This window comes from Scomber japonicus, chromosome 6 (genome assembly GCF_027409825.1).
Source record: "Scomber japonicus isolate fScoJap1 chromosome 6, fScoJap1.pri, whole genome shotgun sequence".
Lineage (NCBI taxonomy): Eukaryota > Metazoa > Chordata > Actinopteri > Scombriformes > Scombridae > Scomber > Scomber japonicus.
In genome coordinates, this window is record NC_070583.1 from 26,166,776 (window position 1) to 26,298,944 (window position 132,169).

General features: G+C 39.3%; 8 protein-coding genes across 10 annotated transcripts; 5 read left to right on the top strand and 3 right to left on the bottom strand.

Annotated features, from left to right (window-relative positions):
- The first annotated feature begins 4,728 nt into the window (after positions 1-4,728).
- Positions 4,729-8,146, top strand: LOC128360388 (caspase a-like). Its single transcript, XM_053320811.1, has 8 exons — positions 4,729-4,819; positions 5,760-6,044; positions 6,128-6,213; positions 6,479-6,655; positions 6,765-7,011; positions 7,214-7,375; positions 7,506-7,615; positions 7,792-8,146. The coding sequence occupies exons 1-8, from the start codon at positions 4,813-4,815 to the stop codon at positions 7,897-7,899; spliced, it is 1,182 nt and encodes a 393-aa protein (XP_053176786.1). The 5' UTR covers positions 4,729-4,812; the 3' UTR covers positions 7,900-8,146.
- A 3,086-nt stretch (positions 8,147-11,232) lies between these two features.
- On the top strand, positions 11,233-16,134 carry LOC128360332 (caspase-1-A-like). Its single transcript, XM_053320740.1, has 8 exons — positions 11,233-11,294; positions 14,126-14,410; positions 14,494-14,579; positions 14,745-14,921; positions 15,021-15,267; positions 15,470-15,610; positions 15,741-15,850; positions 16,027-16,134. The coding sequence occupies exons 1-8, from the start codon at positions 11,288-11,290 to the stop codon at positions 16,132-16,134; spliced, it is 1,161 nt and encodes a 386-aa protein (XP_053176715.1). The 5' UTR covers positions 11,233-11,287.
- Positions 16,135-20,188: 4,054 nt separating this feature from the next.
- LOC128359924 (caspase a-like) lies at positions 20,189-23,050 on the top strand. Its single transcript, XM_053320237.1, has 8 exons — positions 20,189-20,195; positions 20,708-20,992; positions 21,079-21,167; positions 21,333-21,509; positions 21,609-21,855; positions 22,058-22,198; positions 22,329-22,438; positions 22,615-23,050. The coding sequence occupies exons 1-8, from the start codon at positions 20,189-20,191 to the stop codon at positions 22,720-22,722; spliced, it is 1,164 nt and encodes a 387-aa protein (XP_053176212.1). The 3' UTR covers positions 22,723-23,050.
- A 3,057-nt stretch (positions 23,051-26,107) lies between these two features.
- LOC128360330 (caspase a-like) lies at positions 26,108-28,660 on the top strand. The gene is made up of 8 exons (XM_053320736.1): positions 26,108-26,147; positions 26,662-26,946; positions 27,033-27,121; positions 27,274-27,450; positions 27,563-27,809; positions 27,895-28,056; positions 28,178-28,287; positions 28,446-28,660. Exons 1-8 carry the CDS (start codon positions 26,141-26,143, stop codon positions 28,563-28,565), a joined length of 1,197 nt encoding a protein of 398 aa, XP_053176711.1. The 5' UTR covers positions 26,108-26,140; the 3' UTR covers positions 28,566-28,660.
- Positions 28,661-38,322: 9,662 nt separating this feature from the next.
- Positions 38,323-91,052, bottom strand: stx1a (syntaxin 1A (brain)). Of its 3 annotated transcripts, none has more exons than XM_053320743.1 (10): positions 90,595-91,049; positions 74,901-74,978; positions 66,555-66,654; positions 52,566-52,640; positions 50,819-50,892; positions 50,531-50,639; positions 45,074-45,147; positions 44,846-44,980; positions 42,686-42,796; positions 38,323-39,008 (listed from the first exon to the last, which is right to left on the bottom strand). In XM_053320743.1, the coding sequence occupies exons 1-10, from the start codon at positions 90,622-90,624 to the stop codon at positions 38,982-38,984; spliced, it is 813 nt and encodes a 270-aa protein (XP_053176718.1). In that variant the 5' UTR covers positions 90,625-91,049; the 3' UTR covers positions 38,323-38,981. The 3 variants fall into 3 exon arrangements, with proteins under 3 accessions (XP_053176718.1, XP_053176717.1, XP_053176716.1); XM_053320742.1 differs by having other exon boundaries at positions 38,324-41,261; positions 90,595-91,046; XM_053320741.1 differs by lacking the exon at positions 38,323-39,008 and having other exon boundaries at positions 41,269-42,796; positions 90,595-91,052.
- Positions 91,053-91,632: 580 nt separating this feature from the next.
- On the bottom strand, positions 91,633-96,502 carry bud23 (BUD23 rRNA methyltransferase and ribosome maturation factor). Its single transcript, XM_053320748.1, has 12 exons — positions 96,346-96,502; positions 95,486-95,523; positions 95,227-95,322; positions 94,647-94,729; positions 94,055-94,151; positions 93,856-93,952; positions 93,705-93,755; positions 93,501-93,586; positions 93,167-93,212; positions 93,019-93,080; positions 92,166-92,255; positions 91,633-92,069 (listed from the first exon to the last, which is right to left on the bottom strand). The coding sequence occupies exons 1-12, from the start codon at positions 96,391-96,393 to the stop codon at positions 92,015-92,017; spliced, it is 849 nt and encodes a 282-aa protein (XP_053176723.1). The 5' UTR covers positions 96,394-96,502; the 3' UTR covers positions 91,633-92,014.
- A 989-nt stretch (positions 96,503-97,491) lies between these two features.
- Positions 97,492-98,958, top strand: dnajc30b (DnaJ (Hsp40) homolog, subfamily C, member 30b). Its single transcript, XM_053320238.1, has one exon. The coding sequence runs from the start codon at positions 97,492-97,494 to the stop codon at positions 98,734-98,736; it is 1,245 nt and encodes a 414-aa protein (XP_053176213.1). The 3' UTR covers positions 98,737-98,958.
- Positions 98,959-102,700: 3,742 nt separating this feature from the next.
- Positions 102,701-120,997, bottom strand: LOC128360325 (SH2B adapter protein 2). Its single transcript, XM_053320732.1, has 9 exons — positions 120,820-120,997; positions 111,871-112,810; positions 107,426-107,527; positions 107,082-107,173; positions 106,568-106,668; positions 106,306-106,467; positions 105,977-106,179; positions 105,191-105,365; positions 102,701-103,023 (listed from the first exon to the last, which is right to left on the bottom strand). The coding sequence occupies exons 2-9, from the start codon at positions 112,777-112,779 to the stop codon at positions 102,701-102,703; spliced, it is 2,067 nt and encodes a 688-aa protein (XP_053176707.1). The 5' UTR covers positions 112,780-112,810; positions 120,820-120,997.
- Between the last annotated feature and the right edge of the window lie 11,172 nt (positions 120,998-132,169).

Below are 132,169 nucleotides of genomic sequence, written 5' to 3' on the forward strand. Positions count from 1 at the left end.
AAGTTATTGTTAATCCTCTGGGTGACCTGTCATTTCGCTTTTTTAATTCCCTGAGACAGATTGTTTCTTGCAGATCTCAGAGCTGCCCCATCACCTGCTCTGAAGGCTGTTATAACAGAGAGTGGTCCTCCCCAGTCATCCATGGTTTTAGATTAATGCTCACAGTGATTGTTCTGGTCACTGGTACATCATCTGTGCATTTGTAGATGTAATCCATCCTCTGTGTACTCTTGTAGGTCAGAGTACTGGCTATTTTCAGGGGGCTGCCTCCCTGAAAATATTCCAGTCTCTAGTTTAAAGGCAGTCCTGTAAAGCTGAGGTGCTACCCTCTGGCCACACTTTGATCTGTTTCTTGACTGGTTTACCCAGTTTCACTCGAGGTATGCAGGTGTTAGCATAATGGAGATGTGGCCTGAGGAGCCAAGGTGAAAGGGGAGGCCAAGCCTTATATGCCACATTATAGCTGGTGTAGGCCTTGTCCAGTGTGCTATTTCCTCTGGTTGCAAAGTTTATGTGTTGGTAAAACTTTGGTGTGACTGTTTTTAGACTAGCATGAATCTATCAAGATGGAGGTTTAGGTTCTCCCTAATGATAGCACTAATAGATACAGATTGTCCTTTGTTCCATCTGCTGTCGGTGTCTTAAACAAACTATAATCCTGGATGTCCTTGTGACTTTCTTTCCTTCTTCCCATGATTCATGGTGAAAGTGTAGATGAGGATGTGGATCTTGTGCTGTGTTGTGTATGTTGCTTTGTTACTATGTGTTTTGAACTAGTACTAGTACCCCATGGACATTGCCCCATTACACTGTTTTTTTTTTCATGGTTTTAAAAAAAAGTATTTATTAGTATTTATAAAAGTTATTATTATTTGCCTCCAAAAAGTAGGGGAGTAAAGTGAAGTGACCTTAAAATGACACAAAACTACAGTACTTAACTAAATACTGTAGTTACCCTTAACCACTGAGTCCTTAAGACAAGAAAAGTAAAGACGGCTCTGTGACACTGACACGTTCAAGTAAGACAACGTGTAAGTGACTCCACCCCGGAGCCAGTTGATTGAAGCAGACGTTTCGAAGTTAAAGCTTTACGCACGCGTATGTACAGTACAGGCGGGAAGACGTTTAGGTGTACAAGATTGGCATTTTATGAGCAATGGCAGGTAAGAAGATCTGTGATTATACATTTTTCAAGTAGGCATAACTCAAGACAAGGTCGTCTGTAATTTAATAAAAGCGATCTGTAGCGTGATCGACGAAGCAATAAAGTGATCTACGGGTAGCCTACTGAGTCTGCAAAAGAGGATCCGATTGAATTAAGTTTTCTAGTATTTACTTTGTGTGACACTAATATTAATTGTGCTGAGAATTACGAGCAAAGTACGCGGAAAGTAATGTTTAACTTTGAGTTGGTACCTGGGCGTATCGATATTACGCACAGCAGACTGTTGCTCCTCACATCTGCAGGCTCGCTTGTTATTCACATCTGTTTCATGTTAAACTAACTTCTGAGAAAGAAAACAAAACACCGAGACAAACAAAAGACTTACTTCCCGTGATTGAGAAACTAATAGGCCTACATTAAAAATATAAATTCATACCATGATAGACACATTTATTTTTTCCTCCATAGGAAACACGTTGGTTACATAACCACTCCCTATACGGAAGACACACACAATAAGCAAAACACAGATACACTTCCCTGTGTAGGTTACATTCATTGCAGTAGTGAAAAGTAACAATATATATCCTACTTCTGCAGTCTGAGGAGCTTTACTTTTGTAGTAGGCCATTTCCATGTTATACTTATAGTTCAACTACAGTTCAGAGGTAAATACTGTGCATTTTACACAATATTACACAGCTACTATTATTAGTTAATTTACAGATTAAGACTTTAATTCAAAACAATTATCCATTTTTGTTATGGTCAAAAAACCCAATATTATATGAAGCAACTGGACCCATTGTGTTATTAAATTGTTACTTACATATTTATGCATCACTAATATAGTCCTATAATATATGTTATGATATATCACTCTAAAACCTGTAACTTTACGAAACTAACTGTACTTTAATTAAGGATCTGAGCTCCTCTTCCACCACTGACCCATTATTTACCATTACAGTGTAACATAACCATGTGAAAAACATATGCTTATATTTTTCACATCAGATATTAATTTCCTTTTCTGAGTTTAATAGACCTGAAGACACCTTTTGTAAATATTTATAAGTGCCATACTCATCTTTAGGATCTTATACCACCTTAAGAAGACATATTTTGAGGGTTTTTTTCTCCATAATTATTTTTCTAGCGGAGCTTGGCAAGGTACGGAGTAAGTTTGTGGAGGGGGTGACCAAAGACAATATTAAGCAGCTCCTGGATGACCTTCTAGATGATGGCATCTTGAATGACGGAGAGAAAGACTCAATACTTGAGGAGAACATTACCAAGGCAGACAAAGCACGCGCCCTCATTGACACAGTGAAGAAGAAAGGAGATGAAGCCAGCAGGAAGATGATCGCTCACCTTCAAACCAGAGATCCTACACTTCACAAAAACCTGGGTCTTCCATCTGTTTAACAAGGTGAGCTGACATATACCAGAGGAGATCTTTGACCTATTTTTATTCAAGTCTTGTGTGCCTTGATACTGTCATGTTCAGAGCTGTGTTACATACAGTACAGAGAGAAGGATATTGTTATGAACAGTAATCACAGTGACAATAACTTAGTTTAATAACTTTATTCTATTTTTGTTCAATTTGACTTTGATATTTCCATATTGCCAACAAATCACATGAAAAGATCTTAAACCAACAACGCTATAGTCTGTCTCTCAATACATTCTGACTTCTCTAACTTGTGTATGGTGTTCAGCCCCGAGCAGATTAGTTTGTACTGAAGACAAAGATGTTTAAAAATGAGTATCAAACATATAGTTTCATATTCCAAAAAAGATCAGTAATTACTTAAAAGGTTGGGCATTGTTATTTTATGCAAAGTAAGTAAATGGTGCATTTGTTAGGGGACTACTTTCAGGTAGGGATTACTACACGGTTGGTGCATTAGTGAGGTACAGCAGCAGGATAGTATATATGAGACTGACTTATAATAAACTACAGTGCCCATGCATGTTAATTCTAATTTTAAAAAACATGCCAGCTGTGTAGCATCATGACTAGTCCATATTCATGACTTACTCTTGTTTTTTGTGTTTATGTAGTTGAGGTCTATGGCACAGATGAATAAGCTGTGCTTTTAATACTTGGTATTAGGATCAGTTCATTCTTGTTTTTCATCTTTTCATGGGATTTTATTGAAAATAATGAAAACATTGAGATCAAAGGTGTGACGTGTAGTGCACAGAGAGATACATACATAAACAGTCATCCGTTGCAGTGATGTTGTGTCTTGCTGTTTCCACAGTGTCTGAGGACGAGCCGAACTGGTCATTCATCCCTGCTGCTGATGCATTGTGGACAAATATATAGTGAGCAATACTTTGAAGTGCCTTTCATTTTCAGCGAGAGTTGGACTGGATTCAGAGGCATACAATCATACTTCTCGTCTTCTTTAGCTTTAAAGTGGGGAGAGCAGAGCAAATATGTCTGTTAGATTTGGTAACAATGTACTGTACATTACTCAACATAAAATGGCCTTTTTAAAAACTATGTTGTTTTTATTGACCTATGAGCCACGTGGCTATCACTGATTATAGAATATGTGGTACACAGTATCTTTATTGTCTTTATTATGTCACTAATAGAGACATCCCAACTCTCTCAGAAGTTCCGGGAGAGTTCCCCAACGCCCTTAAATGGGACACAATCTCCCGGAATCTGGAATGAGTGAGCACTGATACCGATCGCCCCCCTCCCCCGAACCAACACCGAGTGTAACAACCCCACCCCATGGAACAATCCTCCCTGAAATGACTTTTTGGGATGTTTGCTAATAAAACTTGTTTTATAGCTTTAAGACTCTGTACTGGGACAACCTGTAAAACTGACAGGAAAAACAATCTAAGGGTTTCGTTTGACTTTGTCCTTTCCAGGGGGGAAGTCCAAGTGATGAAATATAGTAATGTTTTGTGCATATGAAATACAATCATACAGTGTTTTCAAAAGAAAAAATGTTTGTAATTTTTGCTCAGTTAACCTATAAGGATTAAGTAAAGTGACTTAATTACAACCACTTGCAATGAGTCCTACTCATTTATTCTGATGTATTCTAAAGCCAGTGGTTATATTTGTGCTGTGGTCAGTCATGTATGATTTGTATAATTTACTTGAATTACAGTCTTTTCACAATAAGATGGTTCTGTCAAACTGTCATACAGTTTCAATAAAACCTAATACTTGGACTTATTGGCATATGAGTGGTTTGTGTTGTATAAAAGTTGCCATTCCCAGGTTACCTTTTACAACCTAGGGGATTTAATCTAAAACCTCTGCTTTAATGATTAATCATGGGGTTCATGTCAGGGTCTCATTTCAAAACATGTTAAAATCAGCCAACACCAAAATGACCTGTGTACGCTGCACCATTTGGAACAATTATTTCAGCCATACTTAATTTTCTTTGATAAAATGTTATCAGTGCTCTGCAGAAGTATGTTACCTGACGTAAAGCAGGAAGGAACAGGTTACCGTACACGCCCAGTGCGCATAGCATAAAGCAGGAAACACAAGTTGCCAGACATATCCAGTGCGTTGTGTACGCATCAGGCTACTGGCAGCTGGCAGGAGTTTTCAGTTTGCAGACTTCATTTAAAGTATCCAGTGATCCGAGATTTGAGCAATGGCAGGTAAGAGTTTGGGTCTAATGCACTTAGCAAGTAACTTTGCTGGGAAGTTGGCAACAATATGAAGGTGATCCGCCAAAACATAATATCATTAACTGTGTTTTCAGTATAGAGGCGGCGAGGAGGATACGAGTTAGAAATGTAATTTAATAAACGAATCAGTCTTGATAAGTCTGTATTTTGTTGTATATGTCACATAGACCATTAACTTTCACTTTGCTTATCTCTTATGCCCGCCCCATGTTTGGGCGCATTAAAACAGCAGATGAAATATTATCATGCAGCCTTTTTGTTTCTTAAAATGTAGATCGACAGCTCACTGTACAAGATAAATCTGTTTACCTGTAAAAGAGATCTGTGGAAATGACCCCTGTGATATGTTTAATGTTACATCCAAAGCCAGCTCACGGTTGCTCAAGTGTTTGTTGAAACAATAAACGCGAGTTTAAATAGCTGATATGGCTGCTCAGGTCAGCTCAGAAATGTTTTTAACGAAATATCTGATTTCTTTTAACAGGAAAGGGTACGTTAGCTTCAGTTACATGTAACTCATTTTTATGATTTATGAAGGGAAATTGTTGGTAAGCTTCTTTTCTACTCTGTGTGAGGAGGAAGGGCAAAAACAGAAGCCAAATCTTGATCTCTCTATCACAGTGCTTTTGAAAACACGTATCACTGGAGGCCCCTGGCCTACAAAACTTTATGAGCCTTCCCCAACACCACACCCTGCTACATGGTGGGGGCCCTGGGGCTGTAGTCCAGGTTAGCCCGTTCATTAATGCACCCCTGCGTATAGGCTACATAAAGGATATGGAACCATTGGTAACACTTTATATTAAGGTGTCAAAAAAGCAATTAATCACTCACATATCGCTTTTGTAAATATGTATGTTATGTATGTTGTATGTAATATTTTTTCTTTGTTTCATGTTCTCTTTTCTAGACAAGGAACTTGCCAAAGTGAGGACTAAGTTCGCAGAGGGAGTGAACAAAGCAGTTATTAAGCAGCTCCTGGATGACATTTTAGAGGATGGCATCGTGAATGATGGAGAGGTAGACTCAATACTTGAGGAGAACGTTACCAAGACAGACAAGGCACGTGCCCTCATTGACACAGTGAAGAGGAAAGGAGATGAAGCCAGCAGCAAGCTCATTGCTCGTCTTTCTAAGAGAGATCCTACACTTTACAATAACCTGGGTCTGACGTCTGGTAAATGTTCTCAGCCAGGTGAGCTAACATATTTCACAGGTGTAGTTCACAAGTAGAAGAACTTCACTTTGAACACTGATGTTGTGTTTTGTCGTTCACAGCTCCCGAGCCCCTGAAAGATGAGTGGTCAACCACACTCAAACCAACAACAGATGCTTTCTGGAGAGAGAAACAGAATGATAGAAGTGTAAGTCATTCATAAAAGCATTATCAAATATATCACATGGTTTTAATTGATAGATTTACCTTCAGCTATTTATAGGAAATATTAGGGAAGTTTAGTTTAGGTGCACAAACACACAGATATTTTTTTCAAGAAATATACTGTTTTTCTTTGAGCTTAGTATTTTTAAATTAAAGTCCATTATGTACAAGACATTTTTCCTGTAAATGATCAAAATACATTTTTGTTGAACTTTGTAAAACTGTTTGTTTAAATTTCCTTTTTCCAGACTTACAATGTGACCAAAGAGAACATCAGGAGTCGTGTGGCTCTGCTAATCACTAACATAAAGTTTACTGACGTGGCAATGAACAGAAAGGGAGCAGACAAAGACGAGGAGAACATGGAGAAACTGCTCAAAGCGCTGGGATACGAGGTGGTGAAGTACACAAACCTCACTGGAAAGGTACTTTTCATTTAAGATATTTTCTCATGTATATAAAAATGTTATGTTTGTGTTGTCTGTTTGATTGAGCGATACAGTAACTGACCTCTGAATTGTTTTTTTTTCACAGGAGATCGAAGAAGCTGTAATTAAGTTCTCTAAACATCCAAAGCTGAAAGAGACAGACAGCGTGTTTGTGGTTATCATGTCTCACGGGGAACTGGGAGCTGTCCTCGGTGTCAACTATAAAAAGGGCGATCCGGAAAGAGAAAAGGACAAGTTCCCCATTGATGACATTTACAAACACTTGGCCACAACCCATTGTCAAGAACTGCTGGATAAACCCAAGATCATCATCATCCAGGCCTGCAGAGGAGGTGACTTTCATCTGTTCTCATAGATACAACAAACATCAGCAAAGTTCTTCTAGGACCTGTTGTATATTTAATAGCTTTATTTTTTGTATAATAATATAGCCTTATATAAGTCTGCTAATGTCATCATGGTTATGCCATAATAGCTTACTTAGGTGACAAAAGCCTTGTGATCTTCACTTAAATGATGTCACATGTATTGCAGAAAGGGACGGATCTGTGCTTGTTAGTGATGCAGCTGTGGTCAGTGATGATGCACGACATCCAGACCCATCACTGCCTGCTGATGAAGAAAACATTGAGGATGATTCTTTGCGCCGTGCACCCAAAGAAAAAGACTTCATACGTTTTCTTTCTTGCACTCCTGGTGAGTCTATCTGAAATATGATCAGATCTTATTTTAAAGCTCAAGAACTTAAACTTGAATAATTTGCATTGATTACAGCTAATAGTAGTTACCTTATGTAATAAAAACGGTTTGTATGTTTTTCTTGCAGATACTGTCTCGTATAGACATACAGACAAGGGGTCTTTTCTAATCCAGTATATTGTTGAGGCACTCAACACCTTTGCACATAAGGATCACATTGAGGAACTTTTCAGAAGAGTAAGTTTTGCACATTTCTCTCTTGTCTTGGTGTAAAATTTTCATGTACAGTAGATTATAATCTACATGGTGGAAAGTAATACCAGCTGTGAGGCAATAAGCCCAAAAAGCAAGTAGTAGTGATGTACTTGTTTGATTTCCCCTGTTTAATGTCATACACTGTTTCAACCTCACAGGTCACGCAACGCTTTGACGAGGGCTTCCCCTGTCAGTCCAAAAGACAGATCCCAACCAAGGACAGATGCACTCTCCCGAAGAACTTCTATCTCTTTCCCGGCCTCTGAGACAGAATCCAGAGTTGTAGCAACACAGATTTTTTTTTCTCCCTGTTTCATTCATTCAAATGTACTCCTTCATTCTAGCTATGCTTTCTGAGGTGCCACTCTGTGATAAGATCAAATATGCACTCTATATATTTTTTATTAACAGACAGTGTAAGACATGGAATTAATGGAGCACAAAGGTTGAAGAGTTTTATCCATTTTTAATGCTTGACTCAACAGCTTACTCAGGTTGACTTTCTTTTGAAGAAAAGAAAACAGGATATTGGATGATTGGCTTCACCTGACTTCATCCACTCACACAAAATTATGAAATGACTTTGATGTTCTATACCGCCACATCATGTAAATTGTGCATTGTTTATTATCTATTTTAAACTTTTTAAAAGCTGTGAAACCAGATAACACTGCCATTACATCTAACACAATGTGCACTCAAAATAAATAAAAAACTGTATGTCATATATTGTTATTAACTTCTCATCATTTAAATGAGTGGTGGATTAGGCAATTATTGAACATGGACTGTATTAGAAATCCATTACAGCATGTAGAGTATTAAGATATAACAGCTGTTGTTATTCCTCTTTTCAGATCATGTATTTATATGTATTTATTTTTTTGTATAATTTTGTGAATTACATCCAGTGTGTAGGGCTGGAGAAACAGTAACCAAGTCTCTGGTTGCTATTCTGCATACTGGACAGGAAAGTCAAAGGGTTGTGATCTGTATAAACGGTAACTGGCAATGATGGTCAAACATACCTTTCAAAAAACTTCAAAGTTGAAATCAGGGTCAGTGTCTCCTTCTCAACAGTGAAATAATTTAACTTTCATGAGAAGAAGTAGACAGGATGTCCTGTTCTCTCTTCCCCTTCTTGTAGAATATCTCCCAGTTTCATTTGTATCCACCTGTATTTTAAAAGGTTTCTCAAAATCAAGAACTGTGAGAACATGAGCAGAACAGATATTTTTTACACAAGTGAAAGCAGCTTGATTTTTGGGAGACCAGACAAGGATATTTTTACTCCCCCACTACTTCCTGTTTATGTGCCAGTTTCAGACAGACACTGCCCCAGAGAGAGAAACAGAAGAGTTGTTCAACTACTGCTCACATGGGTTTATCTTTTCTTTTTGTTAAAATCTTGACTCTTTAGCCAGCATGCACAACATCAGGAAACTGAAACTGAGGAAACTAAATGGAATTCAGCCACCATTAAATGAAGCTTGGCGTTAGTTCATGCAGGACATAGAAGTCATACACCCCATCTGTAATCAGCTGACAGCCATGGCTTGAATCAGCATACCTTATATGTTACACACCAATCACAGCCTTTCTCACAACAAGGCGGTCCCTTTAAATATGACTCCCACCTTCACTGATCTTGCTACACCAACACTGTTGTGCACACTGCTGCTAGCAAAGCCTCCCCCCACCACCCCAGCCTCCACCTTTATGGTTCAGGGTCCAATCATGGTTCAAGGGTCTATCTGAAATGTAAGTTTTGCTTTTGGCCCACTCTGCTTAGGGGGTTATGCATCGTACTCCCTGTTTTAGCTGAGCATGCTGCTGGCTAATCCAGGGAGCATCTTAGAGTGGAACCTTCAACGCCAAGTAAAACTGTATTTCCATTTGTCGCAATAACTGGTTTGATCTATGACGAGAGTGTTCCTGACTGAACTATATTATTTACACTTGTGCTTCTTTTATTGCAACATGTCAGATTGTGTTTTGTGAAAAAGACCTATTCTAAATCCCTCTGTACAGATCTCACCAGGTTGTGAAGTTTGTGGATGGTGCCACAAGAAGGCCCTGGATGATTTTACCATACATATAAAACATTAAATGCAACATGTCATAGCGACTTGTCATTTTGGGGTTGAACCATACGGCAGCCACCAACTTGCTGTTATTAGAACCTATGGTGAAATGTTGTATTTATAATTCTTGTATTTTTATACCAATACACCAATACTGTTTTTATTGAAAGTAAGTATAAGACAATAGCGCCTGTCGAGAATGAACCAAAAAACAAGATTTGGGTAAATGTTAGATTATTATAGCTCCATGCGAACAAATGATGCTTTAAAACATGAAGATAATCTCATGTTTGTGCATTTATACAATGATATACAATGACTTTTTTCCCAGTTTTGCTTGATATTTAATATGTAAAACTGCCTCTGGTGTTATGAATGGCTAATATACTACACCAAGCAGTACTTTTATTCAGCAATCCAAAATAGATTCAGTATTATGGTGTATATTAGCAGGACATTACAATCCAAAACACAACAAAGAAACACACTTAATGTAATATCTTAATATATATTTATCAATATCATAAACTGTACTATGTATCTATGGATTTTACAGGCTGGTCCTTGAGCAACGAGGGGAAAGACTCAGCAATGGATGAAGTACTCTTGAACTCAACTTTGGTAAAAGTAAAGGTGCACAAAATATTAAAAGTAACCAAGTTATGGAGAATGACCATTTTTATATTGCCATTTCATCATTAATATTATATTTCTGTTTTACTATTCATTGCATTAATGTGTAAGCATTATTTAAATGACTATTTTAACTACTTTTTTATTCCAGTTGCATAGTTAAATCTGTAACAAGACATTTTTACCATCCAGTATAATACATTTGGTGTGTTCATTACTTTTTTATGTGGGATTAAATAAAGCCTATTATTTTTTGAGAGTTTTGTATTTAGACTAAAAAATTTAACTGCAGAGCAGTTGTTAAAGAAATGCAGTAGCAGAAGTATTTCAAGTGTCACAAGTCCTGCATTCAACATTTCTACTGAAGAAAAAAGTACAGAAGCATCATCAGAAAAATATTCTTAATGTAAATGTTATTAGCTAGAATGATGGAGGAGCAACTAATTATAAATACTTTTATCTACAGATATGGAATATATTTTATGAGGTGATCATTTGTTTTGTATTTAAAATCTTAATCTGCAAAGTAACAACAGCAGTCAGATAAATAGGAGAGTAAAAAGTACAATATAGCATTTGTTGTTTTTTCATGGTTTTGTGAAGCATATTGTATTGCACCTTTAGTAAAAGTAAAGTGACGTCAAAATGACACAAAAGCACAGTACTTAACTAAATACTGTAGTTACCCTTAACCACTGAGTCCTTATGGAAACGAAAGTAAACGGCTCTGTGCCACTGACACGTTCAAGTATAAAGACGAAGATGACTCCACCTACCTCCAGTTTGCGCATGAAGTTTTTTTAAGTTTTTTTTTTTTGTAGTTCGCGCATGAAGTGAACATTTCCAAGTTAAAGCTTTACGCACGCGTATGTACAGTAGCCTACAGGCGGGAAGACGTTTAGGTGTAAAAGATTGGCGTTTTGGAGTTTTATGAACAATGGCAGGTAAGAAGATCTGTGGTTTAAGTACATTTTTCAAGCAATTGTAGACTTATAGTCGTCGGGTACTGAGTCTGAAAAAGAGCATCCGAATTAAGTTTTCTAGTATTTACTTTGTGTGACACTAATATTAGGCTAATTGTGCTGAGAATTACGAGCAAAGTACGCGGTAAGTAATGTTTAACTTTGAGTTGGTATGGGCGTATCCACATTACGCACATCAGACTGTTGCTTCTCACATCTGCAGGCTCGCTTGTTATTCACATCTGTTTCATGTTAAACTAACCGAGAGCTTCTGAGAAAGAAAACAAAACAAAAACCAAAAGTAATCATTTCTCATAAAAGATTAATTTACGAGCTTTGCTTTAGAAGCCAATAGAAGCTGGTGAAAAGTTGATGTTTTTGTAAATATTTGTAATGTTATTTTATCGTATGTCTTATTCATCATCAGCACCTTCTTTAAGAGACTAACATTTAAAACGTGTGATTTTTTTTCTTTGCTTCGTATCATTTTTTGTACCTATTTACTGCTATTTTTTAAATGCACTATCAGGAGCTGGTGAGAAAGCTGTGAAACCAGAAAACACTGCCATTACATCTAACACAATGTGAACTCAAAATAAATAAAAAACTGTATGTCATATATTGTTATTAACTTCTCATCATTTAAATGAGTGGTGGATTAGGCAATTATTAAACATGGACTGTATTAGAAATCCATTCCAGCATATAGCGTATTAAGATATAATAGATGTTGTTATTCCTCTTTTCAGATCATGTATTTGTATAATTTTGTGAATCCAGTGTGTAGGGCTGGAGAAACAGTAACCAAGTCTCTGGTTGCTATTCTGCATACTGGACAGGAAAGTCAAAGGGTTGTGATCTGTATAAACGGTAACTGGCAATGATGGTCAAACATACATTTCAAAAAACCTCAAAGTTCAAATCAGGGTCAGTGTCTCCTTCTCAACAGTGAAATAATTTAACTTTCATGAGAAGAAGTAAACAGGATGTCCTGTTCTCTCTTCCCCTTCTTGTAGAATATCTCCCATCAGTTTCATTTGTATCCACCTGTATTTTAAAAGGTTTCTCAAAATCAAGATCTGTGAGAACATGAGCAGAACAGATATTTTTTACACAAGTGAAAGCAGCTTGATTTTTGGGAGACCAGACAAGGATATTTTTACTCAAGAGATTAGTCAAAGCCCCCACTACTTCCTGTTTATGTACGAGTTTCAGACAGACACTGCCTCAGAGAGAGAAACAGAAGAGTTGTTCAACTACTGCTCACATGGGGTTTCTTTTTTTTTTGTTAAAATCTTGACTCTTTAGCCAGCATGCACAACATCAGGAGCCTAAAACTGATAAAATTGAATGGAGTTCAGCCACCATTAAATGAAGCATGGCATTAGTTCATGCAGGACATAGAAGTCTTACACCATCTGTAATCAGCTGACAGCCATGGATCATACAGTTTCAATAAAACCTAATACTTATACTTATTGGCATATGAGTGGTTTGTGTTGTATAAAAGTTGCCATTCCCAGGTTACCTTTTACAACCTAGGGGATTTAATCTAAAACCTCTGCTTTAATGATTAATCATGGGGTTCATGTCAGGGTCTCATTTCAAAACATGTTAAAATCAGCCAATACTAAAATGACCTGTGTACGCTGCACCATTTGGAACAATTATTTCAGCCATACTTAATTTTCTTTGATAAAATGTCATCAGTGCTCTGCAGAAGTATGTTATCTGACTTAAAGCAGGAAGAACATGTTACACAATTGCCAGACATATCCAGTGCGTTGTGCACGCATCAGGCTACTGGCAGCTAGAGAGTTTTCAGTTTGCAGACTTCATTTAAAGTATCCAGTGATCCGAGATTTGAGCAATGGCAGGTAAGAGTTTGGGTCTAATGCACTTAGCAAGTAACTTTGCTGGGAAGTTGGCAACAATATGAAGGTGATCCGCCAAAACATAATATCATTAACTGTGTTTTCAGTATAGAGGCGGCGAGGAGGATACGGCTTAGAAATGTTATTTAATAAACGAATCAGTCTTGATAAGTCTGTATTTTGTTGTATATGCCACATAGACCATTAACTTTCACTTTGCTTATCTCTTATGCCCGCCCCATGTTTGGGCGCATTAAAACAGCAGATGAAATATTATCATGCAGCCTTTTTGTTTCTTAAAATGTAGATCAACAGCTCACTGTACAAGATAAATCTGTTTACCTGTAAAAGAGATCTGTGGAAATGACCCCTGTGATATGTTTAATGTTACATCCAAAGCCAGCTCACGGTTGCTCAAGTGTTTGTTGAGACAATAAACGCGAGTTTAAATAGCTGATATGGCTGCTCAGGTCAGGTTTTTATGATTTATGAAGGGAATTTGTTGGTAAGCTTCTTTTCTACTCTGTGTGAGGAGGAAGGGCAAAAATAGAAGCCAAATCTTGATCTCTCTATCACAGTGCTTTTGACAACACGTATAGGCAGGGGCATATTAACATCACTGGAGGCCCCTGGGCTACAAAACTTTATGAGCCTTCCCCAACACCACACCCTGCTACATGGTGGATGCCGTGGGGCTGTAGTCCAGGTTAGCCCGTTCAGTAATGCACCCCTGCGTATAGGCTACATAAAGGATATGGAACCATAACACTTTATATTAAGGTATCAAAAAAGCAATTCATCACTCACATATCTACATATATTCACATATCACTTAGCTATGTGCAATACAGTTGTCACAAAGTTAGCTGGTGAAAATTGACGCTTTTGTAAATATGTATGTTGTAATTTTTTTTCTTTGTTTCCTGTTCTCTTTTCTAGACAAGGAACTTGCCAAAGTGAGGACTAAGTTCGCAGAGGGAGTGAACAAAGCAGTTATTAAGCAGCTCCTGGATGACATTTTAGAGGATGGCATCGTGAATGATGGAGAGAAAGACTCCATACTTGAGGAGAACGTTACTAAGACAGACAAGGCACGTGCCCTCATTGACACAGTGAGGAAGAAAGGAGATGAAGCCAGCAGGACGCTCATTGCTCGTCTTTCTAAGAGAGATCCTACACTTTACCAAAACCTGGGTCTGACGTCTGGTCAATGTTCTCAGCCAGGTGAGCTAACATATTTCACAGGTGTAGTTCACAAGTAGAAGAACTTCACTTTGAACACTGATGTTGTGTTTTGTCGTTCACAGCTCCCGAGCCCCTGAAAGATGAGTGGTCAACCACACTCAAACCAACAACAGATGCTTTCTGGAGAGAGAAACAGAATGATAGAAGAGTAAGTCATTCATAAAAGCATTATCAAATATATATACTGGTTTTCTTTGAGCTTAGTATTTTTAAATTAAAGTCCATTATGTACAAGACATTTTTCCTGTAAATGATCAAAGTATATTTGTTGTTGAACTTTGTAAAACTGTTCATTTAAATTTCCATTTTTCAGACTTACAATGTGACCAAAGAGACCATCAAGAGTCGTGTGGCTCTGCTAATCACTAACATAAAGTTCACTGAGGTGGCAATGAACAGAAAGGGAGCAGAGAAAGACGAGGAGAACATGGACAAACTGCTCAAAGCGCTGGGATACGAGGTGGTGAAGTACACAAACCTCACTGGAAAGGTACTTTTGATAAATAAAAAAACAAACACATTTTCTCATGTTAGTGTAAATAAAAATGCGATACAGTAATTAGACTCTGACTTGTTTGTGTTCTCACAGGAGATCGAAGAAGCTGTAATTAAGTTCTCTAAACATCCAAAGCTGAAAGAGACAGACAGCGTGTTTGTGGTTATCATGTCTCACGGGGAACAGGGAGCTGTCCTCGGCCGCAACTATAAAAAGGGCGATACAGAAAGAGAAAAGGACAAGTTCCCCATTGATGACATTTTTAAACACTTGGCCACAACCCATTGTCAAGATCTGCTGGATAAACCCAAGATCATCATCATCCAGGCCTGCAGAGGAGGTGACTTTCATCTGTTCTCATAGATACAACACACATCAGCAAAGTTCTTCTAGGACCTGTTGTATATTTAATAGCTTTATTTTTTGTATAATAATATAGCCTTATATAAGTCTGCTAATGTCATCATGGTTATGTCATAATAGCTTACTTAGGTGACAATGCCCTTATGATCTTTACTTAAATGATGTCACATGTATTGCAGAAAGGGACGGATCTGTGCTTGTTAGTGAGGCAGCTGTGGTCAGTGATGATGCACGACATCCAGACCTATCACTGCAGGCTGATTCTTTGCGCAGTGCACCCAGAGAAAAAGACTTCATATGTTTTCTTTCTTGCACTCCTGGTGAGTCTGTCTGAAATATGATCAGATCTTATTTTAAAGCTCAAGAACTTAAACTTCAATAATTTGCATTGATAACAGCTAATAGTAGTTACCTTATGTAATAAAAACAGTTTGTATGTTTTTCTTGCAGATACTGTCTCGTATAGACATACAGACAAGGGGTCTTTTCTAATCCAGTATATTGTTGATGCACTGAACACCTTTGCACATAAGGATCACATTGACGAACTTTTCACAAGAGTAAGTTATGCACATGTCTCTCTTGTCTTGGTGTAAAATGTTCATGTATAGTAGATTATAATCTACATGGTGGAAAGTAATACCAGCTGTGAGGCAATAAGCCCAAAAAGCAAGTAGTAGTGATGTACTTGTTTTATTTGCCTTGTTTAATGTCATACACTGTTTCAACCTCACAGGTCGCGCTACGCTTTGACGAGGACTTCCGCTATCTGAACATAAGCCAGATCCCAACCAAGGAGAGATGCACTCCCACAAAGCACTTCTATCTCTTTCCCGGCCTCTGAAACAGAATCCAGAGTTGTAGCAACACAGATTTTTTTTTCTTCCTGTTTCATTCATTCAAATGTACTCCTTCATTCTAGCTATGCTTTCTGTGGTGCCACTCTGTGATAAGATCAAATATGCATTCTATATATTTTTTATTAACAGACAGTGTAAGACATGGAATTAATGGAGCACAAAGGTTGAAGAGTTTTATCCATGTTTAATGCTTGACTCAACAGCTTACTCAGGTTGACTTTCTTTTGAAGAAAAGAAAACAGGATATTGGATGATTGCCTTCACCTGACTTCACCCACTCACACAAAATTATGACATGACTTTGATGTTCTATACCGCCACATCATGTAAATTGTGCATTGTTTATTATCTATTTTAAACTTTTTAAAAGCTGTGAAACCAGATAACACTGCCATTACATCTAACACAATGTGCACTCAAAATAAATAAAAAACTGTATGTCATATATTGTTATTAACTTCTCATCATTTAAATGAGTGGTGGATTAGGCAATTATTGAACATGGACTGTATTAGAAATCCATTCCAGCATATAGCGTATTAAGATATAATAGATGTTGTTATTCCTCTTTTCAGATCATGTATTTGTATAATTTTGTGAATCCAGTGTGTAGGGCTGGAGAAACAGTAACCAAGTCTCTGGTTGCTATTCTGCATACTGGACAGGAAAGTCAAAGGGTTGTGATCTGTATAAACGGTAACTGGCAATGATGGTCAAACATACATTTCAAAAAACCTCAAGTTGAAATCAGGGTCAGTGTCTCCTTCTCAACAGTGAAATAATTTAACTTTCATGAGAAGAAGTAGACAGGATGTCCAGTTCTCTCTTCCCCTTCGTGTAGAATATCTCCCATCAGTTTCATTTGTATCGACCTGTATTTTAAAATGCTTCTCAAAATCAAGAACATGAGCAGAACAGATATTTTTTACACAACTGAAAGCAGCTTGATTTTTGGGAGACCAGACAAGGCAAGGCAGTTTTATTTATATAGCGCATTTCATACACAATGGCAACTCAATGTGCTTTACATAAAACAGAAAAACATGCAATTTGAGAAACATTGAAACATACAATTAACCCCCCACACCCCATAATAAAAACAAAGTACAGAAAAATAGAAAGACATAAATAAAATGCTAGAATAGTGCATTAAATATAAGATTGCAGCATAAAATAATGATTTGTTTTAAAATGGACATAGAGTGCAAATGAAAGATTAAAATGTAAAGTGCTTTAAAAGAGCTCAATCATAAGCACAGGAGAAGAGAAGTGTTTTTAACCTGGATTTAAAAATGTTCACAGTTGGGGCTGATTTCAGTTCTGCTGGTAGTTTGTTCCAGTTGTGTGCAGCATAACAGCTAAAAGCTGCGTCACCATGTTTAGTTTGAACTCTGGGCTCAACTATCTGACCTGAGTCAGTAGATCTCAGAACTCTACTGGGTTTATATTCTACTAACATGTCATTCATGTATTCTGGACCTAAACCATTCAGTGATTTGTAGACTAGTAGCAGTACTTTAAAATCTATTCTATAGCTGACTGGGAGCCAGTGTAAAGACTTTAGAACTGGAGTAATGTTCTCTGATCTCTTTGTTCTGGTTAAAACTGGAGCTGCAGCGTTCTGAATGAGCTGCAGCTGTTTAATGCTTTTTTGTGGGAGTCCAGTAGTCGAGTCTACTTGAGATGAAAGCATGACTCAACTTCTCCTGGTCAGACAAGGGTATTTTTACTCAAGAGATTAGTCAAAGCCCTCACTATTTCCTGTTTACAGTATGTGCGAGTTTCAGCCAAACACTGCCTCAGAGAGAGAAACAGAAGAGTTGTTCAACTACTGCTCACATGGGTTTTCTTTTCTTTTTGTTAAAATCTTGACTCTTTAGCCAGCATGCACAACATCAGGAAACTGAAACTGAGGAAACTAAATGGAATTCAGCCACCATTAAATGAAGGCGTTAGTTCATGCAGGACATACACGCACGCTGCTGCTGCTAGCAAAGCCTCCCCCCACCACCCCAGCCTCCACCTTTATGGTTCAGGGTCCAATCATGGCTCAAGGGTCAATCTGAAATGCATGTTTTGCTTTTGACCCACTCTGCATAGGGGGTTATGCATCGTACTCCCTGTTTTAGCTGAGCATGCTGCTGGCTAATCCAGGGAGCATCTTAGAGTGGAGCCTTCAACGCCAAGTAAAACTGTATCTCCATTTGTCGCAATAACTGGTTTGATCTATGACGAGTGTTCCTGACTGAACTTTATTATTTACACTTGTGCTTCTTTTATTGCAACATGTCAGACTGTGTTTTGTGAAAAAGACCTATTCTAAATCCCTCTGTACAGATCTCACCAGGTTGTGAAGTTTGTGGATGGTGCCACAAGAAGGCCCTGGATGATTTTACCATACATATAAAACATTAAATGCAACATGTCATAGCGACTTGTCATTTTGGGATTGAACCATACGGCAGCCACCTGGGTCCAGTTTTAAACTTGCTGTTATTAGAACCTATGGTGAAATGTTGTATTTATAATCCTTGTATTTTTATACCAATACACAGATACTGTTTTTATTGAAAGTAAGTATAAGACAATTGTGCCTGTCGAGAATGAACCAAAAAACAAGATTTGGGTAAATTTTAGATTATTATAGCTCCATGAGAACAAATGATGCTTTAAAACATGAAGATAATCTCATGTTTGTGCATTTATACAATGATATACAATGACTTTTTTCCTAGTTTTGCTTGATATTTAATATGTAAAGCTGCCTCTAGTGTTATGAATGGCTAATATACTACACCAAGCAGTACTTTTATTCAGCAATCCAAAATAGATTCAGTATTATGGTGTATATTAGCAGGACATTACAATCCGAAACACAACAAAGAAACACACTTAATGTAATATCTTAATATATATTTATTAATATCATAAACTGTACTATGTATCTATGGATTTTACAGGCTGGTCCTTGAGCAACGAGGGGAAAGACTCAGCAGTGGATGAAGTACTCTTGAACTCAACTTAGGTAAAAGTAAAGGTGCACAAAATATCAAAAGTAACCAAGTTCTGGAGAATGACCATTTTTATATTGCCATTTCATCATTAATATTATATTTCTATTTTACTATTCATTGCATTAATGTGTAAGCATTATTTAAATGACTATTTTAACTACTTTTTATTCCAGTTGCATAGTTAAATCTGTAACAAGACATTTTTACCATCCAGTATAATACATTTGGTGTATTCATCACTTTTTTTATGTGGGATTAAATAAAGCCTATTATTTTTTGAGAGTTTTGTATTTAGACTAAAAATTTAAAATGCAGAGCAGTTGTTAAAGAAATGCAGTAGCAGAAGTATTTCAATTGTCACAAGTCCTGCATTCAACATTTCTATTGAAGAAAAAAGTACAGAAGCATCATCAGAAAAATATTCTTAATGTGAATGTTATTAGCCGGAATGATGGAGGAGCAACTAATTATAAATACTTTTATCTACAGATATGGATTATATTTTATGAGGTGATCATTTGTTTTGTATTTAAAATCTTAATCTGCAAAGTAACAACAGCAGTCAGATAAATAGGAGAGTAAAAAGTACAACATAGCATTTGTTGTTTTTTCATGGTTTTGTGAAGCACATTGTATTGCACCTTTTTGTATGAAATGTGCGTTTTCAATGAAGTTTATTGTTATTTGCCTCAAAAAGTAGTGTAGTAAAGTAAAGTGACGTCAAAATGACACAAAAGCACAGTACTTAACTAAATACTGTAGTTACCCTTAACCACTGAGTCCTTATGAAAACGAAAGTAAACGGCTCTGTGCCACTGACACGTTCAAGTATAAAGACGAAGATGACTCCACCTACCTCCAGTTTGCGCATGAAGTTTTTTTTTTTTTTTTTTTTTTTTTTTTTGTAGTTTGTGCATGAAGTGAACATTTCCAAGTTAAAGCTTTACGCACGCGTATGTACAGTAGCCTACAGGCGGGAAGACGTTTAGGTGTAAAAGATTGGCGTTTTGGAGTTTTATGAGTAATGGCAGGTAAGAAGATCTGTGGTTTAAGTACATTTTTCAAGCAATCGTGGACTTATAGCTAGTCGTCGGGTACTGAGTCTGAAAAAGAGCATCCGAATGAGTTTTCTAGTATTTACTTTGTGTGACACTAATATTAATTGTGCTGAGAATTACGAGCAAAGTACGCGGAAAGTAATGTTTAACTTTGAGTTGGTATGGGCGTATCCACATTACGCACAACAGACTGTTGCTCCTCACATCTGCAGGCTCGCTTGTTATTCACATCTGTTTCATGTTAAACTAACCGAGAGCTTCTGAGAAAGAAAACAAAACAAAAACCAAAAGTAATCATTTCTCATAAAAGAATAATTTACGAGCTTTGCTTTAGAAGCCAATAGAAGCTGGTGAAAAGTTGATGTTTTTGTAAATATTTGTAATGTTATTTTATCGTATGTCTTATTCATCATTAGCACCTTCTTTAAGAGACTAACATTTAAAACGTGTGATTTTTTTTCTTTGCTTCGTATTCTCTTTTCTAGCCAAAGAACTTGCCGACGTCAGAGTTAAGTTTGTGCAAGGGGTGGACGAAGACATTATTAAGCAGCTCCTGGATGACCTTTTAGATGCTCATATCGTGAGTGATGGAGAGGTGGACTCAATACTTGCGAAGAACGTTACCAGGGCAGACAAGGCACGTGCCCTCATTGACACAGTGAAGAGGAAAGGAGATGAAGCCAGCAGCAAGCTCATTGCTCATCTTTATAACAGAGATCCTACACTTTACCAAAACCTGGGTCTGTCATCTGGTCAACCTGCTCAGCCAGGTGAGCTAACATATTTCACAGGTGTAGTTGGAGTGTAGTAGAAGAACTTCACTTTGAACACTGATGTTGTGTTTTGTCGTTCACAGCTGCTGAGCCCCAGATGGATGAGGAGTGGTCAACCACACTCAAACCAACAACAGATGCTTTCTGGAGAGGGAAAAAGAATGATAGAAGTGTAAGTCATTCATAAAAGCATTATCAAATATATATACTGGTTTTCTTTGAGCTTAGTATTTTTAAATTAAAGTCCATTATGTACAAGACATTTTTCCTGTAAATGATCAAAATACATTTTTTGTTGAACTTTGTAAAACTGTTCATTTAAATTTCCATTTTCCAGACTTACAATGTGACCAAAGAGACCATCAGTAGTCGTGTGGCTCTGCTAATCACTAACATAGAGTTCACTGACGAGGCAATGAACAGAAAGGGAGCAGAGAAAGACGAGGAGAACATGGAGAAACTGCTCAAAGCGCTGGGATACGAGGTGGTGAAGTACACAAACCTCACTGGAAAGGTACTTTTGATAAATAAAAAAACAAACACATTTTCTCATGTTAGTGTAAATAAAAATGTGATACAGTAATTAGACTCTGACTTGTTTGTGTTCTCACAGGAGATCGAAGAAGCTGTAATTAAGTTCTCTAAACATCCAAAGCTGAAAGAGACAGACAGCGTGTTTGTGGTTATCATGTCTCACGGGGAACTGGGAGCTGTCCTCGGTGTCAACTATAAAAAGGGCGATACAGAAAGAGAAAAGGACAAGTTCCCCATTGATGACATTTTTAAACACTTGGCCACAACCCATTGTCAAGATCTGCTGGATAAACCCAAGATCATCATCATCCAGGCCTGCAGAGGAGGTGACTTTCATCTGTTCTCATAGATACAACACACATCAGCAAAGTTCTTCTAGGACCTGTTGTATATTTAATAGCTTTATTTTTTGTATAATAATATAGCCTTATATAAGTCTGCTAATGTCATCATGGTTATGTCATAATAGCTTACTTAGGTGACAATGCCCTTATGATCTTTACTTAAATGATGTCACATGTATTGCAGAAAGGGACGGATCTGTGCTTGTTAGTGAGGCAGCTGTGGTCAGTGATGATGCACGACATCCAGACCTATCACTGCAGGCTGATTCTTTGCGCAGTGCACCCAGAGAAAAAGACTTCATATGTTTTCTTTCTTGCACTCCTGGTGAGTCTGTCTGAAATATGATCAGATCTTATTTTAAAGCTCAAGAACTTAAACTTCAATAATTTGCATTGATTACAGCTAATAGTAGTTACCTTATGTAATAAAAACGGTTTGTATGTTTTTCCTGCAGGTACTCACTCGTATAGACATACAGACAAGGGGTCTTTTCTAATCCAGTATATTGTTGATGCACTGAACACCTTTGCACATAAGGATCACATTGACGAACTTTTCAGAAGAGTAAGTTATGCACATGTCTCTCTTGTCTTGGTGTAAAATTTTCATGTATAGTAGAATATAATCTACATGGTGGAAAGTAATACCAGCTGTGAGGCAATAAGCCCAAAAAGCAAGTAGTAGTGATGTACTTGTTTTATTTCCCCTGTTTAATGTCATACACTGTTTCAACCTCACAGGTCGCGCAACGCTTTGACGAGGACTTCCCCTGTCAGACCAAAAGACAGATCCCAACCAGGGACAGATGCACTCCCACAAAGAACTTCTATCTCTTTCCCGGCCTCTGAAACAGAATCCAGAGTTGTAGCAACACAGATTTTTTTTTCTCCCTGTTTCATTCATTCAAATGTACTCCTTCATTCTAGCTACGCTTTCTGAGGTGCCACTCTGTGATAAGATCAAATATGCATTCTATATATTTTTTATTAACAGACAGTGTAAGACATGGAATTAATGGAGCACAAAGGTTGAAGAGTTTTATCCATTTTTAATGCTTGACTCAACAGCTTACTCAGGTTGACTTTCTTTTGAAGAAAAGAAAACAGGATATTGGATGATTGCCTTCACCTGACTTCACCCACTCACACAAAATTATGAAATGACTTTGATGTTCTATACCGCCACATCAATTGTAGTAAATTGTGCATTGTTTATTATCTATTTTAAACTTTTTAAAAGCTGTGAAACCAAATAACACTGCCATTACATCTAACACAATGTGCACTCAAAATAAATAAAAAACTGTATGTCATATATTGTTATTAACTTCTCATCATTTAAATGAGTGGTGGATTAGGCAATTATTAAACATGGACTGTATTAGAAATCCATTCCAGCATATAGCGTATTAAGATATAATAGATGTTGTTATTCCTCTTTTCAGATCATGTATTTGTATAATTTTGTGAATCCAGTGTGTAGGGCTGGAGAAACAGTAACCAAGTCTCTGGTTGCTATTCTGCATACTGGACAGGAAAGTCAAAGGGTTGTGATCTGTATAAACGGTAACTGGCAATGATGGTCAAACATACAAAAAACTTCAAAGTTGAAATCAGGGTCAGTGTCTCCTTCTCAACAGTGAAATAATTTAACTTTCATGAGAAGAAGTAGACAGGATGTCCGGTTCTCTCTTCCCCTTCTTGTAGAATATCTCCCATCAGTTTCATTTGTATCCACCTGTATTTTAAAATGTTTCTCAAAATCAAGAACTGTGAGAACATGAGCAGAACAGATATTTTTTACACAAGTGAAAGCAGCTAGATTTTTGGGAGACCAGACAAGGGTATTTTTACTCCCCCACTACTTCCTGTTTATGTGCCAGTTTCAGACAGATACTGCCCCAGAGAGAGAAACAGAAGAGTTGTTCAACTACTGCTCACATGGGTTTATCTTTTCTTTTTGTTAAAATCTTGACTCTTTAGCCAGCATGCAAAACATCAGGAAACTGAAACTGAGGAAACTAAATGGAATTCTGCCACCATTAAATGAAGCTTGGCGTTAGTTCATGCAGGACATAGAAGTCATACACCCCATCTGTAATCAGCTGACAGCCATGGCTTGAATCAGCATACCTTATATGTTACACACCAATCACAGCCTTTCTCACAACAAGGCGGTCCCTTTAAATATGACTCCCACCTTCACTGATCTTGCTACACCAACACTGTTGTGCACACTGCTGCTAGCAAAGCCTCCCCCCACCACCCCAGCCTCCACCTTTATGGTTCAGGGTCCAATCATGGTTCAAGGGTCTATCTGAAATGTAAGTTTTGCTTTTGGCCCACTCTGCTTAGGGGGTTATGCATCGTACTCCCTGTTTTAGCTGAGCATGCTGCTGGCTAATCCAGGCAGCATTTTAGAGTGGAACCTTCAACGCCAAGCAAAACTGTATTTTCATTTGTCGCAATAACTGGTTTGATCTATGACGAGAGTGTTCCTGAACTTTATTATTTACACTTGTGCTTCTTTTATTGCAACATGTCAGATAGTGTTTTGTGAAAAAGACCTATTCTAAATCCCTCTGTACAGATCTCACCAGGTTGTGAAGTTTGTGGATGGTGCCACAAGAAGGCCCTGGATGATTTTACCATACATATAAAACATTAAATGCAACATGTCATAGCGACTTATTATTTTGGGGTTGAACCATACGGCAGCCACCAACTTGCTGTTATTAGAACCTATGGTGAAATGTTGTATTTATAATCCTTGTATTTTTATACCAATACACCAATACTGTTTTTATTGAAAGTAAGTATAAGACAATTGTGCTTGTCGAGAATGAACCAAAAAACAAGATTTGGGTAAATTTTAGATTATTATAGCTCCATGAGAACAAATGATGCTTTAAAACATGAAGATAATCTTATGTTTGTGCATTTATACAATGATATACAATGACTTTTTTCCCAGTTTTGCTTGATATTTAATATGTAAAACTGCCTCTGGTGTTATGAATGGCTAATATACTACACCAAGCAGTACTTTTATTCAGCAATCCAAAATAGATTCAGTATTATGGTGTATATTAGCAGGACATTACAATCCGAAACACAACAAAGAAACACTCTTAATGTAATATCTTAATATATATTTATCAATATCTTAAACTGTACTATGTATCTATGGATTTTACAGGCTGGTCCTTGAGCAACGAGGGGAAAGACTCAGCAGTGGATGAAGTACTCTTGAACTCAATTTAGGTAAAAGTAAAGGTGCACAAAATATCAAAAGTAACCAAGTTCTGGAGAATGACCATTTTTATATTGCCATTTCATCATTAATATTATATTTCTATTTTACTATTCATTGCATTAATGTGTAAGCATTATTTAAATGAATATTTTAACTACTTTTTATTCCAGTTGCATAGTTAAATCTGTAACAAGACATTTTTACCATCCAGTATAATACATTTGGTGTATTCATCACTTTTGTTTATGTGGGATTAAATAAAGCCTATTATTTTTTGAGAGTTTTGTATTTAGACTAAAAAATTAAACTGCAGAGCAGTTGTTAAAGAAACGCAGTAGCAGAAGTATTTCCATTGTCACAAGTCCTGCATTCAACATTTCTACTGAAGAAAAAAGTACAGAAGCATCATCAGAAAAATATTCTTAATGTGAATGTTATTAGCCGGAATGATGGAGGAGCAACTAATTATAAATACTTTTATCTACAGATATGGATTATATTTTATGAGGTGATCATTTGTTTTGTATTTAAAATCTTAATCTGCAAAGTAACAACAGCAGTCAGATAAATAGGAGAGTAAAAAGTACAACATAGCATTTGTTGTTTTTTCATGGTTTTGTGAAGCACATTGTATTGCACCTTTTTGTATGAAATGTGCGTTTTCAATTAAGTGTATTGTTATTTGCCTCAAAAAGTAGTGTAGTAAAGTAAAGTGACGTCAAAATGACACAAAAGCACAGTACTTAACTAAATACTGTAGTTACCCTTAACCACTGAGTCCTTATGAAAACGAAAGTAAACGGCTCTGTGCCACTGACACGTTCAAGTATAAAGACGAAGATGACTCCACCTACCTCCAGTTTTTTTTTTTTTTTTTTTTTTTTTTTTTTTGTAGTTTGTGGATGAAGTGAACATTTCCAAGTTAAAGCTTTACGCACGCGTATGTAGAGTAGCCTACAGGCGGGAAGACGTTTTGGTGTAAAAGATTGGCGTTTTGGAGTTTTATGAGTAATGGCAGGTAAGAAGATATGTGGTTTAAGTACATTTTTCAAGCAATCGTGGACTTATAGCTAGTCGTCGGGTACTGAGTCTGAAAAAGAGGATCCGAATGAGTTTTCTAGTATTTACTTTGTGTGACACTAATATTAATTGTGCTGAGAATTACGAGCAAAGTACGCGGAAAGTAATGTTTAACTTTGAGTTGGTACCTGGGCGTATCCACATTACGCACAACAGACTGTTGCTCCTCACATCTGCAGGCTCGCTTGTTATTCACATCTGTTTCATGTTAAACTAAACGAGAGCTTCTGAGAAAGAAAACAAAACAAAAACCAAAAGTAATCATTTCTCATAAAAGATTAATTTACGAGCTTTGCTTTAGAAGCCAATAGAAGCTGGTGAAAAGTTGATGTTTTTGTAAATATTTGTAATGTTATTTTATCGTATGTCTTATTCATCATTAGCACCTTCTTTAAGAGACTAACATTTAAAACGTGTGATTTTTTTTCTTTGCTTCGTATTCCCTCTTCTAGCCAAAGAACTTGCCAAAGTCAGGATTAAGTTTGTGCAAGGGGTGAACAACGCAGTTATTAAGCAGCTCCTGGATGACATTTTAGAGGCTGGCATCGTGAATGATGGAGAGAAAGACTCAATACTTGAGGAGAACGTCATCAAGACAGACAAGGCACGTGCCCTCATTGACACAGTGAGGAAGAAAGGAGATGAAGCCAGCAGGACACTCATTGCTTGTCTTTATAACAGAGATCTTACACTTTACAATAACCTGGGTCTGTCATCTGGTCAACCTGCTCAGCCAGGTGAGCTAACATATTTCACAGGTGTAGTTGGAGTGTAGTAGAAAAACTTCACTTTGAACACTGATGTTGTGTTTTGTCGTTCACAGCTCCCGAGCCCCCGATCGATGAGGAGTGGTCAACCACACTCAAACCAACAACAGATGCTTTCTGGAGAGAGAAACAGAATGATAGAAGTGTAAGTCATTCATAAAAGCATTATCAAATATATATACTGGTTTTCTTTGAGCTTAGTATTTTTAAATTAAAGTCCATTATGTACAAGACATTTTTCCTGTAAATGGTCAAAATACATTTTTGTTGAACTTTGTAAAACCTTCCTTTTTCCAGACTTACACTGTGACCAAAGAGACCATCAGGAGCCGTGTGGCTCTGCTAATCACTAACATAGAGTTTACTGACAAGGAAAAAATCAGAAAGGGAGCAGACAAAGACGAGGAGAACATGGAGAAACTGCTCAAAGCGCTGGGATACGAGGTGGTGAAACGCACAAACCTCACTGGAAAGGTACTTTTCATTTAAGATATTTTCTCATGTAAATAAAAAATGTTATGTTTGTGTTGTCTGTTTGATTGAGCGATACAGTAACTGACCTCTGAATTGTTTTTTTTTTTCACAGGAGATCGAAGAAGCTGTAATTCAGTTCTCTAAACATCCAAAGCTGAAAGAGACAGACAGCGTGTTTGTGGTTATCATGTCTCACGGGGAACTGGGAGCTGTCCGTGGTGTCAACTATAAAAAGGGCGATGCAGAAAGAGAAAAGGACAAGTTCCCCATTGATGACATTTACAAACACTTGGACACGTTGCATTGTCAAAACTTGCTGAACAAACCAAAGATCATCATCATCCAGGCCTGCAGTGGAGGTAACTCTCGTCTGTTTTAATAGACACAACAAACATTAACAAAGTTCTTGTGATCTTTACTTAAATGATGTCACATGTATTGCAGAAAGGGACGGATCTGTGCTTGTTAGTGATGTAGCTGTGGTCAGTGATGATGCACGACATCCAGGCCTATCACTGCCTGCTGATGAAGAAAACATTGAGGATGATTCTTTGCGCCGTGCACCCAGAGAAAAAGACTTCATACGTTTTCGCTCCTCCACTCCTGGTGAGTCTATCTGAAATATGATCAGATCTTATTTTAAAACTCAAGAACTTAAACTTCAATAATTTGCATTGATTACAGCTAATAGTAGTTACCTAATAAAAACGGTATGTTTTTCTTGCAGGTACTGTCTCACATAGAAATGATGACGAGGGATCTTTTTTTATCCAGTATATTGTTGATGCACTGAACACCTTTGCACATAAGGATCACATTGAGGAACTTTTCAGAAGAGTAAGTTATGCACATGTCTCTCTTGTCTTGGTGTAAAATTTTCATGTATAGTAGAATATAATCTACATGGTGGAAAGAAAAAGCCCAAAAAGCAAGTAGTAGTGATATACTTGTATTATTTGGTTTGCTCAATGTCATACACTGTTTCAACCTCACAGGTCATGGAACGCTTTGAGAGCTTTTCAGTTCCCACCAAGAGAATAGACGACGATACACAGATGCCAGTCAAGGACAGAGACACTCTCTCAAAGAAGTTCTACCTCTTTCCCGGCCTCTGAGACAGGATCCAGTGTTGTAGCAACTCTGTTTGTTGTTATAAAGTTAGTATATAATGTAATGTAATCTCTCCAGAATAAAAATGTTCAACCATGCAGTTCATTTTCTGCTTTAAATTATTTTATTTTTCATATGAAGTCTGTGACTGAAAATGCCATCAGGAGTTATGCTGCCCTACACTGTTTATTAATGAAAAGTTAAACAGAGTTGGAGCTGAGGAAGATGAGCAGAACAAAGAGAAAAGCAGAAACTCTGACAGTGAAGTGGTAAAACACACAAACCTCACTGGACAGGAACTTGTGAAAGTAAGAAGTTCTCTTATTAAATCAGTTCAGTAAGTTCAAGCTGATAGTTTAATGCTAATTTTTAATATTTAAGTTTACGATTTTTTTTGACAGTTTTTTTAGATGTAATTTCTCAACGGAAACCGAGCAGTGTTTGGTGTTGGCTATGATGATGAAGAACCTGATGAGTTTAACATCAACATGTATGTATGTACAAACCCTAGCCTAGATCATCATCATCCAGGCCTGCAGAGGAGGTGATTCTCATCTATTCTCACACATATACTTTTTTCAATTTGGACAGAGTAGAAAAAATAAAATATTCAGCATAAATATGAATGATAAACTCTTGCTTGTATTAAAATTATGCAACATACCTGCAGATACTGGCTCATATAGAGAAAGCAAACATGGGTCTTTTCTTACTGAGTACATTATTGACAGTGTTGGGGTAGTTACTTAAAAAAAGTAATTTGTTACTAGTTACTAGTTACTTCTGTAAATTGTAATGAGATTACTTTACTAGTTACTGGATTTGAAAAGTAACTTCACTACTTATTACTTTACTTTCCCATTTCCGTGTAGATACATGGAAAAACATCACTTAGTCTGTCCACATAGTGTTTATTGTATAGAAAATGGAATGTAAAACCATATGAAAGAACACTATCCCTGTCTTCACAAAGAAATATGCCTCACTGTAAAAGCCACAAACAACAGCTTAAAGGTAGGGTTGGTAATGTTGGAAAGCTAGCAAGAGAGCTAGCAAGATTTGAAAATAGCACCTCCTCCTGCCTCCTCTAAGCTCAACCCCGCTGCTCCCCCTCCCGTCAGTGAGTCCGTCCAAGCCACGCCCCCACAAACTGGAACGCGCACACTGCTGCAGGGAGGAGAGGAGAGCTACGAGCTAGCCATTTCCAAGTATTTTGGACAACAACCAAACAGTCTCATGTCTCATTTACCTGTAAGTAAACTATTATTATGTTTTTTATTTGTTTTATAGCACATCAGTCTGTGCAGATTCAGATCCGGGACCTGGGTCTGAATCTGCTGAATCTCCCCAAGGATACGGCTGGATTCAGACCTATGGTTCAGACCCATCAGCTAAATTACATTGTATAATTGTTACGTGTTTTTCACTGACAAACGTGTATTTTATGTTTTTATTAGTCACGTAGCATATCTGCTATGTTTTTTATTGACAATTATGCAAGGTGATGCAGAAGTGTTAGGAAAGTAAATTTGGGCCAATATCTCAATTTTACTATAAAACTTAGACACTTATGCTACTAGGCTAACGCTATGTTTGTTGTTTCATTGTTAGAGTTTACACGATGAGAGCACTGGCTCAGACCCGAGCTACAGTCCTGAATCAAGCACGTCTTCAGCTCCAAGGGGACGCGGTCGTGCTAGAGCCAGAGGAGGCCGTGCTAGAGGGGGTGCAAGGGGCAGAGGCCGAGGAACTTGAGGTCAAGGACGTGGAGCAAGCCGGACTGCGACCGGAGAGCTTTTACAAGATGAGGATATTCAACGAGTGGAGAATATGCAAGCTCAAAGAATTGCAGATGAGCAGGTAGCCTTTCTAAAATAGCCTCTTTTTTCCTGATCTCAACATTATCAAGAACTGTAAACAATGACCTGCCATTCACTGTAAACACAACATTTCTGAGTTTATTGTCATTCATAAACTGTTAAAGAATATAATACTATAATATAAACACATGAAACTTTTAACTCTGGTCCGGCAACATACCAAAAATATAATAAATGAAATTACAATATTAGTAATAATAAAAGGACAAGATGGTGAGAGTCTAATCTTCTTGATGAACTATTTTTTACAGGCTAGAATTGAACGACTGAGATTGGAAGAATCTCATCAGTTGCTTCAGATCTGCCTGACAAGGGACCCAAGCCTCATGTTTGATGTCCTGCAGATGCTCCTCCACCAGGCCCTCCAGCTCCACGTCTACCTACATGGTGTGTGTGCAGGAAGTGCCGTGAGATGCCCACAGATCTAGAAAAAAAGTGCTGTGGGCAACAACCTGCTTCCTAACCCTAACCCTCACCTGGAAGTATACATTTTACATTTGGTCTTTTGTTATTTATATTTTGTCAGTTTTTAATAAAAAATTTGAAAATGATGAATGCCTTTCATTTGACTATTTCTGCAACAGAAGCAATATATTTTCTCACCACCACATTAAAAATAAGTGATTACAGAATAATTACAACAAAATTTGTATAACCCTTTTTATTGTTACATAAATAATCTGTACATTTTCAACATGAGTGTATCTACACATTGGAAAAGGTGTTTCCAGGTAAGGCAGACAGGTCAGGCTGTGTGTAGGGAGTATTTGTCAGCGGTGGTGATCTACTCCTTTGGCAGTGATTTACCTTTAGGAAGAATATCACAATTACACATCTGACAATAATGAATACATTTTTGAGATAATCAAAGAATAAGAATACTTAGAGCTTTATTTCCCATTTATTTTGCACATAATTATGTTAGAACTTCTTCATCAAACTACAATATTGTAAGAAAACTCACCTAGGCCTCTGCTGAGTTGGGTCTGCAAAAGCTCCTGTGTGCTTTTGAGCTTACTAGAGGTGTCAATGAGGGGGGTAGCTGCAGTAATGGCTGGGCTGGGGGAGGGACAGATGTCTGCTCAAACCAGTTGAAGAATTAACATCATCTCATCGCGTCATCTCTGTGAAGATTACAAAATTAGAAAATACTGTCAACATACATTTACCCTTCATTCATAGAGGACAAAACACAGAACTTTTTATATGTAGAAATAGAAGTCTTGGGTTTGGCAGTTGGACCAAAGGAGCATAAAGATTGATATAAACTGTTGAGAAGATCCTCAGTTTGTTTCTATCCTCTCTGCATAGCATCTACCAGAGTATAGTCCATAGACAAGCTTGTAGCATGATCAATTATTCCACCAACACCACACACAGTTAGAGGTACAACTTATGCTAGCTGTGTTTTATTTTAGTGTTGATGGTTGTTGTTGTTGATGTTAACAACTCAGTGTGAAGTGCTGGACCTCCTAAGGTGAAGGACAGGTTTTATCCTCAGGCCATCATATTTCTCAAAATATCTAATCACTAATGTGTACTAATATGTAATCTGTATAATGATATAGCAGATATCACTGATAACACATATTGTATGTGCAATAATGCTGTTTTCTGAAGTACCTCAAATGGCACTTTGAGGCACATAAAACAGAAAAAGCTAGATATGAAAGACAGATATTTATATCCCAAAGACATATTCATAGCAGCAGCAAGTTGAACTCACCGGTCGGACAGAGACTCAGAAACAATAGTTGAACTGGAGGGAGAGTAGGTCTCATCAATCCGTGTTTAGACGGCGTCGAGGTTGATCGGTCCTTCTCATGGCTATGAAAACATAAATGAGCTACATCACCACAGTTGTAAAGTGTAAAAGCCAATATACGTAGTAGGTCTTTTTATCACAATAATAATGCAGACACTGAAGACTAGGGTACAGTAATATCTTTAAAATTAATATACTAGTATAATCTATTCAATACTGGCGTCACCGACCCGTTTTAAACACACAGCAAAGCTAATATTAGCATTACGCTAATACAAGCTACAAAAGTAGCTACGTTAGCATAACTTACATATATATAACAAATCCTCCCCGAAGCAAAACAAATAATTACCTGTCCAACAGAAAGAGAGCAACCTCGGCATCACTGTTCAGGTCCTTCAGATCCCTCAGTTGTCTCCACCGCTCAAATGCTACTCCGATGTTGATTCTTGTTTGACCTCTTGCTTTATCAAGTGACTTTTTAGTAGCTGTCCTTTCCTCCTCAGGCTTTCTCTTTCTTCCCTTTGTCTCTGGACGAGCCGTTACAAGAAGGCGTGCAAGTGGTATTTTCTCAGCCATTGCTCTTAAATAAATATTACATCCGTATTCGGTAGTTCTGCAGAGAGGTGTGCTGGTTTTTCTGGCGACTGCGAAAGATGAAGACTGTGCACGCGCGCAGTAGGCAGGGAGAGAGGGGGCGGGGCGTAGACTGTATGCGGAAGCAAAACTAGACATGAAGGCACCTGATTGGTTTTTTCTGTTCGCACCGAACGGCTCGGATTGGTCGGGGTTTTATCAGTTTTGTGGCCGCTACAGAGCTCTGATTTTCTCCGTTCCTTTTTCTGAAGCCATAATGTATTGATACCTTTCATAATAGAAGGACCATTTCTCCCAGTATAACAAAAAGTGTTTCTGAACAAGATTACCAACCCTACCTTTAAAAGGAGGCTATGGTGGGGTCAATGAACACACACGTTTCAAAACACAGATGTCAATGAAAGTGGTCAAAGAAAAATATAAACATAAAGGTCACTTTATCCCATCTATCAAAATTAAAACAGAAATGCACTTAAGCCCATAAAAAGGAAACAGAAAATACAATTAATTAAATAAACAGAATTTAAATTCACATCATCCTAAAAACATTATTTTCCCCTTAGCTCTCTTCTCTGCCTCCTGGAGATGTGGCTGCCAGAGGCGGTAACATACCAAGTCACAAACTCTTAAACCTATTAATGAATTGTTGTGAGTTGCAATTATCACAATGCAGAAAACAGAGAGTGTGACAAAAGTGCAACAGTGAAAACAGAACAACAAAGTGCAACAAAGAGTTTCTCATAAACTTTATCCCATTCAATTAATTTCTCTCTCTATTCTTCGAAATAACGATTGTATCGCAGAAGTAAAAGTCTTTCAAATCTTTTATCTGTCAGCCTATTCCTTCGTGGGGTCAGAACAATACTGCCCAGGCTGAAAAGCCTTTCGACCGGTGCACTTGATGGTATTGGAGTATTGTACTGCTTTGACATTTCCTTAATCCTGGGGAACCTGGAGAGCACCTCCCAGTCAGATCCGGGCAATTTTAAGTACTCCATGACTTCAGTCTCTGCTGTGTAGGAAGTCTCCTCTTCAAATTCAAAAAAGTCGTTGTGACTGGAGGTGGCAGGGCTCTGAATTGCTGGTCTCATCAGTGGCTCTTCAGGAATCCGGGCACGACACTCAGAAATTAGCATGGTTTTAACAGCATCTCTTCTCTTCTCATCTTTGAGCCAGCGGACCTTGAATTTGGGCATTGTGGCAGCAGCCATCAGAGCATCCTTGCTGTCCAAGACAGATGCAAATCTGTCTTTGATCGCCTGTGATATGAAATAGTAGGCTACATTAGACAAACATACAGTTCAATCAACAGCTTTTAGTAATTTGGGCTACATCAGCTATATTAAACTATGGGCCTATAGCCTACATGGCAAGCTATTATTTAACCACTTAACACACGCCCCTGTTTTTTATGTTGTTAGCCTAAACGACATGCCCAAGTTGTGAGCATCACAGATCCCACATAGTTTGAGACTCAGAGATGTGTCTGGTATCAGTGGAAAGGAAACACTCTCAGGATTCTTGTAAAAGTGTCTGTGTGATTCTGTGACTTACTGACACAGAGTGGCAGAGGTTACAATGATGGGGTTGTTTACTCGCCCATAGGTTTGCCTTTACAATGACATGTGTACAGACATTCAGGGACCTCTCAGCAGGATATAGACACAATGAGGCTACAGCCACAGGTCTTGGCTTCATGCAGTCCAAATTTGGAGTCAAAAGACCAAAAGATGAATTTTTCTGAATTATTTTTCAACAGGTATGTCCATGCGTTTTCCTCAGGTCCTTTTTGGAGACTCCAAATGGACACTTGGTTACCAAAGCTGTATAACCGCAATCAAACACCTATAACTTCACATCCCCTTTGCCTACAATCAAAATCTTGGTCTCTAATGAAAGCTGACGCCATATTATTATTATTATTATTATTATTATTATTAAATATTATATTATTATATATAACCATATTTTTTTGTTTGGCCATATCTATCTGTTTATTTTGCTATAAGTCATATGTTATCAACTTCATTTCACCGAATATTTCCATAGGCTAGAACAGCAGTCAATCAAAGCCATGTCGTCATTGTTGTCGGTCACATGTCCTCATTGGCTTTGGAGACATGTACTGCCTAATCCTAAACACCGATTGGCTTGTGTGCAGGAGCAGGAGAGGCTCACGATTGTAAACATCTAGTCACGTGTACTCTGAGATGGACGTGCAGGGCAGGAAATGACGTAAACGGACCGGACCGTATATGGTTTGTTATTTGTGTTTTTACGTTACATGTTGGACTAAATACATGGACATATTGAGGAAAATATTTCGGTTTTATGGAAACGGATTTCATATTTCACAAGAATGGATATTTGGCGAGCTGTACAGAAAGTCCTGAGTCATAAGATGATCGTTGTGGATAAAGGGAAGACGTTGAAGGTATGTAGCATTATAGCTTTTCTTACTTAGCTGAGGGGCTAGCCGAGCTATTCGCTAATACTATTACAGCTGTGAGCAACCATATAAGTCGTGAGTGGTCTTGAATGAATCAGGACAATCTAAGCTTTCTAACGATGTATGGCATGAATATATATGTTTAAAACATTCAGAAGAACTTGTGGCTACCTCCTAACATCCGTCCCGTCCCGTAGACGGAACAGCGTGCGTTAAGTGGTTAAGGCATATTCATTTTATTATTCAATATGTGTTTACCTGTACAATAGCACCAGGCATGCCAGCTGTCATCTGGGAAAGGCCATCTTTCAATGCAACCAACTTCGACATGAGAATCTCCAAGGTTGGCAGGAGGGTGCCGTAGTAGCAATCATTTTCTCCTTGTAGTATATCTAATGCTGCAGCAAGAGGTCTTGACACTGCACAATATTCCTTCAGGAACTGATACTCTCGCTCAGTTATGCCCTTTACACTCAGTCTAGAGAAAATGGTGTTTAAATCTCTGATTGGGATTTCTGTGATGAGAGACAAGGCGTCATAAGTTGAGTTCCAGCGTGTAGCAGTGGGTATGATGAGTTTTCTTTTTAGGACATCCTCAACCTGGTCTGAAGCCACAGTAGAGCGACTAGTTTTTGTCCAGAGAGCTGTACACTTGGCGAGAGCACTTCTGTAAACTGCTTTACATTCATTGTCACTGGTCAGCCATTTCTCCAGGTCATTTTTTGAGATCAAGTTTAGTGTATGTGATGCACAGCGCAGATGAGGTGGCAGTGAATATGTCTCGTCTGATTCGGTGGAGAGTGCTTCGGCAACATCAGTAAAAGTGACCTCCTCCTCATCATCATCAGATGGCTCGTCAGAGTCAGATCCAGCGTCAGGATGGGTTTCAAACATTCTAAAGGCTTTCACAAAATTGCTGCCATTATCGGTGACACATGCTGTTACTTTATGTGATAGTCCAAAGGCTGAATGCACCTGTTCTATTTCGCTAGCTATGACATCGTAAGTGTGTCTTCCTCTCACCCTTTTGCAGGCAATAGCAGCCTTCTCGCGTTTAAAGCTAATGCTGTCTATCCAGTGCACCGTCATTCCTAAGTAACTTTTATTGTTGGCGGACCAAATGTCCGCGGTGGTAGACACATGATCCAGAGACTCGAAAGTTCTTTTGAGCTTTGACTCCATGTCGGAGTAACACTTGTCCAGATAATGGGAAAAGGTTTTCCTGTCTGACGTTGGCTTGCGAGTTGCGGGTATTTTATCTAATATTTTTCTAAACCTGGGCGATTCAATGGTCGACAGGGGAAGCATGTCTTCTACAATGAACCCTGCAACTAGCCTGTTCATTTCTTTTTGTGTTACCTGCTGCGCTCCAAGACTTGAGAAAAGCTTAGCTTGTTTAGGCGGGGTCGGCTGCTCAGTGCCTCCTTCAAATGACCGACGAGCAGGATCTTTGGCCACAAGTTTTGTATTGCCATGCTGCGCTGACAAATGCTTAGACAGGTTGCTCATTGATGTGGCAGCAGTTGAAAAACACTTGTCGCCAGGGCATAGAGTGCATTTCACACGGATATTTTTGTCTTTTCGAGACATAAACTGGAAATAATGTGCATATCGCCACTGGCCAAAACCCCCTATCTCCTTCTCCGGCGTCTCCATCTCCATCTCCACTTCCCGCTTTCACACCGGCAGCGACGTCACTCAAAGCAAGCACACACACACGCAACGCGCATGCACACACCCCACCTAACAGATCAGAACTTTACACACAGGCAAACAAGGCAGGGTAACGCAGAAAAGCACGTTACTATAGTCTAGTAAAGTAGTGTAGTTATCGATATTTTTAGTGTAATGCGTTACTTTACTTAGTTACCCAAAAAAGTAATATCGTTACTGTAATCCGTTACTTTGTAACTCGTTACCCCCAACACTGATTATTGAAGATATTCAGTACATGTTTCCATGAGGATAAGATAGACGAACTTTTCAGAAAAGTAAGTTTTGCAAAAGGACATTGTCTTGTAATGCTAATTGTTACAATCAAATATCTAATATTAGTAATGCAACAGTTGTGATACTCCTAAACTTTGCTTACCTGAGGAAAACTTCACTCTCAAATCTTGCAGCATGATCATTTGAACATATGTACCCCAGCCGTCACTGATGACATCACCGAGAGCAAAACACCAGGAAGTGTTTGGCCACCACCACCTTTAAAGTTTGAAGAAGCTTTAGGAGTATGTTAACAATACTTGATTTCCCTGTTTTAAGTAGTAAATGTGATGTAATTATAACAAAACATAATACTAAACACAAATAAACTCTTAATAGTATGTGCTATCAATGCCACAGATAAAGATTTTAGACTGGCTACTGGCTAAATAAACAAATTACATGCATAGTTAGAAATATATATAAGTTTGGCTCCCGACATTCAAAATTTAATTGGGATGCAATGATATAACTTGAGCACCCCCCCCCCCCCCCCCCGCATATTGGTAACTCTGACCACCTGGTTGTTTAGCTCACATCAGCATACAAACCAAGGGTGAAACAGAAAGAGCCAGCGGTCAGAGAAGTTATAGAATGATGCCACAAGAAGTTACTTTACCACTGCAAGACTGTTTAGAAACCACACAGTGCAGGATGTTGAACAGCACACAGTCACATTCAAAATTCAAACTCCCCCCAACCAACCAACCAACCAACCAACCAACCAATCCGCATTAACATAGAAACCGTTCTGATAGCTAGTCACCTATCGAAGAGAATCTCAAACAGACCAACAACAGCACTTCAATGCACCTTTTCTTAACTTGAACTGCTGCTCGGAAATATTTGTTAGTTTTTTATTTTAGGTATGATCATTTTTTGTACCTATTTACTGCTATTTTTTAAATGCACTATCTGGAGCTGGTGAGAAACAGTATTTATTTTAAAGGTTTGTTTTTGGGCTTTTTTGCCTTTATTTTATATTATTGCTGTAAAACACTACAGGGCACAGCATATTTAGTCTAGAATGAACAACATTGAATCCACTTACTAAAACACCCTGTCTCGATGAAGCAAGGCACAAACTCTGATTTTGCTTTTTCAGACAAACTTTACTTGAAAAAGAAAAATACTCAAATGAAACAAACAAAACCATGTCATCACAATACAACACAAAGGCAACAAGTTGAGTAGGCAACATGGTAACATAGTTGCAGTCTGTGCATGTCTGATGTGTCGCCAGAAAACTGATATGAGAGTCTTTTACGGGGCTACTTTGAGTTCATGCTGACGTTGTCATTGACTCCTCAAGTTCACTCATTAGAAATAAACAGAATAGGAACTCAACAGAAGGATATACTCTGTTTAAAGCTTGGAATTTATAAAAAGACATAAAACAACAATGTTTTTTCACTTACAGATCAGAATTATCAATCCAACCAGACTAGACTGAATTTGAACAGCTTATTTGAACATACTGGCAGTGTTAGAGAGCTTTATATCAGTTTACACTTTATACAAAACAAAGACACAGGTGGCTATTAACAAGCACTCATGTTCTCATCGCATGACCCACATGTTCAAACATGTAGCTACAAATGAACATATTCTTTTTCACACATATGCATGCACTCACTCACACTCAACACTGGAGCAACAGTGAGAAATGCTGAACAACTGGTAAGGCCAGATCAAATAAAGTACAGTAGCGTCGCTTCTGTAAACTACAAGATAGATCACTTCAGGAAGATTTGGCAGTGTGATGATTCTGCGAGCAAAATATCTAACCTCACAGTTGTCTCCTTTTCATTTTGCAAAAGATTAAAAAAAACACTACTTTACAGTGAACTAAACCATGCAGGGGTTTTGGAGGGAGGTAGAGGAGATTAGAGAAAAAGTAAAAAGACTTGAAAAGCTTCAGTAAACAGACGTCTATAAAAACGTGGCTTTGAAAACACTGCATTTAAGTGGCCTCTCACTCTGCCCCTACAACACAAAATGGACATTACAACTGAATAAGTGTCATATTTGGAAGTTGGAATGTATTAGTATAGTGTTACATATCATTTAATAGGTTTTTCATTCAAGAATTCACTTTTGGAAACATATCGTTGACAACATTCAACACTCAGATAAACATTTTGCAGCACCACACATTTACAAAATAGCAACTCATGCGAAAAACACCTCTGGCCCTGTACACTGTATGTAAAATGTATCGTGTGTTAACGACGCTTGTGCTAAATGTGTAATAGATTGCATTCATGAAAAAACATGGAAATGTGGTCTGTTTTTGCTCTGTAGTGTGTGTGTCTCAGCGTGGACTGTGGCTGAGGTTTAAGCCAATGTTCCCCCGACAACAGAAGCAATGATGATTCCCAGAACCACACAGCATATAATAATCATAATTTTCTTCTGAATAGTGTTAATAAAAACAGAAAGAAAAAAAATCCAAGGCAGCAAATGAGGAGCAGAAGGAAACATGTTAGAAATATTACTTGTACTTTGCCTAACACATGTAACAATGTAACAATAAGGAGAACAAAATGCAGTTTGGAGAGAGGATATTTTATTTTAATACAATGCTGTTGGAGTGTGACTGTGGTTTAGAAGCATTTTCACTTCCTCTGCCTTTACAACCATACAACTTTGGTTCCTGCATTTTGCTCAGACCACATTAAACAACATATAGTATATTCCCACATGCCACATGAATCATGCTGACATATAAAGCCACTATGCGCAGACTATGAGAATCCTCATTTTGCCGCCATCTGTTGGTAGTATGAAAGCATTGCGCATGAAGCCGAGCTAAAAAACATTTACTGACCATACTGGGATAATTTAATTTTTCAGTAAAAATCCACACAGTGACTTTAAGCCAAATTTAACTTGTAAAACTGAACTTTTTAGCATGCATACATCCACATGACTTCATAAACAGTCAGTGTCCAACATTTAATGTCTGTGGAATCAACAGTTTCTGACAACTCTTAAAGGAATAGTTTGACGTTTTGGGAAATACACTTACTCACCTTCATCTGAGAGTTAGATGAGAAGATCAGTGACACATGCATGGTAAAAATGTATGTAAGAAAGAGGAAAGTAAAGCCATTTTTTGTGTCCTGGAGTCCTGTATCAAGAACGTATGATTGTTATAAGAACTGGATATGTATTATAATATGATAGATCCATCAGGGTTATTTGCTGGTTATTTCTTAGCCAATACACTTCCTGGAGTATTGTCGTTGATGTGAGGTTACCAGGCAACCATCAGTTAGAAGTGCCTGTTCAGTCTCAGCATGTAACCCCTCAAAAAACAATCATAACGTGATGTTTAAACACTTTTTAAAGTTTAAAAAAAAGAAAATCAATCTTCTCATCTGACTTTTGCCAATCCGCTAATTTCCCATATTGTTGAACTATTCCTTTGCTACTATTACAAACAGGTTATATTTGAAAAACAGTGAGCATGAACTCAAAATACATTATCAGGATTAATCTGAACGGTTGACTGTTCATGAACTTACTCAATGTTGAGGTATATGAGAAAAATGAAAATGGTCTTTGACTCTGATTCCACATACATAAATGTTTATTATCAATTAACTAAACATTTATCTGCCACTCTGTGTTTGTAGAAAAATGTGCAAACAGACTGCAGAACATGCACATGACAACAGTCTGTGAATCATGCCACACAAAGCACAAACATCCTTAAGGTGTTTGACTATTTAGTTTAGAAAAAAGCAAATGTGAATTGTTTTTTAATGTAAAATATTTGAGTGCACAGTATTGAGCTGGTTTACTCATAGATGTTCTTCAGACCAGTAATGTGAGATGGTATCCCAGCTCACAAGCAAAAACTGATTACTGTACATTATAAGACCCAGTATACAGTACATTTTTAACAGCTGAACAATAAAGAGTGTGTCTCTGTGTCCTAACTGAAGCCAACCACCAGGCAAATAATGAGGACGGTCAGACAGACTGCAACACAACCTCCTATCAGGATCATCTTCTGGAAGGGGAACAAGGAGAGCGAAGTTTCAGATAATGATTTGATGGATGTAGACGAGAATAAGAAGAGACAGAAGGAAATAAAGACAGAAAGAATGAAAGAAACTTCTCAGTCCTTGATTATAAGTGGGGGGGACTAATCAGATGACCCTCCTGGTGAATTGGGGTCATATGTTGTATGAAACTCCTCTTCCTGTGAGTGCTATTATGGATATTAACCAAGAGATGGCAGAGTTGTTCCACAGTGGTGCAGGTTTTTGACTGAGGGATATAAATGTTTCTTTTGGGTTTTTTTTTAATCACTGAGCGTTACATTTCTGATCTCTTTCAAGTAATCAGATGAATAACCCTCTTTTGTTTTATTTTGTTTTTTTTTTGTTTTGGTCTGACCAACTCTCACAGCCCAGCCAGATAAGCTCACGCACCTCTTCGTCAGCATTACCTACTATGTGTTCTTTGAGTTCATTTTAAACTGGATGTTATTTAACACTATTTATCACTTAAAACAGGATATTGTTACAATGTTTTTTTTCATAGAAGACATTGTGATGTTTAAAATTGTTGTGTTTGTACCATTTGTACCATTACCACTTAGAAACATGTATTTTGATTTATCTGCCTGCTTTCTAAATGACACAAGCTCTCAAGAGTAGGTGATACAGCTGACTCAGGCTGGTGGGAGGTGTGCTGCCTGTAAGGTAGGCCTATTGTAGCTGGCATTTAATTGGTTAAATACACTTTCAGAGTAGCTTTACACCAATTTGCAATCCTATGTGTGTGTTTATTTTCCTTCTAAATACAAATATGGATCAAATTATTTAAGGGTTTTTTTTAGAGGTAACTGAGGAAGTGTGCTCATGTTGGGAACCGCTGCTGTAGAATACTGTACATGTCAAGTAAACTCACAACATACATGCTCCACATACTGAATACATGACAGTTGAGCATGCAGACACATTGAAGACAGTCACTGCACCACAATATATTCATGCAATGCTTCTGTATGTCAGCCATGACATCTTCAGAGTTATGTGCGAGCAACATGCATTGTTTTGCTGTGTATGTGACTCACCCGTCGAGCTTTACTCTGGTATTTAACCGCCTTCTTAGTGTCTGATACTGCCCTCTCCACATAGTCTACTGAGTGCTCCACATTGTACTCTATGCGATCTATCATTTCCCCCTAGGAGAGGTTAGTTACAGAGGAGGTGTGGAAGACATGCAGACAGGAGGAGGAAAGATGGAGCCAGATGTGAAGGCAGGAGAAAGAGGAGGAGGAGGAGGAGTGGATACAGATGGAGCGGAGTTGAGGGACACAGGGAGGAATAAAGGGTGAAAGAGAACCATAGAAGGGGACGCAGAAAGGGGAAAAAGAGGAATAACAAAACAAGAGTTAGTTTCTAGACTATGCGTGTTGCTTCTCACCCGTTTGCCGGCCTTTTTGAACTTTTTGCATTTTGGGATGTTCTCCTTTGCCTCCTCCACGTACTCCTGCGCCCCCACCACACTCTGCTCAATGTTGTTCACCAGCACACCCTGCACAAAAACAAGAGAAAAGGTCACTGTAGTCAGGTTGAGAGGGAAAATTGGCCTGAAAACATCAGCCTAAACACATGTTCATCTTTAACCACATCAAGAACGAGACTTCATAGATGTGCTTTTAAATCATTGTCTTTAGTTCTCATATATCTTTACATATTTTGACAATATTTACTTGTTTTATAATGTGTATCTTATAGAATTTGAAACACTGGTGGATTGTGAAGGTTGTGAAAAAGGGAATCCATCCATTCTCTTCTTCTCTTTATTTCTTACTTACTACACGGCACATACATTTATTAAAGTAGCAGGAGTCAGTAACCATGTTTAAATCAGCATTCATCAACAAAGAGCTTACATATCTAGCACTGACCCAGAATTGATAAAAGCATAATGAATCAACAATTTTGCATATGAATGACTATTAAAGTGTATAGAGGTCTTCATGCATGAACTCCAACAATGATTTCTCCAAGTATAAAAAAGAGGAAATGAGGAATCACAGGTAAATTACCTTACTGTATTAGGAGGGGAGTGCTGTTCTTGGTTCTTTAGAGCTTAGAGTCATTGTTGTGATGACAGTTGTGTCAAGGAAGAGAAAAAAAGAGGAAAAAACAGCAAGCTGAGAAAGGCAAAATTAACAACCGGACTGAATCAAATGATGTGGTTAATAAAGGAAGGATTAGTTAATTGAATTATTTACATTAAGAGCATTAATATGTGTGACATGAATAAAAAAGTATGCACTCACTCATAGAAACATAAGCAATTATTTGACATGTATACAATTACTACTCCTACACTAAAATTATGAGGGGAAGCCCACTGCATTGTGTCATCATTGTAATTCATATCACTTACACAACTTCACGTTGACTTACATGAGAAAGTGTGTCTGAACTTTTGACTTGTACCGTACAGGCAACAATTTACTTTAATATTTGTCATTCAGCTGATTTTCTTATTCATGTATTCTTTCACTCAGATTCCCTTTTGCATAATTCAGGTCGAGAATTTCTGATGAGGGAAACCGTTAATCTCTGTGGGGGTTCAGCCCACATACTCGTGGAGTCATACATACAGGCAGCAGGCCTACCGTTATACCTAAAGCTCTGCACTCTACTGAGCAGAACACAGGCTCTCTTACTCTTAAGGATAATCTTTGTGTGTGGCTTGGAGAAGCATTGGTATGTATCCAGGAAACATTATCAGTGCAAGTAAGTTCACTGCTAACAAGACGAGGTAAGCCCTCCTGTTAAATCACACGGAGCAAATGAGTATACAACTATAAACTAGAAGGTCTTTGAAAAACAACAAACCTCCACTAATTATGAAAAAACTGGAAGCCTCTTTTTAAAATGCAGGTTTGATGCTCTGACAAAACAAACTGAATGCAACACTTTGAAGTTGTCAAGTATAACACTAAAGATGTCAGATTTTCCTTCCAGCTACTGAACACACCACGAAAGTCATGTCTATAAAATGCTTTAATGGCAGAAATCCCAATTACAGAAAATCATAAAAGTCCAATCAACCGAGCCTTGAGCCAAAAATGATCTGTCCCCTAAATTTTGTCTAAATTTGCTGAGATATTTTGCAAACAGACAACCAGATGGAGATGAAAACACAACCTCCTTCCAACTCTGTTGGCAGAGATAGGCCTATGTTTGTACGAATACACTCGACAACTTGTATGCAAATTAAAAGTCTGCTACTTGCTGTTTGTCTGAGGTGGAGTTATTTTAATGAGGGGGAGAAGCAGCTGCTGCAGAAGGCTAGCGTGCTTAGCTGGTTAATTATTTTAACATAGTGAACACAATGTGCTGCTGAACTTCTGTATTAGCTAGGCCACCCTTTCAAATCACTGCCAAGAAGAAACTCTTGACTCCAGAAACTGGAATTTTGACTAAATTGTCAATTTTTGCTCTGCACTAAATGATGACAGATGGATTACCAATTTATGAATAGCATTAGCAGGTTTGTTTCCACACGTGTTTGATTGAGCCCAAAACCACACAGCTGTAGAAAGAGGATTAATGATTTCACCTGACTCTCCACTAACATGGCCATGTCCATGAACATGTCGTGAAGCTCTCTGATACTGTTCTCCAACTTGATAATCTCAGTGTGCCGAGTCTCTATCTCATTCATCGCTTGCTGGGTGATGTTGTCCATAATGATCTAAGATCATATTTGAGAAGGAAAGAGTTAGAGAGCAGAGAAGTAGTTAGATTGCTTTGTGTACATTCTTACTGCATTTGTTCCACCACTTACCCCCGAGGTAAAGATAGCTGGGTTGTCACTCTCCAACATGCTCTCCAGCTCGTCATTTGTTGTGTTCCTCCCAGCTAAAAGGATAAACACACACAGTTGTAAAAACATGTGTTGGTATTTGACATTTACTGAATGTGTGAATGTGTGTAATTTTAAGTTGCCTAGGAGCAATGCAATTGGATTTAAAGGGTTACTTAAACTACCATGAGTGAGAACAACATTAGGAAACATTAATAAAATTCCCTGGATGATAATATTCACCCCTTTCCTTCTTTTTATTTTAACTTCTCTTAGGTGATATCATATTCATGATGCTAATGTTGTGAAGCTACCATGAACAGCTGGTTAGCTTAGCTTAGCACAAAGACTGAAAAAGGGGAAACACATAGCCAGCCAAGCTAAGTAGCTGGTTACAGTGGCTTCTTAATTACCAAACCGACATTAGAGTGGTACTGATATTTTCTTCAAACTCACCAAGAAAGCAAATTAAAAAAAAATTAAACTTATTTCCCCAAAATGAACTATTCCTAAAACACACCAGACACTTCAATTTTGCCCATAATATATCCGACTAGATCTACACTCAGCTTAGTCAAATATTGCACTACTTTTGTCTCTCCAACTTCTTCTTCTTCTGCATTGGAGCTGTGTTTCCTGGGAGATTTTGGATGCAATACCTCCATTCATGACCTAATCAGAGAGAGTGTGCGTGTGTGTGTGTGTGTGTGTATTGTGTTCATATGTCTGATGAAGACTTGTGGTTGGTGTGGGGGTCTTGGTCGCAGAGCAGGCAGGTTGATGGTGAGTGATGATGGAGTCGGAGGCAATGATTGCTTTCATGAAAAGAATACTGATGAATCTGCTCTCTAACATTTTCTGCGTAAAAGGATGCACATGTGCCCATGTGTGTGTTTAATTTCTCTTTACATATAATGGTCATATTTTATCTAATCTAAACTTCCTACTAATATCAAACAAATGATTTTCATTTAGCTGTGGTTAAGTGGCCAATATAGTGCTTGAGAGCCTACTCATGTTCAGCAATGACATTTTGCAGTTTGACAAATGAGAGAATGAAGACAGGACACAAAGAGGAATGAGAGGCCACATTCAACACATCATAGTGATCAATTCCATAATCTCCCACCCTCTCTGATAATAAATAACATCTCTATCATTAAGGCTAAAATTACAACATTAAGAGGGTCAGAGTTAGAGTTGAAGATTGGAGAAAGGCGACAATGAGTCATGGATAATTGTGAAGAAAAAAGAAGGAAGGCCCTGTGGTGCTACCCTACCCTATTTATCCCCCTTCCCACACAAGTGCGCACACACAGACACACACACAAGCACATTCCCGCTTCTCATCTGCTTTTTTAAAGCCCTGACAGGCTCTGAGGGAGCCTCTTATTTGTTACCATGGAGACCCAAACCCTAAGAAACATAATATGAAGCCAAGAAGTCTCAATTCACCCGACGCATTTATGAGTTATTAAATCATTCATACTATGTTGCTACCACTAACAATATTATTTAATTTCCATTGTTATGTAACATAAATGAAGTGACACCCCTAAAGAACCGAGTGAAAAGGCAAACCACACAAATGCTTTTGCCTGCAGAGCAAAATAAGCTTCTGTTTGGTACAATGTGAACTGCACAGGAATGAGAAAAGCATGTGTAATTTTTATAGCTTATTTGTTCACATGTAGGTCAATATGTTTGTTGTACTGGAAGAAGGAGTGTCTGCGGGGAAATAAAATAGCAATCAAATGTCAAAGAGGCGCTGTGATACCTGTGACCAACATACCCTCCATCCTGCTACGGCTCCCTGCCTGCTTACTGCTTAAGGGAAGAAATAAATGTGTAATCATTTTTAAATATTTAACTGAAATGTAACATAGAGTACAAGCTGCCACATCCCAAAGTGTTTTTTTAATCTTCAGTTGCAATGCAAAAATAGTCAATATTGTTTGGGACTATGATTCACTGTCACAATAGACTGGCTATTAGATCAGTATTTAAATTATATTAAAGATAGTTTAAAATAGTACAGACATACATTTGCTAGCTTGCCAGCTTTAATCTAACTCGCAGTGATTAACTTTGACTTGAATCAACCACATTTAAATGAAGTACAGTTGACTGTAATACTGACTGTAGTGGTCACGTCAGAAATGAACTAACAAGGCAGAAAGTCCACATCCATGTTAATGATATTAGCAGCATGTTAAAATGCACACAATGACGATGCTTACATCCTGATGTTTAGCAGATATAGTGTTTATCGTGTCCGCCATCTTAGTTTAGTATGCTTACATTTGCTAATTAGCTCAGGCTCATGGGAATGTTTTCAGCTATGCAGGTATTTGGTCATAAACCAAAGCACGTGACGAACTGACATTTTGACCTGATCATAACACTAGAGTGGATTGGGGAAAGCAAAGGATTACTAAAGTTATTACAAGCCATCTTCTTGTCACGGTGGATAACTGTGCTAAATTTCATGACAATCCATCCAAATCACAAAGATCAACTTCAGCGTTTAGAGGAGTCAGGAGATCACCAAAGTCAGTAGGATTCATCATACAGGGAACATGAATGGCTGCACAGATTTGGTAGCAAACCATCCAATAGCTGAAAGATTTTGGTCAGGACCAGCTGACTGGCACTGCCATCCATAGAGCCAGTTGGCATGGTTAGCAGCAACACAAATAAATACACAAGGCTGACAAATTCTTATATATTCTGACCTCTCATGTGTCTACATATATTGAATATTGGAAGAAGAATACTACTGATAACAGTAGTTTTTATGGAAATAGTATTTCAAAAACATAGATTTTTATTCATGTAATAAAGTAGGGATCAACTTGATCCTAACTTTAAAATGATATAGCATAATTCTCTTCTTGCTTTGATATCTAAAACATATGACAGTAGTATTTGCAGTATCCAGAATACTGGTTTTGAGTTCATGATGCTTTGCTCCTGGGTCAGGCACCAGAAGAACTTATGGCTGTTGATGCAAACAGCGGTAAAGATGCTGCTTTCTTAAAAAATGCCTTCTTTCATCTCTGTATCAAGCAGGTTTGTGTAGAGGTGAACAGAACAGGGGAGAAGCAGGAAAGAAAACATCAATACTCAGTCTGACAGACCAGACTTGGTTTTCCCTCTGTGTGTGACACACTTGTATTGATTCACACACAAACAAGTCATATCAGTTGGCACTACAGAAACACAGCTCTCTTACCATATAACCCTCAAGGAACTAAGTAAAAATAAATAAATAACCAAATGTAATCTTAACTTGTGAACTTGTTTCCCTTAATAATTGTGTTCCATTCTCATAATTTCCCCTCTCCTTTATGTTTTCACTCCATCTCTGTACTCTCCGTGTGTGTCTAATCCCTTCCTTGACGACAGGTGATATCAGCAAAGGCCTCCTGTGACTCGACCAGCTGACAAATCAAATTCAAATGGATCTGGAGGAGCTTGAGGGAAAAATGACTCAGGTGTGTGTGCTTTTTACTCCGTGACGATGGTTTGTGCTGGTCCCTTGGTTAACACCAGAAAGAACCTGCATGTCAACCAAGTTGCCGCTGTTCTTTTGACAGGATCACATTTAGTGGAGTTATACTGGGCGGTGCTCACACGTCCAGACCTGGTTGCAAGTGTCCATCCTAAACTGACAGATGGCCAGAGAAAATTACATCTATGCCAAATGCCCTGCCACATAACTGCCCCTGCTCTCCTTTGCTATTACCACTAAGTGACTCATTCTTTTTTACATGTGCGTGTATGTGTGTGCCTTTGTGTATAAGGTGACTGTGTGACGATGACTGTTAGGGGCAGCTGGTGCAGAGCAGCCTGCCAACATGCCGTGGCAGAGGCCGTGTCAGTGCCTGGTCCAGGAGCATGGGGCCTGCAGCTAGTATCTGTCAAATCATATTACGCAAACGGTGTGACATGTGTGAGAGCCGCTCAGATCTAAGCTACAGCAACCTGGCATGTGCGTAAATAAGGGTGTAGGTGTTGGTGATGTATGTGTTTTGGAAAGTGGTTTCACTAGGGATAAGTGTGAGAGTGGTTGTTTCCTACACACCGGTTCAATTCAAAATAAAATATGGATGAGTTAAAGTGAAATTTCTTTGTGAGCAAAAGATACAATGGATAGTGTTTTCTGGTGCATACACAGTAAACATGTTGGAGCCTCTTTTTCCATTAGATGCAGGAGAAGATACACTTAATATATAAAATAAACTGCAGGACTATTCATTTACGTGTACCACAAAAAGAGTTAATAGACCAAAGAGGAGTATTACTGTAAACTAGAGGCAATGAAGCTATGAGTTATGAAAATGGTCACGGTACCCGCAGGATTTTTTAATGAAGAACTTTCAGAAGGCTCTAAAAAAGAAGTGAGAAGAGACTGCTTCTGCAATCATGACACCTCTCACCACATGAATTTCACTGATTAAAACTGAACAAACTGTTTTTGTTGACAGTTTGGTGAAAAATGGAAATGCCGGAGTAATTTTAAAGCCCATAATTCTGACAAGAACTGGTCTATAAATCATACATGTAGATGAAAAGCAGTTGTGTGAGATCAGACTTTCAGAAGAGAATGTAGACAAACTAACCTTCCTGCTAAAATAGGTGATAATGATATAGGTAAAAAGATTTTGAACATGAACAAAGTAGTGGAGAATGCAGGTGCATATTGTTTTTAATTTACTTAAATGGCTCTAACACTTAAATAACTGAAAGGGAGTGAATATGCAGGGGAATGTATGAATGCTATTGACTGCTTTGACAATAATCTTGAAAGGGAATGATAGATAATTGTGTTTTTTTACATGTAGCAAAGACCTAAAGTTTTAAAGTGCATCTGATTGACAGTGACAGTTATACATTAGGCAAACATTTTCATATTTTGTGTATAGTAAGTTTAGCACATCCAGCCCCTGGAGGTGGGATCAGACTACATGATATTAGACTGATTTGACAAACCTCTGGCATCAAGAATGAAAATGAGCATCGAGGCTGACAGTCGACCATTTTATCCCCTGCAGTGTAACACAGTGGAAGACGACCAGTGTGGCATCTGGGACACCGCACAATGCATTAAAACAAACATTAGCATGTGAGAATTGTTCTCAACTATTATTGTATTTGTTTGACTTTGTTCCCTCATTCCTGACAATGTTAAATTTCCCAGCTCAGTGACCAAGAACTGATTGTCTGAAGTGACTTTTAATGGGAAAGTGATCCCATTCCTCTTATATAACTTGACAACTTAAACTGAAACAACACATTTTTCAAAAAACAGAATGATTAAGAATGACTCCATGATTCAGAAGAGATGCAGATGTGTTGGCTCCATGCAGTGCTAATATGTGTGGTGTCAGTATAAAGGGTGGTGGAGGATTTAGCCTCCCACTCACTGATACTCACTGATCTCCAGCTGTCTTTGAATGCGTCCCTTGCAGCGCTCCCTGTAGTCCGACTGGGTGGTGTTGTACTCTGACATCACCTCGACAAACTTACGGGACAGTGTGGAATGCTGGAGAGACACAGGAAAAAAAACAAAACATTTAAATTAAACCTGCTTGCTGCCAGCATCAGACGCTAACTTATAACTAACTTAAATGGTAAATGAAGAGGAGGTGAGCAGGTGCAAACACATATACACAGTGAAACAGATAACTACTTCACTCTGCTGCTTTCTTGTCTAAATTGTACCTGTGTCTTACGTATCCTCAAGTCAGCAGACGACCTGTTCTGTCCCTCTTCCTGCTCAATGGTTTGCTGGATACCTGAACAAAAATATACATTCAGTCAGTCGCAAAGTTATAAAGAGTTTGATGAATCTCATTTGGAAGAAGTGAGAGAGGTAATGATGGAAATATAAAAATTGACTGGCATTTGGAGCATTGTCCTAACTCAACTCTTAACCCCTCAATGTTATAAGTGATTGTTTCTCTCTAGAACTTTCAATAGTTGTTAAAGATAAATCAGTTTACAGTAGATGTACCTAAATCCATCAAGATCAACATACACATTGTGCGTCTTCCATTTTTAAAGAAATGAATCGCCTCCTTTCAATCAATAAAATGGGGTGGAGAAAGTTAAAGTAAATGATATTGCTCCTTCTTGAGCATCAATACCAGGGTTTCAGTTCACACACACACACACACACACACACACACACACACACACACACACACACATCCACAGTATCCTGTGGCAACAACTGATGTGAACTGGAGTGACACAGTTAGAAATGTGTGATACAGAGCTTGTTTTGCCTGACAGCACTTGCTTCAAGTGTGTGTGTGTGTGTGTGTGTGTGTGTGTGTGTGTGTGTGTGTGTGTGTGTGTGTGTGTGTGTGTGTGTGTCAGTGCGTATGTGCACATGACACTGTATGTATATGTGAATGTGTGTCTCTATGCTGCAGGCACAAGGATGAGGTATAGGGGCTATTTTGTACTTGTTTTTTTCACTGAAGCTGTGTTCTACTTTCCTGAAAGATACTGTATATGGATGTTTTAGGTCTGACCCCTATTGTTTGACACCTGAGCCCTGTAGAGCACAGGAGAGAGCATATAGGAGCTTTGTTGCCAAATGATTTCAGGAATGGCACATAAATATGAGAAAATATCCATATATGCCAGAAGAGGGACGAAAGAGGGGCAAAAATGTGTTATCAAGCATCCAAAAAAAGCAAAAATAGTGGGCACACGCACGCACACACACACACACACACACACACGCACACACACACACACACACACACACACACACACACACACACACACACACACACACACACACACACAAATGTGCAGGGATAAAAAAACAAAAAAAACAACCAAGGACACTAATAATACACATTGGGGTGTAATCCAGGAGCAGCCACAAAACCGTTATGCCTGCACACTACGTTACTGTAACATTAATCAGTTTGTGTGAATAAAACTGTGCATATGAATCACAGCCACCACCTCTGTGGTGAGCAACACTTATCACATTTCCCACTGCAGCACAGAATCCCCTATTATGAACTGAGCTGTCTGTTACCTGCCAAATGTTATACAGTTCACTGTCTCTTTATGTCTCACTTGTTTATGTCTGTCTCCTTCTGAGAAAGCACCATGGCCACTGTGTTACATAAAATATAAACAGCTGGTTATGGATATGGTTGTAGTATATCAGCTTCGGCAAGAAAAACACAAAACAATTAATTGTTTATCAGGGTGTATAATTATTATGTAGAATTACCAAACACTAAGATGAGATCTGCAACTATTTTGATAATCATTTAATTTCCTTTTCTGGTTTTCACTGTTGCAGCTGTACCAATGCATATTTTTTGGCTGAAATAAAGGGCTTGTTTTTTGACAAGGCTTGGCCAATATTAGATTTTGTACTAAATATTGACTTAGGCAATGAAAATATTAGGTTATACAGAAAAGGAATTATACTCACTCTTTAATTTAGAGCGTACTTTGTTGGCCAGCTTCTTGATGTCTGCCATAAGATCCTCCAGCTCAACCTTAGTTTCTGAGGAGAAGAAAAGACAAGAGAAGAGATTAGTGGACTTGTAACAACACAAATAAGAAGACAGACACATATCTGTAGTATATGCTATCTCACTCACTCACACAAACCTGTGTACCAGCCAGTTTCACAAAGACATAATCAATACTGACACACAAGGAAGGACTTTAAATGTCACTCCCAAAAGGGACAAACTATTCATCAGCTTCAGTCTACAGCAGTACAGCTCAACCTTGTCTTGAGCTTTCTCTTTAGCTCATAAAGAGAATCAGCTTTCTTCACACATACTCCAAACACTGTGCAGTATAGAGACATAAAGTTGAAATGCATGTGGGTAGATGGGTACATGTGGGTGTGGACAACTAATATGAGCTATTTTGGTGACCAGAAAGCAAGTGAAATCTCGATGGATTGCAATACAGTGTGAAAAAGGTTAAAGTGAGACCAGATTATCAGAAGGCAGAGTTAGGGCAGATTTCAATAATGATCAATCAAATCAACAAACTCTCTGGTGTGGCACACTGACAGTTTCCTAAATGGAAACTGTTCTTGTCCAGAGGGTACACATGCAAAAGAGACAACCAAAGTCACAGCTGCACAGTTTGCCTAAATTCACTATAAATATAGAGCTGCCCAAATGAAAGATAAAAACATTAATGAAGGTCAGGACACATCCTGAAGACGCCTCAGGAAGAAGGGACAGTTTACCAGTCTGGTGTGCAAGAAACACTGTTCAGTTTTTCTCTGCTACTAATTAAATAACTTTCCTTGAGCAGCAAAATGTGTGAAAAACACTTACAAAATAACATTTCTTTTTTCAAGTTTAGATGTTAATGCCACAGCAGAGATTTCCTGCATCTTCTAACATCCTCCAAACAGAGGACATACACTTCTTTTCATCAGTGCAATCTTTAAAAAACAGCAGCACTGATGGACGGGTAGAGTGATTGTCACAATGCTGCTCACGACAAAATGAAGAACCAACAAATCTGTGTTTTTCTTTTAATCTTCCGTTCAGTTTGTTGCTGATCACAGTTATCAGCAGTTTCATAATCATGTTTTATACACATTTCACATATAAGACTGCACAAAAAGCCACATGGCTGCAAACCCTTTAGATTTAGAAGTCTTGTTAAAAAAATAAAATAAAATAAAATTCTGTTGACCTTTGACCTTTGGATATAAAATGTCATCAGTTCATCATTTATCTTATTAAATATTTGTGTGAAACTTTGTCATAGTTGTGTTAGTGTGTGAATTCTTGAGTTAGACCTTTGACCACCAAATTCTAATTAGTTCAAAAGAATGTTTGTGCCAAATATAGTTAAATTCCGTCAAGGTATTCCTGATACATTACATATAGCTGCACAGCTTTTAACAAATATAGCAGACACCATCACATCAGCCCTGTTTCTTCAATGTTTACCAGCAAGTTTCACTGATCACATTTAAAGCACTTCATGGTTCAGCTCTCAGCTATATTGCTGAACTGCTACTCCACTATGAACCAGAGCGTGGCCTCAGATCCTCAGTCCCCGCTCAAGACTCAAAGTGACCAGGCTTTTTATAGTCAGGCCTCTCAGATGTGTAACTCCCTGCCTGAGATTCGAAGGCACTAGCACACTGTTTCATAACATGGCTTACCTGTTTTATCATTACTGTTGACTTTTTTTCTTCTCAACTTAATTATTGGGGTTTATTTCATTTTATTTTTGTATTATTTTAATTGTTTGATTTTACTTGCCTTGTGCTGGAATGTTTTAATCCTGGTTCAACAATATAAAACACTTTGTAACCTTGTTTTAAGAAGTGTTGTGTAAATAAAGTTTATATGTATTGCCATTATTAGCACAATGCAAAGAAGAGACAGTCATTTTTCATCTTAATGCCATAAGAGAACAAAATCTCCATATATTAACAATCCCCAGGAAGTCAGCAGACATAAGATGGTCCTTAAACGTTACTCAAGTCAAACTATTCAATCAAACAAAGACTGCCTGCAGTATCTCTTCATAATGAGTTTGTTTCTGCACTCCATTTCACAGAGATGAAGAAGAGATGCATAACTGAAACTCATTGCAAACATCTGCACCTTATTACACACTGAACCTCAATCGATAATTTAATTACACAGTGTAAGTAAGGCTTCAATCACTAATGTTGATTTATTAAAAACATAATATTTGCACATATTTTGTGATAAGAAAGAAGCTTAAAAATGTGTGATGTCAACAGCCACACAGCAAATCTACAGTATACAAATCACACTTTGATGATTGAAAACAGTAAAGACACCCTACATGTCTGGCATACTAAGCTGAAATGTCATAAACACAAACAAGAAAAAAAAAGTGATGATATTCATAATGTAGTGAATAATATATGAATCCTAATCAGCAGCTTATACCAGACACTAGCTGTGATAAATCCTCTGACCGGCTTGTGTGACAACATAAAACTATAACAGCTCAGTGGAGATGGTGAACCTATTACACACAGATCAGCAAAACACAACAACCTTTAATCTGCTTAACAGATGTATTTCCATATCAGTGAAAATCAGTCTGTGGTACCAATAGCTCAGTGGGACAAAGCTGTGGACATGCAGAGTGCTGATAACTTTGGACTCTTTTTATTATATCCATCTGCAAAAGACTGACAAGCTCAAGCTTAGCATATGAATGGACAGAGCACTGACAGGTGTCTCTTTTATTTTAAATACTCTATATTTTCTGGCATTTTTGCCTTTATTTGATAGACACAATAGGTGGAGACACGAAATGAGGGGAGAGGGAGGAAGGATAATAGACAATAAACATCCCTGAAAGGATACAAATTAGGGGTGTTGCGATTACATGGACAACAGCTTCAGGTCTCCTTCCAGACAAAAATGTGCTTTATTAATCATTTCTTCAGTTGGATGTTTGTACTGTCACTGTCATGAAGCAGTTGTGTTAGGATGTTATTTAGACAGTTGTAAAAATGGAAGATTTATAATTATGATTCATTTTTTAAGATATAATTCTTCAGTAAGGGACTAATGGGTTTGGAAGTGAGATGGACTAATGTACACAGGATTTGTTGAAAATAAGAAAAATATAGAACATAGTCATACTTATTCTTTAAGAAATGTTTAGGAACCAACATCTGTCCCCAGAGAAAAGGAAGGTCACTGATGAGAGCAAGCATGGTTAGAAAGAGAAATAAAATATAATTAAATGATATGAGGTAAAATGAAGCTCTTGTGAAATACAGAGAAGCCAATCTGACTGTAAGAACCAAACGATAATTAGTTTGGAAACACTGGGATATCAAATTTTACACAAACTAAACACGAAAATTTGATTTTTCCGCAGGCATACATAACATTACCATATCATTGGTATACATTTGAATATAATTGTGTCTCTTGTCAATATTTTTGCTGCTAGTGGAGGGATGTACGGAGCATACACTGAGTTTGTCGGGGTCAGAGACTGAATATGAAGCGGTGGGCTGAAGCCTTTGGGGCAAAATATATAAGCAGTGCTCTCTGATGTGTGTGTGTTTGTTTGTATAGTGAGAGCTGCTCCACAAATGTACACAGTTATAGCTCACAGATTACCCACTTAACACTGTAATCTGATTAGTTTCAGTCTGAATTATCGTTACTAAATAAACTTTTTAGTTACTCTGCATGACGGATTTGTTTGTGGATATTTTTTCCTGACAATGTTCTGTTTGTTCATCTTTGTGTGTGATTTGTGCACATGTTTGCACAACTTCAGAAACTGAGACGGGTGTAAGGTTTGATTTCTGCGTTACCATAGCAACCTATGGTAACCTGTTCCATGAGGTCAGCTGTACCTGCATGGGGAAGAAAACAACATAAAAACTGAGTTTGGTTGTGGTCCATGCGTTGAGTGTGTGTGTGTGTGTGTGTGTGTGTGTGAGAGAGAGAGAGAGGGAGCGTGCTGTATGTGTGTTAAGGAGTTAGATTAGATTTCTTCCTCGTGGTTACCAAACAGAGGAGGCCAACCTGCTCGATCAAGTGTCTATTCAGTCTCATTATTGGCTGTCTGAAAAGAGGAAGAGTGCAGACACTGATGAATAAGTAGAGGGAGAAGTGAGAGGGAAGCAAATTAGAGGGCAAAACTGAGGAGTCAATTGAGCTGTGGCTTCACACTCCATCCCTCGCCCAGACGCTCTCAGATGGAATCTTCAGGTCACGCTTTTTGCCATCATTAAGACTGCGTTGCTATGGCGATGTGTGCAGTCGGTCCTCTCGCCTGCTTCAGATTGTTTCGAAGTGGGAGAGGGAAAGAGAGAGCTGGAGAGCATGAGAGAGATGCTACGTATATATATACACAGTATCTAAGTATTTTAAAGTGCACTGCCACTAAAAAAAAAACAAAAAAAAACTCCCATTGACTCCCATTCAAAGAGCATTAACTTCTCTTTAGAAATACAAAGTCAATCCTTTTTTTCAGTCAGTCAAATATTAAATTCAGGCCCTCTAATACGTGTGTACACGTGGTCATTTTGGAAATTATTTGAAGACTTATAGTAGCTTTGATGTCTGTCGTCTTGCCGTTGATTGATAGTTTGCTCAACCGCTGCTCTCCCCAGCTCCTGAACTCACACTGAGTCAAACTATTGTTGCAATATTTAATACTAAATTAGCTAATGTTAGCCAACGTGCACCACTCAGTGTTCACAGTAAGCTAGCGATTGCTTTGGTCAGAGATAGTGGAAAGTGAAAGGTAACACTATGAAATCCTTATTTGGAAGGTCCTGGCTCCAAACAGAAAAGATGGCGCAGATTGTAAGACTCGGCTTCAAACTGACTCCAATGCAAAACAATTGGTCATGTCACACCCTGTTATGTCGATCTTTGTATACAGTCTATGGGTGGACAACATTAACCAAACAGATGTTGCAGCAAGAAATTCTGGCTTTTGCTGGCAGCATCATTCAAATTATGTAATTTTGTCAGCCTTTGAGAATACACCAGACCTGATTTCAGCCATCATGTCTTCTCATCAGAAAGGTACCTACATCAATCAACAGAAATATGAGGATTAAAGCATATTTCCAGGATTAATAAAAGCTACACATCCTGGATATCCTAGTCAATTCTTTCCTACATCAAGGCTCCTACTCCAGCTCTGATAATACATCAGAAGGTTTTATCCACTCATTTAAGAACAAAGTTTCGTCTTGATTGTCATAATCAGCAGTCTGTCTTCAACACTACAGCTCCTATTATTTTATCGACACAATTTGTGTGTGTGTGTGTGTGTGTCAGTCTGATGTCAAGGTGCCACAACACTGACAAGACATCAGAGTGACTCTGTTTCCTCTACTCTAACACAGGGCCAATTGCTGCCTTTCCAATCTCTAACTTGCAGCTATCTATCTTTCTCTCTATCTCACAGTCTCCCTCTGTCTCCCTCTGCTCTCTCTGTAAATATATTACCAGTCCTTTGTGTGTTTGCTCCGCTTATTGATCGTCTAGAGTCCAGGTGTCTGATGTTTTGGAGAGACTGAATCTGAGCTCATCCCTCAAACATTACTGATATTTGCCTTAGTGCAGGAATACAGTACAGACTTGTGTAATGGAAAACTGACAACATAGATTAAGACTAACCACTAACATGATAACACTCTCACTCATCCTAACCTTTCCATTGTGACAGCTGTACAGATCAACAGTGAATAACACTCATCACTATTTAAAATCCCAGTTATGAACTTGTAGACTTTAGACCTTTTCTTGATTCCATAATGATAATTCTGCCAATGAGTTACATGGTCACATATACAATTAAAAGAAAGAGATGGAGTAAGTGGACAGTGGCACTCATTGTCCAGTAATGGACAAATACAATTAAAAAAAAGCAGGAAATGATAAGACAGTAAATTAAAAAGTACACAGTTCAAAATATGCAATAGCAACTTTAAAAAAATCCATTATTGTTTTAACAAATTTACAAGATTGGATTGGTTTGCAAGTTTTTGATGTTCCATTGTTGAATAATCTCAAATTTAACAGTGGTAGGTATAATCTTATACTATTCTTTAATTCATCTGTTTCTCTCATCAAATCTAAGACAGAGTAATGTGGTATGTAATGAAACTCTTGAAGAGCATGAACTTGAGAAATGATCATGTAAATCTGGATTTTAGACAGATTAGTTTTTTACACAGAAAAAAAAAACAATTTTACACATTAAAGTTTTGCTACAGGTCTTGAGCAGTACTACTGCATATGTGAAAAAGGTTGTATGTAGTATTGTGTGGCTCCAGTGAAAGCTGCACAAAATCTGATAAATAACCTCCAGTGACATCCCTTCAGGCAATTTATCAGATTTAATTAGTTATAGGCTGAAGATTGCAAGTTTGAAAATAAAAAAAGTCTTGGGATGTGGAGATAGATAGAGGTTCCCGAACCTCTGTAGCCCATTCCTCATCTCTGCTGTCAGCGGTCAGAGTTGCATTTTGGATAAGGGCGTGTATATATATGGCATTTTTCTCTGGTAGAAAAACCCTGACAGGACACAGGGGAGCACTTCATCCCAGCACTTTTTTGATGAAGCACTGTGCATGGGTTTTGTTTCTATGACAACAATATCTTGACAACACATTACCACTCTAAGGACCGTTGTGTGATAGACTAGTATCACCCTCTTGCTTTTTATTATCTATTTGTAATTTTGAGGCTATGACTATTTGACATTGTTTTTCCACCGTGACCACCAACCAGAGGACACCCCATCTGATATATGATGGATTGCCTGAAAAGGAGCGACAGTGAAGACACAACTTTAGAGATATTCAACTAGAAGCTCTACAGTCAGAGCACTCTGAAAAAAGATGTTGGATGCAGGGCTTTTTCTCTGGGCAGCCTCATACACTCTATCCTCATTGGGAATAATAGAAAAAAAGATGCTGTAGCTCAGAAAAAAATGCTACATGGAAACTCACCCTAATGTTGGCGTCAGGTGTTGACAAAGAAGAATTTGTGGAATAAAAACGACTCCAGTTCTGCTGCTGATTCTAAAAATGTTTTATTTTCTATCATAAGTCCTACAGTACAATGTTTAAGGACAGCATGCTAAATTGGTAGAGTGCTCTCTAAAACAACCTATAGTTATTACACTGAAGGTTATAATAAACTTAAAGAATGAATCTGGGGTTAAACTGAAACTTGATCTATTCTGGACCCAATGTGTTGACACTTTTTGACTAATATTTATCGTTGCCATACAGTTTCTGTTGCACATGATACATGATATCTATTTTTGGTGGGCACCACTCAAGAACAGATGTGAGTGTTTTACCAGAATCAGACTCTGTTAACAACCCCCTCTGCTGCTCTTTTACAACCTCCTCCTGTCCTGCAACATCTTCTGAGACAGTGAAACAGGGTTGCTGTGAGTTAACATGACAGTATCACTGTCACTTTGAAACGTCCTCCTGGCTGCTAACACTTGACATTTCAATCTAGATCAGAGCACTAACACCACATGCCTCTCCCTGACCGCTGGTTCAGGAGCAAAGAGGACAGAGGGCAGTTAAACTGATTTATCTCAGTGTGAATGAGTTATCTTACTAGCTCTGACCTCCATTGTGTGTGTGTATGTGTGTGTGTGTGTGTGTGTGTGTGTGTGTGTGTGTGTGTGTGTGTGTGTGTGTGTGTGTGTGTGTGTGTGTGTGTGTGTGTGTGTGTGTGTGTGTGTGTGTGTGTGTGTGTGTGTGTGTGTGTGTGTCCCTTTAAGGCGGATATTATTATTCCACAGTGTGAAGCCATGTCTTCAGTGGCTATAACACTACATCAGCTTGGACATAATAAGGGAGATGTAAGAGACAGTAAAGTAGAAAGGGAGACAAAGATACAACGAATAAAGATGGCTGAGGGAGAACAAAAGAGAACAGAGAAAAGCTGGGGGAACTTACACAACACTTTGAAATTTTGGTCGAGGGTGGAGGAGCTTCAGCAAACAGCACTCCGAGGGTGTGAGTGCACGCCGCCAAAAACCGACTCTAGAAATAGTAACACTCACAGGCTGCAATTAAAACAAGCATCTCTAGAGCTGTGAGTTGAGGACTTTTACGAGTCAGGGGAAAGACGCTCTTTAGAAACGAGTGGCTGAGATGTCAGAGGGAGCAAACACTTAGTGGTTGGAAAAACAGACTGAGAAATGTTATTAAATAAACTCAAAGTATCATTGTTAAGGAGCAGATTTTCTGCATCTTATTACACTAGAAGTACATTTTGCAGAAGCGTGATGGCAGCTCAAACTGTGGATTCAGTGCTTTTACTTTTTTGTATATAGAAATCATTTTGAGGTGGTGTGAGCAACTGCACCTCCCATTTCATCTTTTGTCCTCCTATTATATCTAAAAGCATTCCTCCCATTTTTTCCACACAGATATCTGTCTGCTCCTCTGGCTTGGAGTGAAAATGCAACTATGAAAATGGAGTAATGGACAGACAAAAAGATGTTTCATTTTGACTTACTGTTGACATTTATTTATTTCTGGCAGGTAGCAGTGGAACTAGGACACTATTTGGTCCAAAGACGCCAGGTCGCTAAGAGAAAACAAGAAGTCCTGGTTTTCTGTTAGTTTTACATCACTTTACTTACGTACATAAAGCTCTTACACCAAGCTACTTGTCTCACATGCTTTTAAAGCACAAAGCAAGAAGGCACATTAAGTGCACTGGGTTTAATCTTTGTGATCACTGCTCAGGTTTCCTCCTACAGTCCAAAGACGTGCAGGTTGGGCTAATTGAAGACTCTAAAATTGGTCTGATTGTGGGTGTGAATGATTGTCTGTCTGCATGTGTCAGATTTAATGCATGGATGGATTATGTTGATTAATGGTTATTATAGCAGTGTTTTTCCTATATTCATTCTACAGCAGCGTACCGCCACTGTAAAATTATGAGCGCCACTGATAAAAAAACTCACATAATCATTAATATCAATGGGCTATTAATGATTTTCACTCACACACTGTGCACACGATAACACCCAAAGTTATCATGGAATTGTTTTGAGTCGTCTTGCGTCTCCTCATTCTTCAACATGACAGGACATCTACATGAAAGGTACTGTTGTAAGAGTAGCATACTACTCTTGAGGAATAGATCAGTGTGTAATATGCATGCATAATGAGTGAGTGGTTGAGTGATTGGCACAGAAGTGAAAATGAATGCCAGCAGAGCAGAAGAAAAGGTGAGCAGTAAGTTGTCAATCTGGCTGTAAATGTACAGTGCAGGCTACAGTGTGTTGCAGCTTTTCAGGATCAAGAAATGTCTTGTCTATTGTTTTCCCAACTGATGGAAAAGTCAGGGTTAGGCCCGAAGATAGGAATAGTTGGATAGCCTAACCTGACTAGGCTCACTAAAAATGGACTAATGTCAGTCTCAGACTCACTTAAACAGAGAATGGAGAAATGTCTGGCTGTTAAGTCTCTTCCTGATTTTTCAGAGTTTCGCCCCCCCCCCCCCCCCAAGCTCTTTCTAATGCATACCACTACATAGTTCGCAAAGTTTACCTTTAGAACGAAACAATGTACTTTCTGGATATGATTATATTATAATGTTAAATTTCTTCTATTGCTCCAAAGAAGAACAATGTACATTGATGTAGCTTTCAAATAAAACTGGTCTGATGTTTAGATAATCTGATGCAATACTACAAAACTGGCTCAACACATCTATACTTCTCTAGAGAGAGAGGGAGGATGACAGTTTGGAAGAGATGAGCCGTACCCTGTTATCAGACCACAGAAACACAGAGTTGGTGAGTAAATTCACTATCTAATAACGTAAACTGCTCTTATCTCTGGATGCTGCTATCTGATACAATGCATGAGTCACTGTAGAGGGAGAGGAGCTGCAAATGTTGACAGCAGTCCACCATGGGAAAACATCTAAAACCACTCTCTCAGTATCACAAAGACTTTTTCAGCACCACACTACTCTAATGTTGATTAAACAATAACTCAAAGGTTTTAATACCTCAACCTCATGTGTTTCATTTCACACCAGTCGTCCCGATGACCCCACATTCTCCAAGGGAGGGCCAAGGGTAAAGACCACTGATCCTCCTTCAGGGGAAGCAATCATCCCTGACTTTTGGCCTTTCATTATGAAATCTATCACCAGCTTTCATCATCATTAAAAATAATGAGAAGCAGTGCTACACACAGCCAATAAACCATACCAGAAAACTAAAACAAATAATAATAATTATTTAATGGAAAATGTGAATTCAATCATGTTTCTAAATATAAAAATGCATTTGTATCTTCCCTTCCTGCATTAGAGGAATGTGCCCATGAGAAAACGCAGGTTCAATACCAATTATGATCTGCTGGCTATTACCTAATCTATCATCATTATTGAACATAGTACTGCCCACCACTGCTGAGTGCAGCCCACACAAAACAGGCAACACACAAATTCATAATAAGCAAAACAAGCACACATACCCTATATTGCTATTCCCTGGTACGAATTTGCTATGCTTCATTTGGGGGGATGGGTAAATCGTGATATGGGATAATGTGTATGGCGGGGGTGATGGTTATATTACACAAACGCTGTGTATGTGTCGAAATGAGTGTGTGTATTAATTCGGGCTTTGCAAGTGGGCTGGAATTAACCCCCTGGAGATCACCTGGAAACTTCTCAGTCAGCAAGCACAAAAGCTTCCTCAGCGAAGGGGGAAGAGGAGCAAGGAGGGCCGGGGTCGTGAAGCTGGCCAGGTGGGTGGTGTTTGGGGAGATGTGATGCAATATGAAACTGATAAACCGTGACAGAAACAGAAGGTTTACTGCCCAACAATGTTACGCTAAGCTCTGAAAAAAGGCATTTTCTGTGTGTGATTCCCAACAACTCCTTTATTATCCTGTTTTTGAGCAGACTGCAGGGAAAACAAATGACACTGCAATCATCTTCGCTCTCACGATCACACAGTCGTGACATGCATGCTACATGTTTTTATGTAGGAGAGAGAAAAAGCGAAGAAGGGAGGACATCATATGAGAACAGGAGAAGAAGAGGACTCGCATTCTCATCAGGAAGGAGATGAAGTTTGATTTGGTGGGAGAAATAAGCTCTGAAGTTACAGTAGAAGTGGAGCAGGTTTCTTTACACCACAGGGGAGAAAATAAGAGCCAGAAGATACTTTATAATGCAAAAAATAGACTGAAAAAACAGAATATGATTCAGAAGAAAGAAAAAAATTAAATACAAAACTGGCCTTTAAGCAGTATTTTCAAAACAATAATGAATCAGTGTTAAATGCCAAAATACATTAGATTTCCCGTTAAAATGTCATTGTACGATTAGTTGTGATGACACAAAATGTCAGTTACAGACTATTACTACAGTCGTCAGAGAGGGAGAGAGATGGCACATACATACGTACAACACAAGTACGCAAACAACACTGTAAAGGTCTTAGGGTCTCAACAGACACCCACACACACACACACACACACACACACACACACACACACACAGTATCTTAAACAAGTCATATGCAACTAATTTTCCATGACTAATATGAGGAAATGTTAGTCTGCAGGGATTATATTCACAGGCAAGGTTTTGTTTTCATGTAGTAGGTGTGACCCTGATATCAAAGCAGGGACATTCAATAGAGGCTAATTTACTGTACAAATCACACAACCTTGACACAAAAACAGGATTTGTTTCTATAGCCAGTATTGACTTTTTCTCTTCTTTTTTTCACTATTTTTTACTACTTCTGTAATTCATTTTATTTTCCTTGTGCTATTACATCTTGTTCTGATGTATTTATTTGCATTTTGTAAATTATTATGATTATGATTTGAACCATGTATATAGTAGTCCTTGTCACCGCTTAATATATTGATTATAAATGTACAGTACCAGTCAAACATTCACATTCACATTAATTGGAAAATGTGTCCAAATGTTTGACTGGTACTGTAGGAGAAAGAGTTACACATACAAACATACACATGCACACTCACACTGAATAAAATGTCCTTAAAGAGATGGAGAAGCATCTGCACTGAGGGTAATAAGATGATTCTCAGTCACCACAATGCAACAGGCTGACAGTGAAAAACATACTGACCTCTGTGTAAGGAACAACCCTGACATTTACATCAGCTGCTGGCTGATGTGCATTTATCAGGCAGACACACACACACATACAGCATCGATTTCAGTCACAAAGGAGACGACTTGTAGAAGGATTTGTATCTTAAATGCAGCACCTTGCCGGGATGTGTCATCCGCTAGTTAAAGGGCTAGTCTTATGCCTGCTGCTGCAAGCAGATCGATGCTTTTTCAGGTAGGTGGGAGGTAGGGGATCAGGGGGAGGAAGAGGATTCGGGGCTGTTACTAGGATGAGTAACATCCCCCTTGTGAGAGCAGGGGTCTAGATCAATGCCCTGACATAAATGAGAGAGGAGGAGGTGTTAGAGAGCACAAATGGGGGAGTAGGAAGATTGGAGTGAAGATGGATTACAGCATCCAGCACAAATTCAACAAAAGCAAAAAGAAGAGTGGTTAAAAAGAGCGAAGATAAGAGAGATACAGAGAAATATGGCAGACGGTGTTAACAGCAGGTGAAGAGGCAATGATGGGACTAAGGAGTAGTGGAGGGGGAGAAGAAAAGTGGAGAAAATGGACAAACATGAGATTTCACTGTGAGAGTGTAACGCTCAAAAGAACAGAGAGGACTGATTGGTGGAGGGGGCAACTCTCAACATCCGAACGGGTTCTCACCTTTATCACAGCCTCCATCAACAGGCAGGCTTTTTGCTTTTTGACAAATTGTTCTTTAATTGCTCAATTTCTTTTCATTTTGTTATTTTCCTTCTTCCACTATTGTCAGGCTTTTTGCTGCTGTTGTACATTAGAGGCACATAATATAGTGACTTTTTGGCATCGTCCTCTTTCTTCCTCTTTGGCTCATTAATGAGTCATTGCAGTGCTAAATAATAATCTTATCATTAAAAAGATAGAGAACTGTCTGTGGGAAGGGGTAGGTATTGGTTTAGACAATGTAACCTCCTGTGGTTGAATCAATAAATAAATGCACAATGAATCACACTTGTGGGAAATAAAGATGGGTGAATAAAACAACATATGTGTCTTGGTCCATCAGCCAGAGCACTGTCTGGTATGGACACATACACACAGTCCTGGTGGATCACTAACATGAAAATAAGCAAATGTGAAAGATCTTGTATCCAGTCTTTCCAAGAAGTAATGTCTGATGCCTGTAGCCAAGGCGAACACCATGTTGCGATATTTCACTCGAAACCGCAAATGTCAAACTCTGAAGTAAAAGAGAAAAGTCAAGGGATCACCAAGGTCAGTAGCATTCATCCTCTGAAACTGTGAATGTCTGCACATACTTTCAGGGCAATCCATCTAAATTGTCATCCATAGAGTCATGTTATTAGTATGACTCAAAATGCCCACAAACCAACAAAAAACTAGAAGAGGCTCTTTAGATGCACAAAAATACAAGAACAGTCAAGAAAGTAAATGTTTCTGTAATAGGAACTTCACTTCACTAATGTGAACATTAAAGCTAGGCTGTTTCTCTGGTAATAAAAATAAAATGATTTCCATGGCGATAACTTTGTAGATGAAAAATCCATCCTAATAGTATTGTAAACCATTTGCAGTGTTTTGGCATCTGATCAGCTTTCAAGTATCACTCAAACTGACCTTCCTGGATCTAATTTCATCATCCCAGTGGTACCTGAAGCATCACAGCCCAGACAGTGCCATTATGTTCCTCAAGCATGGCTGCTTTCAATTTGAACATATTGTTCTAAAATCTCAACTTTTCGTTGAGTGGAGCTGACAGAATGAAACATGGAGAAATAGAAAAACACAAAAAACCTTACTCTCATCAGGGTTGGGTGAGGCGAGGATGGCGCTGTGCTTCCTCTTCACCTCCTCCACTTTCTCTGCCAAAGACTCGATAAAACCCCGGATCTCCTCCACCTGTTAAGAGAGCGAAGATAAGAGTGCAAAAGGTGCTTTAGATGTGTTCTGCACACTGAGGCGAGAAGCACCAGTGATTAGATTGGGTGAAGTTGATAGAAACTAAAGATGTCATTATCACATTACAGGCTGAATAAAAGCAGGGTGAAGCAGGTTCATGTAAAGGAACACACAGATTTTCAAGTTTATTTGGCATCAATTATCACTTTTGTGTGACTTCGCAGACACCCAGAAGAAACTCTCATTTATGTGTGTGATGTGTCAACTACATTTGCATTTCTATCTGCAGCAAAAATAGTTACCAACTCAGACATAATCATTAGTAAACAGTTGCTATTTATAATTAATACAAATATAACAGTTCACACTTTATTTAAATTAATGCTAATGTTTTTGTAGTCAGGGAAGATGTGCTTGGATGATAACGTGCAGTGGAAATGACTCTCTTTGTTACAGTTGAAGCTCAACCAAGCTGCTCAGAAAATAGTCTCTCATCTGTGTTGTACAACCTGTTATGTAACTGATGATTGGAGGTTATAAAGTATGAATGGGGCTTAGATAAAATCAATACTGTGGGTAAAGATGTCATTGCTGAACCCATACACGACATTGTGTTTGTTGAATATGTCATTCTACAACACTAGACATTAATATGCTGCTATAAGAACATCCGCTCGTCTGCAAAGGCTTTTCAAAGCGTTGTGGAGCCTGGCAGAAGAGATTTGCTCCCATTTAGCCGCAAGAGCATTAGAGAGGTTTGGTACTGCTGATGGGAGATAATACATGGCTCACAGGTGTGGGTTCAGTTCATCCCATAGGTGCAGGTTTGGGATTGAGGTTAAAGAACTGTGCAGTCCAATAAGGGTTTTTCCCACATCACATTATGACCTGGATTTGTGCACAAGGACGTTATACAGTAGAAACTATATAACATTCTTGCAGGCACACGATAGACCTTTTTCACGGAAGATATTTTGAAATGTAGCAGTAGGAAAAGCATGTGTAAATAATAAAATAAAATCAAAATCTTAAAGAAATCTAAATGATTTTGAATATTCAAGCATATTCAACAGAGACAACAGACCTACTAATAAACAAGGTGAAAATAAAATATCCAGTAAAGCAAGCTAAGGGTTTTATTTACCCAAATATCATTGTCCAAGACAAACCATTACTTTAACTCAAATGTGAACACATTCAACAGGACAAAATACTGCAGCTCTTTTAAGCCTCTAACAGACTGAGGCCAAAATCAGAAAAAGCAACAAGCATGAGCAATGAACATACTGAGACACAAAAGGGAAACATTAGACAAAATAACTAACATTGACTTTAACTGTCAATAATTTCTCAGTTTAATCCATAATATTATTTGTGCTATAATTTCATGTAATTTACACTAACTAACACAGTTTTGATTTTCCCCAATGAATCCTGGCGGATTGGTTCTGATCAATAACCACATCTATGATATAGGGCTCTGCCTTTCACTGGAGGAATTCCACCGCAGGACAAATCTAACAAACAGAACAAATCCTAAAACAGCAGAATGATCTCAACTCATTATTATTGATGAATAAAGGATGGTTTATGGAATAATGTGTCACAGTTTAACTTTGTTAAAGCAAAACATTGGCTGAAATTAAACCTATAGTGCATAATATGCGTATTTTCCTTTGAACTCTGCACTTCACAGCATCATCTGCCACCAGGATACTGGTTTGAAATTCTAACCAATCGCCTCCCTCCTCCTCCCAGCTGCTGGCTATGGTAACAGCTGGACGAGCAGCGGGTCACATCTGTCAGTGACTTCCTCAATCTGCACTTTCATCTCAGTCTGTCATCTATATCTGATCACTTTCCTCCACCTCTACACCCGCTCAACTACAGGCCAGTCTATTCTCCCTTCGTTCTTCTCTCTGGTTTCTCTGATGTGACCACAGTCACATCCTCTGGTATATCTGTCACACCTCATAGGTCTGCAATCACTCCACTTCTCTATCCATACATTCCTGAGCTTCCCTCATCCCAGCTTGGGTCATTATTCTCCCATTATCTCTTTAATTAGCTACTGATTGGATCTGTTTTTCAGTAACATCATAATTGGCTTTGGAAGACCACTAGGGAGAGACCAATCACCACAGAAGGCACACTGTGGTGAATACAGAGTTAAATGCACAGAGAGAGATCACAGAAGTTAAAAAGTAAGACAGTGAGACAGTTTGAAAGCATGGGAGGAAGCGAGCAGAAGATGAAACCACTTTGAGCTGTCTCAGATCAGAGACCATGTGTTAGTGAGTCACTGTGCACCTCTCAGCTCTCATAAGGCATAACGCAGATTTGATTGGTGTGGTAGAAAATGCAGACACAAATAAGCAGACAAAAACAGACACACTTTGCAGATTTTTACAACTACTCTTTATGAAATTCACTTTTGAATACACCATGACATCTGTCAATTTACAGGATCTTGTACAAAAGCCCTGTTAATCACCAAAATCTCACAACTGGTAATATAGTCCAGGATGAGCAGCAGCAAGAAAAAAAAAGTTTTTTTTTTTTGTAGTTTTCGTTAGGTTTTGTCTAATTTTAGTGTTTTGGTTTAAAAGTCTCATTTTTAACTGGTAACGGGTAAGATAAGAGGGCTTGAGGCCACAGTGAGACTATCTTGCATCTGCTCACTTCATACTTGCATCATCAGGTGAAGGATGTTGGGGGCATGAGAAAGGAGCTCTCCTACAAGATGTAAGAAGAGTACTGACATATAATGGTGCTTATATGCATGTCATACTTTGACAAACACACACACACATACGGCTGATAATCCTTTAATCTTTTTTATGGAGTCGTAGAAGCAGAGTTTCTTTCTTTATCTTTGTCTCACTGCTTGAGGGTTTTTATCTGCTGGTCTTCAGAGCTTTACTTTACTTTATAATTGTTTTGAAAATTGCTATGAAAATGACCCTTGAACAGTTAAGACTTTGAGTAATAGATATAAAATCTGAATATTGAGTGTTTCAATATTGGCCAACATTGCCTGTTTTACTACAATGCTGATGTAAATAAATTATTCACAGCATTAACTAAGACTTAGTTGTTTGCTGGTGCTTGACATTTGTATTTTCACACATTACAAACAATTTCAAAGTGATAGCAGGTCCTTGATTATTGTGTCCCGCTACACAGAAAAAACACTATTGAACAACAGACACTTAAATATGATCTATGTGACAGATTGGTTCATGACTGCTTATAATTAAAGCCTCAACTAAGCATCACCTCATCATCTTGCAGAAACGTACACATGCTCACACTCTTGTATCAAAGTTGTGAAGTCAACATACAACATACAGACTGAAGGCCAGAAAGTGCAGCAGTAAACAGGCTATGTCAGATGGCGTACCTGCTGTTGATGAACATGGTAGAAAGGCTTCACTATAGCTAACATCTATGGTCTATGTCAGTCAGTAAAGCTACAAGTCTACGGACACTATGGAAAACCTGCTAAACTATGAAAACTTGTCAAATGTGATGATGGATTACAGAATGCAGTACATACATCTTCAAATGATAAAAAGTAGAATAAAGAAGGAAAAGATACTGAAGGAAAAGATACTGAAGGAAAAGATACTGAAGGAAAAGATACTGAAGGAAAAGATACTGACATTCACACTTAACATCCACAAGGTATTCAGATCTTTATGTCTACAACTAAATTAATAAATGACTAATAAGGCATGTAATTGCATTTGCAAGAGAAATCAAAGTGAATGAAAATGAAGTGAATTAAATCACAAAAATATGCCTCAAGGGGTTTCACAATCTATAGAGCCGTACTACATTTCTATCCTTAGTTAACTATTGACAAAATGAGCTACCTCAAAGACATCAAAATGTAACAACTATTCCAATTTTTGATTATTCATATACCAGAATATATTTAAGGGTTTTGTCAATGGCACCAGGCTTTGGTTTGGTTTGGTGTTAGGGCTGCAACTAATGATGACGTGGTTACGATCACAACCTCTTGACTTCTTACTGAACTTCTTTCAGAAATGTACAATGTAGCACAAACTCAAGAGGTTGTGATATGTAACACAACAAGCCAGCAAAGGAACATGTCACCCAGTATGCTGTGGCTCATTGACATGTTTATCAGGCTTTGGATGCACACACAATATTTTTAAGGATCAGTTAATTGTTGGTTTGGCTCTGCAAATAAAAAAAAATATATATATAAAAAATCACCAGTGTCATCCTTTAACAGGTCAAATAATTTCAGTCTTATCCTTGTCAATCATGGGCCTCTTAAACATCCAGACACAAACAAACAAGCAGATAGCTATCCTTGCAACATACAGCAGTGCAGTAAATAATACTTTAATACAGTATGACACAGACACCACTACGTGCCACAAACACATTATGAAATCAATACCCACACTGAGGGTCATGTTTATGGTGTGACTGAAGGACAGGCAGTCTGCTAACCCTCCACTGAAAGCTTAATTAACGCACCCAGTCAGGGTGAGAATCCGATTACTCTTTCTCCCCCTCTGCTCTCTTAATCTGCTCCCTGCACTATCTACATCTCCGTCTGTCACATCTTATTACCCGGTCCTCTTCTCTGGTCTTGCTATCTAACTTCTTCTACATCACTCTCATTTTCAAATCTGGTTGTCTCATCATTGCTCCGGCTTCTTGCTCAGTCTGAAACGCTTCTCCGTCGATCTTTCTGTCTCCACATTTCACTCAACCTTGTCTTTCCTCACTTGAGACAGATGTAACAGACTGAATCTCCAGACAGATAAAGAGAGTTCATTTCAATATCTAGGAAGGATAGAGACAGTCTGTCAGAGGCGAGAACTAGAGACAGAAGAGAAATGAGAGGAGACAAATGTGAGAGGAATGACTGCAGGCTGCAGTGTTTCTCACAGCTAAAGCATCTCACAATTAAACTGTTTTCAGGGTAGGTTACACCATCTGATGCTCTCTGTCCACACCGAATCTGTTAAATATGCACTCCTGTTATGTCATTTAAACAAACCCTGTCGATTTCAGCTGTGCACTAAAAATCCGACTTAAAATGTAATTAAAGGTAAAAGTTGGGTGGGTACTTACTATCCTGCGTTTGTACTTTTTAAACAGAAAACACATGTTTTATATTTGTGACGTTTAGATGTTCTTTTACTGGAAATTATATAAATTATAGCCAACAGCAACTTAACCAGAAACTTTCAGCTCCCTGGTGATCTTCCTCCAGCCAGCTGCTACCTCATTCAGGTTTTTTAGTAAAATTATGAAGTATCATAGATAACGCCTCATTTTAACTAAATGAATAAGCTGATGTGAATGACAAGAAGTAAAACCGTGTCCGACAAATGTTAGGTGATTTTAGTGCTGGGTGAAGTAAAAACAAATTTCTTACTTAAAGGTAAAAATATGCGTTTGTAGATCAGGGCCCCATCCTTTGTACATATACTGTAGATAACCGAGTTATCCTAAGTACAATGTTGATTATGTAATTAAAAACAAATATCTCCGGCCTTAAAATCTATCTGGAACTGTTGTCATAGCAACAATTCCTTAAGCCCAAACCTACAAAATGCAGGCCTATTGACAGTTAGTTGGATCATCACCACATACATGAGCTCATTCTGAGGCACAAATGGCTCGCTTTCTGATATTTATTATAAAAGAATGTTTATATATTAATGATTTTAGATAATAACAAGTAGGTCATTGATTGGTTGGTGCAATATAAGAATTACATTTTTATAATGAAGCAATAAATGACTCTGGTGGCCTACTAATTAAGATGTATGCCATATCACTGCAATGTCCACAGTTCGATTCTGGCAGCTTTGTTGCATGTCAGTGGTTCATTTGCAATGTTTTTTCTACCTTGCAAACGGGCTGACACTGCTTGTCATGCATGCCTTAAACAGCCGTCTTTTCCATAGCCTTTGTTGCTACGGTTGTTGCTGAGGTTTTTCCATGTGTGGTTTGTGTTGCTGTATATGTCGAACATGTTCAGGTGCATTTGAGAAGTTCACATTTCAAGCAAACAATAAGAAAAAAGTAGTGAGATCTTACTACTATAGTTTGTTTCATGGTCTGCTAATGGGCTGTGTCAGTACAAATAAGCAGTTTTTAAACTGTAAATTATGCAAATATTATTTAAATAATATTCTGGTACAGTCCCTGATTAAAAATATAGACATTTAATGATGCTGTCCCCTTTATGCCACATAAGAACAGGGACCTGGTCCTGTCTCTAAGCTCACACAGACAGGGAGAGTCTGGGATACACATTTGAATTTACATAAACTCATACTGAATCGAGGAATCTAAAAGCTAATGCAGGAGTGAGCTGAGGAGGTGGAGATATTCCACTGCTGAGAAGCAGGTGGTGGTTGTTGCAGCAGGAAAGGAGTGCTAAGCAGAATGAATGAGCATCAGAGCTATTTACGTGCTGCCCAATTGCTTGTGTCAGTGTTCATTGACATATATGATTGAAGTGTATGGAAGATGTGAATTTAAAATGACATCTGTGTCTGCTTTGTGTGCAGCAAACTGTGTGTCAACTACCACATGGCTCCATTTCTCAGTAATTATTAATCACCTATTTACAGTATATCTATCATATTTAGGTTGTTTATTATTTTGTTGGATGGATGCACCTGCAGTTCAGATGCAGATGTTTTGGCCTCTTTAGTTGTTTCATGTTGCTTTGAAAACTCACATATCAAAGTGTTTATTGTCAGACCTCTTTCATAGCTCACAAATGCTGCAAACTGGCATTCAACCTCACACCGTCCACCTTTTGTAACAGCATTAGCAATGGTGATTTAAACACTTCAAAGTTAAATCCCCCCATATGCATAAAATGATATATGAAGTATCTTAAAAACTGTACAAATATGGCAGAGACAGGGGGATAAATCAGATGATAGACAATGATAAATATGGATTACGCACAGGATGTAAAGTCTCCCTCAGCTGTCTTGTTATTTGAGCTGAATTATCCTGCTTTTTACTTCTAAACCACTCACTGTAGGGGACATAGAAGGCCCATTAAGAAGGCATTACAGTGGCCGCTTTACTCACAGAGAAAGACGGCAGAGAGTTAAGTCAGTCTGGCTCCATATGACTGATGATTCACAGCAGATTTCCATCTCTCTGGGGAGATGAGGAGATGTCAACTGCTGCTACACTAAAATAGGGCCCCCCCTCTGAGAACCATGACGATGTTCAGTTTGTGTTCCCAGCACATTGGCGCAGCATGTACAGGAAAATACTAATTTACTACCAAATGCATGCATAGATTCAGTTTTACATAGGCTCAGAAGAGAGAAGACTGTAAAGAAATCATTAATGTTATTCAGAGCTGAACACAGAGAACATTGTTGTGTTGTTGAATCAATAAAGGCCTTTGGAAATGAATTAAAATATGTAACGATCTATGTCACACCAGCTACATCATCAATAGCTATAAATCAAATCAATGCTCCCCAGAGAGAGAAAAAAGGCATGAGATTTATAACAAAGTTGTGAAAAATTAACAAAATTAGATTCAATCACCAGAGAGGAATGATACACAAGCAGATTAGAGAGTAATTGTGGTGTAACAGAATGTAGTTAATCTGTCATCCGTACACACACCCCCTCTTACCCCTCCCTGCACACACAGTTCAGCACGCATGTGAACCGCAGATTCATTTCAAAATTTCTCATTGGAGTCAAAGTACACAGACTTCGGTTTCTACACATCATGGATAGACTTTGTTTTGCTCTGTTTTGAAGAGCAACAACCAAACCAGCATGTAATGGGTCCAAAGTGACATTTGCAGGTATGTTTGCATGCTGTTTAGCTATGTAGCCTGCTAACTGACATTAGCGGTGGCTCGTCCAACAAGCTAAGCAGCAGGACAAGATATGTGTTCATTTTTGTAGTTTATCATCAAGTTCTGATGATGTGGATACAGCGTATCTTTTTATTCATAACAATTAATTATTGAATATTTCATGTATTTTAAGATTTTATCTAAACTTTGGACATCTTGGATGTTTCTTTTTTAATTTAACCATGGGAAAGAGTTCATGCTTTAAGTGTTGTAAAGAATAAATATAAAGCAAAGTTATAGCTATTTGTCTCCTTTTTTTCAACTGGCAATTAATTAGTGCAATATCAACCCATTGATGAAGAGAGCCAGAAGAAGGTAAGATCAGTACGAGAAACACACCTGCTCAAAGAATTCGTCCATAAATCCTTTCTCCATCCCAACGGCGACTTCATCCTCCTCTTCTGTCGTCTCCTTCCCCTGAACACACACACACACACACACACACACACACACACACACACACACACACACACACACACACACACACAGCATTAAGATATATTAGAAACACCTAAAAGGTCTATTTATGAACATGTTCTCCAAAAACGTCAATGACATGTGACAAGTAAAACTTAAATAATAAAATATAAAAGTATATATCTTTTTTTCTTTTGCATAACTCAAGGTTAAATGGAACAGCATTAATACCCTCCACACCTCTTCACGCACCCACTGATTAGAAACAAGGAGCACTTAACGACACTTGTAATTACAAGCACAGGTTGAGTGATTAGTAAGTTATTATTGAAATAGGATCTAGGGGCAGAGAAAGAAAATCTTGACTTTTACACACTTCTGCCTGTACACACATACACCAACATGTGCAGATACACAAGAACATTTCAGTTTAAAGAAATCATTTGACAATTTAGTAAATATGTTTATTCTCTTTCTTGCCGAAACCTAGCTCAGAAAATCAATACCACTCCTGTGTTTGTCCATTAAATATCAAGCTGGAGCTAGCGGCTGCTTAGCTATTAGCTTAGCTTAGCACAAAGACTGGAAACAGGGGTAAACAGGCTATCATGGGACTCTCAGCCTAATAACACCAAAAAAAACAAGTTGTCGATTTACAGGGAGCAAAAATGTGCATATTTTCCTGCTTTCAATCTTAAATTAACTCACCGGTCATTTAACACCAGACAACAGCTACAAAAAAGTTTGTGTTTACTTCTAGTGCACATTATTATATTTACATCAATAATCAGTAAAGTCTGTCTGCTGCTCCATCCTGAAAAGTTGCTCGATCTCAAACTTTCCAGTGTCTGGGCCATGATTCACTGGAAAAACACATTCATTTCTAATTACATATTTGCCATTACGTGAGATTAGCAGGAATTTCATCTGACTTCATCTCATTCGTCAGTCCTCTAACAAACTAATTTAATTCTCCATTAGTAGCTTATGAGATCCATTTGCTTATCAATGCTGTGTAAAAGGAGTGTAGTTTTAATCTTCTTCTGGTTGAAATGAGGCTGTATTCAAAATGTCCAACAGGGAGAGAAACTTGGAGACATGTTTTTACTACACACGCACAAATCAGTGTAAGTCAGTTGGTTATTGAGCAGTGAAACCATGTAGACGTTGTTAATATGGAACCTCACAAAATGCAGATGAAAGCCACTTTCCTAGCTGTGTGCATCAAAATTATACTTACTTATACTATAATTATACTCCTCCTCACCATCAAGCAGTTAAAAAAACAACTCCAAAACTTCTTTTAAAAATCTTGATTGGCCCAAAATGATTGTGGGGTCATATTGGATTAGGGTTAGGGTTTCCCGAGCGCCTTGATTCAAAAGCAAAATGCTGACCTAAAAAGCTTACAAACAATAAACGTAAATTAGAATTAATATGTGATGAATATTAATAAAGAAGAGGGCTGAATAAACATTATATTTGTCCCACATAAACTGACATCTTATGTTATTCAGTTTTTTTCAAATGTGAGGCATCAATTTATGTAACCACTATGAAGGAGAAAGTTTTTTGTTTATATTGGAACAAATAAAAACAATTAATATAACATCAATCAACAACCATCCCAAAATAAATGCTGATTTTGCATGTTAACTTGAGACTCTGAGTAATGGTAAATGGACTGTATTTGTATAGAGCTTCTAGTAGTTATGACCATTCTTTTACATTACATGTCTCATTCACACATTCACACATTGATGGCAGGGGCATCAGGAGGAAACTAACCATTCATACACATCCATACACTGTTGGCGCAGCAACAGGAGCAATTTGGTGTTAAGTATCTTGCCCAAGGACACATCAACATGTGGACTGAAGGAGCCGGGAATCAAACCGCACATCTTCCAATTGGTGGACGACCGCTCTACCTCCTGAGCCACAGCCGCCGAGTAATGAAACCTGTGAATAACTGTTTCTGTAACAGTTACAGATTTGAGCAGGCGTTGTTGTTTGTTTGTTTTCTCAGACACAAAGTCCTTCTGTGGAGAGTTAACTTGTGATGTGCTGACAAAATACAAGAATCAGCCAAATTGGGAGGAGGCAGAGGAGCAGGGAGGAATATGGGAAAATAGGGAGAGGAGAAGTAGAGAGAGTGAGAAACCTGCTTTTGAGAAAAAGTTCCAAGACAACAGACGTGAGAGATGGTGTTGCGGTTGGCTTAAAACTAAATGAGAGCCGCCGTGATCACAATAACATTGTTTAAACCCACTCAAACTATATTTAAACCAGCAAAAACAATGAAGGGTTTTATTCCTCAGAGTTAATTATTTGGAAAAGCAGAAATTAATCGGAGTCTAATGATTTATTGTGCACAGTGTTCATGATAACACTTGGTCTCATTTTAGAACAAAGCTCTTCACATGGCATCAATAAGTCCAACTTGGTGTTGGTACAGCAATGAGGTGCATTTAAGGAACTACAGACTATTAGAAGGAGAGAGAAAAGAGGTGGTAACCGCAAGAGGCAAGAAGGAGGAGGAGGAGGACAGGTAGGGAATCAGAATGAACTCCCACAAGAAGGAGTGTACCAGTGTTGTGTTTGGCCTCCACAGAAAGATGTTGTATCTTCTGCAAAGAGAAGGGGGCTTTGGTCTGGTTTTTACTTGGAGTGGTGAGGAGGGGAGAGGACTTCCACAGCTCCCACTGAGGCACAAAGATTTTGGAGGAGGACTTCAGTGCTGCACTCCTAAGTCTACAGACTTGGACATGACTGTCCACACTTGCATGTGTGCAAAGCTCAAGACGCACAAGCTCACTGCAGCTGATAATATACACCAGATGGTAAACACAGAGAGAGAATAAGGCCTAGACAAGCTGGTCCCCATTAGGCCATAACCCTTCAATGCACTCTGCCCCTGGGGCACACACTCAGGCAAAACTCCCCAGCAGGAAAAGTGGCCTGATTATGCTGCTTATTAGATTAGAGAGTTGTTCTAGGAACCGTGCCAGCAGGGAGTCGCTCCATAAAGACAAAAGTCAGTGCCTGCGCACACAGTGTAAATAGGAGGAGGAATACAGTCTGAGAGTGAGAGAGCAAGAGATAGAACAGACATGTAGTGAGCAGCATGATGTCAGCACGAAAGAAAAGAAACAGCGACATTATTGAAAGCTGGGAACATGAAATAGCATGTGCAATGAGAGGATACAGAGTTCGTGTTGATGTGTACTGAGTGGGAGGGAATAAAGTATGCATGTAAGCCTGTATGCACTCAAACCCTTTTCACTGTTTTATCTGAGAATAAGAAAGAGAGAAATTTGTGAGAGACAGTTCAAGTGGAGATGTACACCCAATTGGACAGTGCTTTATTGTCCTTTCATGTTTCCATATTACAGCAGACCTGTTTCCTGCATCTTTGTATTACAGCCAATTCAAGCAGCTTCCTGCAGTCCCATTAGAAATGACTCATAAAATTCTGTCAGCTGCACAGAGAAATACTGAGAGCATAGCCAGATTTATTATCATAATACAGCTAGGTAACATTCATTATGTATGTGTGCTCATTCACACACACACACACACACACACACACACACACACACACACACACACTTGAACATTTGATTACTTATTCATGTTTCTTATAGTTGACAACTGTAAAGATATAAAGAATAAGAACTGAATAAGAGTTTTTTTTGTGTGCTCGGTATGCAAAGCTTTGCTACTTGCCTGCACATGTGTAGATATGTTTAGTTCAACCAGAGAGTGCATGGACAGGACAGTGACACACAGATATTTCAAGGCCAGGTCACAGTCTCACTACACACACACACACACGTTTCTTCCTCTACACTTGTGACAATCATTGACATAATGCATTCTCTGATTACTAAAGGTGTCAGTCACTGACTTGTTCATATGACATTTATGTGTAGACTTACATTCCCCCCTCTCCAGTTAACCTACCTACTTAAGAGTAGATATCAACACACGCTCTGCACATTTAAAATGGCAACATCTATATGTAGAATTGGTGTTCCCAATAAGTCAAAATCTTGCTTTTTACATCAGAGTGGCCATTTGAATCAACAAGGGTCAGCATGAGTTAAATGTAGTCATTTGGTCCAAAAATGTATCATACACATCAACAAGTACATTAACACATATTTATATTCATACAGACAACTGACTGCACTTCGATGTACGTTTTCTGGACTTAATCGGGCCTTTTACTCTCAAACAATTTCACACACACTATGAACACTCACACTCATACTCAACTAGTCCTTCAGTAGAAAGTAGTTCCAGTAGGTAAGGTCTGTAGATTATCTAGTTAGACTGACTAAACTAGAAGTATAGTAAGATACAAATATTTTAATTTTAATTAACTATATGAGGTTAGAAAATGGAGCATCTTTCCAAGAGTAGAAGACAGATATCTCCAAACATGCCTCTAGAGGTAAGTAATTGGACCAAACATAAATCCAAGTCTCAAACCTGATACAGCCATGTGAAGAAGTGAGGGCCAGTCAATGTCCTCCCTTTCTAAAAATGTCTCACTATTTAAAATGTAAAATGGTCCTCACAAAGATAGAAATCAAAGAGTGCATATACATATACACAACCTTACTTATAAAAATAGACATGATCATGCCTTCACCTGGCCTTACTCATGCCCTCAGGACATTCACCATCTACATGCTGAGAGATCTATAGTATATATGCAGGCAGGAACAGCTGGAAGTAAACTCACAGAGGAATATTAATTTCCACTCACAATGTAGGCTTGAAGTCAATGCTCAAAGTGATTTTATTATGAGTGCAGGGTTTGTATTGAGTTTACAGGTCACCAGTCAAGATGAAGAATTAGAATATTTCTATAACCCAGAGAAAGCATATATATTGATTCAAAATGATTTGAAAGCAAACTAAAGCATTTCATTTTCCATTATATTTCAGTTGTTGGAGAAAGATGATAAAAGCAAGGGAACATTGGTGGCACAGAGGTGATGCTGCACAACTGCACATCAACAAACCGGCCACGCTGACTGATTACATTGCTGGTCAACTGACTAAATGACTGTCTAACATTTTACTATATATATTCTTATCTATATCCACTTAATACCCACTCATTAATGACCATTTAATACGTAAAAAGTGAGATTTTATCAGCATATCTATATAACCTACATAAAAATAGATTAAAAGGAAGAAAAATGTACAAAATGTGGTTAAAGGCATACGGCTATTAGGTGTTGCTTCTTGTTTTTTAACGCTTGCTTTATTGAGTGCTTAAGTAATCTGAGCTGGGAGTGAGTTCAATGCAGCCATGGCTCAATACAATACTGTGTACTGCTTTGATTGTGCTCTAGATTTAGGAACTATGTAGAGACCTGATGGCGTCTCTGGTGGAATAGGTATGTTAGAGCTGAATGTGAGTTGACTATACAAACAGAATTTTCAATACATTAATGTATCTAACAAAAACAAGGAGCAATGCTATCAGCCCCTCCTCAACTTTCAACCAGGACATGCGTGTCGTTTACATTCAGCCTTAGAGTGCATTGAAGGGCAAGACGAGCTGTTTGGTTTTAAGCCAGCTGTAGTTCTCCTAAATCATTCTTTGCAGCACCTGACCATATCAATGGGACTCCCATTTTGACGCCTTGAGTTTGTATTTTGACTGTTGCCATTTTGCATTTTTGGAGCCAGAAGTAATTATATTGCCTATACTGTGTGAATCTGGGGTTACGCAACAGTTATATTACCTAACCAACATTGTCACCATGGCAGTGACTTGTCTGTGACGGCACCCACTAAGCTTGGGCAGTAGGCTGTCGTGTTCTTATTTAACACACCTAGTATAGGCCTACTGGTTATTTTTTCTAACCATGCAGTTCTCTTGCTTTGAACTTGTTCATCTCTATCCATCATCTCTATCCATCACCACATCTTTAAACCTTTTCTTTCAATCTTGAATCAGTTGCATCTTCTTTACTTTCTCCTTTTTTTCAACACCACTATACCCTGCAATTCTTCCTCACTTCTGTCTTCTGATTCTTTCATTCATACAATAGAAAACGCCTTCCTTTTATCAGTCTGACAGAGCAGGAAGAAGAACTAGAACCATACTAGCTTGTATGGTGTTAATTACAGTAATTGTGGACACAGTGGGAATGCAGCAGTCAAGCTACATAAACTCTACCGTAATGTAAAGCAGCAGCACTAGATATACTGGATGGTTAAAACAACACTAATGTATATATTTTGCACCACTGAGGGGTTTTTGCTAGCTACATAGTTGCATTTTATTTAACAGATTATTATTTGATGCGGCACGTTATTAAATATCATACATCATCCTCTGAACTCTGATTCATTCTTTGGTCCCATGAAAGCCTCTCCAGTCAGCCTGTTAACTTCAGCATGGAGGGTTCATTCGTTCTAAACACCTGGGTAACACCAGTGGGTGGTGATTCGTAAACAATAACACTTGTCTTTGTGTTACATATAAGGATACAATGTTCAAACAGAGAAAAAACAAGCGCTCCTAGAGGCTTCAACAAAAAGCACAGTAGGAAGCCAGAATTTGTGAGATAGGTAAACAGCATTTACATATGTTTATCAAAGTATGCCCTGTGTATAACTGTAAAGATAAAAAATGGGAAATGTGGGACATTCATGGGGGAAATTATGAAATGGGAACACAGCGGGAGAGGGAATGAAAATACAGGAGAAACCAGGGGAAAATGGTGGTGTTGACAGGTCTGCTCTGTGGGCACAAGCTGATCAATTGCAGCCCTGCTGGCAACTTGCAAACAAAAAATACAGATCAATAATTTGGTTGTAATTTAAGAAATGTATGTGCTGCAGTAAAAAATGTATAACTCCTCTGTTATACATGTATACCCATTTATGCCCAAGTTTCTAAACACTGTGTTTTGTGTCTTTATTTCAATTTACCACTACTCACAACTACTGAACCAGGATGATGAAAGAAGCAATACTGAACTAAAACAGTAAAAGATGTTAAAAACCGTCTGTACCATCTGTACCATCTGTATCATCTGTACCATCTGTACCATCTGTAGAGCTGAATATTTATCTGTGGACATCAACCAGCATCTACCATAGTTTGAAGCTGAAGCCAATGAGGAAGTGCAACACCACAACATGCTGGCTCCCACTGACTTCCATTTAAAAAGCACCAACTTCTCTTTAGAAATACTAAGTCAATCATTTATTGCAACAAGTTATTGTTGTCTCAATTGCTAAATTCAGACACTCTAATAAGTTATTTGGTGGTCATTTTGGAAATTAATGCTCCGTTAACAAGATTTTGATAGTAGTTTTGACACCTTCTGTGTGGGAGCTGATCGACAGCTGTGATTGACAGTTCACATTAGTTGAAGCCATAATACTGATTATAGCCTAGACTGAAAAACATTTTGCTAACTCCTCAAGTCATACTATTGCTTCTGTGTCATCCAAAAACTATATCGATGGAATGGCAACATCATTTACTTCTGTCTATTCAGTGTAATTAGCAGTTCCCAGAATCTGGAGTTCAATTCCTACCAATTTTGTAATATTCCCAGCACCCTTTGAAGACATATTAAGACATTCCTCACTGATAAACAGCTAGAAACCTTTAAATCACAAAATTACATTGATAATAATCATATTTGCACAGATGATTGCATGATTGTGTGTTTTTTTAATGTTTACTCTTATAAGGCTCTTGGCTTTTTCAGCTCTGCTAGCACATCTGTGGTGAACATATGATTATTTCCTTGAATTTTTCCATTGGATTTTGCTTTGCATTCCAGTGAAAAACAGATCAGGCAGAGGTTAAAAAGACGTTTTTTATCAGCCCTGCCCGCGGTGTGGAAGGTTCAGCAGATACACAAAGAAGAATAATGTGGGTGGAAGAACAGCGAAGCACTGCCACCACAGCAGCACAGAGTCAGAAAGTGTCTGCACTGCATACCCAACAATTTCCTTTTTCTGACAATCCTCCTCAATGTCCTCCCCCTTGAATCATCTTTTTTCTTTCTCATTCCCCACGTCTGTCATTCTCTCGCTCTCCTTCCTCCAGACTTACAGCTTCACTACAGAGTCATTACAGCAGCTGGCCCACACAACATGGACTCAGTTACCTTTGTCTCGCTCTCTCCCTTCTCATGTGTTTTTCTTATATCTTTTAATTGAAATATGTAGTATATTTTAATGTGGAGAATTGTTATCAAAGTCTTCTGTCACCTAAACTCTCTGAACAACCTGACAGTAATACTGAGATATTCCCTATTCAAGTTTTTTAAGTGAGACTTACCTTTCTAACCAATCACAGAAAGCCAAAGTCAGGGGAGGGTGTTCACAACTGTCAATCAATATTTTCTGGCCTACTACTAACCCTGTCCAGGGCATCCAAGCTTGCATTAGCTGCTGTAAGACATCACAATGGATTACTAACTGACTAATTTGCTCCAAATATCTACATTAGTTTAATCGAAGAGCTCCGTTACTTAATGTCCCCGAGGAGAAATCAATACATTGGATCGCCAACAGAGGAAGAGGGGAGAAGAGCAAGGTAATTTGCTTTCAAGCCTCATGGTACCACTAGCCTGATGTCTAGAACTTAGCATAATGAAGCTTTAACCTTAATTTATTCAACCAAACATATACTTTATTCCCAGGTCTTGACAGAAGAAATATCTTACTCTGTTGTGTGTCGATACGGTTGGAATCAAAAATAAAAAGGCGATTCCTGAAGAAGGCAGATGGCCAAAATGTTGATCTACATCTATTAAAATCAATTAATCACAGTTATAACTGTGTAGTTTTTCCACTCTTTTTCAAATCACAAATGACCCTGAGCTTGATCTTCCTCATAGAATCTCTTCCTCCTCAGTGCATCCTACCCCAGATTTACTCCCTTCACTTGATCTTGCTCCCTGTTTCTTTCTGTCTTTCATCCCTCTCCACCTTCTGCCTCTCTAAAATCGTTCTGACCTCTAACAGCATAATCACCAAAGTGATGCCATTTAAATACAAATTTACAAACTGACACACTATAAAAGGTTAAATAATGACTTATAATATAATGATAACACATCAGTGCACAAATCAATGATGATCCATTTCAGGCCTAAATGTCTGCAGCTGCCAATTCTCGCAGATATAACTCTTTCTGCCACAGGGACTCATTTGAGATGACTGACCTTTTAGACTAAATAGTGGATGCAAACTACCATTTGGGCTTGTTAGCACGTAATTGACCGATGGGTACGGACATGAATATACAAATTAAATAATGTTCACACAAAAACCAGCTAGCCTGGGCACGCATCATCAGCGGGTGGTCGACCAGTGTTCAGCGTTGCAGGAGTGGGTGATAAAATGTCATGAAGCAATTGAACTTTAATGACAGATCACAGGCAGCAAAAGAGATGTGCTGTCACCTCTCTGCCATGCCTGATCCCACCCCCATTCTCCTCTCTCTTTCTCTCCCTGTGGGATATATTCAGAGCGCCTCACACCATAACTCGCTGACCATGAAGGATTATGACAGCACCAATACGCTACTAACACAATTATACTGTAGGCATGAAGGAAATATAGCAGAGAATGAGAGGGATGTTGACGAATAGTTGAACCCGTAGAAAAAGAATCATGGCTGCAAAAGGGGAAAGATGAAAGAGCTGTAGGGCAGAGTGCAGAGAAAGGAGAGAAACATATCACGAAACAAAGCAAAACAAAAGAATATTTTTTTCTTGTGTGCTTCCCATTTCTTACCAGCTGACAATGTTGGTTTCTTTTAGACATGGTCATGATTGTTCCCCAGCCTTAACTGAGAATATTTTGACCAAACATGAGCTTCCCTGAATCCAACCAGGTTGCTTTTATGTAAAAAACTAACCAAAACTCAACCACAGTGTCAACGGATCATAAAAACTGACAACTGAGAAAAAACTAACTCAATAATTGAATTGTTTTGAAAATCGATTCCTATTTTAATCAAATGTGCCAAAGATTTTCTGGTTCCAGCCTCTCAAATATGGGTGATTTAGAGCTTTTATGATGTCAACTTTAGCTATGGAAAACATTTATAGACCAAAGTTACTCATCAGTTACTCAAGTAAATTATCTACAGAAAAATTGATAAAGCAAATAATTGTTAGTTGCAGCCCTGTTTAAGAGTGCCTGTTGAACCTCTGGCAAGATGAAGCTTAAATATGACCTATCAAAGACAGACAGAGCTACTTAGGGCCTAACAAGGTTAACCTAGTTGTAAATTATGTTTAAAGGCCTTAATCTCCAACAAGTATCTGTGGTAAAAGATGTTATGTGTACACTACCACGGGTAAAGAACCACCCTACTTCCATTGGTTATGAGACGATGTGAAAAGGGAGGCTGGCATGTTACAAATTCAATTTTAGCAGCAGTAACAAAGATGACTCGAAGCTAATTCTCCCACAACAGATGGGGAAGGTTTGATTACAGAATTGTCTTTATTCATTATTAGGATTTCCATTCAGTGACGCCTTAGGAGCCACAACTCAAGAACAAGCAGCAAGATTTTACTGCACGGTTGACGCCACAAAACCAATCAACTGACACTGATATCAGAAGAAGTAGTCACCTCGAAAAATGGCTCCATTATGAACACTGGTGCTTATTTCACACTTTACTGGTATAGATAAGGATGGCGTAGTGCATTATGGTTCAATGAATCATTCATTCATATATGTCAAAATAACTATTAGCAGCCAACAGATATCGGATATCATTGCAACTGTCACCTCATTTGCAGAGAAAGACAAGTCTCTGGTGAAATGCCAGATCAGTCACACTCATTTCATGGCTCATTATTTCAATTATGCAGCCTTTATGTATTGATGAATAGCGTATTTGTCAGTGTGTAAGAATGTCCCTTTATCATGGTTAATAGTAACAATATAGGATGGTGACGATGCATATAGGCACCACTTTATTCCTTCTACAGCTGATTTTATGGATAAAGGCTCATCGTTGGGTCAGCTGCCAGTTTGTCCACCACATATCCGGGAGTTTACAGAGGCTTGAAGCTTGTAACGAGGGCAAATAAACCTCTGACCCTCTAGGATCAGTGTTCAGTTCAACTGCGACCGACTTTTCTTCTCACTTTTGTTTGTGTCACTAAAGAAGTGTCAACAGCCAAGATCGGGTCAAGAACAGAAGAAAAAGAGGTAAAAACGTGGAAAAAAGGTGAAATGGATAAAGGTGGAGAAGAAAGATGAGGGATAATGAAAAGAAAAAGAGAAATAAGAGAGTCTAAAGATACACACAGCCTCTGAGTTGGTGCTTCATGTCTATCCTATTAGTTAATGTGTCACTCTAACGCCAAACAAGCTGTAACAGTGAATACCCTGACCAAATACACACACACACACACACACACACATACAAAGAGCTGCCTGAGCCAATACAACCACTGCCTAACAAGATTGCACAGAGGACAGGAGGGAGAAATGAAAGGAAAAATGTAGGGGAGGACAAGAAGCCATCTGACAAATCGCTGTTAGGAAAAGAGCAAAGAGCAATAACAGAGGAACGGAGATGAAAGAAAAAAAGAGGGTTATTATTAAGGAGACGAGAAAAGAGGGAGATATGTTCAGTCAAACGATGATATGGAAGGAAAAAAGGCAGAGTTGATAAAACGTCAGGAACAAAATTAAGAGATATGAGGGTGAAATGACCTGCTACAGGTGCAGAGCTCATAACGCTGGCCTAAATAAATAACTCACTGCCACTGAATGATAAACAATCACATTTGATTGATAACAGTCCCTGCGGTGCGTGAAATCTGTAATAACCTCATCAGCGTGTTTCCCCTTAGGCATCAGAGCTCAAGGAAGGCTGACAAACGCATCATATCTGCACCATCTGTCACTAAAACACTGCTGGGCCAACTGGGAGTGATGGGACGAGGCGAGGGACGGGGAGAGGGCATATGACAGTTTTAGTTATTGACACTGGCAGCTTTAGGCAACAAGCTAATGAACCACTGGAAGAGCAAAGCCATCAGCAGGTGTTGAGCTCATAAAGTAGATTCATGTGCATATGGACGAGGTTGGAGCAGAACCTGCACACTCACACAAATATCAGCTAAAATCAATTTCCTGCCAGAATGACACACAAGTACATGGATGAGTAAACTCACAGTATGACTCTACAAAAACACACAGGAGCAACCAAATCTGTAAAGCTCAGTCCTCTTCTTCGTGTTAGCTCCCATGCTTGGTTTGTATGTAAAAAGTCTCAATATATCATTTTAGTCTTTTGTTATTGGTAGTTACATTATCATTATTATTATTATCATTATTATTATTACACATATCAGCAGTTGGCAAAAGTAAGAAAATAACAAATGTTGTCACACTAGATAAAATTTGCCAAGTCCAAAAAACTGAGAACTATATTCTTTAAATTAACTTCAAAAAACATGCAAATTTCAAAATCTAACAGTCATGCCAAGAAAACCTTAATTAGCTTTGAATCCATAAAAATGTACACCCATATACATTTCAAATTGCCTTTACATACTACAAATATAAAATATCTGATTCCCATCCACAGGTATAGAGGTATAAATTTGTGCAGTAAAGAGTCGTTTATTTGAGAGTTTAAAAGTTATTAAATAAGTAAACTCTCTGATTTTGTTATAGCCCTGAGTCAAATCCCTAAATCCCCCAATTTTGGCGATGATTTTCAACTCAGTGTGAACATCAACACTGAGCTGGGAGAGATTTGGGCACACCATTATCTAGCGAGAATCAACCAGACTTACATTATACAGGGATTACTTTTCTAAGTCTCTTGGGAATGTGTGCTGCAACATCAGACAGATACTTTCTAATCAGTGAACATGTAGTTGGATTTGAATATGACTCAACTCAGCTCCATCAATTTTTGATTGCTTATCCAGTCAGCTTGAGGTGACAGCAGGCTAAGAAAAATAGCTCAGACATCTTTTTCCTCAGCGGTGTCCTCCTGTTCCTCCTGCAAGATCCCAAATCATTCTCAGGCTGAGGACCAATGGATACAGACTAAGCCATCATGTGCTCCACCTGCAAGGTCTAAATCAGTCTTTCACACTGCTGATCCAAAGAAGACTTTGAACTACTGGTAGCATGGCTCAACTTGGGCAAATTTGGTTCAGAAGGCAAAACATCCCCAACCATGACAAGGTGAGGCTTCTTGGAGGAGCTCTCCACCCTCTCAAATCTATGAACTATTAATATATAACTCCAAGAACGGCAGCAAGCACATATTTCAGCTTGAAAATCAAAAGCAAAGACCAACAGCAACCAAGCAAGAGGTGAGTTAATCCAATCAGTTGTAGGAAGGGTTTATATTAGTAGTTCAGTGAAGAAAAGAACTGTCAATCATCTTTACAGTCTGCATGTCTGAAAATAAATCCTCCACAGTGCTGCTAGATGACAATGAGGAAGTGCAGCATGGCTTTTGCTAGGCTAGCTAACAGGTGTGACCACCAAATCAAGATGTACCCATATAAAATAGAGCCTACATTAATGTTAAAATCAGTGCCAAACATTAAGCTGAAGTGTATTTAGGAACTCAGTTGGCTCTCACCATCAAATCTCTGCATGATCATGGCACAATCACAAGTTACAGTGTTGCACCAAATTGAAGCTGGAGATCAAAAGGTTTTTAGTCACTTCTTAAACTGAAACAATTATAGATATACAGATTAGTTACAACAAAATGCTAAACATTTGCTGGTTTCAGCTACTAAAATCTGAGGATTTGCTGTTTCATAGTGTTATAAAGCTGATGTCTTTGAGTTTTGCACTGCTGGACAGACAAACAAGCAAAATGAAGACATCACTGGCAAATTCTGATGGACATTTTTCACATTTTTCTGACATTCGCTAGAGTAAATAACTAGTGGCCTAATTAAAAAAATTGATGGATTAATCAATATTGAGACAAGTTAATTGTCCCTGGTATACCAGCTCAGAGCCCAAATGCAATCACATGCGTATTATTCACTGTGCTGCTGTAATGTGTTGCACAGATCCACTGAGACATTTCCATGAGCTTCAACAAGCTGCATTAACTTGAGGCTGTAAAATGGAAAACAATATTAATCTTGTGCTGATGGGTAAAAACAGTCTGCGACTTGTAATTTACTTCAATTTTGTTTTGTCTAGATTGTCTGACGTGGCTGGAGCGGCTTCAGCTGCCATGTCTGAGACATGAAAGACATGATCAAAAATAATAAAACTAAACAGAATCAGCATCTGACCGATTATTTCTGTCAACCCCCGAACTGAAGCTAATGAAGAAGTGTTATGTCTCTGTCTCTCTCAGTTGCACAACTGCATCTTTCCAGCACAGTGAGAGACAGCATGGCAGGCAGCAAGACACGCCTCTCTAACCACACACACTCACTCACTCACACACACACACACACACACACACACACACACACTTGGCAGGGCTGGGTTGTCTCCCTCAAGGCCAATTCATAGCTAGATCTTCACTAAAAACTGAGGAGCTGTAAATTGTTTCCTCTCTCTCCTCAACTTAACTGCCAATTACCCAGATCTAAGAATAGACACTTTACCAACTGATATAAGGTATATAAATATGAGAATATTGAGGCTGTCAGGTCAAATTTTTATGAATAGAGGAGGTGTGGAGATTGTTGGTGCGCAACCTTCTCCAAAATCTGTTATGACACAATGAACTCCGGTTTCTCTCTTACATACATGCACAGAAACTTACAATAAGTGCAACACAATGACTGGTAACGGACAAAACAGTGTGCTGGGTGTGGATCGTTAGAAGATTTTTTTTTTATTTTTTTTGATTAGACCTCCTGTGACGCGCAGAGGGCGGACATTTAACAGGTGAAATGGGCGAGCTGGGACCAATTTCCCACTCTAGTCACATACCCATAATTGGCCAGATCGATGAAACACACACACACACACACACACACACACACACACACACACACACAATAATTCAATCCACTGGTCGTACATTTCCTCATATGCAACATTTAACCTCTCCCTTTCAGGATAACTGTACACATTTGGATACCACATAAATACGGTAGAATTTAACACTGACTGAACAATAAATGAATGACACTATCGAGGTTAAATACTAGAAAGCACAAAATGTCTTAACTATAAACTCCCTTCAGTACAACACACATCTTCTGAAATCCTATAAATTGATGGAGGAATAAGCAGCAAGATTAAGTGTGTTTTTGGTGGGAGATTTAGGGAAAAACGTGACTTTCACTTTGATTTAAAAACTGAAATCACTTCATCCGACCTGCGCTTTATCTTGCGTTTGATACAAACAGTAAACCTTAGTAGCTATGAGCGTCTGTTACCCAAAATAAAACATATAATTTCAGGCTCCACCAGACGCCCAGAGAGTCACAACTGTTGCTCACTGAGCGCAGCCGGAGCTGTAGCGCTGCGCTCTCCGACACCACTTTCACACCATCTAAAAAAAGCCAATCTAAAAGCCATTTATCTCCAGAGCAGGTGGATGCTGACCATTTTAAAGAATCACACAGTAACTTACATGTCTAAGTTCTTGCATGCGGTCTTTCATGGTGCGTTATTTCGCCGCTGGATCACTCTTATTCCGATAGTTGACGTTTTTCTTATGGATGTGTTTGATGATGGAGAGAGGAGGGGCGGAGACCGACAGGATGATGGGAGAACAACCGAGGCGAAGATGTGCGTCTGGCGGCTATAGAGGCGGTGATATCCCCCCCCACCTTCCCCTCCTCGGTTTGATGCTGGGTGGTGGGATCACTTCACAGAGCCGGGTGACGCGCACAAAAGGTGAGGCGAGGCCTTCCGCCGTTAACCCATTACACTCCCGCAACTTCCTCCTCAATCCGCACTAATTGCCCCTTTATAAAAAAATAAATAAAAAGTACTCTGCCCTCCAGGTGTCTGTTTTTGCTCCGTTAACGTCAGTCTGGCAGCATGTAGCTCACTTTCACGGAGAAATGACCACCACAGAGAGGCTGGCTGAGTGGTGAAATTGTGTTGAATTTGATTATCGATTGGACACGTTCATAGATAACGCCCAGGTGGATTACACTGTGCCAAAGCGCACAGCGACCTCTGTCGGCCACATGATGCGCAAAGATAGCGTTAGAAATCTTCAGCATGAATTGGACTTTTTTGACATTGTGTAAAGGCTTTGCATAAGAAAATATATCCTATTAATCCATTTGTTGTTGTTTTTTGGTGAGATATTTTCATACACCCCTTTTGTCTTATTTTACCAGCAAATTCCCATTTTTAAACTATACACAAAACTAAAGATTAATGTAAAATTCCCTCTTAATAGCATAAACCACCACGTATTATTTACATTTACTCTCATTTTTAATTTAATTCACTTACATTTCCTCCTGAGGTCCAAACAAACTGACTCTCCCAGTTTGTAATCCTTATAAACTGAATGAAGTTTTCTCATACACATCTGCATATGTAATGAATGTGTTACTCCATCTTGAGATTGAGACATAAGATTGTGACACTGTGAAGTTTTGGCATTTTTTTCTATATTCTGAAAAATTAAACAGCAAATACAATGAAGGTTTCTATTTTTGTTTAATTTCGATTGTTAAAATATTGCAGGTAATACAATAAACAGCTGGTTCTGTGACACCATTGTTGCCAAGTCTGTCTCCACTGTGTCCTTTCACAGCAGTGCGCAGTACAGATGTCTGTCCATGCATTTGGTTCCTTCCATCCTCACCGCCATATGTCAGAGAAATTGCCAAACACTCGACCAGATATAAAAACGATTGGCCATAATAGTATTTTGCTCTTGCGTCTCATCCACTTGAATTAAAGAGCTGAAACATTAATTGAGTCCAAACACTGTGCAGCTCCAGAGGTGATTGTGTGCGTGTAGGGGGGGTGGGGGGGGTGGTGAGTACAGACAAGAGCTAATCAAGGCACAGCTGCATGAGTCAGAGCTAGAAATGAGGTCTTCTCTGACGTCCGGTGTATTTTGTGTCGGCTCGAACCTCCCTGTAGGACCACAAAACACACAGCAGAGAGAGAAGAGCTGTCAGCAAACGTTACACACACACAACCCTAAAAATAAAAGATAGTCATGTAACATACCTCCCCTGTCTCCTCCTCCTCTCCTTTTTCTCCAGGATCCAATCTCGTCCTTTCTTCAACGATTTCCCCTTCATGTTTTTGAAACGGCATCTTCACAAAGACAAAGTGCGGCTTATTTAAAATGCACCACATCCAAATCTGTGCCTACATGTGAAAGTCTCTTGTGTTAGAAGGAGAAGAGACATACACATTATTATTTATGTCAAAGGGAGGAAAACCCATCTGAGAGGGTTTCACATCAGGCAGGACGACAACCTTTAGTAAGATTTCTCTCGGTCTTTTGGCTTCATCAATCCAGGTATGACTGAACCTGTACGTATGAATGCCAAGACCTGTTTCCTATCCTAACAGCTGGCAATAAACAGGAATGTTTTTATGGCGGTTTAAATATAAATCTATAGTATGACCTAATATACATTTTACAGCCTATTAACATGCAATTATTCAGTAAAGGTCATAGACAATGCTGACATAGACAGCAGTAGTGTGTTTGTGAGCATAACTTATCCATTTGCAACCAAAAAACTACTAAAAACATTATTGTCAATTCTTCCATTTCAGTAGGAAAATAAATAACCACTGTGCCAAAATCTGTAGTAAACACATTAACAAACTAAAAATAAATAAATAAATATCTTAATATGTTTCATTTGATGCACACAGGGCCCCAGGCTGCATCTAATCACATCACATCTCTCTCCAGATAATATAAACCAACAAATTAATCTCTATAATTTCTGGTTATTTGAACTAACTGTGCTTCAAACTGTGTGTGAACAGTTTCATTAAACGATCACAATCAGTCTGGTATCACATCCATATAAACACAACCAGTGTTTATCTCTATCTTTACCTTTGTCCTGAGTACTGAACCTGGTTTGAAACACCTCTGTCTGATGTTTCTGATCCCAAACCCTGAAATGAAGAAAAAAAAGATCACAGCAACCATAAAGTGACTAATAGGACAGGTAATATGTACAGCTAATGGCTTTGTTTCTTACTTTGGGAAGGACTCCGGATATTCCAGCAAACAAACACAGGAAGAACCTGTAAAAACCAAACAAAAAAGAAAAAAGAAAAGAGAGAGAGAGGGGGTAGAGAGAGAGAGAGAGAGAGAGAGAGAGAGAGAGAGAGTAAATCATTCTAATGTGTGACAATTTATCACAAGGCTAATGTACCAAACAGTTGAGTCAATATTAATGTCATCCTGTTCTAATTAGCCCTGTGTTGCGAGTACACTGCTACTAATTTCACAGGCTGTTAAGAAGCAATCAATTGCAGACGGCTGCAGCTGAACATATGAGAATGAAAGCGCCGCTTCAGAGAGGAACTGACTTTTTAGCCTTGCTGCTGTTGGGGTAATCCACCACCATCCCTCCACTGAAGCCCGCCCTCATGGCCTGCGACGTGATCAGCTCAAGCTTTAGAGAGGGAAAGAGGAAGACTGGAAGTGAGTGAAGGAATTCTGACCTCAGATTGTAAACACATCAACACACAACCATCATAAAACAAAGAATGACACCATTTTTTCCCCCCTACCTGTTCTGAGTTCTCTGGATAAAGCTGAAAAACGGCACGTGCGCCTCTTGACTGAAAGACAAAGAGCGAGGTGACGTGAGTAAAGGTCTTCATTGTAAAATGTGGAATCTGGATATTTTTAATTATATCAACATGATTAATAAAAGCTCACCAGAGAAGAGTAAAGGGTAGTAAAGAAGGTGTAGAGTCTCTTGGGAGGACTGTGTGACCTCTTGTCAGCATTGCAGAGCCACTGCAGGGCAGAGATACTGACGAGCAATAAAACATAAGATCAATGGAAAAACTCAGAAATGACTGCAGTGATTGTTTTTTGGGTTTTTTTTTAAACATTAGTTGGCTATGTTCTTCACCTGATGCAACCGTCAAAGGTGCCCGGTCGGAAAGGCATCCCCTGCCCCATGTCACCCACTAAAAGGTCTCCCTCTACTTCTCTGTCCAGTGCAACATCTGTCACAGAAAAGGCATTTGATCACTGTCTCAGCAATTTACTCACATCACCTTCACAAATAAATGTGCAATCAAACAAACAAATCCAAAATATATATAAGAAATAATAGTAATAATGTCACTCTCCAATTTGATCAGTGGGTATTATTCCAAACTATCGTCAAACTGATGTTGTTTTGTATACTTGTGATTTTTAGTCATCTATAAGTAACACAACTGATCTCTGGACTCTGGATAAGGAAAGAACCTCAGACAAGTCTCATCAAGTGCCCTGAGTGTTATCTTTAAAAAAAAAAGCACAATAAAGTTGGTTTAACATCTGGATTAAACTATGTGGGAAACACTCTTCTAGCACAATATTTTAAGGTAACTATGAATGTTTTCACACAATATCAATAATCTCACATGATATCCTGAGTAATAGCACAATATTGATATTAAATTGCTACATCATCCAGCTCTACTTTCTTCTATAGGTGCAACAATGTCACTAACCCAGCATCGCAGTGCTGATGTCGACTCCGACCCAGTAGTGTCCTTCCTCTGACAGATAGTCTCCACTGAGCCCTGAACCACACCTGAGAGACAAATGACAGTAAATGAGTTCTTCACATCACAAACACACATGATCATTATTCTGGATCTGACAAGTTTATACAGTTATATTAAAACTTCTCAAACACTGTCACACTCTTTAATAGACACCGGCTATGATGACAGTAATTCACCACAGAAACATTCAACTTCATACTCTTTCTGTAATGTTGTCACCTTGGTTTACCAGTATGTTTATCCTTGTGTTGATTTAGCAAAACGTTTGTACAGGAAGAAGTTGATTTTGCAGCTATAATTAAGATTCAGAATGCATGTTTCTTTTTCTAATGTAAAATGCATTCTAAACTTCCCTTCCCAACTTCCCACCCTTTATGAGAATACAGCATGTACATCTTAATGTGACTCTGATCAGGTTCAAACATTTCTCTTAGCATGGATATTTCATCCTAATTTTGCATTAATCAGGTTGATAGTGGAATACCGAACTTGATGTAAACATAAGACTTTGTCACATGCTCACCCCACATCCAGCAGGTAGCACGGCTGTCCCTCTGGCAGGCTCAAAAGCTCTACGGCTCTCTCCGACATCTGAGTCTGAATCTCAATCATACGAGTGCTGTGAAGCAACACAACACACAGACAGTTCCACATGTGACTTTTGAGAATAGAAACATGATGCCATGATGCCACTAAATCCTACACCTTGGTCCTGGGGCAAAATAAACATTGTAAGCCGTCACAGAAAGTGAAATTCAACATCATTTAAAATCCAGACTCACTTCTGGGAGTATTTCTTGGCCTCCTCTTCATTGTAGAACTGTGGAGAAGAAAGAATATCACATTATCAGAAGAATATCACCTCAAGAAAACGGTTCTTGACACCAGCTGACAGCTCATTCCCAGCTGATTCTTTATACTCCACTACATTTTTTTGACAGCTTAAGTTAATTTTTCAGATTTTTCATTTGACACATCTTACAAAAAGCAGTGTGTAGTCAGGTCACATTTCAGATGTCTATGAGTTGTTAACAGCTGCACCAAATAGTGATTTTTCCCTCTAAACTTCTCACATAAATATTCAAACGATCCAATATTTCACCAAAAATCAAAGATTGTAGAAAAAGCGCAAAAGCTGGAAACATATTTATGTATCAGAACTCTTCATTTTTCTCCCATGAATCATCTCACTACCCCTCACATGTATCTGGTGACCCTTGGGAAGGGCCTGACCCCTAGGTTGGGAACCATTGGACTACAGCTCCACCTCAAGCAATCTAATGATGTCATATATAATAATATATCAGTCAGGGGGACCAAACCACTGCTAAATCCACAGCTGTAGCCCTATTTGTGCCCCCTGTGTATTATCATTATGTGCCACTAGTAGTAGAAGTACTCAGATCCTTAAGTTAAATTACCAACACAATAATGTAAAACATATTTCATTACAAGTAAATAGTCCTTCATGAACAATCTGAAGTAAAAGGACAACAGTATCAGCAGCAAAATACACTTAGATTATTTAAGATAAAGTAGTCGTTTCATCTTTCTGGCTGACTTTGGTTAATTCTTTGGGTTAATGTTACATTAGACACTGTTAGCATAGCAGCTACAAACAGGACTAAACCGAGTCACTGACCACATCTGGAGGAGCCGAGTGCTCCGGCCGTCTGCAGCTGGATGCCATGCTTTCCCTTGTGTTTGTGTGCTGGTTTCTGTAGATTTAAAGATGAAATCAGTCCAGTAAAAAGCTTAAATGTTATGGTAGTAAACCACATGTGAAACACAGCTTCTTCTCCCTCTTTTATTGTTTATTGGTAAACAGCTTTTAGGTGCAATACCGCCATCTTCTGGACTGGAGTAGGCTATAACTCAGAACCATATATTCTACAATACTACTAAATTAACCTTTAACAAAGCTTCCCCCCAACTTTATAATACATAAAAGAAACGGTAGTAGTAGTAGTAGTAGTAGTTTCTATTACTTTATTGAAAAAAAAGTTAAACAAAACAAATGTAATGTACAAGACCAAAAAGAGGGAACAAAGTGTCAGGGGGCTGAAATTATGACATAATAACATAACTAATAAAACAATTATATATAACCCCCCCAAAAAAAGATTGTGCAAGAAGTTTTTTCCATTCAATAAAAACAAAACAACACAAAAGGTCAGTCAAGAATCAAGATACAGAGGTATTCATACAGGTAGAGGGCTTTTTTCATTTTACATTTTACATACTTTTCATCAAATGTTATGTTATTTAGATATGCATCAAATATAGGAGTAGTTGTTTGTTTGTTTTAAAACACAACATTTGTGTATAAAATATTTTTGCTAAAATAATTTAATCCTTAATCATCCGACTGGAGACCAAATTTTATATGTGCTGCAATCAAAGTATTTTGAACATTTTAGTTATTATCCAATATTTAAAAGTCTCCCAAAAGGTCCTGATAATCTACAAGAAAAAAAAAAGTTCTATTGTTTTAATGTCTGAGCTGCAAAAAGTAAAGATATTTAAATCTAGATGAAACCTTTGGTGTAAGAAGTCATTACACAGGTCAATCTCCTTCATCATTTTAAAATGAACTTTAGAAAGGAGAGATAGCTGCTTCTTATCTTATATATATATTATAAACGAGTTCCTTCATATAGAACTTTTCTTTCTTTCATAACATCCACTGTGGTATGTCCAGGGTATGTCACAGGAGATTACGTAACTGTGTATGGTCAATGTTTCTGCTCAATGATTGGTCAGCTGTGATAAGTACTTCCTGTAAACAATGGCTCTGATTGGTTCTCCGCTGTGTGACGCCACCGGATACTGTAGCTATTTTCCGGCTAGCCTGCTCACCGGGTCTGCGCTGGGTAAGATGGCAGAGGTCGGCCAGAGGCTGGGCAGCGGGGTTTACCGGCTGACAGCTCTCAGAAACAGCCAGAGCCAAAGTCCCGGATCCCTACTGGTCACCTGCACCGTGACTGACAGCCGGGTAAAAGAGGAGTCTGCTCCCGATGATCACCCGGAGTCAAAAAGAGCAACACTACGCAAATCAGAGAAACTTTACAGAGTGACAAAAGGTAAAGGTGGACAGCTAAATGGGACTTCCGGCTCTTTGGACCCGGATTGCCCTCGTTATATTGGATTTGTTCAAACCAGAGGGAGCTTGCAGGACTATAAGGCTACTCTGTACCTCTCATCAACAAGACTGCCTCCTCTCCTGCAGGACACCCTACTGCCTGTCAGGATGACACCATGGACCAGAGGAGCTGTCTCCATCCACCCTGATGCCTTCAGGTCCCCTCAGCAGCTCCGAGCTTTCTGCACGGTCGTCTTCATCCTGGCAGAGCAGGGATCAGAGCAGACCAGATGTGGACTGAGGCGTCTGAAACTACATCCTGGTACTCTGCCCTCATCCACAACAGTGAGAGGCTACAGCTGGAGGTCTGGCAGCTCAGGAGATGGTCTTCTGCTGTACAAAAGCAGGACGGCCTATTATGACATCCTCAAAGTGACCCCCAACGCCACCCAGTCCCAGATCAAGACCGCCTACTACAAGCAGTCCTTCATCTACCACCCTGACAAGAACCCAGGGAACAAAGAGGCCACACAATGCTTCTCTGAGATCAGCGAAGCCTACACGGTCCTGGGCAACATCAGCCTGAGGAGGAAGTACGACCGGGGCATCCTGAGCCAGTCAGACGTCCAAAATGCAGGCAGGCCCTCCTCAAAAGAGGCCTCAAGTAAATCCTCAGGATCTCCACAGCAGCAGCAGCAACATCATCAACAGAGGTCCAGGAGGTTCTCCCAAGCTGGGGGAAAGACCATGTTTGATTTTGATGCCTTTTATCAGGCTCACTACGGGGAGCAGCTGCAGAGAGAGAGGGACATGAAAGCCAGGAAGCAGCGCATGCAGGAGCAGCAGAAGGAAAAATACAAAAAGTGGGCGGACGGTAAACTACTGGAGATGACTGTGATGGTGATGCTGGTCACTGGAGGGCTGCTTTTAGTTAATATCACCAAGTCCTGAAATAGAAGCAGCAGCAGCAACCGGACGCTTTCCCCTTCTGGGGTTACATGTCAGGACTCCCAGAAGGGGAAGGAGGTGGTAGGGGTGCTACCTCGGACTGTTTTTGCAAGTGTTTGCACAGTTTCTGACAGTTGAAGGTGATGACTATTTTTAGTGTGGTGCAGGTATAAATATAACGCCTGCTTACTGAGTTCCATGCCATAGATAGCTTATCTTTCATTAAAACAATCCACACACATGGCAACTGTATTAAATGAGCAACTGAACACAAAATGTATTTGTGTATATACACACCAACACTTACCTGGAAATGAATGCTGGATCTAAAACAGTCATTTAAAGTAGAAACTGGAAATGTGGGATTATTTATTGCTGTAAAGTTTTGAACATGTTGCTCTTCCAAAGATCTCAAAAGCACCTGATGTAAGAAATGTTTCACAGTTGAAGGCTGGCTAACATTTTCAGCTAAAATAAATAATAGATGAGTCCCTTGACAGAAAATGAATAAGCAGCTATTTTGGTAATTTTTCATAATTGAATTGGCTCTAGCGTCTAAGTTGTGATGATTAACACCTTCTCTTTGCTTCATGTGATAGCAAACTGAATATTTTGAGGTTTTAGACTGTTTGTTGAGCAAAAGATGATATCTGAAGTCATCAACTTGGGACTTTAGAAAACTGTAATGGGCATTAACCAAACAATTGAGATCAGTTGAGAAAATAATCAGAAGATGAATCAATAATGAAAACCTAATCAAATTAGTTGCAGCCTTAAACATTTCATTCATTATAAAACTGTTTTAAAGACTTATACTTGAATGTTCATGCCAGTGTCAGAAGTGTGAAGCTTTATGTGTTTTCAGATGTAACCAAACCTGAAACATTGTGTACATTGGAGGTTCAGTCTTTGTACACCAACAGTTTGTCATTTCTAAAGATGTACTGTGACCATCCAAAGACTGTAAGTGGAAAAACGGATGGAACAAATGTAATTATTAATGCTGAACTATGCACAATTCCTCCTCCTTTAACTACACACTGGCTCTGTAATGTAGAACATGACTTTGAAGTGTAGAGTTATAATTTATTAGAAAATTGGTGCAGATTGCAGGTGCTGAAATGTGTATAAGTGTATGTATTGTACATACAGGATGGTACATTATGTAATGTGTCATAAAAGATGTCAAAATGGTTTATTTTGTTTAATAGAAACTGTATTAAGCAGATATAATAAAACACTTTGATTGTTGTTGTTGTTTTTTGTATTCTCTGACCTGTAGAGGGCATCTGAATACATCACTGAAGTGACTCAGTGAGTTTAAACTCTGTGGGTCAATACTAATGCTCGTTACGGAGGTCTCGGCCTACAGAAGGTTGCTGTAGTATAGACGATGGCATATCTAATTTATTTCACCCGGTTTCCTCAGAGATGCAATGTGTTACAAACATCACTATCAATTGTGGGAAATGTCTGTGGTCATACATATAAACTATCCAACTAGTCAAACATTTCAAATGAAGATCTTTGAGTCATGTTTACTGTATGTCATACACTTAATAATAACTATAAGTGAATAGATGAACACTCAAAGTTTATTCTCAGCACAACTAGTGAACCTTGTATTTGCATTTGGGCTTATTTATGGAACATAGACAGACATTTTTATTTGAACTGAAACAAAATAAAACCACGACTGGTTGCTCATCTCTCACTTTATCATGAAGTGGCCATCACCACCGCTGCAGAGCGAAGGCCATCACTTTGAAAACTGTCCTCATTAGATTATGTTTGCTACACTAAAAGCTCTTGACTTTTCAGTACCTTTCACCTCCCACATTTTACTCTGAACCCCACATATCGACACATTTATGAATGAAAAAACAGGAAACAGTTTGTTCACATTTTATTCACAGAAATATAAAGTAGTATGTCAAGTACATCACTTTGTACAAAATTGCACAGACTCTTCAAAACTCAGTCAGACAACAGAAAGTCAGCTTTAAGAAGTGATAAGAAAATAAAAAGGGAGACATGAGCAATCTATGATATGTGAGATGGGCTCCTGCAACAGGCGGGTTCCACTGAGGATGTTTCATCAAGAAGAATCAATCAATTGTACATAAATAAGACTCGATAGGAAAAACGTAATTTACAACGGCTGTGAATAAATATGTTTCAAAAAATAGGATTCAAATTGGCACATGAACTGCTCTGCCCGCTCCTCCACTCAAACTGAACTTTCACCTTTGCAGCTAAATGGCCGTGCTTGAAAAGACAAACGTGGGTGGCTTCTCGATATGTTTATTTCAATTGAGCAAAAGGAAATACTATACATAGTAGCTGCTTTCTTAGTGGCTGGGTTTATGATTCTTAAATGGGTTTTACATGCTCTGAGGGGGCAATGTTGTATGCCAATGAATGTCCTGGCATCAATTCTTTTTATTGTAAATATTTTGAGGTGTGACAATTAGGTTTGAATGTCTTTTTGAATAGCTAACTTAAAAGCCTAAGCACAATACTAAGTCAGCATAAAGTAAAGCATCAACATCACATCTTTCCATTCAAACATGGCCATTTTGTACCTTTTATTTCACTGCTTGTACCGTTCCAGTTTACACAAGTTCACCTGCAGGCCGTGCAAACAACACGCAATACTGCCACTGTTCTAAAAACCAAGTCCCAAGTCCCTCCGATAAATGCTGGATTTGGTTTAAGAATAATCTTCAAGGCATTACGTCAAGCTGTAATAATAACAGCATATCTAATCTACAGGTTATCGATATGATGAGCTTGAATACAGAACCAGCACCAGACGGAGGGACCTTGAAAACCATGTTTTAGAAACACTACTGTAGCACACTGATCATATCATTGAAAAATACTTGGACTCTAATACACCACCACACACTCATAGAAATAACCCAGCATGACACCAAAATGGGAGCCGAACCGCTATTTTCATACAGACTGAACTGAATTTTTAACGTTTGTTTTAACATTTTGAAACTGATGTTTTGTGTTGATGTTGCAGCCATCAATAAATGTATGAGAACAAAACCGTGTCAGTGTGCATGTTCAGTGTGTATTAAGCAGAAACTGACAATAAAAAGAATCACCTGCATTTAGTTTTTGGGCTGTTGTGATTATGCAAGATCCTCCTCCTCGATATCATCACTGACAGTAGCTTTCTTTGTCGCTATGGGCAACAGTCCATTCACGTCCAAGGTAATTGTCAGGCACTAAGACCCTTTAGGCTGTACACGTTTAAGAAAAACATCTCAGAGCAACACTAACACGCCCATGATTGCTGTGCTGATGTTAGAGTAGAGCAGACCCAGAGCAGGACTTTGTAGGGAAACCCCACAGGGACAGTGAGGATATCCGGGACAGACTCAAAGCAGCTTTAAAAACATTAACTGGATGCTCTCGGGAGCTCGAAGGACCTCAGAAGGGAAAGAGTGCTTCTTTGGGGTCATTTCAAACCTCTCTGTCCGTCAGCGGGGTGGTGACACAGGCCCTGCTCCCAGGGAACTACGAGTTAGATGAACAGGAAGTGGTCAGATGAGGTGAATCAAAGCCATATGACTTGACTGGATGACTTCCTCTTGCTTTCTGCACCTACACCCATCTTCACTGCTGTGTTTTCTACATCTAGGTCTCAACATGTCCTTTTGTTTTACCTGTAGCACACTCTTTCTTTGTTCACAATGCCTTGACAGTTTTGTTTTGAAATGCAGCCGCACAGCCTGAGGGATTTATCAGTGTGAACACACTGCTCCCTCATGATCTCACCTCTCAAATCAGAGAAACAGGAAATTGCCTTGAAAACTAAAACAAACAAACAGAACAATGTGTGATCCAGTGATTTGGACCACTTTCACCATCAGCAGAGTGTCCCGTGTCACCTCCAACTTTCTGTGTCTCATCCAATCAGAACCTATGACTTAAGTCTGCCCTGGGTCATTTAGTAGAAAGAGTACTGGTTCTCTACTGCTCGGGCCCTGCGAGTCCCATCAGCATCATGGTAGTCCTCAGATGCACCACTAGAGGCCTCCAGCAGGCGTTCAGAGCTGTTGCTCCGACTCTGTAACCCTCCTCCAGTGCCTGGGTCACTGCGAGAGAGGGAAGGGAGGGCAGTGGGTGAAGAGGAGGTGCTTGAGGAGAGGGGGGTATCAGGAGGAGGCCCTGCAGAGGCTGTGATCCCAGGGGGGTGGAGAGCTGGCTGAGCTGAATCTGTCCGGCAGCCTGCATCTCTGGGTGGAGTGAGGACTGGGGGCACAGTCACATCTGTAGCAGATTCAGGGATAGTTTGTGGAAAGAAGAAATCTTTTAACATGAGAAACATCAATAATATAGATTTATCTACGCTGCTGATAAAAGATAATCGGTTTAGCTGAGAAATTAGTGAGTAAAAGGCTCCTTCATAGAGCAGCATGTAAACACGGGCAGTGTTGGCTTCCTTTATTATCCTTTCTCTTGGTGGGCAACAACACCAAAAACACTGGTGCCAAAGACACGCCTGACCAGTGTATCAATAAAGCCTTTTACACCCTGAATCAAACCCTCACTCTATGTAAGTGTGTGCATGGGAGTGAGTGTGTGTAGGTCCAGCATTTGGCGAAACAGAGGGCCTCTTTGTGACAACGAGGGTGGGTTGGGGCCGGAGTCTCGGCCTGCATGCAAAACTCCTGTGGTATAATCGCCCCCTCACTCTCCTGTACAGGAGGGCATTCATCCCATGCCAGGAGAGTGGAGGGCAGGAGCAGTGTTAGCATGAAGGAGGGAGGGCAGGTTCAGTGAGTTTCAGCTCAACCTCCATCTATAAGGATCCATCAACACATCCAAATTTCCAGAAGTTTCCAATCACCCTCCATTATCCTGGTGACCTGAGAGGGCAATTGTCAAGCTGAGACGCTTAAAAAAACATAGTTTCATATAAGTCCTTACTTGTGTCGTCTCGCTTTTAAATCATAAACTTATTTTATAGGTCTGCAAGTCAAAAGCCTGAATATCCTGTGTTTTAACGTTTTTTGTTAAAGTGACTCTTTATGTTTCCTAAACAGGGACAACTGTGAATATAGTGTAACATTACCACATGAAGAGTCATAACGTGAGTGCTCTGACTTGTAGTTACACAGCAATATTTGGCTTAAGTTTGCTAACAGTGGCCATCATTTTGTTTAGCCTGGACATTGTTACCAAACAAAGTAGGGCTTTAGTGGCAAAGTGTATTCAAGTGTTTAATTTCTTATGAATTTAATTTTTCATTTGCATTTTAAAGATGTTAGAAAGCGTTGTGTTAAACGTCAAGTAACGTAAGGAGAAGTAAACTGATATATCTGCTGATATTAGCTTACTGCCGATTGATCATATCAGTGTTCATTCTATATCAGCTGATAAGTAACAACAAATTGCAATACAGAAATGCCAACAATAGCTTTCAAGTGATTTAGAAGTTGAGTTTCCATTTAATAGTTTGTCCACCAGAGTGAAATGGAAAGTTGTGCAATGTTGGAGTCAAAATGATTTAAAAGAAATGTGCATGTTATTTACTAAATGTAAATAAGGTGTAGGTGAATACATCTTTGCATGCTCTAGTTTTATAGTATTATTGTAATATTTTATAGGACATGACCCAGGCCTACTTGTGCAGCCACAAAATTATACATTTGTCTTACAATTCATGACAGCACTGCAGGATTTTAAAAGTCCAAAAGATCCTTAGTTCATCCACACAGGGATTTTATTTAATTGCCTAATTGCACATTTTAGATGAACCTAAGACTTTACCATTAGTGTAGGACTTTGGTGACCTCAGGTACCTCCCATCACAACTCCACCAAACTTCCACACGAGACCTAATCAGCCAGAAAACATCTCTGTCTTTAAAGGAGGAGTTCACAAGTTTTAAGTCTGTCTTAAAACAACAGTCAGGTGCCGAAGTGAACACTGAAATAGGTTATTCTTGCCATAATCATTCCTCCTGCTCAAACTAACCATTAGAAGATCCCTTCATAAGGGCCAAAATCTAGTCCTCCTTCTGTGCAAAAATGTACTTAAAAGTTTATCTGAAGCTAAAATGAAGCTTCAGCCATCCAAATGAGTCAAATCAAGTAAACATCTTTCAATGTTACAGCCTTATTAGTGCTAAAGTCCCTCTTTTTGTTACTGTACTTCAACCACCGCTCAAGAGGGAGACATTTTATGCAAAAAGACTGTAAATGAGGCCGATATCCACTTGATATGATTAACTCAGACAGCTAAAGCCTAAAGCCTCAAATTAAAAGTCTAATTAGGATCTGAGAATTTTCCAACAGGTCCTTATCTACAAATATCAGGCCAATGTGTAACAGTTTAAAAAGAAAAGTCTGAAAAGGTCTTTTTGTATGTTTAAGAATATCTAGAATAATCAAAATCGAGGACATTTCCAGTTAGAAGTTGGTGTGTTGTGTACCTGTGGTAGAGCTTCTCTGCACTTGTACATAGGAGCGTAATGTGATGTCAGCTGAACCTCCAGATTCGAGGGGGATGGGGTGGGCATGGAAGTGTCTCAACATGTCCGACACGGTGTGGAACCACAAGTGGTGGACGTGGCACTGCCCGTTCTCATTCACCGACAAACGCAAATGCTGGGAGAGAGAAGAAAGGACGGAGGGGGAGACGGGAAATCGACAGGAGAAAGTCAGTTGATTACAAGCAGTGAAGGTGATATAGGTGGTGAAAATGAAATGAGGGAAAGTGAGAGACCAAAGAAAGAAAGGTAGAGAATTAAAGAGGGAGACAAAATGAACATCTGAAACAGACACACCAAGGCAGAGGTCAGGACATTATCTATGAGGCGTCTCGCTGTGGGAGCAACGTGACAGAATGCTAAGACTGACACCAGAGGAAGAGGCGGCAGCTGACACTTCCTCAACACTGCCGGCTGGCAGGATGCGATGTGCTGGGATCGTGTTACATAAGAGGACACAAAGTGTTGACATTACTGCATCTTTCCAGGGCCTGGGCAACTTGGTCTACTATAATACTGTAATACTCCTGAAAACAAAGACCATAGGTGGGACATGAGAATGAAAAGAAAAAGTATTCCAGTGTGGAAATGATATATAATCTAATTATTTAGAGTAAAAGTACCAATACCAAAACTTTGCTGGTTTGTGCTTCTCAAATATGAAGATTTCCTGATTTTCTTAACTTTATATGACTTATATCACCCTTCTACTGTCTCTAATCTTCTCACCTTGGCTTTGCCCTGGAAGTTGAAGGTCAGGACGTACTCGCCCGGCCGCGTTTCGCTCTGGCGAATCACAAAGAGCCCATGGCTCCTGGCCCCCCCTGCAAGCACCAGCTGAGCAGCACGCACACGGGACAGTGTGCCATGGAACCATGGGTAACCCGCCAGGCTGGCATCGCCATCTGAGTCTTTCGCACCTTCACTGCCACCTGAGTAGAGCCACACACAAATTAATGTTTCTTTTCTTTGCTTGTAATCCTTTTCTGTTTTCCTGATAATTCACTAACTTTGATATTGAGTTTCTGGAAAGAAAAAACAAATGTATGTGTGATTACCTGATGCAGTGTTGGAGCCCTGGGCCTCCGGGGACTGGAGGAAACGCTCTAAAGGCATGTGCGATGGGTGCTGGGTGAATGGGGGTTCCCTGCAACGCACTGAGGGGGCACTGTAATGTTCTGCTGCTGTAGAACATGACCTCTCTGGAGCACGGTGCACACCTAAACATGTTTTTCAATATATATTAACACATTCATCTGGATCCAAATATTTGAATGTTATGTAACATGAAGGTGCTGCTGGAGAAAAAGTCTTTCTCACCCTCAGACAGCAGCTCACAGCTGCAAGAGGCCACCATGGAGCAATCTTTGGAGGCCTGACCATGAGGACATGACGCCAACTCGATGTCATCACCGCTGTCACTGTACACAAGCGGGCAGGTCAGGAGAACCGCAAGAACGTATACACAACGCACACACACGTACAAACAAACACCACTACGCCCTAACACACAACTCAACACACATCCACATCCTACAAACACGGACACAAATAATCTCTCTGTTTACGTCCTGAGCTGCACTGACAAACGTCCTCTAACCCGGGGAACTGAGGAGGAATTTCAGCTGTGTGAGTGTGTGTGTGTGAGGGTGCAAGCTTGCCCATGTTTGTGCTTAGGAAACCTGTCAAAAAACTCCACTAATTGAATGATTAATGACTGTGTGTGTTACCCCTCCCTCCTCCTTCCCATCCACCCTTTCCCCCTCTCTCCATCCCTCTGTCCCTCTCTTCTCTCCACCTTCAGCCAATAGCAAATATTTATCTGGTGGTTTACCCAGGGTCTAAGCAGTCCTGGATGTCAGCAACCCAGGAGTTTTTCTGCAGCGAGTCGATGGTTTCCAGGATGTACTCACCCCCGTTTTCCACCTGTGGAAGCAGCCAAACACTGTGATCACACACTGAGCTCTGTTTGAGGGACCCCTAACCCAGGGTACAGAACAGGGCAAATCCAATGTTAACTCAGCAGAGGCTAGCTTATTTTCCAACAACCTGTTCTTTCAACAAACTATGTTTTCAAGTACAGCTTTTTCATCAAGATGGAGTATTACAAGCACTTAGATCTGAAACTGAGTCAGATGCAGTTGTGTACATGTGACTGTAAAATGGAGCAGCTTCTACCTTAAGAACAAAAGTGTTGTCCTTGTCTGGCATCTCAAGCGGCATGGTGGTCCTCACCTCCACGATGGCTGATAAAGGAATGCTCACCTTGGGTTTTGAGGACTGGAACAAACATGCAAACAGACATACAAAAACTCATATTAGTAGTGTTATGAATATTTTTTGTACTTTTCTAGTAACAACATGGACATAAAGAATCAAATTCACAACTGCAGTATGTTGCTCTTAAGATCAGTGGTTTCTTGGATGGGAGGAAATTGGTTCGGAGTTTTCTGATGGTACTCGTATATTTGTTTATCTTTTTATTATGTAACTTCTAAGTTTCTCTTTAATCTGGATATTCTGCATCTAGTGCAGGCTGTTGGTGAAGGTGGGGTATAGTGACTATGAAATGTCACCATGGCAGGTACAGGTACTGTGCACTCTTTACGGTACACACAATATATACAGTGTGCTGCAGATGTTGTGTTTATACTGTGTCGTCTCACTGCATCTTCACAGTATGTGTGTTTCAAGGACTTCGTAAAAGCACAAATTTGATCAGTTGCTTCCATACTGAGAGTGGATCTCTCACAAGATGAGATGAATCTGAGATTAATCATAGGGGTTGCTATTTCCAGGATTACATCCAAGGAAGAGCTGCACAACAGTATATTTATTTTCTGTCTCTATTTTTTTTTTAGTGTGGCATTTTATACTATGTATTTATATACCAACAGGCCTCCAACATTAATTAAATTAAACCATTTTACAGGAAACAGGAGAATGTACTTGATTTTAACTGCTGAACATGTACAGACAAGCAAACTGTGACAGTATGAGACTTGCTTTATATTGAAGCATCACACACAGAAAGGGTTGGGAAACACTGCTTTAGATGACATTAATTAAATAACTAACTATTTGCTGCCAGAGTGGATCAATAAACACCTGCAGCAGCAGCATTACTTCTAATCATCTCTGTCGCTGGATGGTAGTACAATTTTGTCCCTGTGTACTTTCACCAAAAACAGCATAAGCAATTATAAAGGGTCCAAAGTTAAAATAACTCCTTCATTACATCCTGTCAGAGGTAACTTGTAAAAGTTGGACCTTTATATTTCGCTACAAAAAATCCCCATTTAGAACTTGAAATTAGTGGTGTAGTTTTAAACAGTGCCTCTACATCCCCTGTCTCTAGTTTGAACTGCACCCAACCCTCAAAATTGTCCCTCACACATGATAATTAAGGGGTAACAAGCAGTCTGAGTTATTGCTACAGCCTTGCCAGCAATGAGCTACACGTCCTGTCAGGTGGCCTGAGATCAAACAAGTTCCCCCAAACATATATGAATATAAAAGAGAAGTAAGAGTTTACAGAAGACTGCACAATCTGCAAAATTACTCTGCAGCTCTCTTATTTCTCCCTGAGCCCCTCAGCGATTATTCCTGCTGACTGACTATAACAAACATAACACAGGAAGAGTTTACAAGAGGGTGATCACAGAAAACAGCCTGGCCTCAGTTTGCCCTCTGCAGAGAGTTGGATCCAGACGATAATCCTAACAGATCCAATGAGTGTGTTCGAAGTGGTGAGCTGTGTGTGTGTGCGTGTGTGTAGGTGTGTGTTTGTTTGTTTGTGTGTGTGTGTGTGTGTGTGTGTCAGGAGAGGCGAGAGAGCGAGAGAGCGAGAGAGAGGCTGACTGATGGTCTGGCAGAGGCTTATCAGCTGATCTGTCTGGAGTAACACTGTTCTCATCTTGATATGCCTGTGCAGCTGGCTGCCATCCACGCCCACAGTTCCTTACTGAGGATCGGATGTCAAAAAACCACTTCCTGTATTAAACCATTTGACCATTTCCTGTACCCCAACAGTGGACAGTGCACGCCTGATCTCTGTGGCTATTGTCTGTTGAAATGTGTAGTTGATGCAAGGCAGTGTTAACCAGTGACCATGACGATGTTTGGTCCACCACAGAGCATTTATAGTCTCACAGGAAATGAAGTTGGCTGTAAGCAAAAAGGAAAATGAGATATCCACTATTAAACATCTTGATCTTCTCAATTTAAAAAAAAGCTGGTTCGTCCAAGTTACAAAAAATCATATTATTCTCCCTCATCTCTAGTGGTATTTAGTCATAGTGATAGTTTTGCATTTATTTGTCCATGTTTTGAGATATTTGTCATTGTAGTGGTAGCTGCAGTAGTAGTTGTGTGTCTAGCCATCACACTAATGTAAATCCAAACTGCATTTGATCTCTACTAACTCCTCAGAGAATATTTTGCTCTTTAGCTGCTAAATGCTCCACTATGTTCACCAGAGAGTCACTAGTTTGGTGCTGGGTAGGTAGCAGTCAGCTTTCAGACCTTTTTTTCTGAGCAGCTGCCGGCTGCATCCAGAAGTAACACTGATGAAAGTGGTGAGACTAAACCAAAGCAAGAAGGCTGAGGGGTGTAAAACCAAAACAAGCTAAAAGACTCTATAAAGCTCCAGAGAGCAGAGGGAGACTGCATAGTTGGACGGTAATTGTCGGTTTCATCACTATGAGTGACCCCTCTCAGATTACTCATATTATGTGAATCATTATTCATATAAAAATATTGGTTCAGTATTTCAATTAAAACAAGGTGAAAATCTCTGAGAGGAAGAGCAAAGGAAACCAAAACTGTCTGCGTGATTAAATACCAAAGAAATATGTTTTCCTGCAAGTTGGCCGAAGCTACCCTTTAAACAAACAAAACCGACAACACTAACCAAATGAGAGCCACGTTTTCTTCACAGCCAGTATGGAGAGGAGGAACAATAACAGCTAGCAGTAACTCTTCCAAAGTGCATTTAGACATGTGAGGATTGGTTTATGACGGACTATCCATTAATAAGTGTAACAGTTATGATTGTCACATCCACAATAATGGGTTTTCATTTGGGCCAAGTATCAATAAAAATAAGACAAGCCCTTCAGCAAACAGAAGAAGATATCTTTTAGTTTGTCTTTACTTGGAGCAGTAGGGTGCTCTCAGGGCCTGCTGCTGTGTCATAATGCAGACAGTTAGCGTGCTGCAGTGTGCTGTCTCTGCCACACAGAGCAGCCGGCAGATTGATGGCCCTGACAGGGACGGAGCCAGAGCTAGTCAGCCAGGAGCAGGCAGGAGTGAGATTTTATGAGTCAGTTTATCTTTCCAACACTGTTGACTCTGCACTGTTATGATTTGTAAGACCTGAATAGGACAGCAGTGATAAAACAACTTGGAGAATGTCTGTGGGGCATGCCCGTCTAGATGTGTGTGTTTAATTTATGTGTCAACAAGGCTGTAACCGCTGATCTGAAGTCTCTCCTAATCTCAGCCTCATCAGTAGCTGATAATAAATTTCCCACGTGTGGACGTTAATAGAACGGAACAGATGAAACTGCTGAAGCACAATTATTAAGTTTCATTTTATATGTTCCCCTTGTGGCTCTCACTTGGCAGAGTTTTGAGTGACTCACAAACTATTTCGGTTCCTCTTCAGTTTGTCACCGTGGACAGTTCGCCAGAGACGGAGAACCCAATCAATATTTATTTTTTGCACATGAAAGGGAAACTTTTGCGATCCGTTACATTTACAGAAATCAATGTAACAGCTTCCTCTCTCTCTGTCTCTCTCTATCTCTCTCTCTCACACACACACACTGTCTCCGGATCTCTATCAGCTCTTTCAACCCCCTCCCATGCCTGCCTCCCACCTGTCCTTACCCCCCACCCCCACACCGTCCCCTCTCTCCACAGCCATATCCCCACATTCCCACCAGCCATGATCAAAGGACAGTGGCAGATTTACACACACTCAGCTGCACAGCCTCATGGCCTTCTTAAGGTCAGGGGCAATGATCTGGAAATCCCATATAGACAAATGTGAAGTGTGCATGCATGCATGTGAGTGTATGTGTGTGTTTCGGCTTCAGGCTGTGTCACTCAGGGTCAAGAGGAGGCTGGATTATCAGGCTGAATTTATATCTTTCTGTGTTATTTTCATTAATAATTAATGTGTTGATCATTTTTTCAATTAATCTTTAAATCTAATCCTCAATTAGAAATTGACAAACTGGGAATTTGCTTGTCTGTCTGGTTTGACACAGAACCTGGAGGAAATTACTTTCTCCCATACCTGGAAAACGTTCACTATAATGTAACTGGCCCTGGTGAACAGTTTAACAAGTTAATATAACATTGACCCCAAAGGTAACATTTTACTTGAAATTCCTGTTTAGTATTTATAAGCAATACATAAACCTTTTGTAAATAGGTTATAGCACATTATAATAAAGTTGTGAGCAGATATAAGGACATTAAATATAAGTATATACGGTTTCTTAATGTACAAAGTTATGCAGATGAATGAATGAATAACATATTTTATATTAAAGCATCTCAGGACTATATCCATGTTCCCTAACTGTTCTCCATGTCTGTATGTGTTTCTGTACCTTGGGTGGTACGTAGAATTCCAGCAGGAATCTCTCCCCTCCTTCCTCCCTCTTGGTCTTCCTCAGCAGCAGGCGGCATTTCTGCCACTGTGCAGCACCCATACAGTTTGTGTCATCGGCCACCATGTACCTCAGCGCTCCCTCTCTCTGGATTTCCAGCAGTTCAGCCTTGTGGCCCTGGGAACCCCTGGGAAGGCGCAGCTTTTGGGACCACCTCTCTCCCCCTGCTGCCTCCCCTCCTCCTCCTGCCCCGTTAGCTCTCCTGGCCCCGGGGGGAGCATCAGGTTCAGGGGAGGCCCGTCGGTGCCACATCTCCTTCACGCCGTCCACCACACACAAGCTCATGTTCCTTAGGGAGAAGCCCTTCTTGAAGCGAGCTTTGGGATGACTTACAGACACATCCTCTGAACTGCGGGACTGTCCCAGAGCAGACACCTTGTGGGCCGGCTGGGGGCCTCGAGAGGCGGCAGTGCCACTGCCTCCCCCATCTATCCCTCCCCCTCCGCTGTCCATACTGTCCAGGGATTCACTTGAAGCCCCGGCGTCCTTGCGTCTCTGGTAGAGGTCGTGGCCGTAGGACAGTGGGCAGCCCTGGATTCCCAGGAAAGGAACGATGCTGTACTTTGGTGCTGCACTGGAGCCGTCCTCCCCCGGTGAGGATGCCTGGTTCTCCCGGGCCTGGGTCAGCGCTGTAGAGAAGCACCCCAAGAAATGGTGGGCAAAGTGCTGTGAGAAGCTGGCATCAGCACCAGGCGAGTCGTAGCACGGGTTCTCAGACAGGAACCGCTGGAACTTGTCAGCAAAGTCTGCAGCTGAGGCTTGAGCATGGAGCTCACAGAACTCTCGCCAGTCAGGCAGTGGGCACGAGGAAGAGAGCTCTGGGCTACCGGGCACCACCGCTCCGTTCATCACTGGGCCATGCCAACCCACCGAGGAGAGGCTGGACAGAGAGAGAGAGAGAGTACAGAGTTAGTGTGGATACAAGCAAAAGATTGCAGTATGTATTTGTGTTACTCCTGGCTTTAGATGAGACAGCCTGCATGTGTGATGACGGAAAGAATAAGGCTGTGTGAATGAAGCAGGCTGCTGAACCAGCTTGTTTCTGTCATTATAATATTTATATCATGACAGACTGCACTTAGACTCAGTGTGCTTTGAGCTAAATGCTAACATTAGCATGCTAACATAGTGTACTGGTAACATACTGATGTTTAGCATGTGTCTGGGGATCAAATATATCTGGAAAATATCTCACTGCAAACTATCCGTAATCATGTAATCACAACATCTCTGGTTTGAGTCTGGCTACAAGTAATCTCTGTTTGCTTATTTCCTGTCATCTCTTTGCTATCCCTGTCTAATAAAAGCAAAAATAGCCCCAAAACACTTGATTTTGATTTGAAAATTGATCATTTTTGACAAGCACTCAGATTATCTAAATTATCTAGAAGTGTGTTCTGTCAGAGCAGGTTAACAGCGACTTGGATTTAACAAAGAGTGATCGTAGGTTCCCGTCTCACTCACAGTTGTTTCTCTAAATAATGAATGTTTTTTCAGACTATAGTTACTCTCCTCAAATCATCCTTACATTCTTCTATTACTCTTTGTGTGTAGGCTTCCCTCTCTGGGCCACATCAGGGCCAAGCAGTGCCAAACCACATCACATCACTGAAAAAACTCCTCTTTCTCTGGTCTGCGGTGGGGATTTAACACAGAGTCATACCACCACTGTGTCAGTAGCAATATCCAAGGGCAGTTTTACCCCCCTCTTCTCTCTCTCTCTCTCTCTCTCTCTCTCTCTCTCTCTCTCTCTCTCTCTCTCTCTCTCTCTCTCTGTCTCTCTGCCTCAGCACATCAGTGACTAATACAGCTGCAGATCAGCATCAGCGAATAGCGTCACACAATCAAACACATGTTGGTTTTATTATTGTCGTCTGTAAATACTGCACATAAAAGGAAATTGTCTGAGTGGGCAGGCTGGGCGACATACGCACGGGGATGGCCAACACTCCCCAAGCTGTGAAAGCTTATTCTCAGAGCTGCTGGGCTCCTCTTGGCAGCTCACTCACAAAATGTTTGCTTCTGAAATTGCACTCTTAAACCAAATCATGCATGCATACACGCTGACAACACTGCAGAGTTTCCTGGAATTTCTCCTGCAAGCAGCTTTATTTTCATTTTCAAAAGCATCCGTGTGGGTTGTCTTTTCATAAAGGATTAGTGCAAAACTCTCCGGTCTCCACTGGAATTAAGTCTGACACACACATTCAACTATAAGCCAATCTCTCTCACTCATTCCCTCTTCCGCTTCCCTCTCCCCTTTGAAAAACTCGCAGATCTGAAACAAACAATATGCCAGATCAGAAGCAGGATATGATAAGGGAAAGTACACAGGAGTCCCTGCTCTTTGAAGGACCATCTCTTAGCTCATCTCGTAAAACTCTTGGATGCTTAAACCCGGTGTGAGAATTTCAGAGGAAGTAAAGAAGTGGGGGAGATTAGTGAATAATAAAAAATATGTAAAAAAAAAAACAGAAAAGGAAATGTCACACTTATCTGTGTCCCAGTGGAATTTTAAATGCAAATTTAAGCTGAGTCCTGCATCATGTTTCTGTATGACTTTATATGTTGTGCAGAGGTGGGTGGCCGAGGGTCCTGATTTGGGATGTTTTGATTGGATGTGTGACATTTCTGAGATTCTTTCACTGTTTGGGTTGTCTGAGCAGTGGAGGAGCATGCATGAGCTGTACTGTGTTGTTGTTTTCTACCACGTTTTAGCATTCTAGCCCTGAGCTGAATCACAACCAAAGGTCCCGAGATGGGAGTTCTTTCATAACCTGTCATCAAGTGACAGAAATACATCTTAACAGGTTTCAGAGACTTGCTGCACAGAGACAAAGGGAGATGTTTGAATTTGTGACAGAGAGAAAGAGGAAAGAAAGGAAAAGAAATATACTAACATTTGTGGTTGAGTTTAGGGTTTTACTATCCAATAAGGCACCCTTTATAAAGGGTTGTATCGAAATGCTTTCAATAGTTCAGTTACAAGCCATTAATGACAACATATGTTGGGTTGCCAGGACGTGAATAAGTCTCTTTGAGTGGTTAGAAAGTGTGACCACCATGAAAGCAAAGAAAGGACAGGATTTGATGAGCAGCTAATTATGAAGTCAGACCGCTACTTAATACCTCATGTTGAAATTTGAACAACTTAGAGCACTAAATTGAAATGAATCGAATCTGAAAAAATTTGAATATCTGTGCCACCAAGGAGAAGATAACCATGGATTAGACTTCTGATCTATCAGGTTACTTTCAGTCAGTCACATGATCCAACGAGGAAACACCAGAAAAGTGAATTTTCCATTGAAACTGAAAGAAGTTTTTGAAGTTGCAAAATTTGACATTTCTGATTATTTCAAAGAGGGGAATTTGAACCACATAAATTGAGACAGAGGATGAAACTATACAGTCATAGTTAATATCCAGTAGTGGTTCAGTTTAACAATTAGGTATTTGATTGCTCATAAAATTCAAATAATTGTGTCTCCTTTTAGTTACCATAGACCATTTACCTTCAGGAAAAGGGCTGCAGAAGATGTGAACTAAAATCCATTTTATAATGATTCATTAGTGCAGACTAGATGTATTAAGACCCTTTATTAACAACATAAACACATTCATAAATAGATTGAGAACATTCATAACTGTGTTATTGACCAATAGAAAGTATAGAGGTATTTTTCGCAACCTGGCAATCAATGGCATGTAAATGTTTTATTAACCATTAATAAACCAGCCATAGTTACAACTTATAAAACCTCTTTTAAAGGGTGCCTTATTAGAAAGCAGTACCGAGCTGATAAATGTATGGAAGAAAAGGTAAGATCACTTTCCACTCTAAGGCCTTCATTCATGAATCCATCACTTCATTCATCCAAACATCCACCCATTCAGTCATTCAAGCCTCATGAGATGTGTAAACTAAACTGCTAATCACTAAGTGTTGTAATAATTATCTTTCTCCCCATGTGAGTTTGTGTGTGTGTGTGTGTGTGTGTGTGTGTGTGTGTGTGTGTGTGTGTGTGTGTGTGTGTGTGCGTGTGTGTGTGTGCGTGTGTGTGTGTGCGTGTGTGTGTGTTATCGCTGGCTCCGAGGAAGTCAATACCCATTCAGCTATTTAAAAACCTGCACTGGGCCAACTTTTCACTCATTCAGCAGAAAGACAACAACACACACTGAGGTGCATTTCTCAAACTCCTGCCCTTCCGCAAAGATGAGGATGTGCTTCTCTCAAGGATACTGAACTGACTGTACGCCGTGCCGCGCCCACACACACTCGCTCACCGAGTCAGCATGAAACTCAAGCCATGAGACGCTGGAGGAAGTGGACAGCATTAGGGTTTTTCAGAGGCTCAGCAGACTACATGCTGCAAAGGCACACAGGGGTATAAAGCAAAAATGATTGGCAGAGACAGCGAAAACAGGAATTGTGTGTTGGGACTGACTGAAAGAACGAGCAGCAGAGGAGAAAAGGAGGAGGGAGGATTCAGGGGGTGGGGAGGGGGCATGTTTTTGCTACTTAGGACAGCTGCTAAAACAATCAAGGAGTGTGTTGAAGGGGGACAAGGGGATCATAAAGGGAGACGAAGAGGCATCCCCACGACTCCCCTTGGCTTCAGGTCCAATCAGAGCGATTTTCACCTCCATCCTTCATCCCTCAGAAGCCTTTTCCCCTTCCTGTATCTCTTCCCTATCTGTTGTAAAAATCTACCACTACTGTGCCCCCTCCTGCTGCTCCTTTACCCAAGGGAGCGAGGCTGATGTCTCTGTCAGATGGTTGGGAGTTCTGACTGTAACAGTAAACTGACTGAGGAGGAGAGGAAAGAGACATTACAGCGCAGGGAGAAGCTATCAACTGCAGCCTGCAAAACACATTGTACAAGATCTGTTCACTTGGTGTACTTTGTAGAGCCCTCACAGGACTGAACTGTGCAGAGCCAGGAATTATATATGCCTGATTAATACTGCGGTGTTGTGGGCAGTACTATAGAGCTACTGAGGAAATGGTACTCTAGCCAAGCATAACGGATGTACTAGGACTGTGTTTTTAAAGCTGTGTGTACACATACTGTACCTCCATGTCCTCGCTGGGATAAACATGTACTTTAACGTGCACTAGACTCTTATTTCCAAACACACATGTTGCTGCGAGCGATTTCATGCCAGCAGCAGACCCTCCGTGATTGGCTGATGAGGATGATTGGTGATGTTGTGCTCCCACCCCGGGGGAGTTTTGGTCCAGCCATGTTTTCTAAGATTAGCCTGCTCCACAGCACAGCACAGCACAGCACACAGCTAGCAGCACACTCAGTACAGTGCAGCGCCGCACATACACAACGTCTCCAACGCCACGTGAATCCGTTAATTATGTTTTCTTATATAAGATGTAAATATTGCAGCAGTTAAATGTGGAATGAGGACATTTGAAGATGTACAAGCTGTTATGTCAGTCACCCTCCAACTCCCCCCCCCCCCACACACACACACACACACCCGCCTTGGTTCATTAAAATAATGTTCGCATACTGTTTATGCATGTCCAAAAGTATCCATTATAAGTAGAGATTAAATGATTAGTCAATTAATTGATGAGTCCAGTACAAAACATAATCAGGCAACTATTTTAGGGCTGTAACTAAGGATTATTTATTACCAATTTTTAAAAAAAAATCACCAATCACCAAATTTGATTTATTTTCTGTCAACTGACAAAGCAAAATTGATTAATCAGTATTTTTTCAGGCAAACACCAACCACCTCCTTATTCATGCCTCTCAATTAGGAGGATTTGCTGCTTTTCTTTGTCTTATGTGAAACTAATCTGAATATATTTAGGTTGTAGACTGTTGGTCAGACAAACAATATTTTGAAGTTATCACTTTGAGCTGAGTAGCTGCAATAGACATCTATCAGTATGTTTTGACATTTATAGGCCAAATGAATAATTGATTCATTGAGAAAAAGAAATTGCTCAGTCACAAATATTACTTGCAGTTGTAATAATAAGGTAATTTAGCACATTACATATGTCACATAGACAGAATCAAGCCTGCCAGAAGTATCAAATCTGCTACTAGAACTAAAATTAAGATTCATTTTGCAGCACAAACTTTAAAATTGACAGTGATGCCGATATCAGCACGCAAATGTCTGGTTTTGTTTTGTTTCTGCGTACACTCACAGAAGGAGGAGCTGCACTCCAGCTACAGACACAAAACCAGACACTGACACTGGAGGGAAATCACACACTGACTCACCTCCAGTCAAGTCAAAAGACAGATTATTACAGTAGACATCCAGGTGTGTGTGTGTGTATGTGTGTAAGAAGGGAAAGTATGTAAACTGGCTGCATGAGGAGAAGGATGTTGGAGGTGGAAACGAGAAACAGAGGAGATGTAGACGGGAGATAAAAATCCCATGAGGGGTGAGATAAAAGGGTCGGATAAGGGAGGAGATGAGAAAAAGCAGAAGTAGGGGTCAGCAGTAAGAGATCCCTTTACCTACATTTGGATCTGTGCATCTGGTCACCAACCTTTGACCTGGCAGCTGATAACCGCGTCCCTCCCTGATGTAACTGAATGTTGTCTGGAATGTTTCTATGAGTCCCAACGCAGCACAGGACCACCAGAGATGAGAGCATCTACCTCCGCTGTGAGACTAGAGGATATGACGTGCACACAGGCAGACATTATGAAAGGTAGACAGTCCTGATCCCGACACTGATACACCCAGCTACATAAAGGTATCAGTGTGTGTGTGTGTGTGTGTATGTGTGTGTGTGTGTGCCTGTGTGGGCAGACCGAGACAGATGCAAACAGTGATAACAAACCAGATGTGATGAGAAGACGAAGAACATTCACTCCTGAGCATCACATCACCAAAAACATAACACACATAAACAAACTGATCAGTGCCCAGCCCTCTCCCTTTGGGTTTTTCAGCCCCTTCTAATGATGTCGGTAGCCGGGCCTCATCACACAGATATTAAACACATTAATTAGCGTGTCCTCTACCAGCAGGCTCTTTCTCCTTCTCTCTCTGGCGAGCGAGTGACAATGTAAATATTGAGTGAGCTCAGGCATCCATATGGCAGCCAGTGATAAAGGATGGAGCGCGTGGGAGATGCACATTCCGCTACGGACTTCCATTTCCTGTCTCTCACCCACCAGGGTCTAACTAATTTCACAGATGACCACAGGCCTCTTGCACAGACGAGAAATACAGCACAACCTGTGAGAGCGTCAAGTGTGTCGCTCACTGAAATAGATGAGTTTTTAATTCAGTGTCACAGAGCAGAGCTGATATAATAAACAGACTGATGACGGTAACAAGAGGGGTGGACAAAATAGTATGTATGCCTCTATGTACGTATAGGATGTAACCACATAACTAAGTAGGGCTTACAATGAATCAGTTGCTTTATCAACAGAAAGATAGCAAGTATTTTGATAATCAATTCATTGTTTAAGACTTTTCTCAGGCAAAAAGACCCCACTTTTCCTGGTTCCAGCATCTGGATTTCACTTTTAGTCATTAGTTGTAACCTTATGAGGATAATTTTCATTATTGATTCATTTATTGGTTATTACTAATATTAAACGATTCATTGTTAGGTTGATGAAATGCCAGAAAATTGTCCATGAATCCTAAGATGCCACATTAAAAAAATATTCAATGATATAAAACAGAAAAAACAGCAAATCCTCTCAAGATTTATCAGTTATTAAAATTGTAGTACATTGATTTTCTGTTTATTACCTAATTGGTTAATCAACTGACTGTTTCTGCAGTAAAATCAATCCAATATTTTCTTTTTCTTTTTAATTAATTTAAAACATACAAGCACAGTCGGCGTTTCAGCTATGCCTTCTTCAGGGTGCAATAGAGGGGGGAAAGCAGAGATTCAACTGTGCAAGAGGCATTTTTATGGTGCTGTTTGTATTAGATTGTATCATAATATTGTAAGGTGTTCTTATTATTCTGTCCACCCCTCTGTAGGATATATAGCCCTCACCTGGATGGAGTGACATCACTTGGCATCAGCTCTGAAAAGCTTAAGTTTCAGTGAAAGAAGTGTTGCATCTTTGTGACATTTGATTTTTAGAGATGCAAAACAACAACCCTGTTTGAATAGAACTGAATTCAATTACAAATTACAGAACACCTACCTAGATGCAATACTGCCTCAGTTGAGTATAATCATGATACAACACTGCTGTAAAGGCCTTTATACTGTTAAGATCAGACTTATTAGGCTTCATATTAACTGACTCGTGTAGCCTATAAAAAGATACATGAGAGAAAGTCAATAGCAGGCCTAAAACAGGCCTACTGCAGGCCCAGGGAGCCTATTTAAAGCCAACAGAGGGTCGTTGTGCAGGCTGCGTATACTAGACTTCATGAATGGGAAGCCTCCTGCTGAATGGCTGACAGATCCGGGTCCAGAAAGGAGGACGCACGCAGCCTCCCATTCATGGGAGGCTGCGTGCGTCGGAGTCACGAGTCGGTACACTGATTTTTTTGGATAATCTGGAGCGGCCCTATAGATCACATCACATCAGTTCACATCACATCAGGCCCCTTGATCCGACCCGTCCCTGTCACTGATCAGACTTTTTCTCCCTAAAGGCTATTAAATGGATTATCGGAGAAGCCCCCTTTCACCACGACCCCCCCCCTCCTCAAAAGTCTCACACGGGAGTCTCAGCGCACTGCACTTGTTCTCCACCGTATAATAAACGCAGATCTGATTTCACACCGACACACTCCTCTCTGTCCTCCTCAGCACCTGGATGCGTGTTGTGATCATCACCTAAATCTGAGCCTGTCTCTCCTCACATCAGCTTCACATGAAAACAGAGGCTCTATAATAAAAACACATCTCACCTCAATACAGGACTGGTTTCATGACGCTGGTGAGGTCTGAGACGATCCTGGCTTTGCTATGAAGATGTTTTTCTATTCAGGATCAAACATGGTTATCTCTCTTCATCTGCTGTCCTCCTCTCCGGTTTACGCGAGCTCGCCGCCGGCCAGCTCTCCCTCCATCTCTTCGGTCGACGCACTGTGCCTCAGCCGTACCTCTGCCTCTGCTGCCCACCGACCACCGTCAAGTCACCAAGAGTCACATTACGCGCTGCTTCCGGCCGGTTCTTTCCAAATAAGCCTCCAATTTTGCCCAGTGGCCACTCGAGGTATTGAAATAAAGAATCCCCTCTGCAGCCATAGCCTGTAAAAAATACTGCATGGTGCCACCTTGATGTCATCCATTATATTTGTGGACTCCATGTTTTGAAGCTTCAAGTTTGCATTTTGATTGTCGCCTTGGATTTTTGGAGGCAGAAGTGATCATGGCTGTGTGGACTTCACTCCCTGTTAATTCAATAGTGCACCACATTTATCCTGAGGGGAGGATCTAGGAGAAGACAAGATTAGCCCAGAGAACTCAGAACCAGGGAGAATTTTTTTAGATGGTTCAGGTGCACAACATTTAATTTTACTGCATTGTATGACTACTGCAAACAATAGTCATAGTATTAGTCATTTATTTTGGTCCTTATGACCTATTTTCCAAAAAGAAAGCACATAGAAATAAATACATAGCAATAACAAAAGGACAAAACAACAAAAAGGAAAACAAATATTTTACATTAATTCTTAACTACGTCACTCTGTAACATTTCTTCAGAAGTTTCACTCTTAATCACAGTTGTTGATAAACTGAAGTGACCTAAACTGAGTCATCAACTGCTGAGTGTGTAAATATGTCCACAATATAGTGCCGCCAAAAATTCTACAGTGGAGCAAAAAAAGTAGTGTCATGGATGTATTATAAGAGCTGGGATCCGGCAAAATGGTGCCCATTCAAGGTGGCACATTTGCCAAAAAAAGTTTCATGCTTTCCAGTTTGCTTCTGCATTGTACGGCTCACTGAATATGCACAGTATAGTTTCCTCTCCAGGACTTTCTCGGCCCACAGACTTTACATTGTGATGACATCACAGTTTTTTAAAAGCGCTTTTCTCTGCTCAAGGAAGGTTTTACAAATATAAAACATCCATGGATCACAAATTCATAAAAGAAAGAGTTATAATTTACCTTTGAGGTGTCCTGTCACTGCCTCTTTTTCAATGGTGGTCTATGGGGAAAAATATTCTTGGGATGCTTTTTTTCCGCTGCAATACCCCAAGTGACCATTGGGAAAATGTGGCTGATAGGCTGAGTGGCAGTGCCCTGTCCAGCTCTTATAATACATCTATGAGATCCACACTGCCTGCTAACAATCCCACAAGATCCTACAAGATATGTAACGGTGATGGTGATGACACAAAATGACGACTATTAATTAACGTCCAAAATCTTGATTTGTTCCTCACTATGGAGTTAAGTGTTCAGTGCCTATTACATAGCGAGTAGTAAATGAGTGAATAAGGGAGTGATTTCAGACACAGTCCATATTTGGATGAGAGGATGGAGCTGACCCTAACGCTAGCTAATAGATTGGTTTGCATGGTGCATTCACAGTCTATGGTTAGCTGATAATGCTAATGCTAATGCTAAATTTTGCTACTGAAAAACAGGTTTAAAACCACTAAACTAAAACATTTTTAGGCAACAAGAATGTTCCAATGAACTATGAGATGAATACACATTGGAATACCGACAACTATGACTACACCTGTTGGTGAGGTAACGTAACCATGGTGTAATACCATGGTTACACCATTGTCACCATGGTAGTGACTTGCCAGTGACGTTATCAACCTATCAATCAAAGTGGCCACACTCTTAATTAATATGTAGGCTATAACTGTAAGCCTTAATAAGACTTAAATACTTGAATTATATATAAAAAATCACCCCCTGTACAGTTGTCATGAATGGTGAAATTGGCTGTAAACTGTTTATTTCTGCTGTAAAGTTGAGCATTTCTATATGATAGTCAGTCTATGGGGATTCACTCGCATTCAGAGACAGACTTAATGCTAAAAAGCATTTGTTTGTCTGTTCTGTTTGTTTTTAACCTGACTTACCTAACTTGAAGACCTGTTATGCTGATCTTTCCAACAAGAATCACAATGAAAATTAATCTTAAACTTTACTGTAAAATCAGTATTTTTAATTGTATGCCAGAAGTGGGTTTCTTTGTCGTGTGTTTACCTTTATTACTGCAAAATATCTCTAAAAATGGACAAATCAAACAAATTTGCACATATCTCAAATGCAAATTCATCATGTCAGGAGTCATTGTCAGGATAACTGTAACAGCTGACTCTTTCATCCATCCATCTACAGTAACAATGAGTTCAGTATGATTCAAAGCAGGAGTTTAAGGAAATGCAAAAAATAAAAAATAAAATAAAGGTGCATCACTGATTGTTAGGCCCTGTGCTCTAAACATAAAACTTAATCATTTTTAATTAGGGTAAAGGACATAATATATTTGTTATTACCTATCAACAAGGACAGTTGAACATTTTAAAGAAAAACAAGAATAATGTAAACAATTGAAGTCTATAGTTTGTGTTACTTTAGTCCTGACTGACAGGGTCAAAAAGTATTAAAACATTCAAAGTCAATTTACACTGAAGTTGTTTCACATTTATACAAAATAGTGCCTAGTACTGACAGAACACCAATATTTATTTATCAGAATGTAGTTTCTGTCACATCCTTTAAAACGTTTATCTGGAAAGTGTGACTTTTGACCCAGTTCCCTCCTTCTCCAGTGTAGGAGGCTTTCAGGTTTCAATTTCACTTCAGGGATGAATGACAAATTGTGGCAGTTTTTGTGCATGTGGATATAGTGAAGTGAAACTACATTGTGGTCAAGCTTTAAACACTAAAAACTTTGTTTCCTAAAAATGTGACATTTTGAAGAAAGCATACAAGTGGTTAATTCACACAGATTTAGGAACTCTGAAATACCTCTGTTTCACAATCGTCAACTGACATGATGAGGCTAACATTTTATTTCCTGAAATGCAAAGTGCTGATTCTGGGCTTTATTTTGAAGGAACTGGCATATTGTGTGTGTGCGTCTTTGGCTGAATTGACCTCAGCTTCCTTCACTGGTGTGTGTGTGTGTGTGTGTGTGTTTCACTGATCTATTTAACAGCCACCGATGACTGCCCTTAAAGGAGCCACGCCCTTTTATTGTTGCCATACTCACCACTGACACAATAGTGGAAGTCGTGTGTGTGTGTGTGTGTGTGTGTGTGTGTGTGTGTGTGTGTGTGCATTAGTGAATGAATGAGTGAATTTAACCTAATAAAGCACAAACACACACACACAGAGTAGCAGTATTGACTTAATGAATGAGCCAGTCAGGCTGCTCATTGTGTGTTCTCACTAATATTGTTTCAGACTGAAAACAGCTCACTGGGGGCTTCTGGGAGGAGGGTCAGGCCAGCTGGACCAGGAGGATCTGTCTTCCACACAAACACACACATACACACACACAAACACACAAACACACAAACACTTGATTACACCCTCTTTTGTGTGCCTTGTGTGGTCAGAGTTGACATTGTTGATTGGAGAGATGCAGATTGGTGACTTCTAACGTTCAACCTACAGGCCAGACCACAACTGAAACCAAGATGTTCGTTTCTAATGAAGAGATGACTTAACCATGAAGTCATGCAGACATGTCAGATCCACTGTGTTTGCAACACTGCTGCTCTGAAGACCAAAATGACATCAGACAGTAACAAAGAAATATTCAGAACTGACCCAACAATCACCCAACAATCACATTTATATCTTATGATATGATGTAGATAGGGTAGTCCAGAGGTTTAGTATTCATTATTAGACCTTTCCTGCCTAGTAAATGTACATATCAACTCCACACCTCCAATTTGTAGCGCAGCCTTTCTTTGGTTGAATATATTTATGAGTTGTCCTATTCTTCCACAATAAATAAAGACATGAAAACTGGAGCATAGCAGAGATATAGATACACAAACATATAAAACATAACAGAAAACAATTAGGAACCGCCCCACAAACAAAAGAAAACAGGCTAGTTCATTAGTTTATCATGTTATCATACACAAGCTACATTTCTTTAGCAGGAAGTACATAATTGGTTGATTAGTGCATAAAAACTGTCCCCAAAATTGTAGTGTCACCCTAACCCTAACCCTGATATAACTTTTTTTAAACTTCAGAAAGGTCATTTAGTACTTCAATACTTATGTGACTGAGCTGAGGCTGAGCAGTAAGAGGAACATCTATTTACAGAATCAGCCCCATCTGTTATAATATGTTTTACTAAATTTAATAATGACCTCACTTTGAATATTCAGATGTTGTAATTATTGGCTATAGTGCGGCCACGTGCCTTGCAGGGTGCTCAGAGTGACATCATAACAAACACTTTGTTTATCTCAGTGACAGCTTGTTGACCACTTGGTTAATGGCACAAAGACTCCAGCGTAGCACACCTTCACTACTAATCCTCTCTGAGAGGATTGACTCTGTGGCTTCATGGTGGGGTTAAGGGCTAAAACAATAACCTTGGTCAGGCTTAGTACAGGTGGTAGTAGATCACCTTTAAACCACAGACCCCCCTCAGATAACAAAGCTCAAAGTCCAAATAAATATTATCTGAATGTTTTATTGGCTATTTTATGAAACGTCTTCTCTAGTAGAGAGTTATCAGGAAGACCTTGTGAAATCTTAATAAATCATCATTAATCAGAAATGAATACTTCCTCTTACTAATTCTGTATTTCCCTGGTAACCCCTCGTGACCTTTTCAAGGGCTAATGTTGTTTTTCAGACCAGAACTACTAGTTTAGGCTCTTTCCTGAATGAAAATGTGCTTTGTTTACTCTTGTTTGGTGAAGGAAGTGTTTAAAGTTGCAGTCTGAAATATATGTGACCCTCCACATGATAAAAATATACTTTTGTAACTTCTGTAATGCATGACACAGAGCCATTTTTATATGATCCTGCTTCAAAACCTCCTTATTTCAGCCAGATGTATTCTTTTTTCTCTGTTTTTCTTTAAAGCACTTTCTAAATGTACCATCATCATCATTATTAATCAGTTAAAACATGTTTCATTTTAAGCTAATAAAACCAGATTTTGGGTTGTTAGGAAATTAAATGTTTCAGAGGAGGAGGTACTATGATTTTTGTATTTTCATTGCTGACTGGTGCTGATGACGACAGAAGCCTTTAAGCTCATAATTCTCATTTCCAACCCAGAATAGAGCGAGGAGCTGCTTAATGAAGCAAAAAGAGACCTGGGCTGGGCGAGGGCTCTCTCTCTCTGCCTCTCTCCAGAGATCCTCGCTTCTTATTGATCCTCGCACACTTCCTGCCGGAAGGATGAATCGACGGGAGCCTCGAGGGGGCAGGGGCCGTTTCAACCTCCTGCTCATCTACAAGCACTGTCTCTCCCACATCACCTCTGTTTTAGTCCCTTACATGTCTCAATCCCTCCAATCAACTAACAATGTATCACACTGTTTCTTTTTAATTCCTCCCCAGTAGAAGTCACAGTTTTCAGTCCTTCAGAGAAACTTTTCTATCCCTCCCTCTGTTCAGGTGTACAGTACAGTTCGATGGCAGAGCAGGAACCCATAACATAACACTTCACACAAACAACACGGCCTCCTTGGTAGGCGTCATCGATCACGAGTTCAAATATATACCACATTTAGACTTCAGATGGGAGAGACAGGGGCGGTTGGATGGGCTGAAAGACAAAAGAGGAGGAAAAAAAAGAAATGCTTTTGAGGTGATTTCCTGTGAAAGCATCTGAAGTGGTTGAGATGGAGATTGGCCTCCTGGGGCTGTTTGAGGATCAATGTGTCCGCAGGCTTTAATAAGAACTGCCCTTCACTGTCTCCTGACTAGGAAAATGAAGTACACAGTATTGTCTGCTCACCTTTGAAGAAGGCATCGTATCCGACATGGCATAAACGACACACCTCACCTGCACCCAGCATTGGCAGAAATGTGTGCATGCTTTAATTGCTCATGGGAAGTGTTGAAATGCTGTAACCTGGAGCCCCATTGACAGAATCCCACATGGTTCATCACTTGAGCTTACTGATCCTCAGATGTTCATCAGACACATTTCACACAGTCCACATGAATTCTTCCTGATAAAGGTCTGAGAGACAGAGACATTGTGTTATTAAATGAAGTGATGGATCAACTTTTTTGTTTTCCTTCCAAGTCAAGAGTTTTGGATCCTACACACTTGTGAAGGAACTTTTTTTTTGCAATTTTGTCAAAAATATGAACAGCAATGGGAATAATCTAACGATGCCTTGATGTAGAATGGGGAAAAACAATTAACCTGACAGGAAGTACCATCTCTAACAATAGGACTGTTCTTTCATTCATAAATACCAGGTATACCCTATCTTGTTGTTGAAGCTCTCTGACTCCCTCAACTCTACTCAGCTATTTGATATAAAATATATACAGAGGAGTACTAACTGTTTTTTTTTTTTTTGTAAAGGCCTGTGTGTGTCAAATACTCAGAAGTATGTCACAGAATTTGTGACTATGACCTTGTTTTCAACACAGCTCTCTCTGAGTTACTTGTTGGGTCAAAATATGTTGCTGCTGTGGTTGTCTGGGTGGCATAGTGGTTAAGATGTGTATCATATACTGTAACTGCAACTTTACCCCCATTTGATTACAGCAGAGCACATTTAATATCATCAGGTCACCCATTCACACACATTCATACGCTGATGAAACTAACCATTTACTTATTAATCCTAGAGGTTCACATACTTTTGCCAAGCCCAAATATGTAACTTTGGATAATTTTCCTCAATAAATAAATAAACATTGTAAGGTTTTCGACTCATTCGTTTAATTGATATCTCTATCTAGTTTTAGGACTTGGATGGAAAATCTGATCACGTTTTAGGTCATATTGCAGAAATAGAGAAAACTGTAAAGTGTTCACAAACTTTCAAGCAGCACTGTATGTTGTGATTTGTAGCACAAGCTCTCCAAGCTCTGTAAACAGTAGCACGTTCCCGCACATGTGCAGTGCCGTCTGCCAAGCAAGGTACTACTCATCAGAGACTTAAAATGGTTGCTGTTATTAGTATTTAGAGCCGTTTCTAAACAAACTACTTTACCCAAACTCTTAATAGTGAAGGAACATGTCACACAGTGCAACGGTGTGGCTCATTAATGTGTTTTTAATCGTTTTTAGACAACAACAGAAGTCTACAGCACAGAGGAATACAATATATCAGGCTTTGTATAGATGATTTCATTGTTGGCTCACACATGAGATTGTTTCATCAGAAGGAACATATGGAAAATTGCCTTGTCCTTTAATGCTTTCAGTTGCCTGTTTAGCTCACTTGTTAATGCAGGCTTGCTTTAAAGGTCCATCCAACTGTGTTTACTCCACCATGAGTGAGTGCACGAGCTAGAGGAAATAATTCTCTCTGTTTAACAAACACAAGTCACGCTTTTCCTGAGCGTATGTTGGGGCACGGACTCATCACACAGTGTCACAAGTGTCAGTCTGTCGGGTGAGTCATACCAACTTTCACCTGTGACTGCTTCACAGAGGTGCTGAGAAATTAGCTCACATGACCTGCTGGTGAAACATGCGTGTGTGTGTGTGTGTGTGTGTGTGTGTTTTTTTTGGTTCACCCTGTACCTGAGGTTGCATCTTCCCCACAGAGCTGGAGGGAGGTGATGCATGATGTCTGTGATGATGTCATTTGAGCTACTCTGGAGCTCAGCCCAAGATAGCACAGCAAACCACACCATCAATGACACTGTAAACAACACGAGGACGCAAGAGGAAGGAAAGCACACTAGTTAGTGTTCAGATAAAAAAATATTTAAAGCTTCTGTTAAAACTAAAATATTACCCATTTGATTAATCATTTGTGTTGGATATGGGTTTTCCTAAGAAAAGCTCTATTAACTAATTAAAAATTCTTAAAATAATATCTACATATTAAAAAAACCCAGACAAATCAAAAGTTCAACTGATGGACACATAATGTCTGTGTATGTGTTTCCAAATCACACTTGAGTAAGTGTGTCTGAACCAGGGGACTAATCTAGGTGTGATGTCACAAAATCATGCTCATACACCTTAAAAGCTAGGATCAAAATATGTTTAAGCTTTTGGAATTACAAACTTATTCACCCTTCATTTGTCTGCCTTTTACACATTGATTTACATGAATTTGCATCTGTTTTTTAAAAAGCCTTACTGGTTGCCAAACTTCATCTGCTACTTAAGCAGCATCTTAAACGCTCTCTGAATGATGCCTTAAACAATAAACAAAATATATTATATTATGGAGAGCGACTTTTTAAAAAAGCAGCTCAAAATGTATGTAACTGGAAACATTGTATGCATTTAGTTTGAATTATATTGTTTGAATATGTTCATTATTGTGTAATGGCTGCACACTTTCATCTTTTGTCTGTGAATTAACATGATCTGAAGTGTCACTTCTCATCGCCTTCCGTAGCCGAGGTGAGAGGACGACGGGGTGGGGATGTATGTGCGTGTGTGTGTGTGTGGGGGGGGTCCAGCAGGGGCTGAGAGGCTGGAGACTGGCTGAGCCATGATCACGTGGTCCAAGTGATTCAGCCAGGCAATGTCAGAGCAAATCAGAGCGGGGAGCATTCAGCATGGAGCCACCTGACAGAGGAGGTCTGTTTCCATAGCAACACCCATGAGGAGGGGGAAGGGGGGGCGGCAGAAAGGGAGAAAGAGAAAAAAGGAACAGACATGGGTTTGTGGGTTAATGCATAAAATGAACACACACACACACACACACACACGTTTGCATAGCTATGCTTAGGATTGCATTGACTTCCATTCATTGTAGACAGTCCAAATCCAAACCAATTCATGCATAACCCTAACGTTAACCTGACCTCAATTTACACCATAACCCCTAACCCTAATCAGAATCTCAGATATGATGTGTTGTCTCAATAGGACTGGGCTTTGGGCCCCACGGGGACTCCTGGTCCCAGCAAGGTTGGTTTTTATACCAGAAAAGCTCCCAATGAGGTAACAAAAACACACACACAGACAGACACACACATACACTCTTTGTATCCATGCAACAGTCCTCAGCAGTTTATGATCTCAGCTACTTAGCGACACAAAGAGAAAAATCCTGAATGGTGTGTTAGTTCAGTGAATGCACTCAATGAGATTTTCACAGCCACCGAGAAATGAATGAAGAGAATGCCTCTGAATGGGAGGGATGTCTAGGTGGAGGAAAAAAAAAACCTCTTACCTGCCAAGATGAAGCCGATTCATTCTGTTTACATAATTCCTCTCTCACCAGGACTGATCTGCAACCTCAAACTCTCCACCAAAAACAGCTGGTTGCTCTTCACTCATTCAGTGATATCAGAGCAATTTATTTACATAAGGTGCCAAACAACTGTAGGCTCAAAACCTACAGCTGATATATACAACTCTAATCCAAACATGCTTTATAAAAACCATTTGCTCATCAAAAAATTCACAACATTTCAAAAACATTCAATGATTCCAGTTGCTTAAATATAAAAATGTACCGTTTTTCTCTGGCTTGAATTCTAAGGTCAAGTATTTATATTTCACCTGAAGAAATTGTTCAATTGCCACAAACCAAACTCTATTAAATCTTGAGAGTATTGTTGATTTGAAGATGTTCAGTCTAAAAATGATAATAATCTTCTTTATGCCTTTAGGTCCACATGTGTCTCTCCTGCCCACTTGTATACTGAAACAGGTTTTGGTGGATGTGATTGTTCTCCCTGTCCAAAGTAGCTGTGAAAACACAAACAAGTAATAAGGGACAAATTATGTGTAAAAATGACTTCTTACATTTAGCTGAAGTTAATATGAGTACTCAGCTGTTTGAGTTTGACAAATTGAGTAAGTCTGTGTTACTCTGCATCCAACGCAGCTCCTGTCTGGGAGAGAAGGAATCTGGCTCTAAAAAAACAGCAACTTTGGATGATCCACATGAGATTTGACTAATTCAGGCTGTCAAAGCCTCATTTCAGTTTTGGCTAAGCTTTTAGAAAGTATTTTTCACAGGGATCTTAGATTATGCCCCCCCCCCCCCCCAACCCCCACACTTTAACTGCACTATTAGGAAGTGATCTTTTCACAGCCAATATCAACAGGAGAAATGATTATAGTGGCTGCTACCTCTTTAAATATACATATCTGTATGTGAGTATTGTTTTAGGATAGACTTGGGAAATTGTGAGCCTTTGCTTTAAGAAAAAATAAGTGTAAACATACATAAACTCTGTAACATTCCCAGAAATATTACAGAGGAAATGATCTCAGTGTCCTCAGCGACAGCCCTGATTGGTGGGACAAAACAAACATTTTGAAAAGGAAATTTTTGGAAAAAACTATAAATCAATGAATTGCACAGAAGATGAACTAATAATGAAAACAATTGTTGGATGTAAACCTAAACAGTTCCTTGTTTACAAAGCCATCATTGGAGCCAGAAGTGTCACAAGCTAATGCTGAAGAAATATAACAGGAATATCCAGTAAGTATGTCCCATTAAGACAGTAAATAGTGTTTTTTTTTCTTTTTCATTGCTCAAGGGGACTAAGCTGGGAGCAGAGACAGACAGGAGGGACTGGAGTCAGGAAAAGTCAGCTAAATAATTCATATTCATAATAAAACATAACTTTACGGCTCTCTGCTGAACCCACAGCGGAGATGAAAAATTCAGACCATGACATAAATGGAATAACCCAATATTCTCCTCTGCTTTCTCCTCTAACAGTCAGTCTCGCTCACCGCAGGATGACATTTTGCTCCTTGGAGCAGTCTCAAGACAAACATGACATGGCAAAAATTAAAAAATAAATAAATAAATAAATAGCTGACCCATCAGTGTGCTGTCATCAAAGAAAACTCTCTGACCGAGGATCAGCTCATGTGAAATGACCCCACTGCAGTAAAAATAACATCGAGCCATTAGGCTTACTTAAGACCTTTGTTATTCCACAGATGGAGGTTGTTAATATTTATGGAGCTGTCGATGGGCAGCTGGAGGAGCTGGGATGAAGGATATGGAGCGAGAGTAAAAAGGTGTGTGTGTGTGTGTGTGGTAACATTCCAAAATTTGGGGTGAAAGGTGAACGGCGATCTGGAGGGCAGAATGAGGCTGTAATTGTGCTGATAGCTCAGGGTCTGCTCTGATTGATGAACAAAAACAGGCTTAAGATTGAAGTA

What these genes read in the sequence shown, in the direction of transcription:
- LOC128360388 (XM_053320811.1), top strand. An exon ending in AGAAACAGAATGATAGAAGT is followed by an intron (nt 6,214 to 6,478) that starts GTAAGTCATTCA and finishes TCCTTTTTCCAG; the next exon opens with ACTTACAATGTGACCAAAGA. An exon ending in TTGAGGAACTTTTCAGAAGA is followed by an intron (nt 7,616 to 7,791) that starts GTAAGTTTTGCA and finishes TCAACCTCACAG; the next exon opens with GTCACGCAACGCTTTGACGA.
- LOC128360332 (XM_053320740.1), top strand. An exon ending in TTTTCTTTCTTGCACTCCTG is followed by an intron (nt 15,611 to 15,740) that starts GTGAGTCTGTCT and finishes TTTTTCTTGCAG; the next exon opens with ATACTGTCTCGTATAGACAT. An exon ending in TTGACGAACTTTTCACAAGA is followed by an intron (nt 15,851 to 16,026) that starts GTAAGTTATGCA and finishes TCAACCTCACAG; the next exon opens with GTCGCGCTACGCTTTGACGA.
- LOC128359924 (XM_053320237.1), top strand. An exon ending in TGGTCAACCTGCTCAGCCAG is followed by an intron (nt 20,993 to 21,078) that starts GTGAGCTAACAT and finishes TGTCGTTCACAG; the next exon opens with CTGCTGAGCCCCAGATGGAT. An exon ending in TTGACGAACTTTTCAGAAGA is followed by an intron (nt 22,439 to 22,614) that starts GTAAGTTATGCA and finishes TCAACCTCACAG; the next exon opens with GTCGCGCAACGCTTTGACGA.
- LOC128360330 (XM_053320736.1), top strand. An exon ending in GCACAAACCTCACTGGAAAG is followed by an intron (nt 27,451 to 27,562) that starts GTACTTTTCATT and finishes TTTTTTTCACAG; the next exon opens with GAGATCGAAGAAGCTGTAAT. An exon ending in TTTTCGCTCCTCCACTCCTG is followed by an intron (nt 28,057 to 28,177) that starts GTGAGTCTATCT and finishes TTTTTCTTGCAG; the next exon opens with GTACTGTCTCACATAGAAAT.
- stx1a (XM_053320741.1), bottom strand. Translation starts at nt 90,624, where the DNA reads ATGAAAGACCGCATGCAAGAACTTAGACAT. An exon ending in GCATGCAAGAACTTAGACAT is followed by an intron (nt 74,979 to 90,594) that starts GTAAGTTACTGT and finishes GTGTGTGTTCAG; the next exon opens with GGGAAGGAGACGACAGAAGA. An exon ending in CAGCTATCTTTACCTCGGGG is followed by an intron (nt 44,981 to 45,073) that starts GTAAGTGGTGGA and finishes ATATGATCTTAG; the next exon opens with ATCATTATGGACAACATCAC.
- bud23 (XM_053320748.1), bottom strand. Translation starts at nt 96,393, where the DNA reads ATGGCATCCAGCTGCAGACGGCCGGAGCACTCGGCTCCTCCAGATGTG. An exon ending in ACCTTTGACGGTTGCATCAG is followed by an intron (nt 93,953 to 94,054) that starts GTGAAGAACATA and finishes ATTGCTCGTCAG; the next exon opens with TATCTCTGCCCTGCAGTGGC. An exon ending in TATCCGGAGTCCTTCCCAAA is followed by an intron (nt 93,081 to 93,166) that starts GTAAGAAACAAA and finishes TCTTCATTTCAG; the next exon opens with GGTTTGGGATCAGAAACATC.
- dnajc30b (XM_053320238.1), top strand. Translation starts at nt 97,492, where the DNA reads ATGGCTCTGATTGGTTCTCCGCTGTGTGACGCCACCGGATACTGTAGC.
- LOC128360325 (XM_053320732.1), bottom strand. Translation starts at nt 112,779, where the DNA reads ATGAACGGAGCGGTGGTGCCCGGTAGCCCAGAGCTCTCTTCCTCGTGC. An exon ending in ACAACACTTTTGTTCTTAAG is followed by an intron (nt 107,174 to 107,425) that starts GTAGAAGCTGCT and finishes CTGCTTCCACAG; the next exon opens with GTGGAAAACGGGGGTGAGTA. An exon ending in GGGCTCCAACACTGCATCAG is followed by an intron (nt 106,180 to 106,305) that starts GTAATCACACAT and finishes GGCTCTACTCAG; the next exon opens with GTGGCAGTGAAGGTGCGAAA.